At 33.4% G+C, this 130,133-nt stretch overlaps 11 protein-coding genes, 1 long non-coding RNA gene and 5 pseudogenes across 25 annotated transcripts in view; 6 read left to right on the top strand and 11 right to left on the bottom strand.

The window, feature by feature from the left end:
- Window positions 1-2,049: 2,049 nt before the first annotated feature.
- Window positions 2,050-5,999, bottom strand: LOC131608801 (uncharacterized). The gene is made up of 9 exons (XM_058880350.1): window positions 5,679-5,999; window positions 4,390-4,444; window positions 3,778-3,813; window positions 3,651-3,695; window positions 3,454-3,537; window positions 3,192-3,257; window positions 2,699-2,737; window positions 2,360-2,459; window positions 2,050-2,252 (listed from the first exon to the last, which is right to left on the bottom strand). The coding sequence occupies exons 1-9, from the start codon at window positions 5,876-5,878 to the stop codon at window positions 2,098-2,100; spliced, it is 780 nt and encodes a 259-aa protein (XP_058736333.1). The 5' UTR covers window positions 5,879-5,999; the 3' UTR covers window positions 2,050-2,097.
- A 5,772-nt stretch (window positions 6,000-11,771) lies between these two features.
- On the top strand, window positions 11,772-16,082 carry LOC131608794 (pentatricopeptide repeat-containing protein At3g61360-like). The gene has a single exon (XM_058880333.1). It carries the CDS (start codon window positions 12,221-12,223, stop codon window positions 13,808-13,810), a length of 1,590 nt encoding a protein of 529 aa, XP_058736316.1. The 5' UTR covers window positions 11,772-12,220; the 3' UTR covers window positions 13,811-16,082.
- LOC131611079 (coatomer subunit zeta-3-like) lies at window positions 14,737-16,018 on the bottom strand. The gene is made up of 5 exons (XM_058883199.1): window positions 16,007-16,018; window positions 15,406-15,565; window positions 15,168-15,315; window positions 14,993-15,070; window positions 14,737-14,911 (listed from the first exon to the last, which is right to left on the bottom strand). Exons 1-5 carry the CDS (start codon window positions 16,016-16,018, stop codon window positions 14,737-14,739), a joined length of 573 nt encoding a protein of 190 aa, XP_058739182.1.
- An 11,492-nt stretch (window positions 16,083-27,574) lies between the features above and the next one.
- LOC131608798 (V-type proton ATPase subunit d2) lies at window positions 27,575-32,155 on the top strand. The gene is made up of 10 exons (XM_058880349.1): window positions 27,575-27,884; window positions 29,382-29,502; window positions 29,706-29,813; window positions 29,911-30,013; window positions 30,293-30,373; window positions 30,471-30,556; window positions 30,643-30,702; window positions 30,794-30,842; window positions 31,392-31,526; window positions 31,726-32,155. The coding sequence occupies exons 1-10, from the start codon at window positions 27,704-27,706 to the stop codon at window positions 31,855-31,857; spliced, it is 1,056 nt and encodes a 351-aa protein (XP_058736332.1). The 5' UTR covers window positions 27,575-27,703; the 3' UTR covers window positions 31,858-32,155.
- A 202-nt stretch (window positions 32,156-32,357) lies between these two features.
- On the bottom strand, window positions 32,358-39,988 carry LOC131608799 (receptor-like protein 7; annotated as a pseudogene).
- A 1,178-nt stretch (window positions 39,989-41,166) lies between these two features.
- On the bottom strand, window positions 41,167-42,675 carry LOC131611078 (receptor-like protein 33). The gene has a single exon (XM_058883198.1). It carries the CDS (start codon window positions 42,673-42,675, stop codon window positions 41,167-41,169), a length of 1,509 nt encoding a protein of 502 aa, XP_058739181.1.
- A 637-nt stretch (window positions 42,676-43,312) lies between these two features.
- LOC131608800 (uncharacterized) lies at window positions 43,313-45,601 on the bottom strand. The gene is made up of 2 exons (XR_009285822.1): window positions 45,457-45,601; window positions 43,313-43,608 (listed from the first exon to the last, which is right to left on the bottom strand). It is a non-coding gene; the product is annotated as an uncharacterized LOC131608800 (long non-coding RNA).
- A 4,644-nt stretch (window positions 45,602-50,245) lies between these two features.
- Window positions 50,246-51,471, bottom strand: LOC131608797 (receptor-like protein 7). The gene has a single exon (XM_058880348.1). The coding sequence runs from the start codon at window positions 51,425-51,427 to the stop codon at window positions 50,261-50,263; it is 1,167 nt and encodes a 388-aa protein (XP_058736331.1). The 5' UTR covers window positions 51,428-51,471; the 3' UTR covers window positions 50,246-50,260.
- A 984-nt stretch (window positions 51,472-52,455) lies between these two features.
- Window positions 52,456-56,743, bottom strand: LOC131611077 (receptor-like protein 9DC3; annotated as a pseudogene).
- Window positions 56,744-74,592: 17,849 nt separating this feature from the next.
- On the top strand, window positions 74,593-77,537 carry LOC131608791 (receptor-like protein 7). The gene has a single exon (XM_058880332.1). It carries the CDS (start codon window positions 74,610-74,612, stop codon window positions 77,343-77,345), a length of 2,736 nt encoding a protein of 911 aa, XP_058736315.1. The 5' UTR covers window positions 74,593-74,609; the 3' UTR covers window positions 77,346-77,537.
- Window positions 77,538-77,822: 285 nt separating this feature from the next.
- LOC131611075 (AP2-like ethylene-responsive transcription factor BBM) lies at window positions 77,823-79,004 on the bottom strand (annotated as a pseudogene).
- A 2,894-nt stretch (window positions 79,005-81,898) lies between these two features.
- On the bottom strand, window positions 81,899-87,399 carry LOC131608795 (F-box/LRR-repeat protein 13-like). 13 transcript variants are annotated; one of them, XM_058880344.1, is made up of 6 exons: window positions 86,413-87,395; window positions 86,222-86,330; window positions 83,524-86,084; window positions 83,324-83,424; window positions 83,150-83,238; window positions 81,900-82,974 (listed from the first exon to the last, which is right to left on the bottom strand). In XM_058880344.1, exons 1-2 carry the CDS (start codon window positions 87,330-87,332, stop codon window positions 86,318-86,320), a joined length of 933 nt encoding a protein of 310 aa, XP_058736327.1. In that variant the 5' UTR covers window positions 87,333-87,395; the 3' UTR covers window positions 81,900-82,974; window positions 83,150-83,238; window positions 83,324-83,424; window positions 83,524-86,084; window positions 86,222-86,317. The 13 variants fall into 13 exon arrangements, with proteins under 13 accessions (XP_058736326.1, XP_058736327.1, XP_058736329.1 ...); XM_058880346.1 differs by having other exon boundaries at window positions 83,524-85,891; XM_058880341.1 differs by having other exon boundaries at window positions 81,901-82,974; window positions 83,524-85,886; window positions 86,001-86,084; window positions 86,222-87,398.
- An 11,838-nt stretch (window positions 87,400-99,237) lies between these two features.
- LOC131608793 (receptor-like protein 7) lies at window positions 99,238-102,825 on the top strand (annotated as a pseudogene).
- LOC131611074 (AP2-like ethylene-responsive transcription factor At1g16060) lies at window positions 101,877-103,887 on the bottom strand. The gene is made up of 4 exons (XM_058883197.1): window positions 103,869-103,887; window positions 103,355-103,517; window positions 102,603-102,679; window positions 101,877-102,515 (listed from the first exon to the last, which is right to left on the bottom strand). Exons 1-4 carry the CDS (start codon window positions 103,885-103,887, stop codon window positions 101,962-101,964), a joined length of 813 nt encoding a protein of 270 aa, XP_058739180.1. The 3' UTR covers window positions 101,877-101,961.
- A 5,768-nt stretch (window positions 103,888-109,655) lies between these two features.
- LOC131611073 (receptor-like protein 9DC3) lies at window positions 109,656-112,066 on the top strand (annotated as a pseudogene).
- An 8,454-nt stretch (window positions 112,067-120,520) lies between these two features.
- LOC131608790 (WRKY transcription factor 23-like) lies at window positions 120,521-125,527 on the bottom strand. 2 transcript variants are annotated; one of them, XM_058880330.1, is made up of 6 exons: window positions 125,020-125,527; window positions 124,812-124,853; window positions 123,010-123,122; window positions 121,616-122,713; window positions 121,279-121,422; window positions 120,521-121,151 (listed from the first exon to the last, which is right to left on the bottom strand). In XM_058880330.1, exons 4-6 carry the CDS (start codon window positions 121,897-121,899, stop codon window positions 120,722-120,724), a joined length of 858 nt encoding a protein of 285 aa, XP_058736313.1. In that variant the 5' UTR covers window positions 121,900-122,713; window positions 123,010-123,122; window positions 124,812-124,853; window positions 125,020-125,527; the 3' UTR covers window positions 120,521-120,721. The 2 variants fall into 2 exon arrangements, with proteins under 2 accessions (XP_058736313.1, XP_058736314.1); XM_058880331.1 differs by having other exon boundaries at window positions 121,616-123,122.
- Window positions 125,528-126,546: 1,019 nt separating this feature from the next.
- Window positions 126,547-130,133, top strand: part of LOC131608789 (receptor-like protein 7) — an 8,256-nt gene continuing 4,669 nt past the window's right edge. The window contains exon 1 of the mRNA XM_058880329.1: window positions 126,547-129,518. Within this exon, the coding sequence (XP_058736312.1) occupies window positions 126,801-129,518 (2,718 nt within the window). The 5' untranslated portion in view covers window positions 126,547-126,800. The remainder of the gene's footprint in view (window positions 129,519-130,133) is intronic.

The raw sequence follows: 130,133 nt of genomic DNA, 5'->3' as shown, positions 1-130,133 counted from the left end.
GTAGGCACTTGGCAACAAGGCGAGTCCCCCTCCTCCAAATCTTAATCATGTCCATAATAAAGCTTTAACCCTATTAACTGTCTGCCACCTTTCTTTATTTTTTGCCATAACCCTAATCTTTGCATGTTAACCTTTAGGAAAGAGTTTTGGGTGCCTAACACCTTCCCTTAACCCGAATATAGTATCTTACCTTGAATCTCTTAACTGCGTAAGGTTTCCTATTCGCCTTGGTAGAATAGGTGGCGACTCTAAAGCTATAATTTTTAGGCAGGTTGCTACAGAATGTTATGGAGCAAGTGAAAATTTTCATGTGGGAAGTCTTATAATATAATAGGATTCTAACAAATTGGCGTATGACTAGGTGGCATTTGAAAGAATCTTAATGCACACATTCTGACCAATTTGAGAAAACAATAGTGCACACTTTCAAAGATTATAGATTCAGACTCATTTTATGGATATTTATAATCATGAAATATTTTTCATTGGAACAATGCAACAATGGATTGCATTTAATTTAACTCAAGAAATTGATGATAATAAGTGGAAAGATGTGTGGACTACTACTCCTACTTACTTGTTATCGGATTTGGCATTGGCAACACTAATGAGTTCACAATGACAATTATAAAAGTGTGTGGAAACTTTCTTGTTTTAACCTCAATCAAGTTAAATGTTTTAAAAATCAGATCGAACGAGCCGGTTCAACCGGTTAGACCGTGAATCGGAGATGAATTTGATTAGATCAACCTTTCAAAACCGTTAGTGGGTCAAAACCGGAGTAGAACTGAAAAAATCGGATTAAACCGTTCAAAATTATTCGAATCATAGGACCGAAACCGATTTTGTAAAACCATTCGGTTAAAAAAAAGCATCAAAATGGTGATTTTTTAATTTTTTTTTAAGTTTAATATTAACTATCAAAATTTAACATTCATTTTCCAATCACAAAAAAAAAATCATGTTTTTATTACAAACATACAAATTTCTAATTTTTGTCACTTCGTTGTAGTTTTTCTTTCAATCACACTCCATCATATGTTTGTCGTAGTTCAACTCAAATTTGCTTTTTTATTTATTTAATTAAGTGTATTGTATTATTTATTTTTTTGTATTTTATCTTTTAATTTAAATATTCTTAATTATTTAAATTTTATTTTGATTATTATGCTTTATTATTTCACTTTTATTTTGAATTAATTTAACTTAATTTATTATTCCATCTTTCCCAAAATATAATTGTCACTTTTGGTTTCCAATGCCATCTAATTTTTATTTTTCAATTCTACCCTCTAATTAATATTCTCAATTTATTATTTTCACACTCGGCATATATGATCATTTGAATACACCAATTGTAAGCAATTATAGTTTAGTAAAAATATTATTCTCTCTTTCATTTATTACATATTTTCTTAATATGTATGAAATGATCAACTATGACAATTCTTTAATGTGTGAAATGACCAACAATTTTGGAAGGGAGAGAGTATACTTCTTTAATTTGTTTAAATTATTCTTAAATGAAAGTTGCAATGAAGTGTACAACTATGTTGTGCTATTATATGTACTATCGATATTATTGTATTAAGTTTGCAATTGATTTTTGAAATATTTATTTTATTAAATTGTGAATATATGATTATGTATAACATATCAATAAAAAATTAGTTTCAAATTATTAGATTATGTAATAAACAATTCAACCATAGATTTAACCAGTTAAATCTTAAACCAAACAAAAAAATTTCACTGGTTTGATCTCCGATCCGATTTTTAAAATATTAAGTTAAACGGTACCATAATTCAAAAGACATGCAAGGAATGAGTCCGACCCCTTGTCAACAAACAAACAATTAATGTAAGTTGGTAAACTTTGGTTAGGGCATTAACCACTCACATGTTAGCTTTAAAAATGAACACAATTCTAGATTCTTTGAAGAAGCTTTGTGTTTGGTCATTGTTGGCTCTTCTCACTTTCAAAATGAGCAACAATACATTACTATTGTATTTTCTTGTCCTATTATGAAAATGAAAATGATGTTGTAATAGCACAAAGAAAACAAAATCCATTGAATCTTTATATTCATAGAAGTGTCACCTATTCACAGCTTGGTTACCCAACAAGGTAGCAGATTGTGCAAGTTCATATATCTTACTGAAATTACATTGAGAAATTGCTTCTTTATCAAATATAGCATCTGACAAAACAACTGATGATGCTCCTTGTATAATATATTCTTCCATAGAATCTACAAAGCAATTAGAGGTAAATTATGTTAATGGTGTTAACTCAATATGCTAATTAAAATGCATACTTTGTGAAACTTAATATGAAAAAAATGTGAAACTAAACTACCTAGTGTAATTCCCTGAGAAGCAACCATTGAAACATGAGGAAAGGGCTTCTTTAGTGCTGCTATATACTGGAATCCTCCAAGTGCGGAAACCGGATAAATCTATCATATAAAAAACCAAGTTAAAACCTAAGAAGCACAGACTCGTGACACAGAAACCGGGACACACGGATACTCTGACACCGATAATTTCAAAAACATAGAACACCGCGACACGCTTACTCCTAGAGATGTTTGTGCTTTATAGGTTAAAACATATAACACAATCTATGTTGGTGTCAAAAGTAAATAAGAGTGAATGGTATAAGTGAATCTTCATAAAGGAACATGCAAAGGCTAACCTTGACCATTTTTGCACCCGCATCATACGCAGACAATATCTGCATTTGAAAACGATGATCATATGCATGCTAGAAAAAAAATGTAATGGATGGAAGATTAATAGGCAAGTACTACACTGAACCACTGTGAACTTGATACTTGAAAATTGTTCAAGAAACTAACGACGGCTGATTTTGTCCTCTAGAAGTAGAAACTCAGAGTCCTTTGTCCTGACGACTGAGACAGTGACTTGATCGGCCCGGTTGACAAAAATATGGGAAAACAGATATTAGTTAAGTTTTGAGGCGAGCATGTATGTTTTCTTATATTTTTGTCAAATAAGGCCCATCAAGTTACTATATCTCAAATGTTACGGAAGGAGAACCTGAGCTTATACGCCGAGGGGCGAGGGCTGATGTCAGCCATCGTTGAAGTTTAGGGGGACTGCCTATCAAGGTGAACCACCGTAGAACTTGCCACATAGCTATTGAAAGACTAAATAAAGACACTTACTTCAGTTGGAGTCATTGCGCCAGGAATATATAAGACTTCACCACCTTGAACATAATCCAAAATATCCTGATAAACAATTTTAAATAGAACTTTATACCGGTAAGAATATCTAGTATATCTTGAAACCATGAAATTCCCAATGATATATGACAATCAATAATCTCCAAAGTCGATTACAACAACAATAATAATTCAAAAAATAACTGTGATTTCGCACAACCAAGTATTATTTGACATTTAATAAACGAATACAATTTCAAACCTTAACGATTGCAGGACTCATAAGAAATTTAGCGCCTGCATTAATTGCAGCTTTTGCATCCTCAATCCTGAGAACAGTTCCAACCTAAAGTGCAGATATCTGTTGAGAACAGCAACTCGGTACAAGAGATTAACGAAAAAAGAGAAACGCAAACAATGAACACACGATGCTTGTTAACGAATGATGAAAAAACATACCCCTAGAATCGTTCTAGGATGCTCCTTCACCAGCGTCTCTAGAACCTACAAAAACAAGATGCGTATTATGAAACTCAAACCTCAAGACCATGGAAAGTGATGAAGTAAATAAAGTTATGCAAACAACCTCAAATACACCTGGGGTAGACATCACAATCTCCAACTACATGTGAAGAAAACAAAGATGGTGAGAAACAAACCATTAAAATATAGAGTTGAACATGCTTTATTTCATGCAAATAAATCTACCCTAAATTACTCTTCCGAAACCTGCAGACCAAGAACAGCCAGTTTTATCCATTCCAGACTTTTATTTGACTTTTCGGAAGTTTTCTATTTATACTTTGAAATTCAAACAAAAGACTCCACAAGAATTCATATATTTTTAAAGGAAAAGCGAGCATTCATTGTCACTGTAAACTAATTCTCCACTAACATCTAATGAGAATTTACTATTTTGCAGATATTATTAAAATGCAGTTACAAAGTGGACTTATGTAGCAATATGATGAGTTCTCATTGAATATCGATGTAGAATTAATTTTAACCAAATGTGCATCACCATTAAACTCTATTTCAAAATGGCATAAGGATGAGAAACTTTCTCTCTAGATGGCCAAATAGCATCTGAAGTGACTCAAAAATTAGGATTAGACAAAACTGATCCATATAAATGCCCTTGAATTTTTGTTACTATCTTTCAAAATAGTTAATAAGAAAAAAAAAACAGTAAACTTACAACTGAAATGCCACCTGCTATTGCAGCATTTGCAGCTTCCAAGGCCACTTCTGCACTATATGTAAGTGACAAACAAAATGTAAGCCAACATAAACATATTGGGAAAAAATTTATAGACTACTGTTTCAATTTGTGAATTACTTTTTTATTTGAAAATGTTAGGATACTAGTTATTATATTAATACTTTCTCCTTCGTCAGGGTCAAACTCTGGTCCTTCAACTACTTTAACAATTAACATTGTACTCGTAAAAAGTACACCTATACTAATGATAACTCTACCAGCGACCGTCAATGAAGTACACCATTGTACAAACATGGAGCAAACTTGTCCAAATTCAGCAAAAAGGACACATACAAACAGGGCGCGCATGCAAACACGCACACCATGAAAAACTCTTATCATCATTAAAATTTAACATTCAGCAACATAGCTATAAGTACACGGCGATTGATTAAGGTTGAGTAATCCTAGTTATTCAACTATGCTTATGCTGTCTCTTCCTATCCTAAGTCCTAACCAAGGTTGCCAAAATCACGATCTAAATCTTAAAATCTTACGATTTCGCGATCCCACTCACCCCCAACGAGTCTGAACTTAAGTGTAATCGTGTATTGCAGCTAAATTGTGAAAAAAATCGTAAAACAATTGATTATGTGCGATTTTGGCCATTCCGGCCACGATTGGTCGTTTTCCAGTCACCCTCATTACAAGCTGAGAAGGATGACAAGATGCCAAGGAGCAACAATTACGGTTCGGAAGAGGCCATTTTCCCACAAATACCCTTGCCTACTAAAAGATCATGTAAAAAACTTCAAATTTATATTATTATTTTTCGTTATAGTATTATCTTACAATTTTTGTTACCATCTTATGTTTTACGATTTTGTTGCCCCTGTCTGATTTTACAAAAATAATTAGATAAAATCTTCCGATCTTAATTACAATCTTATGTTTTACGATCTTGCTATTCCTTTCATATCTTGAAACCTTGGTCCTAAGTCCTAACAACTATAAACTGCATAAACCATTGACACTGTATGGCTTGTGCATTAATGTCATCTATCTCAAATATTGCATACCACCAAAGTCTTTTCCTTTTTCAAAAATGCAGAGTACAATGTAAAATATTTAAGAATTATTGATTAAAATAAATTAATCAAAAAAAAAAACTTGCCCCCAGTTGTTTTTTCTTCCCCAAAAAATGTTCATCATGAAAATGGGAAACCAAGATAAACAAAGAATAAAAATAAAAAATAGAAATGAGAGAAGAAAAGGGGAGTTAGGACCTATTGGCTCTGAGGCAAGCAATGACGCCAGAACTCTTGATTTGGCAGAGGGTTTTGTCAACTGTGGACACTGAAAGCTGAGGTTGAGACTCAGAGGCTCTGCATGTAACCCGTCCAGGAAGACGCTGAGAAGAAGAAGAGGTGGAAAAAGACCGGGATTGACATTGGCATAAGGTTAAGGTTGTACTTGCAGAGGCCATTGTTTGTAGTTACAAAATTCTGTTTGCTCTTCTTTTGTGTTCTGCAAAAATACAGAATCTGGACTTTAGTGGAAGATTAAAGGCTTAGGCTTATCCATTGCAACTTGCATGCCCCCAAATCTTACTGCAACGTGGAAACCAATCAAAGACTGATAATTTCAATAAAAAAATTAAAAAAAGTCAAACATTGATAATTTGTACGTAGTTAAATTTTTTAACTATCTCCAAATTATTTATTATTATTATTTTTAATAATAATTATGAACTAATTCGCAATTTTTAATTAAATTGTTAGCGGAAGGGAGTTCGGGTTTTAAGGGTTTGTTTTTTATGGAGTCTCGAGTTCGATGGTGTCCAGGACAAAAATATTCTAAACTCTCAAAAACTACGCAGGATGAAAGTCTTCTACGTGAATTAATCGATCTGATTGATTAGATACTATATATATATATATATATATATATATATATATATATATATATATATATATATATATATTAGAAAAAAAACAAGTCAATTTGAACTACTCCGTACTCTAACAACCATATAAATCATTTGTTTTCAAAATAATTATATTAATTTTTTAAAAACTATACCATTTAGTTAATATTAGAGATTGATTTTTATGTGTAATTATTTTGTAAATTTTTTTTCAGAATTTTTCAAAGAGAAATATTATTCTTACACCCAAATCCTACACCTACACCATATTTCACTGTTCACTAATACGGTAAAGAGTGAAGTATTATAATAATAATAATTTATTTTAAAATATATATATATATAAATTAATTTTTTTAAAATTTTTTTATTTACGTTATGTATGGATAAAAAAAATATGTGAGTAATCAATCTCATAACTTTATTAACTAATATTTTAAATATTATTAACCAACTTCATAACTACTAAAAATGTGACATTTATTTGTTTAAAAAAAATGTGGACATTTATTAACCAACTTTATAACTTCATTAATCAACATTTTACTTTTCATTAACCAACTTTATTTTACTATTAAAAATTATTTTTAATGTCTGTATGTATGTTTATTAACCAACTTCATAACTCTATTAACCAACTTGTTACCTTTCATTAACCAACTTTTTTATTCTACTAAATTATTTTTAATATATGCGTGTTCATTAACCAAATTTATCACTTCATTAACCAACTTTATTTCACCATTAAAAGTTACTGTTCATATATTATTTACAAGCACTGTTAATCGATACTATTCATGTTACTGTTCACAAATATATTTTTTTATTGGTGAATAGTATTTGGTGTATAATATGGTGTAAGAATAGCAAATCTCTTTTTTTATACATGTATTTTGTATACGCATGTTAAATATCATTCAATATAATAAAGCAAAAGGAGTATTTTGGCAAGTTTGACAAGTGTCACTTCCTCATGCATTCTCACATTTTCTCCCAATTCTATTTATAGTAACTTATATTACCTTTTTATATTTTTACCTTTTATTTTTTTTAATTTTATTTACTTATATTTATTTGTATAATTATTCATTTTTGGGAATCTGAAACATCTCTTTTCCTCTCTACTATTCATTTTTCTCCTTTGCCCATTCAAATCTCATGTCATTAACTCTTGTTGGTCTACTTATATGTTGGTAAACCCAACAATTTAAATTTTGTATACAATCCATGAACCCTTCAATTTCGACACAGATGCAAATGTTTGCATTCAATTTTGCCTTCATGTTCTACGAAAACCTTTCTGAATTCCAGTCTATAAATATATCCAACTACAACTCCACACACCATGATATGTATCTCCTATTTTTTCAGCACTTTTATGGTTGCTGTTCTTTGATTTCATATTTTAAATTCGCTTTGTTTGATTTCATATCCACAAATTCGTTACGTTTTGTTATTCTGTTGTATTATTTTTGTTCTGATTTCGTCTCTCCAATGGATTTCGTATATATAAGTAGTATTGCTTTGCAGATTTATGAATTTCATTTCAATATTCTAATATTTGTTTTATGATTGGCAGATTTTTGATACTTTCAAATGGCGAGCCCTTTGAGTGTGTAAAAGGCATTTGCCACAAAAAAAAAATTGTGGAAAAGCGTAGAGTTCACCATAAGTGGGTAACAAATAAGAAGATACAAATAAGAAGATGCATTTTGATATAATTCTCTATGACAAAGAAGTTGTTTGATAAGCTTGAGTGTAAATATATTTGTGGAATATATTTTTCAGTTAGTATAGAGCATATTTGTTTGGTTGAATATATTTGTGTAATATAACTTTCACATTGTTATATGCTTTAATATATTTCTGTGTTTTTCCAAAGTACTGATATACGTGTGGTTGTTCCTGCATTGTATAGTCAGAGTTCAGTTGGCCAACTATATAAAATTTACCGGTACAATACAAAGAATTGGTACTTAAACCTTCCACCCACAAGTTTATACACTGAAGAAGACAATATGATAAAAACATATCTCTGAATTTTATTTTTTCAATCCTAAACTTCTGTTATACTCTTTAAATTTATTTTTATTTGGAGACAAAATAAAGGTGTGTAAAATTTTTATTTGGAGACAAAATAAAGGTGTGCAAAATAATAATTATATTGTATTTTATTTTAAGTTTTTTGAGAAGAATAATATGTTTTGTGGTCATTTAGTTTACAATATAAGATTTCAACTTTTTTTTAACCAAAAAATATTATTTTTAAATTTCAATATAGTCCTTATTTATGCTAAATTATGGCTGTGGTTTATATTTAATTTAATTAAAATTATGGATAGATGTGCTTTATTAATTTAAGAAGTTTCCAAATTTAAAAATTTAGTATAATGAGAAATAAATGTTAATTACTAGCTATTTTATAAGGATTTTAATAGTATAATGGTTTATATTTACTAATTAAATTAGTTGATATTTCAAATTAAAATAACTAAATATATGAATAGCTTATGTGTTATATGATATAATTGATTGATATTCTAAAAAAATTATGAATAAAAAAAACTATTCATATCTTAAATAAAATATTCTAAAAAATTATGAATAAAAAAACTATTCATATCTTAAATAAAATGTATAATATATCATACTTAATTTGATTTTTATTTTTTTTAAATATTTGATTATGAGAGTTTTATTAAATTCAATTATGATTAGAAGTATATTATACAATAGAAAAGCAAAATGACTATTTTTGCAAGTTTGGAAGTGTCAACCTATTATACTACGTGCTATTTTTAATTATTACTATATTAAGTAATGTTTTTATTAATATCAATCCTTATTAATTTATTTTTCATTGTTATTTATTTTTAAAATACTTTAATGATGATATATTGTGACAAGACCATTTTGATAAATACACAATTTTCACAAGACCATTTTGATAAATACACAATTTTCACAAGACAATTTTGATACTATAAAAATTGATTCAATAAATTAAGTAATAATAATTTTCAATAAAAATTGATTCAATAAATTAAGTAATAATAATAGGTGAATACACCATTTTCACAAGACCATTTTTAAAAAAATTGATTCAATCAATTAAGTATGATTTCTTTTATAATTTTTTAAACAAAAATATCATATATCTGATGGAATATGATATATGATATTATTATATGATACAAGAAAAAATAAAATTGACATGAAATTTTTTTAGCATTTTTTATGATAAAATTTTAGCATTTATTCTAAATTTACATTCAAATTTTTATATTCAAATATCATAAGATTCATTTTTTATTTGTGTTAGTAAATTATTTTAGAGGCTAATGTAGTTTGACATTTTTATTTTGTTTTAGTGGATGAGATGATATAATTTTATTACACAAAACATATATTATTATTATATTATTGAATAGATTCATATTAAAATGTTTTTTAGTCTAAAACTAAAATCAACTTAATATTTATGATATATTTAAATTTATTATTAGCAATATACAAAGAAATTAGACATAATATATATACCTATGCAAATTATATTTATACTAAAAATTACTAAAAATATTTAGTTTAGACATGAGACAATTATGATGTATGAAAAACACAACTTTCTTATGAAAAACACAAATTTATCATTCTTTTTATTCAATTATTTTATTATATATTAAATATATATATATTTTATACATTTTTTATAGAACGAGACTACTTAAAATAGACATGCACTAGGGACCGAGACTACTTAAGTTTTTATTATTTAATTTATTTTTCTAATAAAATAGACAATACAATTAGCCGAGACTACTTAATTTGTATATCTAATTTTATTGAACTAACACAATTTCCCTTTAAAAATTAATAAAATAATTCTACACTATACAATTAATTGATATTTAGATCACAAGCACAAATTAACATATTTATATTTGTTATTTTTAATAGTATATTTTTTATCTATACTTTTTTAATCATTACTTTAACATAATTATTAACTATTTACAACAACGTTGCGGGACCCGCCATCCTCCAAATAGATTTATTCTGTAGTTTTAATTATTATTTAATGGATAATACTCATATTTAATTTTATAGGAGACATTAAAAATATTAATTAATTAATTCAAATGATAATAAATTACAAATATTTTTATAAACATAAAAAGGTTTACTGTTGATAAAATTATTATTATAAACTGTAATAAGTTATAAATATTTTTATAAACAAGAAAAATTCAACTAATGATACAATTATTTTTATAAACGGGAATAATTTGTAAATATTTTTATAAGTGGGAAAAATCAATTGTTGATACAATTATTTAACGAGTTAATTTTTTTAAAAACTTACACAAATTTTTAATAAATTAGAATTGTTCAAATTATTTTATAATTTACAAAAAAGTTTAGTTAAGTAAACTTTTTTATGTATATTATTAATAACAATGACATTTTCTCTATACAATAGTAATCTAACTATAAGTAAAATTTGGAAATTATAAGTGTTACTAAAATCAAATTTTTTACATAGAAAATATTTAACCCGTGCCTCGCACGGGTCTAAATACTAGTTCATTTTAGTTTCATAAGTTTTGCTCCGTTTTAGTTTGTTTTTGTAAATTTTAAAAGATCATTTGTATCATCAACTTTTTTAAGAGTGTTATATTTGTTATTAGGGTCATTTTTAAAGACGTGTAAGATGGACTATTATATATGATTTAAATCCGTTTACTCTTAAATTGTAGTTAAAGAAGGCCTCAAAAAATAGTCGCGATTAAATTATGGTTTAATGGAGCCTCTATTTGTTTTGTCATGGCTAAACTACGACTAACTTACATAGGATCTATAAAAACTTGAGACGACTTTTGTTTCTTATTTTTGTTTATTCCTCTCAAACAAAGTTATATTTTATCTATATGGCGTCCTATATGTGGATGATGAAGTGCAGCTCGGCTTATAAGGCAGAGAATACAGCTAACTGGAAGTGACGTTGCTGTAGAGGCATTGCTAACTTTACTGATTCCCATCCTATATTGACAGGATTTAGCTAGGGGTAGAAAACGAGCATGCCCACCTCGTTTAGGCTCGTTTCACAAAAGCCCACAAAAAGAATAGGGCGGAGCAATGATGGTTGAGGGTGCGGGTCTAAGACCTTAATCCGCCCCGTAAAAAAATGAGGTGGTGCAGATCGGGCTTATAGACACTGCAACTTTTAAACCTAAAAATACAAAAAGTTATGTTAATGTCTATGTCTGCAAAAGCCAAAACCATTGAACCACAACCAGATTATCCCGATTAGAGTTAACACAAACAACCTGCATTTGCAGGCATTAACGGTATTGAAGTAATTCAACTGGTCATTTCCGAGATGCATATGCTCGTCAAGATCTAATTATCCTTTATATTTACCCAGCTTGAGCGGCTTCTCCATAAATTTGGGGATCTTACTCTTCAGGATTCTTACTGATAGCGGGTGCTTCGGCGGCACATTTTCTGGTCGAGTTTCTGTATGTAACCTTTCTATTCTGATTCTATGATATATTACAAATTTAAATTTGAACCGTTCGATCATATCCAACGGCCACCACTATTCCATACTAGTGAATACAGCCTAACTTAATCACAGGAGAGCCAAGTCCCCTCTACAAACAGAACCTCTCCTCTTCATCTTCGTCTTCTACCTCTGCGCCTCCAAACTCCCTCATCCGCACCTTCAACAGCTTCCTTCTCCATTTTCTTCACCTGTTTCAAACAACATACACGGCTCTCTTATTTTTCTCTTCACCCTAATTTTCATTTCACAGAAACAGAACACAAATCTCTCAATTGCTCATTTTCGTTTGCGCATTTTTTCAAACACATGGTGGGTCTCACCCATCACACCAAACAATGCTCTCACTCTTATTCAACCTCAAAAACCACATCCAAACTCAAAAACTCCCCAACAAAACAACCTCGTACCTACTTTCCTCCACACTCAACCACTTCACAACTCAATCAAAATCACACTCACATGTTCCAACACTTCAAAACAACAACAACATAGACAAAATCGCAAGAATCATCAATGATCACCCATTCCCTGATAAACCACTTCACCCAACCCTCCTCATTCATTTCCCTCAATCAACAACAATCCCCACTTCATTCGTCGAAAACGTTCTTGCTCGATTATTCGCCTCTCATTCCAATGGCCTCAAGGCATTGGAGTTTTTCAATTTCACCATCAACAATCCTCACTCCAGCCCGTCGCCTTCTTCGCTCGAAATCACCCTCCACATCCTTACTCGAATGCGGTACTTTGATAAAGCTTGGAGCTTGTTGCAACGAATTGCGAAAACACACCCGCATTTGCTTACTCATAAGTCAATGAGCATTATGCTATCCAAAATTGCGAAATTTCAATCTTTTGAGGAGACCCTTGATGGGTTTAGGAGAATGGAAGAGAATGTGTTTGTTGGTAGAGAATTTGGAACTGATGAGTTCAATGTGCTTCTTAAAGCTTTTTGCACACAGAGGCAAATGAAGGAGGCTAGGTCGGTTTTTGTGAAGTTTGTGCATAGGTTTAAGGCGAGTACTAAGAGTATGAATATTTTGTTGTTAGGTTTTAAAGAATCGGGCGATGTTACTTCTGTTGAGTTGTTTTATCATGAAATGGTGAAGCGTGGGTTTAGTCCGGATAGTGTGACTTATAATATTAGGATTGATGCTTATTGTAAGAAAGGTCGATTTGGCGATGGCTTGAGGCTTTTGGAGGAGATGGAGAGTAAGGAGTTTGTTCCTTCGGTTGAAACGATAACTACGTTGATTCATGGGGCGGGGTTGGTTCAAAACACGGGCAAGGCGTGGCAGTTGTTTAATGAGATTCCTTTGAGAAACTTGGTTGTTGATTCATGTGCTTATAATGCTTTAATTACAACGTTGGTTAGAAATAGAGATACCGTGTCTGCACTTTCGTTGATGGATGAGATGATTGAAAAACAAATTGAGCCGGATGGTGTAACTTATCATACAATGTTTATAGGATTAATGAGGTCGAGAGGGATTGAAGGTGTGTCTGAGCTTTATTTGAAGATGACACAGAGGAATTTTGTTCCGAAAACAAGGACAGTTGTGATGCTGATGAAATACTTTTGTCAAAATCGTCAGCTCGATTTGAGTTTAAGTTTATGGAATTACCTTGTGGAGAAAGGGCATTGTCCTCATTCTCATGCTTTAGATCTTTTGGTAACTGCTTTATGCTCAAGGGGTTTGGTTCATGAGGCTTTTTTGTGCTCCAAACAAACATTGGAGAGAGGAAGATATATGAGTTCTACAGCATTTCTAATGTTGGAGAGGTTTTTGAAGCAATCGCGCGAAATGGACAAATTAAAGGAGCTTGACCAGATGATTAAGAAATTGCAAAGCGTCTTGCCACCATCTAGAGGACATGCCACTGGTATTTCTAACGGTATTTCTAACTCCAAGGTTATAATGTAGCATCTATTTCTAACTCCAAGGTTATAATGTAGCATCCTTTTCATTTCAAATACAAATTATGTTGCCACCAGCTTTTGGTGAATTTTTTCCCGTATAGTAATATGTGTAATTCTTTAACTTATGATTGAATGAATAGGTACTTCATTATAGCCTCAAGTGACAACGCTAACGCGGTTTCATTTTTTTCTAGCCATCTAAATATTTTTGTTTATTTGCTTTGTGCTAGTGATTTATTGTTAAATCTATTCCATTCATGATATCATTTAGGGCCTATTTAGATTAACATCTTTGAGTTTATTTACGAACTTAAATACTTGTAAGATAGTTTCAAAGACTTTGTAGAAATAGTTTATGACATATCCATAAGCTGTATGTAGCTTATTTCCATAACTTCTTTCAGATAACTTATGAGAACAGTTTATAGTTTATATAGTAACAGTTTTACTTTATTTTATCTTTTGTTATATTAATAGCTTATACTTAAACCCTTATATGAATTGCACTTATACTAGAAGCGTTTATGCAATAAGTACTTAAGTAAGTTGTTTATCCAAACATATTAGAAGCGTTTATGCAATAAGCACTTAATAAACTAGGTAGCTTACAACAAATTAGAGGATAAAACTAATTGTCTAGACAGAGAAGTCCCTCAATTATAACAAAACTCTTCATTCAAACTTCAAAGTTCAAAGGTCATTTTAAAAGGGTTCTTGTCAAATGCTCTCTAGCTGAAGCCCATGCTTGAGTTAGTGTCTGCAATATGAAAAGTTATGTCAGGCCGAAGTTCAATATAAAATGATATGTTTACCATAAAATCTAACCGTCAAAACTCCGTGTTAGTTTGACACTGGTAATAGTTTGAGAAAATAGAAGTGAATGTATGCAATCACCAGTGTCCATGTCGTTTGCTTAAAAAAATGTTAGTATCATGCTGTTGGCAGGTCAAACACGTATTCAATCTGAAGTGTCATTAGCACGTTACTGACATAAAGTAAACTGAAAAATTGTTGCTCTACCTGCTCAGACAATGGAGAGTCAGCGTCGATGTTATGGGAGGTAACTTTTTCAGCAATAAGCGGTCCATTTGTTTCGAGTATCATCCTTCAAGGGAGGAAATATCTATGTTTACAAACGAATAGAACTCGTAAAAGTAACAAAATGCGATTAAAAACAAATGCATACCCTCCATCAACAATCTCATCAAGGCATAAAAGAATGAGATCCAAGTTCTCAAGTGCTTCTCTTTTGTCAACATTATTCCTATAAACGATAAAAAACAATAATACAAAAATAGAAGTATGATGAGTGAAGTTGCATCCATATTTGACATCAAGATATATAATTACAACTAAAATACCTCAACAGAAGGGTGATTGCATCATAGAGTCCCTGAAGAACTGAAGCTAAAACAATCTCGTTTTCATCGTCGCTGCCAGTGACAAAGAAATGCAGGTCTTGTACAAACTTGTAAATAATGATATTGTCGTCAAGCAATGTTATCTCAGCTGTAGATAATGCCAAACGACATATCAGCTACAAACTTGTAAATAATGATATATTGTGATCTGTGTTAAACTCTGCAATGTAATGTTTACCTTCTGTGCGAGCATTTGTTTTAAGAGTTTTGGTGAACACGAACTTCTCAAAAGCTAGTTTTGAACTGTTTGTTGGCCAGTCATCTGAAAAATACTTTACTGCAACCCTCTTTCCCTCTGAGTCTAACAGAAGGATATTCTTTATCATAGGACATGAACCCTACAAATCAAACAGTATACCAACAAGCCAAAAAAAAGTGTCATAATGATGATACTTATGGTCAATTGATGTTTATTCTGTGATGAAAATTTAGTTATAGATTTATCAATTGATGCTATAGTTTACAAGCAATAATCAAACAGATCCAACATTGAAATAAACATTGATGATTATGTAGCACCAACACCTTTGAAAAAAATGTGTATGAGTCTGTTCGGTGTCTGAAACCAACACCGACCCTTGTGATTATGTTTATTCTATTCACTTTTTAAAATTATTATCGGTGTTGGCGTGCCTGTGTCGGTGTTCGTGTTTCATAGATTGATGATTCATTCAACTAGTAATAACAAGCTATACATTGTAATTTAATTAAAATCCATATGATAGAAACCATAGAATGTTCATAATTGAAAATGAAGAGAAAGAAAGAGAGATACATACATGAGATCCCATTTTGGAGAAACTGTAATTTAGTGACTTTGGAGATGTAGATGGAGGTAAATCTTAATGTGATAATTGAGATATTGAATTTGGTTGAGACAAGGTTGATTTGGTAAATACAAATATTGATACCTTTGTCATAGCCAGAATCTTTGTTCAAACTAACTAACTCTGAAAATTTCAAATGAAAATGTTTTCTTTTTTCTAGTTTTTTTTTTTTTTACAATTTAGTTTTAAAATCAAATCATGTTTGATTCAATTTATTTAGATTTTCATTTTTTACAAACTTAATCAAACATATCTTAAAATTGTTGAGCAATGATATTTAGGCAAAATCAAAATTGGCACTACACATATACACATTCAACATAAGTTGATTTGATTACAAGAGAGTGAAAAATTAATAAAATAATTTCATTCATATAATATATGAGTGAAAATCAAACAAATCCAACAATAAATTATCTTTTTTTTTTCTTCTTTCAGTTTATTTTTTACTCTTTTTTTTTTTGTTTGGGTATATTTGTTTGTATGGTTATTGTGGTTTAAATTGTATTGAAAGTTTAAGGTATCATTTAGATAATTTTTTTCGATTGTAAAAGTTACTTTTAAGTTAAAGTTGAAAATAAGAGTTTTACACATTTTTTTTCTTTCAAATAACCATATATATTTTTTAAAATTTCCTAAATAATCACATTTTTAAATAATTTATCAAAATAACCATATTTAAAAAAAATTAAAAATTTCGCCACACAGAGGATGCATCACTCTTTGTAGCGCATGCATTCATTTTTAGGAGGAGGTGCCACACTACATGGCGCATGCTCCCCTGTCAAGCCATGCAGTGTGGCACATGCACTTAACCTTTAAGTGCAGTATCCGTTCAATGCGGCTATTTAGTTGTTTTGGATTTTTTTATTTCTTTTTTTTTTAATTTTTTAAAAAATAAATAAAAATAAAAATATTTTATTATAACATTCATCGAAAAAAGAAATTACAAAACGTTTGAATATTTTTTTTACTGACGTCCTCCACCTAAACGCCAGCCGGCAAAATAAAAATGCCCCTGTGTTTGCCTTTGAGGTCTCTGATTCTGATCTTCATGACATGGTTCTTGCATGTTCTGATTCGCCTAAGGCAGAGATGCTTGATGCGATGGTCCTGGGACAATAGTCAGATCATACAATTCGTCGACCATTTCTCCCTAACTTGCGGTGCTTCCAAAGAGATTTGTGTCCATGTTGTCAAAGTTGGGTCGCCTTGGTTGGGTTACTTGTGGGTGGGGTGGTTGGTAGAACATGGATGATGAACCGTGTTGGAAGTGAAACAATTGGTCTTGTGGAGTTTGAAAGACATTTGATGCTTGGGTGCTTCAGTGGTGTGATGTTTGGTCGTACATTGGTTTACATCTATGGTAGGAAGGTGAGGTGTCATATTTGTCATCAGTGTTGTGGTAGGATGTGGTGGCAGCATATTGTAGATGGCGATAAGGGTGTTATTCTGGGGTTTGAGTTTGTGTGTGTGGCATGAAATGTTGGCGGGTTTGGATGGATGTGGTGGGGTACCATTGTTGTAATTGGGTGGTTTGACAATGTTGTTGGGTTTAGTACTGTTCTTGGGTTGATTATGGGTTTGGTTGTTGGGCGTATGATGAAGCACTTTGGCATTGATCGATCAAATATGTTAGGGGAGACAAACAAATTTGTAGAAACCGATATATACCAACTCATATATTCGCGAGTTGGTCTAACATCTCCCTGCCAGATTGGGTCATTTAGGACCAGTTCACGTCGGTGCCTCCATTGACGACATTCATTTCTTACAAAGTCTCTTAAATCAGGAATTCTCAATTGGTTATCCAGTCTTAATTGGTGCCATTGTCCCAAACATGTTGGGGGATCCGATATACCTTGTTGCATGCCGAATTGGAGCTTCACACAGTCACTATGTTGCATCTCCACAGTAGTGAACCTGGTGATTGCTGTTTTTTCAGTCCAAACAGCAACATCATATGGGTTAACCTCATGGTCGGGACCCAGGTATGGCCTTCAAACAAACTGTAGGAAAAAATTTTAATCACAAGTTATTATTAAACTATATTTAGAGGTGTCGAGTCGTAATGCCTCATCGGGTTCAACATGATTAGAAGATTTCAATAGACCACTATTGTGTTTCTGGGAGTTGTTTTGTAATTCATCTTGGAACGGACCACCTACGAATAAAATAGTGTAAATAAAATAATTATTGATGTTTATACTATTGATAAGTGCAAAAATATCGTTATTTTGTATATATAATTTGTGGCACTTATCGATACTTTTTGTTTATAGCGTGTGAATAATCTTCACTTTTTGTGTAAATATGTATACTTTGTGTATTATTGTTTAGTGTATTTGTGTACCGTTTGATAGTTTTCTATTCATTTTGTAGGTATTGATGCGTATTTGGAGCATGAGCAACAAAGTGTCGAAGACACCGCTTCAAATGCGCGATTTTGAGCAACTCATCAACGAATAAGGCTCAAAATCAAAGAATAATAAACCATCAATTTGGTTGATATTTAGTCATTGTTATATAGGGTATTGAATAAGCTTTCCAACGCTTCGAATCGGGCACAAATCGAAGTTACGGTTCTCAAGTTATGGTAATTATACTAAAGCTGAATTTTTTTTATAGCACAGACCGCACGACGCGCCCTCCCAGCGTGCGACGCGCACTCTGCGGGTTTCAAAGTGTATAAATAGGGGGAAAATATATATTTTTAGGTTATGCTTTTGGGGTATTTGTTCCCAACTCCATCAACCTTCATTTTTTTGGTCTAGATAGCTTAGAAAACAACATTGGAGCTTGCATACGGATGATCCGGAGTCGGATTTCTCATCAATCAGAGCTGACAACCCATGAGATGTTTAGTTCTTCTTCATTCTTCGTTGTGTATTTCTCTTTTGTTGGGTTTTGTTTGTAAGTTTTCTCTGAACCTATGTATATTTGTTACTCTATTGTATAAAGTTTGCTTTACAAATCTTTCTCGGTGTTTCCTTGATCTTTTTGCTTAAATGCTTTGGATTTGTGTTGTTGTAGAAATAGACATCACAAGTCTTGATTAGGGGGGCATCTGTTAGCTTTAGATTCTAGTGATAAGATTGAGGTTAACATCCACATAATATCGGAGTTTAATGCTTCTGTGTTGTTCGATCGGTTGAGACATCGTCGAAATAGCAATATAGTTGAACTCTCACCGGTGTTGCAGAAATGGACATTGATATGAGGGATATGTGGTGATTTTGATGAGTATTGTAGATTGAGTGCGGCGGAGTGATAAATCTAAGTTTGTGAGGAGTAGTTTATATTCAAATCAGATAAGTTATTCTTTATCTAGAATGAATTCTTTTTTATGTTCATCAGTTTAATTCCCGCATTTACCGTTTTAACCCATTTTAACCCAAACTCAAGAACGGGAGAAATTATCAAACGGCGATTCGATAACCACTAATCCTCGTGGAGAGGATATGATAAAACTAAATTAATACTTACTTTTTGTTGCCGCTTTACCGCTTCAACAACTATTAAGTAATAAATTGAATAATGTTGTTAACTTACTTTGTCGCGTAGGGGAACCTAAATGGCATGTCGTTGTGGGGAGCGAATGTCGGTATTCTCGACCAACCCCATGTTTGCAGCAAAAAGCACAGGAATAAAATGAACATGTATCGTTAACCTCATTTTTACACAAAGAACTATAAATATGGGCCAAAAACAGCTGAACCCTAACCATATGTGTTTATTTTATCGAAATCTCGTAACAATGGTAAGTACATGAAATTTGCATTATTACCAGTTGTTTTAGAAAAAAGACCAAATAATATCATAATATAACATTGAGCCTTAATTATTTTTTCTTCCTCGGCAGAATCTTCCGTTAATATTATTTTTGTGTAATGTTCATTAAGGATCTTGCGATTAATACCTTGACCCCTAGAATTGGTTTCAATTAGAGGAGCACCCAATACTTCCTCGCATATGGCGTTGTCTTGATTGAGTCGACCATATGTTATGTCTTTGACTATGCCATTTTCGATCTTTTGCACTTGTTAATATTATGCTATATACAAATGTAGTGATTGAAGAAGTTTGAGAGGTTCCCATAGTCCATCTCAACAAAAAATCAAGTTCTTTCCACTAATACTCTATGCCTTTCCACTAATACTTTATGCCTCAATTGTCTGGACAAGTATATATCCACCAATACTATAACAAAATGGCCATTGGGTGAGTCTTGTATAGGCTTGTTAGAGGCATCATTCATATAGATTGGGCTTCTAGTATTAGCTATAAAAAATAATATCTTAAGCATCTAGTATGTTGGTGTAGGTTCTAGAGGTCGATGATTTTTTGATTGAATTAATTTTTTTTACCATGCTTATTATAGAAAATATTTTTTCTTTATTGTATTTGTTTTCAAATTAATAAAGTGATTATAATAGTTAATTCATTTAATGGATCATGACATAATTGCGAGACACCATTATATATAAAAGATGTCATTCTAAAATTATCCTTAGTCTAATCTTATCGTCAATATGACAACAAAAATGCGCAGAAATTATTTTGTGAGTAGACTAATACAATATCTCACAAGTCACAAATATGAGATATGAAGTCTTCTTACATGTATAAATATTAGAAGTAATATTTATATTAGATTCATTCACCACGAGAATTCTACATAGGGTGTTATGTAAGTATCATAAGTTATTCTTATAGTGATAGTTGTGTATGCAATCCTTTGACCTAAAATTACTATACTCCCTACATAAAGAGTTGATCACTTTAGTTCCGTAAAATATTGTCTATAACAAGTCAATTATAAACTCATTTAATTGGGTGCTTAACGATTTATATGGAAGGACGTAAGTGACCTAAATAAGATTTTTCCATCCTACATATGCATGAGTAATATCTGTGACACCTTGAGTAAGTACAACTGTAAAGTGCATGATCATCTTGAAAGAAGTCAATATGGGGATATTAAGCTTATTTACTGTTACTAAGCATACTTGTATATCCAGAAATATAATATTGAACTATAAAAGAGAGATAGAGAGAGATATTAAATAAATTAATAAAATTCATTTTATGATTTGGTGGTGCATTCTTAGGATGCACCAACACTAATTAAAGAAGCACGATACACCATAAGCTACACAACGTGTTTAAATGGTTATATAAATAGAACACTTACACTAAAATGACAATCACTTATTCATAAATTCTAAAAACCCTAACCACACAAGGATTATGAGTTCTTGTTCTCTTTATGACTTCTGTTTGTTCACAACCAACATTCTATGTAGATGAATCTCTCGTTGTAGATTTTGTTATGTGGACTGAGTAGAGGAACAACCGTTCATGTTGTGCTCATTATCACTCTGTTTCGACTATTAAAGGTTCTGCTTACAAGAGGTAGTCAAATCGATCATTTACTCATGATTATTCGTAAAGATCCATTGCAAGAATTTAATTTTTGTATTTTATCTGTTGAGCCTATAGTGAATTACCTTTACAAATTCAAATAATAATTCATAAATTCTAATCCAAACTTTAGTCGAGGAATGTTGTTGCAAACTAGGGTTAAAGTCTCTATACCAAACAAACAATTTGAAAAACATAAGTTAAGGTTCCAAGATCTTGAAACTCTAACACACCTAAGATATATTCGTGAAGAAACTTAAAATTCAAGAATTCCTTACCCTGAAAAGTTAAGCCTCATTTACGAATATATTTCTTGGGAAAATATAGCTTGACTCCTAATGCTTCTAACTTAAACGAAGACGTTTGCTTATAACTTAATATTCTACTATAGAGAATGTATTTGAATGTCTCTAGTCTAACTTAATATCCATTTTCACAAATCTTAATATCAATTCGATCTCCTTTAACATATGGAAGTGGTAGTCAAACTAAGAGGAATATTACACACATTATTTAAATCACAATCATATATTTGTCTGATAGTTTGTTTATAAATGAAAGGAAGATGCTTATTTAAGGATGACCATTAATCAAGATGATCAATAGTGTTATGAATATTTATGTTAGTGGATGTCCATCCATCTCCTAGTTTTTCATCTTCCTATTCCATACTTAATATGTGTGATTTTCTATCTCCCTTGAGTCCTATAAATAGAGACCCATATTACAATGTAAAGCACACTTGAAAGAAGATGATATAATATTGTTTTTCTCTTCTCTACCTCTCTTTGATCTCTATCGTTTTAGTTAGTTTTATAACACGTTATCAGCACGAAACTCTATCGTGTGAGCGATTTTATGATCAATTTTCATAATCATGTTTCTTCTCTTTCGAGTAAGTTTTTAAGATTTTTCTTCATCTTATAGATTAAACTTTAGCATGCTATTCTATTTTTTTTTGTATAAAATTTTATTGAAAATTTTGTTTAATTAACACAATTATATATTTTAAAGTTGTCTATCATCGATAAGTTCTTGAAGCATCCCTGAAGGATTGCTTAAAGAATGATTGTTCCATTTTTATGAAAACAACAATTGTAACTTTCATGCATTCCTGAAGAATTGCATGAATAGCGTGCATCCCAGAAGGATTATAAATATTATTATTTTTATTAGTAAACGATTTGTGATTGAGTTCTTGAAGAACTACAAAATGTGATTGAGTTCCTGAAGAACTATAAAAAAATTGTGATTGTGATTGAGTTCCTGAAGAACTACACAAAAAACAACTCTCTTAAACTAATGTTAAGATATCTCAAAAGGATTGCTTAAAGAATTATTTTTCTTAATCGATGTGAATATTTGTGACATGACTTTGAAGCGATTTTTTGAGCTTCCTAGAAGAATTATACAAGTAATTGTTTCTTTTTATCACTACAAGGATCATTTGTGATATATAATTCCCGAAGAGTTAAAGTTTTAAAATAAGGATTTCTCACACCTTAAAATGTTGTATCTAGAATATTAGAAGAATTTTATCATGATATTAATGAATCGCAGAAGGATTGCATCTATACTAATAACATATCCCAGAAGGATTGCATATGTTATGTTAAAAATTTGAAAAATGATTGCATCACCTATATTATCGAATTCTAGATGGATTGGATCAATAATACTGAAGTATTCCAGAAGGATTTCACAAAAAATTTGTGTGTTTCGATGTAAAAAAATTGTAATATACTCATAAAATGTTTGTCATTCCAGAAGAATGACATGAGTGACTCTAACACATCCCAGAAGGATAAATATATTTTTGGATTATTGTAATTTTCTAGCATTTGTTTATGTTAAAAACTTATTAAATTTGTTAGAGTATAAATTATTTCATCTATATATATGATGATATAATTTTAGTGATATGATTTTGTATGATTTTGATAATTATATGATAATATGTTCATATGCATGCGTATGATTAAAGTGTTAAATCATGAGATATTATTAGGATGATCAATGTTTGCGGATACAATTTCTTTATTCACATTATTTCTAAATATTGATATTTTAACAAGAGAATTAAAACATTGCAATCTAATAAAGAATATATCAATAGTCTAAAGTTGCTACATATTTTAAAGTTGTTACAATAGTGCTTAGATTTCTCATTTAAATCTTAATTATACTATTCTTTTCTTTTTACAAGTATAGTGTATGGATGACATTTGTTAGTCTATCTTAAAGACACACGAAAGTAATCTCATATTTTGATAGAGTCGAGATTCGAATGAACTTTAATCCTTTATATTTTCTTTTTGTGTGTTCTCTTTATGTCTTGCCAAATATTTTTGTCATAGATAATTCACATGAATTTATATTGGAGGAATTGAATATCTTTGTACTACAAAAATGAATTTGGACATAAAATGTATAATAGAAAAGCTACCGGCTTTTCCCCCGGGCTTGTACAACACTTATATTAGTACAATTGAAGCACATGTCATTGTAAACCAGTAGTTCACAAATTACACTTAAATGTGTCGTTGGTAAAACCGGTTAGGTCATCTCGGATATAATATGATGCGAATAATTTGTATTGAAGAACCAGAAGTTTCTTCAATCCAGTCAATTTTTGTGTGTTTCTAAAGGAAAATAAAAATTTGAGAAATTGCGTTTTTATGACATTAATTATTGCATTGACTAAAATATCATGCATATGTCTCTACTCACAACCAGAAGTTTGTGAAATTTTTTTCTCAGCTAATTAGACTAAGATCTTGTTTTCTGGATTTTTTTATAGAAATTACTGTATAAGTATCCCATATATTATTAAAATTGATATTGAATATCATGTAATATATGTTCATAAAAAGAAAATGGACCCAAAGATCCATTCTTTAGACGTCTAAAGTTAATTATATGATTGATACTTATGAGATCATCAATTCTAAATTATATATTTGAAACACCCAAAGTATAATATGAAGATATTTATTCGCATTAAGTCAACAAGATACTATATTTTAGTCCTCCCTAATTTATTCTAATACTTCTCATCTTAGTGAACATTTGGATGTGTTGTGTATATTCCAATTGCTAATACATTAAGATGAGTCATGAAAGAATATTGAAAAAATATAATTAATATGACTCTCAATTTTGAGGATATAATTTGAGAAAATAATCAAATACTTGATTGCAGCCTAGTATGCTGATTATCACTTGATAAATTAATTTTCCCAATATTAGGGAGAGGGGATAAGCAGCTGAAATCATGAACAAGAAGTTCAAATGAATAGCTGAAATCATGAATAGGAAATGAACAAGAAGTTCAAATGAACAGCTGAAATCATGAACAAGAAGTTCGAATGAACAATTTAAAATAAATTGTTGTCTTGATCCTCGTACAAATCAATATGAACCAAAAGTTCAAAATATTATTCATTTGCAAAGTTTATGAAATAAATTATCAGCTGATAATACTCCACTCAAAGTGGATTCTCCTATTGGATAATATATTATTACAAATGAGTTGTTGTTGCGCCTGAAGCATGGTATGAAAGTCGGTTCCAATGTTAAAAGTCCTCTACTAAGAAAAGAAACTAAAGACGACCCAAGTGAGGATATGAAAATGCTAAGAGCACTTTGACCTAATTTAGTTTTCAGTTCCAGAAGAACAAATTAAGTACATGAAATATGAAATAAAGAGATCTCAATAAATTATGTCATGGATGAAATGGAATGGAACCGAAATTGAGATAACAAAATAAAGTCAATATTGACAATATCTTTGTATACAATATAGCGCTAAAAGTGATCAATGATAACGAGGATCATGAGTCAAAACCTATTAAAGATTGTAGACTAAGTGAGAATTGGCCAAAATAAATATATTCAATTGAAGAAGAATTAAACTCACTTTACAAGTGGCTCACTTTTGGACCTGTAGTCCGAACACCTCAAGGTGTGAAACTAATTGGATATAAATGAGTTTTTGTGAAAAAGAAAAATAAGAATGATATAAAGTTTGATTTATTGCTCAATGATTTTCACAAAGACCTAAGATTGATTTTGATAAAACATATTCACATGTAGTGGATTCAATCGATTTTTGATATTTAATTAGCCTTGTAGCACATGAAGAGCTTAATTTGAATCTGATGAATGTCATGACATATTATTTATATGGTTCACTTAACAGTGACATTTACATGAAACTTCTTGAAGGGTTCAATGTACCAGAGGCACATAATTTTGGATCTCGAGAAAAATACTCTATCAAATTGAAAAAGTTTCTCTATGGGTTGAAAAAATATGGATGCATGTGGTATAATTATCCCCAGTGAATATTTACTAAATGATGAATATGCAAATAACTAAATTTGTACTTGTATTTTCATAAAATGATGTGGAAAAGAATTTGCCATACTAGTTATCTGTGTGAATGACACACATATTCTTGGAACTCTTGAAGAGCTTCTAAAAGCTATAAATTCCTTAAATAAAGAGTTTGAGATGAAGGACCTAGAAAAGACAAAATATGTCTAGGTTTGCAAATTGAGCATGTGGACAAAAGAATATTTGTACATCAAGAAGGCTATATAGAAAAGTGTTGAAATGATTCTATATGGACAAATGTCACATGTTGCCTATTCCAATATGGTTGTTAGATCATTAGATGTGGAGAAAGATCTTTTTAGGCCTCAAGAAAAGGATGAAAATTGTTTAGTCCTGAAGTACCATATCTCAGTGCAATTGGAGTACTAATGTACCTTGCTAATTATACACGTCATAATATATCATTTGCGGTTAATCTATAAGTAAGATAGAATTATTCACCTACACAAAGAAATTGGAAAGCGGTCAAACATATACTTCGTTATCTTAGAGATGCAGGTTACTTGCCAGATTCTCACAATGGTAGATCAAAAAGAGGTTATTTGTTTACATGTGATGGTACAACCATTTCATGGAGATCTATAAAAAAACTCGTGGCAACAACTTCATCAAATCCTGCATAACTATTAGCACTACATGAAGTCACTTCCAAGAAGAAATTTTAAGCAACTACTACAAATAATATCGTCTCACATGTAAATGTCTGCATGAGGGGGAGAAATACATATGTTTTGCACTCTTTTTTCCTTCACCATGGTTTTTTCCCATTGGGTTTTCCTGGTAAGATTTTTAACGAGGCAATTCACATTCAAATGATATTGTACTCTTTTTCCTTCACTAGAATTTTTCCCACTGGGTTTTTTCTAGTATGGTTTTAACGAGGCATATCTTCAATGGACATCCAAGGGGGAGTGTTATGAATATTTATGTTAGTGGATGTCCATCCATCTCCTAGTTTTTCATCTTCCTATTCCATACTTAATATGTGTGATTTTCTATCTCCCTTGAGTCCTATAAATAGAGACCCATATTACAATGTAAAGCACACTTGAAAGAAGATGATATAATATTGTTTTTCTCTTCTCTACCTCTCTTTGATCTCTATCGTTTTAGTTAGTTTTATAACAAATAGTTAGTAAAAAATAATTAATTTTAGCTTGAAGGAGGAATTCAATTAGAGTTTTTTCTTATCGCAAATTCTTTTTGTGCATTAAATTACAACTCTTTTGATTTTGCACGCGATAAATATCTTTTAATAATTAAATTTGCATTAAAAAAATTTATATATTAATATTTACAAATATTATAAACTCGTAAAATATAACAATATAAAATAATTTTACTTTCTTTGATTTTAAATCTGAAAAATTTAAGTCAACAAAATAAATTTTTTTATAGACCGAAATTTCTTTTATAATATGACGAAAGAAAATATATAAGATAGGGGGTATGCACAATACATACCCAACAAAGGAAATTATTATTTTGATTTAAAAATTAAAGAATTAATAAATATACACTTGAATATATTATTTTCTAAAATAATAATTTGATGATAATAATAATAATAATAAGATAAAGAATATAGTAAAGTTTACATTTCTTAATAACAATACAATTTCCATTTTTACTTATTCACTTTTTTTTTTATTTTAATAATAATTATAATTATAATTATTATTATTGTTTTGTGTAGAAGAACTACAACCAGGCACTTTCTTCTTCTTCTTCTCGGTTCAGATTTTTTCTGAAGGAGGTGCTTCTCTCTTTCTCTCCAAAATTCTCGATCCATTCCTCAACCCGACCCGAATCCAGATCCAATTCACCATGTACGGATTCGAAGCTCTCACCTTCAACATCCACGGCGGTTACCTTGAGGCAATCGTCCGCGGTCACCGTTCCGGTTTACTCACCACCTCCGATTACAACAATCTCTGCCAATGCGAAACGCTTGATGATATCAAGATGCATCTCTCCGCTACCGAGTACGGTCCTTATCTCCAAAACGGTGCGTTTTTTTTGGTTTTTCCCCGATCATGGATCGAAATTTGTGATTTATCGATCAATTGATCAGAAATATTTCGATTGCGATAATTGATTCAATTGTTTGTTGATTTGAAATGCTGATGCCTGAAGAATTATCATGAAAATTTATATTATATATGCTTGTTTTGATTTGTTTAATTGGGATTTGGATACTGTTATTTTAGATATTTGATCTGCTATGAATGAAAGACGGATGTAGTTTATGATTGTATCATCTTATTGTTGTGAACTTCAATAAGATCTTGTTTATTTTTTTACGTATTATATTTGTTGAGAAGTTATCTAATTATCTCTGAAGCACCGACATCTCTGAATAGGCGTGTTAGTGTTGGTGTCAGAAACCATCACCAACACTTGTAATTATGTTTAATTTTTTTATTTTCCAAATTATTACTGTGTTAATGTTGGTGTTGTGTTTCCTGTGTCCGTGCTTTATAGACTGTTATTGCTGTAGGTTTAGTTCAATTGTATGTGTATGTTTGGTTATGCGGTGACAAAAATTGATTTTGAATGAATTGATTCTGAATAATTGATTTTGATTAAAAGTGAGTTGAATGTAAAGTGATTTATGTTTAGATATATTTATTTAAAAGGTGTATGTTTATCTCTGAAGCACCAGACCTCTGAAAAGGTGTCTGTATAAGCAATTGACACCGATATTTGTACTTAAGTTTAATTTATTATTTTTTTCTCAAATTATTACCGGTTGACGTTTCGGTGTCGTGTCGTGTTTCCGATGTCATTTTCGGTGTCCGGGCTTTGTAAACGGTTATTGCTGCAGGTTTAGTTCAGTTGTCTTTGTTGAGTGCAGATTTTCATAAATGATTGATTTAATTTTCAGTTTAATATTAGGATTCTTAGTATTGATACAAGGGTATATATTTTAGATATTTGATCTGCTATGGATGAAAGATGGACGTAGTTTATGATTTTAACATCTTATTGTTGTGAACTTCAATAAGATCTTGTTTATTTTTTGAATATATTTGTTGAGCAGTTAGCTGTTTATCTCTGAAGCACCAACACCTCTGAAAATGTGTGCTTGTGTCAGAGTCGGTGTCAAAAACAAACACTGATATTTGTGTTTACGTTTAATTTATTTAATTTTTCAAATTATTACTGGTCGATGCGTCATTGTTGGTGTCGTGTTTCCAGTGTTCGTGATTTATAGATTGTTATTGGTGCAGGTTTAGTTCAATTGTCTCTGTTAAATGAAGATTTTCGTAAATGATTGATTCAATTTTCAGTTTATTATTAGGTGTCCATGCTTTATAGACTGTTATTGGTGAAGGTTTAGTTCGTTCATTTGTCTTGTTGAATGAAGATTTTCGTAAATGATTCATTCAATTTTCAGATTATAATTAGGATTATTAGTACTGATACATGAGGGGATATTTGGTGATAATATGTAGTTTAAATTATTGATTTATGCTGATGGATGATGAGTTACTTGTTGCAGAACCTTCTCCGTTGCATACCACAACAATTGTGGAGAAATGTACTCTTAAGCTGGTTGATGATTACAAGCACATGCTATGCCAAGCTACTGAACCATTGTCAACCTTTTTAGAATATATCACGTATGTGAATTTTGTATTTTCTTTTTGCTCTGTTAGTGTATTTACATGAATATATCCCAAGTCTATTAACATAACACCAGCACTTCAGATTGAAAGCGTGTCTGGTGTCTGACACACTATCAATCGTATTGTGGTTTCCACTTTTCGGTGCACGTGTCTGTAAGTAAAGCTGAAATCAGTATATTTCCCTTTTTACTATGCAGATATGGTCACATGATAGACAATGTTGTTTTGATTGTTACTGGCACCTTGCATGAGAGAGATGTCCAAGAACTTCTAGAAAAATGCCATCCACTGGGCATGTTTGACAGGTACCCTGATTTCTATGCATTTTTCAGTATATGATGTCGGCACATAGAATATTGATTTTACTTCTTTTTTTTCTTTTTCCGGTGGCATTCTCCTCAGTATTGCTACTCTGGCAGTTGCTCAGAATATGCGAGAGCTTTACAGGCTGGTTCTTGTTGACACTCCTCTGGCTCCATACTTCTCTGAGTGCATTACATCAGAGGTAAATCACTTATCCAGAAAGTGTTGATTATTATAGAATTATAGTTCTATATCTACCCCAAATTTTTATACTATACAATAGATTGTGATAAAAGTATACTGTAAAATTATTGAAAAATGAAAGGCAACTAGCTTGGTTCCCATCTGGAGGACAACACTTTGATACTATTTGCATCATTGATTTTGTTACTTTATAGTTTTATTGTCGTAGCTTCACATGTTTATATGCAACTGGTTTATTTCATTGATGTATGCGTTCATGGTTCTGGTTTATTTCTAGGACTTGGATGACATGAACATTGAAATAATGAGGAACACTCTTTACAAGGCATACCTTGAAGATTTTTACAGATTCTGTCAGGTGAAGGGTCTGAGTCATTTTTTTTGTCAGCTATTTATTTGCACTCCCTTGTGATTTCGCCCTGACTTTCTTCAACTTCAATGTTATTCTCAAACAGAAACTAGGTGGTGCTACTGCTGAGATAATGTCTGACCTTCTAGCTTTTGAGGCTGATAGAAGGGCTGTGAATATTACCATCAATAGGTAGATCACTTACAAGGTTTTTAATAGTTTTTTTGTTTATCTAGATACCTGCATAACTAGCATCCCTTGGTTTCTGCTTTGTGCAGCATTGGTACTGAGCTTACCAGAGATGACCGTAGGAAACTGTACTCTAACTTTGGTTTGTTGTAAGTTCTTATCCTTCAGTTATTTAAAAAAAAAATTCAATATACTGCTTTGTAATACTTCTTTTACTAACGACTGAATTGTTTAAAACAGCTACCCATATGGTCATGAGGAACTTGCCGTCTGTGAGGACATTGATCAGGTATATTTGCATCTCAGTTATATGATATGTTAGGTTGGTATATTGGTGGATATATGGTGTTTTCCATCTTTCTATATGTATGTTTCTTAGGCTCTTCTAGATTGTGTTTGGCAGGGTGGTAGATTTGTATTTATTATTAGTTGCCAAGTCAGTGTAATATGCTGCAATTATATTATATGTCTTATCTTTGATTTAAGTATTGTTATATGACTTTAACCTCTATTATCAGGAGATTGTCCTACTTGCAGATGATTCTTGTTTTAGGCATCTCTTTCAAACTTTCAGCTAATTTTTTGAGGACTTTTATCTTCTATTTTCGAGGCTTATATGTTTCGATTGCTTGTTATTTCATTTGTAATCTTTAGTTGCTTTTGACTACCGATTTTTGAAGGGTCTTGTGTAGTTGAATTGTTTATTATCCTTTTGTGCTGGTATCTGCCGTGAAATATTTGAAAATCACTTTAGCTATTTATAGCGTCCACTTATTTCTAGTTGATTTCTTTAGTTGTGCTATTTGGAACCTAATTCTCTTACATGCTGCCCATGTAGGTTCGTGCTGTTATGGAAAAATACCCTCCTTACCAATCTATTTTTGCCAAGCTGTCATATGGAGAGAGCCAGATGCTTGACAAGGCATTCTACGAGGAAGAGGTCAAGAGGCATTGCTTAGCATTTGAGCAACAGGTCTATTCTTTATCTGTTCAGAATATCATAATTTTTGGTTCACATAGCATATAATTTTAAATTTGAATGGTTGCTGGATCTTTTTCTACCAAGTGATATGAAACGGAAGAATCATAATGCTAGAAGGAAATTGATTGGCTCAAAATATAAATATTTGCGTTATTCTTCACTGAGCCGTCCTAATTTGTCTGTATTGCAGTTTCACTATGCTGTGTTCTTTGCATATATGAGGTTAAGGGAGCAGGAGATCAGGAATCTTATGTGGATTTCAGAATGTGTGGCTCAGAATCAAAAGTCCAGAGTTCATGACAGTGTTGTCTTCATATTTTAGTCTGAATATTCTTTGTGATAGCTTGTATGTTGGTTTGGACAAATTGTTATGTAAACTTTCTGCATTCCGCGTCTGAGTTGCCAATCGATAGAGACTAGACAATCACTATTTAGAAGATTGTGATACCAATAAGTAAATTCTTACGCTGAAGAAATCTTCTGTAATATAGAAGGGAGATCTTTTGTCAAATTTAATTAAAATATGTTCAGTTTTAAAAACACTACATTGAATTTGTATGTTGTGAATTGTGATATTTATAATAAATTTTCTTATGGAATAAACTTGATAGCTTGGTCCATGCATTGCTTTCTTAATTACCTCTGTTATTTAGATCATTAGGGCCAAGGAGTATGAAGATTGAAGATTGCCACATTTTGTCTTACACTTTGTTTGAATATGTAAAATTTGTTGTTTCTTTTGTTGAACTTACTAGTTTTTCATAGTATTTCAGACAAACAAGTAATAAAATACAAACCAAATACATTGTTATTAAAGGCATTTATAATGAAAGGAAACAACAACATATGATAACAAAATACAAAAGAAAGAGAAGCCTTTTTAAGATCCTTTAACTTAAAAGAACCTTTTAAGCCACCAAAGTACCTGTGAGGCGTAAGTGATTCCCAATGCCACTCCAGCAACAAGACCGCCTGCATACCCAATCAGGCTTACTTTCCACCCAATTTCAAACAAAGATTCTGAGTCATCGTCATCATCAGAGGTTGAAGGACCTGGATGCTCTATACACTTGTTTGACAATTGATCTCCACACAAACCTTGGTTACCCTCAAATGAGTTTCCTTGGAATGTAGAAAACTGTTCATTTTGTGGGATAGGTCCTGTGAGATTGTTGTAGGAAACATTAAAGAACTCCAGAAATGTGAGTTGTGTTAACTGTTGAGGAATCTTCCCTGAAAGTCTGTTGAAAGAAAGGTCTAATGCTTCAAGTTTTGAAAGCTTCCCTAAGGAAGATGGAATGCTTCCAACAAAGTTTTTATTTGACAAGTTAAGCAAAACAAGACCTTTCAAGTCGCCTATCATTTTTGGTATCTCTCCACTGATTTTGTTGCTTGAAATATCAATCGCTATCAAGCTATAAAACTCTTGAAGCTTATGATAAATCATGACCATCCCTTTATTTGACATTGTGAATGAATATGACAGATTTACTACCCCAGAATATTCCCCTGGGTTGTAGGACGAAAGGAATAATGACGTTTTCTCGTATTGTAATTGACTTGTGTTGGATGTTTTCATTGTTTTCCAACTTTGGATCATTTTTGATGGAAAACATCCAGAGAACTCATTGTGAGAAAGGTCAATGATGTGAAGCTTGGGAAACGTGCATGTCAAGTTGTCAGGGCACCTAATGTCTCCATGAAATTCATTGTCACTTAAAGACAATACCTTCAACTCAGGTAAATCTCCCATCCAGAATGGAAATGAATCGTTGATATTGTTATGGCTAATATCAAAGTACTCTAGCAATCCACAATTGACCAATGCTCTTGGCAACTGACCTTGAAGATTGTTGTTGCTGAAATCAATCATCATAAAGGTATTTTCCATCTGATATGTCTGAGGAATGAGACCAGACAAATTGTTCCCTTGTAACGCCAGAATTTGTAGATGTCGGCTAAAGTTACCTACACATGAAGGAACATTCCCGCTTAAACTGTTGAACGCTAATTCAAAATGGACGAGCGATTTGAGATTGCATATGGATGGGGATATTTCTCCTGTCAACGAATTGTGGGAAACATCTAAGTTTTGTAGACTTGATTTTCTCCACAGCCAACTAGGTAGCGACGTTATATTATTGTTGTACAAACCAAGAGATTCCAAATCACTAGAATATCTTATAAATGTTGGAACCTCAATTAAATTGCATGAATCTAATAGTAAGACTTGAATTCCAGAATCGGTCATATGGGATAAACTTTCACCGCTGTACAATGACAGTTTATTGGATGATAAATCAAGATAATTTAGATTTTTCAGCTGTAGAAATGTGTCAAGCTCTAGCTTTCCAACCAAAAAATTGTTGGGAAGGCTCAAGATAGCTAAATTTGTTAGGTTCATCATCCAAGATGGAAGTTCACCCTTTATATTGCTATTATCTGCACCTAACATTTCTAGTTGGGTTAGATTTGCAAAAGATAATGGGATGTCACTTCCAATATTGAGTGAGGATATCTCCAGGACAATCATTGAGGAGAGCTTACCAATCCATGAGATGCTCTTGAAAGTAAATTCATTATAACCAACAAACATGATGCTTAGTTTGGTAAGATTTGCCAGGGATGCAGAAGGGTCGCCACAAAGTTTGTTACCTTGAAGGCTTACCAACATGAGTTGTGTGAGATTGCCAAAGGAAGAAGGAATATACCCCGAAAAATGGCAACCTTCTATTGTTAAGATATTTAAAGAACTAAGCTTTCCAATGGATACAGGCAGTGTACCATAGAAACCTGTCTCATCTAGTGCTAACTTGGTGAGTGTACTAGACTGAAACTCTGGCAACTTACCAATGAGATTTGAATTAGATCTCAAATCTAGAAATTTCAAGTTTGGAAGATGAAATACTCCAACTGGAAATTCACCATACAATTCAGAATTGTAAAGACGCAGTTCTTGCAACGAAGTTAGATTTGTGATTGTGTTTGATAAAGGGGATGAAATAGTCACACAACTAAGTCAAAGTATCTCAAGTTTTGTTGAGTTTTGAATTATGTTTCTGAGATTGGATTGTTTGAGTTGTGTTGAGAATCGGTTACAAATCAATTAGTATTGATTTGTATTCAATTAGTCATAAGTGTAAATTATATCATTACCTATTGTGTATACATATTTTGCATATAAATATACAGTATGTGTGATCATATTCGACACACAGAAATACAATCACAACATGGTATCTAGAGCTGGTTGACCCACTGTCTTCCAGAGAATTTTTTTTTCGTTTCCGCAAAACATCCGGCCATTCACGGCACTACACGAGCGCACCACCGCTCCTGACGACTTTTCCGGCGAAGTAACCATACTGTCGGCATCGTCTCCTTCCAATCGGCAGGTATCACAAATCGCCGCCGCGGTCCGCCTTACAACGCGCCCTCACACGCCTCTGTCGTCGCCGTTTTCGCCGCCGACATCGCCTTCCTGTGCTTTTTCCAGATTTGCTCTCGGTTTTTGCATCCAAGCAACCAAAAATCATGGGAGATACCGATTCCGCCACTTTTACGAAGGTTCCACTTATCCCGTGTGAGAAACTCACCGGAACAGCCAATTATAATATATGGGCTGGTGCTGTCAAAATGTGGTTTCATGGTCAAGGACATGAAGATCACTTAACTACAAAAGCAGAAAATATTACCGCCGCCAAACGCGATAAGTGGAAACAAACAGATGCTTCTCTATGCACTGTGTTATGGTTTTCCATAGCAACTAATCTTCAAGCACAATACCAAGCCTTTACCACTTGCTATGAGGTTTGGGAAAAGGCTAAGAAAGTGTTCTCCAATGATGTCCATAATCTTTACAGCGTCATCACCAAACTCAACTCTTTGAAATTGGAGAATATGGATATGCAAGCCTATCTGAGTAAGCTTGACGCGTTAAAGGCAAATTTCACAACCCTAATGCCCTTTACCAAAGATCCAACAACTTATGCTGAACAACAAAGTAAGTATTTCATGATCGTGGCACTTGCCGGACTACCATCAGAGCTTGATTCTGTCCGGAACCAGATTTTATCAGGATCCAATGTTCCAAACTATGAAGCAGTTAGTGAACAACTATTGCGTTTGGCTACACCTCACGCCTTTGGACCGGTCTCCACTCCTTCTCCCACTGAATCATCTGCTCTTGCTTCCAACTATCATGGTCGTGGTGGACGAACCGGCGGAAGGGGTGGACAACGTCATGGTATTCGTTGTAACTATTGCAATCGTTACGGTCACATTGAAGCTGATTGTCGTACAAAGGCAAGAGAACAACAACGACAACCACGGGTCGCTGCCGTTGCTCAACCGGACAACACTAAAGACATTACAATTTCCGCCGCTGATTACAATGATTTTCTCCAATTCAAAGCAGCCCATCAACCATCATCATCTGTTGCTGTTGCTCAGTCGGGTAATCCTGTAGCCTTTGTATCTACATCTTCTCTTGGTCCTTGGGTCCTTGACTCTGGTGCCTCTGATCATATGACTGGTAATAAATCACTTTTATCTCACTTGTCTTATTCTGATTCTTTGCCTTCTGTCACTGTGGCTGATGGTTCTAAAATCAAAGTTCAAGGCCTCGGTCAGGCACACCCACTTCCAAACCTGTCTTTAGAGTCTGTTCTTTACATTCCTGGTTGTCCTTTTAACCTGATATCTGTTCATAAGCTTACTCATACTCTTGATTGTTCAGTCATTTTTAATAATAATTCTGTTTATGTTCAGGATCGACGTACAGGACGGACGATTGGAGCAGGGAGTGAATCTGGAGGATTATATCATCTATCTCTACCGGTGGCATGTTCAATTTCTTCTCAAGACCTTACACATCAACGTTTGGGTCACCCTAGTCTTAATAAAATGCGTCTTTTAATTCCTGGTTTTTCTAAGCTTTCATCTTTTGAGTGTCAGTCGTGTCAATTAGGCAAACATACTCGTAGTACTTACTGTCAACGAGTAAATAAAAGTGTTGCATCACCATTTGCTTTAGTTCATTCTGATATTTGGGGTCCTAGTCGTGTGAAGTCTACCTTAGGATATTACTATTTTGTAACTTTCATCGATGATTTCTCACGATGTACTTGGTTATTTCTAATGAAAAATCGTTCAGATGTTTTCCAAATATTCCAAGAATTTTATGCTGAAATTAAAAATCAATTTAACACTTCCATTAAAATTTTACGTACTGATAATGCTCGTGAATATATGTCATCCCAGTTTCAATCTTTTTTAACATCACAGGGAATTATTCACCAATCATCATGTGCTCATACACCACAACAAAACGGTGTTGCCGAACGGAAGAATCGTCATTTAGTTGAAACCGCTCGGACTCTTTTACTTCACCATAATGTACCTTCTCGTTTTTGGGGTGATGCCATCCTCACAGCTTGTTATCTTATCAACCGAATGCCTTCATCGGTCCTTCAAGATCAAATTCCATACTCTATCTTGAATCCACAACATGACCTCTATCACATTCCGCTTCGCGTCTTTGGTTGCACATGCTTTGTTCATGATCTTAGTCCAGGTAAAGACAAACTCTCTGCCAAATCTCTAAAATGTATTTTTCTAGGCTACTCTCGTATACAAAAAGGATATCGTTGTTTCTGTCCTCAACTTCAACGGTACATTGTTTCCTCTGATGTTACATTCTTTGAAGGTTCCCCATTTTTCTCTGCCTCTGTGTCACCCGATGAGACTTGTAACTTAGATGCTCAAGATGTCCCTTCTGTCATTCCCACACCCATTAAACCTCCATTGCAGGTCTACCAGCGTCGGACACCCCGTCCATCGGAAGTTAGAGATGATATTAATCCACCAACACCATCTCCTACTCCAACTGTTCCTCCAGCTACGTCACCTGAACTTGACCTCCCTATAGCATTACGAAAAGGTATTCGATCTCATACTCCAAATCCTAAATATGTTTGTGTTTTAAATTATGACCGTCTTTCTACTTCCTATGTGTCTTTTGTGTCTGCTTTGGATTCTGTGTCTATTCCTAAGTCTACAGGTGAAGCTATGACTGATCCCAATTGGCGTCAGGCGATGATGGAAGAAATGGCTGCATTGCATTCAAATAACACTTGGGATATTGTTACTTTACCTTCCGAAAAAACTACAGTAGGATGTCGATGGGTTTATACAGTGAAGGTTGGACCAGATGGTAAAATCGATCGTTTTAAAGCTCGTTTGGTAGCCAAAGGATATACACAGATATTTGGTCTTGATTATGGTGACACTTTTTCTCCAGTGGCCAAGATTAGTTCAGTCCGTCTCTTCCTTGCAATGGCTGCTATTAATCATTGGCCGCTTCATCAATTAGACATTAAAAATGCCTTTTTACATGGAGAATTGGAGGAGGAAGTATATATGGACCAACCTCCAGGTTTTACCATTCCCGGCAATTCTAGACTTGTCTGTAGGCTTCGTCGGTCTCTTTATGGGCTGAAACAGTCTCCACGTGCTTGGTTTGGTCGCTTCAGCTCTGCCTTGATACAATTTGGTATGACTAGATGTGAATCAGATCACTCGGTTTTCTTTCTTCTTTCCTCTACCGGTCAACGCATCTTTCTTGTGGTCTATGTTGATGACATTGTTATCACTGGAGATGATACAGAGGGTATCCAACGTCTCAAAACGCATCTTTTCAACAACTTTCAGACAAAAGATTTGGGTCCACTCAGATACTTCTTGGGTATTGAAGTTGCTTATTCCTCGTCAGGCATTGCAATTAACCAACGTAAGTATGCATTAGACATCCTCAATGAAACTGGTATGCTTGATTGTCGTCCAATTGATACTCCTATGGATCCCAACGTCAAGCTACTTCCGGGTCAGGGGGAGCTGTTGAAAGACCCGGGAAGATATCGACGTCTAGTGGGTAGACTCAATTATCTTACCGTCACCAGACCAGATATTACTTTTGCAGTGAGCATTGTGAGTCAATTTCTGAATGCTCCTTGTGATACTCATTGGAATGCAATTATTCGGATTCTCAGATATATAAAGAATGCACCAGGAAGAGGCCTATTATATGAAGATAAGGGTGATGCTAAAATCACGTGTTATTCCGACGCAGATTGGGCAGGATCACCGTCGGATAGGAGATCTACTTCTGGATATTGTGTTCTTATTGGAGGAAATATGATCTCATGGAGGAGCAAGAAACAAAACACAGTTGCACTATCTAGTGCTGAAGCTGAATATCGTGCTATGGCAGCAGCATCAAAGGAACTTGCGTGGCTCAAGAATTTACTCTCTGAACTTAAGTTGGGAGACCTTCAGGACACAAGACTCATATGCGACAATCAAGCGACACTTCACATTGCATCCAATCCGGTATTCCATGAACGGACCAAACACATAGAAATAGATTGTCACTATGTAAGGGAAAAAGTACTATCAGGAGAAATAACCACAGAGTTCGTCAAATCTGAAGATCAATTGGCTGATATGTTTACCAAGTCTCTTAAGGGTTCTCGAGTGAATTATATTTGTAACAAGCTCGGATCATACGATATATACGATCCGGCTTGAGGGGGAGTGTTGAGAATCGGTTACAAATCAATTAGTATTGATTTGTATTCAATTAGTCATAAGTGTAAATTATATCATTACCTATTGTGTATACATATTTTGCATATAAATATACAGTATGTGTGATCATATTCGACACACAGAAATACAATCACAACAAGTTGCAACAGATTGACTATGCTTAACCAAGGATTTGGTGCACTGTGGTAGCTTAGATCAAGATACAACAATTTGGACAACTGTGAAACTTGTGTTGGAACTTCTCCAGAAAATATGGCATGAGAAAGGTTCAAATATCTTAATTGTGAAAGCTCGCCTATCTTAGGTGAGATTTGAGAGTAATTGAAGTCATTGTCAGAAAGATCAAGGTGTCGAAGGTGTACAAGACGAAAGAGAGTGCTATTTGCATCCATTGTACCATAGAGTTGGCTGCTACTAAGATCAATGTGAATCACATGATTTGTGTGTTCATCACATTGAATGCCACCCCAAGAGCAACAATCGGTGCTTGCATTCCAAGATGCTGTTTTAGGATAACTGAGAGGATTATCCGAAGCAGACTTATTGATGATAAAGCCTCCCTTAAATTGCAACAAGGCACGACTTTCATCTTCATGACACTTTGGATGAGTTAAAGAAAACGATGTAGTAAATGTGAAAGAAAAGAGTGAATAATGGAAAAGAATTTGTACTAACAAAACAAGAGACAATGCAAAAACCATTGTATACTGAAAAGTTTAGATGAAATGGTAGACACATATTAGGTGGCTCTTATAGTAAAGGAATGGACTGCAATATAATAAGTGAAAATATTTTCTAATGAACTTGATTATCACAACTCCATATCTTATGTTAAGCTAATGGTGAGGCTTGTTTGAATTCAAAGAAAGGTATTTGAATATTGGCTCTTATAGTAGATTCTGCAATTTGATTACATCATTCTTGTATTAATTTCAAACACATGCATTTCATACATGGACTTTTCTTCATTTGTATCTATTATTTGACTTGACAATTTGCTCTGATTCTACGGTTCCTTGTATATTTGGAAAAGAGCTGTTATTTCAAACATACATTATTTGCACCAATGAATTCCATTCATTAGTCACTTCAAACCTTGTCATATTAAATATTAAGAGTTCGAATTTCAAACTATTTGAGAATTTTTCAACACTTCAGTTGTGCATTTTGGTTAAAGTTTCAATCCAAAATTGATTATTCATTTAAGAGCAAGCCGAAAATAATTTTGAAACTAATTATTCATCAAAATTTAATGGATTTAGTCAATGACTCTTATACTAATAAATAAAATAACTATAAATGTTACTATTTATATTACAATATTTACAATATTTCCCCTAGAGTTGATGATTGAATATATGACAACCCCTTGTAACTAAGTGTTGTAAAAGATTTAGAATTTGTTATAGGGTTTTAAGATAGTTCACGTAAAAAGGTGAGAAACTATATGTAATTAACTAGTATTTCTGTGAATATGAGATTGTCCCGCTCTTATTTTGGTGTTGAGATATTTATATGAGCTTTTGGATTTGGATTTCACACACCCCGGATGTAGCAACTACACCCAAGATAATGTGGAAGTGTGTTAAATCCCCTCTGATTTCTTTCGCACCATGGTGGACTGAAGACACGTCAATACCCACGTCCTTATGCTTCGTGCGAGTCTTCTAGGAAGTATCTGAGAAAGATGTGTCACATCCAATAAATATGCAATCGATCTAAGAGATGAATGATCTAGGAAGCGTTATGGGTGATATGTTACGTCAATTGTTTCCCTGATGATCTAGTATTTCAATTAACTTTTTTACACACCACAAAAACAACCATACCCCTACTTGTTTGAATATGCAAGATTTATGGTTTCTTTTGTTGAACTTTCTAGTTTTTCATAATATTTCAGACAAACAAGCAATAAAATACAAACCACATACACTGTTATGATAAGCACTCATAATAAACAGAAACAAAAACACATGAGAACAAAATACAAAAGAAAGAGAAGCCTTTTAAAGATTCTTTTAACTCAAAAGAACCTTTTAAGCCACCTAAGTACCTGTGAGCTGTAAGTGGTTCCCAATGCCACTCCAGCAACAAGACCACCAACATATCCAATGAGACTTACTTTCCACTCAATTTCAAAGAAAGATTCCGAGTCATGACCATCATCAGAGCTTGATGTCCCCGGATGATCTATACACTTGTTTATCAATTGATCTCCACACAAACCTTGGTTACCCTCAAATGAATTTCCTTCGAATGTAGAAAATTGCTCATTTTGTGGTATAGGTCCTGCGAGATTGTTGAAGGACACATTCAAAAATTCTAGAAATGTGAGCTGTGTCAGCTCTAGGGGAATCTTCCCTGAAAGACTGTTGAAAGAAAGGTCAAGTGCTTCAAGTTTTGAAAGCTTCCCTAAAGACGATGGAATGCTACCAACAAAGTTGTTATTTGACAAGTTGAGCCAAACAAGACCCTTCAAATCGCCAAGGACTTTTGGTATCTCTCCACTGATTTTGTTGCTTGATATATCAATGGCTATCATGCTATAAAACTCTTGAAGCTTCTCATAAACCATGATATGCCCTTTGTTTGATATTGTGAATGAATAAAAAATATGCATTGCCGCTGAAAATTTTTCTGGCTTGTAGGATCTAGAGTATACTGAAACTTGCTCGTACTGTAATTGACCCGTGTCAGAAGTTTTCATTGCTTTCCAACTTTGGATCATTTTTGATGGAAAACTGCCAGAGAATGCGTTGTGAGAAAGACTAATGATGTGAAGCTTGGGAAATGTGTGTGTCATGTTTTCACAACATCCAATGTCTCCATGAAATTCATTGTAACTTAAATCCAATACCTTCAACTCGGTTAAATCTCCTAGCCATAATGGAAACGAATCGTTGATACTGTTATTGCTAATATCAAAGTACTCTATCCTTCTATTGTTGACCAATGTCCTTGGCAACTGACCTTGCAGATTGTTATTGCTGAGATCCATCATCCGAAGGGCGTTTCCTATCTTGTATGTTTGAGGAATGAGGTCAGACAACATGTTCCCTCTAAGCACTAGATTTACTAAAGATTGGCTAAAGTTCCCCAGACATGAAGGAACATTGCCGCTTAAGTTGTTCAACGAAAAATCAAGATGCGCGAGTGATTTGAGATTGCATATGGATGGTGATATTTCTCCTGTCAATGAATTATGGGAAACATCTAAGAATTGTAGACTTTCTTTTCTCCCCAACCAATTAGGTATTGATGTTATATTTTTGTTTGCCAGGTAAAGATATTCCATATCCCTGAGATCTCTTATAAATGTTGGAATCTCAGCTATATTGCATGATCCTAAACTTAACATAAAGATTGGAGAATCTGTCACATTAGAAGAAATTTTTCCACTGGATATTGAGAGTTTGTTGAATGATAAGTCAAGAGAAAATAACTTTTTAAGCTTCAAAAACATCTCAAGTTCTAGCTTTCCATGCAAAAAATTTGAGTGTAGGCTCAAGTATGCTAATTTGGGTAGGTTCATTATACAAGATGGAATTTCACCCTTTATACTGCTGTTATCTGCTATTTGTCAATAATTCTTGGCTTCATACTTTTCTCATTATTATTTCTCGTATATATAAAGGTTACAGGGCTATATCGGTAATTACACTAAATAAATACATTTAATAAATACATTTAAACTAATTCCTATTCACATCCCCCCTCAAATTGATGCTGCTTGTCAATGAGCATCAATTTGCTAACAAGAAACTGATGACGTGGACGCGGAACAGCCTTGGTAAGAATATCTGCAATCTGCAACTGAGTACTGACATGAGGAAGTGATATTATTCTGTCATCATAAGCGTCACGGATTGAGTGACAATCAACTTCAATATGTTTGGTGCGTTCATGAAAAACAGGATTCGCAACAATTTGGATGGCACTTGTATTGTCAGTGTAACACCCCTTTTTATACCCCAAAATATTTAACAAACAATCAGAGAATAACATGCATATAATTAAAAAGGGCGTCACATTGATGCTTTTAGAAGAACTAAAAACCTTAAAAAAAAACTGACAGCATTTATCTATACAGCACAATACTCCTGGTCATTTTTAATAACACTCAATATCAAATCACAATTTAATCTGGATATGCATTCACAGCGGAAATATATGATACTCATGTGATTTATAATGATTCATGTCCCATACCATGATCATACATCGACTAGTAATCTCAATTCAACATAAACATAATCAAATGGTTTGGCCTGTAAGCCTCTCAAAAGACATGTAACCAATAAATAAGTTCACCAGTCATAGCATAATACATACGCAAATATAACATGAGTTCAATACACCTAGTCTACCCAGTGTTACATGACCAGAGCATTGACTCACTACCTAGTCTCCAACAACCAAGGAAGAACCTCCGGCTAGATCACACGTGGCTACTAAACTCCAGAACCTGCATGTCGCCAAACGAGGGCAACATTAAAACAGAAGGGTGAGAATACGAACCATTATGAAGAAAGTATAACAAAATGTAATGGTTAAATCAACCCTTCAAGCAATTAGTCATACTATGTGAAACAAAATAGATCATAGTAATCAACACATATTTCACATGTTGTCGCATATACAACAAGCACAGATAATATAATATTCGATTCTACTATTATATTCTCAAGAAAGTACACAATCATAGTTATCACATATTCTCACACTTTGTCAAGTATGGATTCAAACTCCACCCGTCTCAACTATCAAACTCATACACATTTTACAACTACATCAACTTCACACACTCAATTATTGCATAACTTTAATGTGACTCAATGCAAGATATGTGACGCTATGCATGTGGTACCGAATTGTGAACCCAAAGTTTCACCGCTTTCCGATTCAATATCTAGAATCCAAGCCACGCTTCCGATCCGGACAAGACCAAAGCCCACCAAACGTAAACATATAGTTTACCGCTTCCGATTCACTTTAGAATCTAAGCCTCGCTTATGTTTCAAAGCAAACCACCTTTGTTTCAAGGCATCCATGATATGAATGTATGTACAATGTTAATCAAACATATGCAATTAAGATCATCTCTACCATCTTAATAATTAGCATATCACAATAATTCAACCATATGAATTATCCACAATTATTGTACACAACATTCTCATCACATAAGCATTATTCACATATAATAGTCAACACACAATTTCAATGCACCATCTCAATTGACACTAATAATTAATACTATCACATGCTAACTCACAATTTGTCAATTTCATATAGTTTGCTCACTTTCATATTAAGCCAACAAAACAATAGTATTTTTATCAACTAGTTATTTCTAAATTTCAAAGTTTAGAATTATAATAGAAATACAATCTAATTAGTATCTTTATTATGGACATATTAGTTTACATAAAAGAAAATCAATTTCATGCAACCATGTTTATTTACTAAATATTATAAACATATGAGTATATATATTATATATTCCTACCAATGGCTTGTAAAGTAATACACATTTCATTTTTTTTTTGTTTTGCATTATTAGCTACTAACAGTAGCCGTGTGGTCATCTCATGTTCCTCTAGGCCACCAACTAGCATCATGGAGTTTTTCATTCATATGTGAGGGAGTAGTACACTAACAGTAGCCGTGTGGTCTTTAGTGCTATTAGACTTTATTGGCCAAGTAGTAATTAAATAAAGAAAACAAGTGGAATACAGGGCACATTTTCTTTTGACCAATGAAAAGCTACAGGTGGTTATATCCTCACATGAAATGGTTCACGGATCTATGTTTCTCATTGACTAAGGTAGCTAGCTATACAGTCACGTTTTCCCAGCATCCAAATATAATGGAGAGTCATGTTATGATTGACTAAAACAACACATCAATAGCCAAGGAATTAAATAAAAGAAACAATGAAATGAAGCAGGCACATTCTCTTTAGCCAATAGTAATCCGACAGAAATATTTTCCATTTCCTCACACATGTGATGACTCACGTTCTCAATTAGCCAATGGATAGTATCAGCAGCTCACGAAATAAACAACAGTAGCGTAATAACACATTCTATTTCACTTTTCGTTTCAAAAAAATAATTATGAAACTCACAGTATTCGTTTTCCAGTGTTACTCTCTGGTCTCAAATTCTAATTTCTCTACATGTTCCAATACACTATTCAGAATTTTAAAGCACATACTTCATCAGATTCTATCATGAGCAAATATACATATGCTAATCTACCAATTACCCCATTTTACTAGCCCACAATGATTAGGGATTCTCCCCCTTACCTCTTGTTTTCTCCTCCAAAACCCTAGCTTCCTCTTCTTGTTCCTCTCCTCCACTTCTATTCTTTGAAAAAAAACCAGCAAAATAGAAATGAGTCTCCTCTACCCTATTTCCCTTCTTACTATCTTTATTTATCATATTGGGCTTTTAAAATTAATAACACCCCCCCAATTGCTTATCACTCCAATAAATAGGCCCAATTAATCTAACTCTCTAATAACTTAAATAATTCTATTAAACACAAATGCACTCAAGTTTAATTAATTAAATTAATAATTAAACCTCATAACTATTAAATAATTAATTAACTCTCTAAATATATATATATATATATATATATATATATATATATATATATATATATATATATATATATATATATATAGATTATTATAATAAAATAAATACTAAAAAAACGGGTTGTTACAGTCAGCATAAAGTGAAGTTGGCTCTATTTGAGGAAATCCAAGTTCAGCCAAAAGACCACGGAGCCAAATTATTTCAGAACAAGCCGCAGACATGGCACGATACTCAGATTCAGTAGAAGATTTAGAGACTCTCGCTTGTTTCTTACTTTTCCATGAGATCAATGAAGAGCCAAGAAACATGCACCAACCAGTGACAGATCGTCGAGTATCAGGGCACCCTGCCCAATCGGCATCACTATAAGCACTCAATTTAGGAGGAACTCCAGTAGGAAAGAATAAACCACGATGAGAGCTTCCCTTCAAGTAACGAATTATACGTCGAACTGCTGCCAAGTGTAGGTGGCGAGGAGAGTGCATGAATTGACTTACTTGTTGAACAGCAAATGATATGTCAGGGCGAGTAATAGTCAAGTAATTAAGGCTACCCACGAGTTGGCGATACAATAAGGGATCATGCAACAGATCACCATCATCACGATGATATTTAACATTAACCTCAAGAGGAGTATCTACTGGATTAGCTGATTGCAGACCAGCCATAGAAATTAAATCTGTGGCATACTTGTGTTGATGGAGGAATATGCCCTTGGATGTAGAATGAACCTCAAGACCAAGAAAATAATGCAAATTACCAAGATCTTTCATATGAAACGCTGCTTGTAACTGCTGTTTAAGGCTTTGAATGGAAGCATGATCAGAACCAGTAATAATCATATCATCAACATACAGAAGAAGTAGGACAATTCCAGTAGATGTTCTATGAATAAATAAAGAAGAATCGTACTGACTCTGAGTAAAGGAAAACCCAAGTAGAGTGGAGCGAAATTTTTCATACCATGCTCTAGGCGCTTGTTTCAAACCGTATAAGGAGCGTTTGAGCTTGCACACACCCTTAGATGACGGAAATAAACCTTGAGGAGGAGTCATATAAATATCTTCCGCCAGGTCACCATGAAGAAAAGCATTTTTCACATCTAATTGATGAAGAGTCCACCCGTTAGAAGCAGCTATAGAGAGTACCGTACGAACAGATGTCATTTTGGCAACCGGTGCAAATGTCTCATCATAATCAATTCCATATTCCTGCTTGTTTCCTAAGGCAACCAAGCGAGCCTTGAAACGGTTGAGGGACCCATCAGAATTCAATTTCACCGAATACACCCATTTGCAGCCAATGGGTTTAACATCAGGAGGACAAGAGACAATATCCCATGTGAAATTCTCTTGAAGAGCTTGAAGTTCCTCATTCATTGCTTTTATCCAACGTACATCTTTAACAGCCTGTGAATAGCAAGTAGGAATAGATATGCTAGAGAGTGTGGCAGTCAGAGAAGTATGTGAGGAATCATACCTGTCTGGTGAATATCTATCTGGTGCTCGAGATATTCGACCAGAACGTCGTGGTTCAACCATTACAGGATCAGGTGCCGGTTCAGCGTCGGGAAGGGGTGTGGGAACCTGCTGTTTGTGTTTTCTGACATATACATGACCTGGTTTATAGCGTTCTATAGATTGAGGCATAATAGAAAACTTAGGAAAAGTAACAATATCATTCATGACAGGAGAAACACATGGAAACATAAACTGATTATCAAAAAATGTCACATTCCTAGAAATACGAAAACGATGGTTAGTGACATCATAACACACAAATCCCTTATGAGAATGACTATACCCCATAAATGCACATTGAACAGACTGCGCTCCAAGCTTATGCCTTTCAAATGGAGGTAAGTGAACAAAACAAACACATCCAAAGGTATGTAAATCATTATAATTAGGCTGAATTTTAAAAAGACGAAAAAAAGGAGAATCAAGATCAATAACCGTAGAAGGAAGACGATTGATCAAGAAGACAGCTGTGGAAAGAGCCTCCACCCAAAATCGGGGTGGTACAGAAGCTTGAAGAAGTAAAGTGCGTGTCACATCAAGCAAATGACGATTCTTGCGTTCTGCCATCCCATTTTGTTGGGGGGTATTGGGACAAGATCGTTGAGACAAAATGCCTTTTTGTTGAAGAAATTCTTGAAACTCACGAGACATGTACTCACCACCAGAATCAGAGCGAAATTTTTTAACACTTTCATGAAATTGAGTTTCAACATATGTCAGAAATTTCTTAAACATAGAAAACACTTCAGATTTAGACCGAAGAAAATATATCCAAGTAAAACGACTATAATCATAAATAAATGTGACAAAATATTTAAAGCGAGCATGAGAAACTACAGGAGACATACCCCATACATCACTATGAATCATTTCAAAACAAGAGGAAGCCCGATAAGCACCAGACGGAAAAGGAAGTGTTTTACTTTTAGCTAATTTGCAAACAGAACATGAAAGAGAGGCATTAGAAACAACATTTTTATTTCCCAACAAACCATTTTTAAATAAATGAGATAAAACAGCAGAGTTAGGATGACCCAATTTTCTATGCCAGTCCTCATAAGAATTCAAGACATTATTACAAGCAAGAGATAAATGACTAGAAATAAACTGAAGTGGAAACAGTCTTCCCACTTTAGGCCCCTTCGCAACCACCTTCCCCGACACCTGTTCCTGCACAAGGCAACCATCACGAGAAAAATTTACATTACAATTATTATCAACCAATTGACCAACAGATAATAAATTGGAAGCAAGTCCAGGTGATACAAACACATCCCGAAAATCAGAGTTGAGGTCACCAACATTAGTGATAGAGAGAGCATTACCATCCGCAATTTGAATTTTCTGATTACCATGGTAAGAATGTAAATTGTGCAAGTATTCAGAAGAGGCTGTCATGTGATTGGATGCACCAGAATCAAGAAACCACGGGCAGGAAACATTCGAAGACTTACCCTGAATTCCCAAGGTTGAAAGAGCGGAAAGTACCATCTGTTGGATTGTTTCAGGTTGGAGAGCACCACCATTAGATGGATTGGTGATGGAAGGACCAACTGCAGAGCTTGTACTAGCAGGAAATGCTTGCACCGACCGTTGTGCTGATCGTGGAGGACGAGTGGGACAATCAGAGATAATATGGCCCCGCTGCTTGCAATAATTACAAAACTTCTTACTGCAACTCTGAGCAAAATGTCCAAATTGTTTGCAAGAGAAACATTGGACATGTCGAATATCACGACCTTTACCTCTACCCTGAGGAGCATATGCAAACATAGAAGACTCAGAAATGACAACATCATGAGACATGGATCTTTGAGTAGCAAGACGTTGTTCCTCTCTGAGAAGTTCACCGACACATGTATCTAAAGAAGGAACAGGATTCCTATTCAGCAAGGCACCTCTGACAACCTCAAATTCTGCACGAAGCTTCATGAGAAATTGATCTCGCCTACTAGTATTATAGACCTCTTGGACATCCGCGAGAGAACTCTTGGGTACCTCAGCATGTATAATCGCAGAGTGTTCTGTCCACAAATTCAAAAAACCAGAATAATATTCTTGAACAGACAGATTGCCTTGTTTGTAATTGGCAATGTCTAGCTCCAACTGAAAACGTTTGGCCGCATTATCTAGGTTATAGATACGCTTCAAGAAGTTCCACATTTCTTGAGCAGTTGAAAAAGATCGCAAATTATTAATCATGTGAGGATCAATAGTACCGAGAATCCAAGTGATAATCTGAGCATCTTCTATTTCCCATGCATCTAAGTCAGTTGTCTCTAACGGTGCCAAAGAGACATCGTCCAAGTGACTCCATAATCCTTTCCCTTTGACATACATCCGAAACTGAAATTCCCAAACAAGATAATTCTTTCCGGTAAAACGAACACAAATATGATCTCTCTCTTTTTCGGAAGTCATAATATCAGAGATGACTTAAGAACAATTTTGTTAACGTAACAATTTTGTTAACGTGAAACAAGAAACACCAACAGAACACTGAAGAATACTTGCCGACACCAAATCAACACCCCAATTCAGGATACTCGCCGACACCAAATCAAAACCCTAATTCAGAATACTTGCCGACACCGATACGAGAACACGATCAAAGCAAACACGATTTGCAAACAAGGAGGAATAACAAAATTGTAACTTATGAGCACTACCAGAAACACGATTGTAAGCACCAGAGATTATAATCGCAATCTTGGAAGAGATTACCGAGAACCGAGATGATTTCAATTACCGAGAAACGAGATCTACCGAGATGATTTCAAGAGCGACCCAGTGGGGTGTCGCTGAATAAAGCCAAGATTAACCTAAGACTCACAGGTTTGATCGAAAACCTACTGATACCATGTCAATAATTCTTGGCTTCATACTTTTCTCATTATTATTTCTCGTATATATAAAGGTTACAGGGCTATATCGGTAATTACAATAAATAAATACATTTAATAAATACATTTAAACTAATTCCTATTCACACTATTAGTATTTCTAGCAAGGTGAGATTTGCAAAAGATAATGGGATGTCACTGCCAATATCGACCGAGGATATATCCAAGGCAAATATTGATGAGAGCTTACCTATCCATGAGATGGTCTCAAAAGTAAATTCATTGAAACCAACTACCAATTTGTTTAGTTTGGTAAGCTTTTCAAGAGATGCAGAAGGATCACCCCTAAATTTGTTATGTCCAAGGCTTATTTGCATGAGTTGTGTGAGGTTACCAAGTGAAGAAGGAATATACCCAAAAAAATCACTACCATTAATTGATAGCATATTTAGAGAACTAAGATTTCCAATGGATATTGGAAGTGTACCGCCGAAACCTGTCTCATCGAGAAATAATTTGGAGAGTGATTTAGATTGAATCTCATGCAAATTACCATTGAGATTTGGATTATATCTCAAATCCAGAAATTTCAAGTTTGGAAGATGAAATACTCCAACTGGAAATTCACCATACAGTTCAGAATTCGAAAGAGATAGTATTTGCAACAAAGTTAGATTTGTGAGTGTGTCTGGTAAAGTGGATGAAATTGTCACATAATTGAGCCGAAGTATCTCAAGTTTTGTAGAGTTTTGAATTATGCTTTTGAAACTAGACTGTTTGAGTTGCAACAGATTGACTTTACTAAGTAGAATATTTGGTACAACATGGAAGCTTAGATCAAGAGACAACAACTTGGACAACTTTGAAATTTGTGGTGGAATTTCTCCAAAAAAAAATGTGTGAGAAAGATTCAGATATCTTAGTTGTGAAAGCTCACCTATCGTAGGTGGGATTTGAGAGTAATTGAAGTCATTGTCAGAAAGATCGAGATTTTGAAGGTGTACAAGGCGAAAGAGAGTGGTATTTGCATCCATTGTACCATAGAGTTGACTGCTACTAAGATCAATGTGAATCACATGATCTGTGTGCTCATCACATTGAATGCCATCCCAAGAGCAGCATTCAGTGCTTGCATTCCAAGATACTGTTTTAGGATAACTGAGAGGATTATCCGAAGCAGACTTATTGATGATAAAGCCTTTCTTAAATTGCAACAAGGCTTGACTTTCATCTTCATGACACTTTGGTTGAGTTAAAGGAAAACATGTAGTAAATGTGAAAGACAAGACAAGAGACCACAAAAACACCATTGTATATCTTAATATTTTAAACCGTCGAGTTTAGATGAAATGGTAGACACATATTAGGTGGTTCTTATAGTAAAGAAATAGACTGCAATATAATAAATGAATATATTTTCTAATGAACTTGATTATTACAAGTTGAAAATAAATTTGTGCAAAGCTGTTTAAATTCAAAGAAAGGTATTTGAATATTGACTCTTATAGTAGATTTTGCAATTTGATTACATCTTTCTTGTATTAATTTCAAACACATGGACTTTTATATAACATGTAGTGAGGTTTTCTTAATTTGTATCTATTATTTGACTTGGCAATTTGCTCTGATTTTACGGTTCCTTGTATATTTGGAAAACCATTTCATTAGTTTAAATCTCTCCAATCAATTCCATACATAGTCAATTGTAATATATTGACAGAGTCAATTGTAATATTTTGAATTTGGACTTTTCTTGTGCAATTATATTTGGTATTAGACGCAGCAATCTGTGCCCTCTCTTATACGCAACATCTCGTAAGAAATGTTTGTGTACATACACTGTCATATGTAACACTATCATGGTGTAACACTGTCAAATGTTTACATACAGATCAAGTGCTTTGAGATACTATTTGTTCCAAGGAAATTACACTCATCTATTAAAAATACACAACACTCCCAAGAATAGATACTACCAAAATGTTTACCCTTATATGAAAAAATTATCTATTGATTACTACAAAAGGCATGCTTCTTAAAAAAATTATCAGGTGAATAGAATGTTGAAGCTTGCTCGTACTGTAATTCACTTGTGTTGGAAGTTTTTCGTTATTTTCCAACTTTGGATCATTTTTGATGGAAAACTTCCCGAGAATTCATTGTGAGAAAGGTCAATAATAAAATAGTATATCATAGTTTTGAGATTTCACTACCAAAACGTTTGTTGAACTTACTAGTTTTTCATAATACTTCAGACAAACAAGACATAAAATACAAACAAAATACATTGTTACTATAGGAACTCACAAGAACATAAGAAAACAAAATACAACAGAAAGAGAAGTCTTTTTAAGATTCTTTTAACTCAAAAGAATCTTTTAAGCCACCTAATTACCTGTGAGCTGTAAGAGGTTCCCAATGCCACTCCAGCAACAAGACCACCTATGTACCCAATTAGACTTACTTTCCACTCAATTTCAAAGAAAGATTCCGAGTCATTATCATCGTCAGAGGAAGAAGGTGGAGAAAATGAGTTCCCTGCATGATTTAAACACTTCTTCAATAATTGATCACCACACAAACCTTTGTTACCCTCAAATGAATCACCTTGGAATGTTGAAAACTGATTATTCTGAGGTATAGGTCCTGTGAGATTATTGAAGGACACATTAAAGAACTCCAGAAAGGTGAGTTGTGTCAACTGTTGTGGAATCTTCCCTGACAGATTGTTGAGAGAAAGGTCCAATGCCTCAAGGTTTGAAAGCTTCCCTAAGGAAGATGGTATGCTGCCAACAAGGTTGTTATTTGATAAGTTGAGCAAAACAAGACCCTTCAGTTCACCGACGAATTTTGGTATCTCTCCACTGATTTTGTTGCTTGATATATCAATAACTATCAGGCTATAAAAATTTTGAAGCTTCTCATAAACCATGATATGCCCTTTGTTTGACATTGTGAATGAATAAGGAATATCTCTTAGCACTGATACATTTAGTTGCCTTTGGTACACAGCGGATGATGACATTGGGTCATAATGTAGTTGACTTGTGTTGGAAGTTTTCATTGCTTTCCAACTTTGAATCATTTCTAATGGAAATCTTCCAGAGAACTCATTGTGAGAAAGGTCAATGATGTGAAGCTTTGGAAATGTGCATGTCATGTTGCTAGAGCACCTAATTTCTCCATGAAATTCATTATTACTTAAAGCCAATACTTTCAACTCGGGTAGATCTCCCAACCAAAATGGAAACGAATCAATGATATTGTTGTGACTAATATCAAAGTACTCTAGCCATCCACAGTTGATCAATTCTCTTGGAAGTCGGCCCTGAAGATTGTTGTTGCTGAAATCAATCATCTGAAGGATATTTCCCGTCAGGTATGTTTGAGGAATGAGACCAGACAATTTGTTCCCTTTTAAGTCCAGAATTTCTAGATATCGGCTAAAGTTCCCTATACATGATGGAACATGGCCGCTTAAATTGTTGAACGATAAATCAAGATGGAGGAGGAGTGATTTTAAATTGCAGATGGATGGTGATATTTCTCCTTTCAATGAACTCTGGGAAACCAATAAGATTTGTAGACTTGATTTTCTCCACAACCAACTAGGTAGCGATGTTATACTGTTGTTTGACAAGCTAAGATATTCTAAATCACTAGAATATCTTATAAATGTTGGAACCTCAAGTAAATTACATGAATCCAATAGTAAGTTGCGAATTCCAGAATCGGTCACATGGGATAAATTTTTACCGTTGTACAATGAGAGTTTATTGAATGATAAATCAAGATAAATTAGATTTTTCATCTGTAGAAATGTGTCAAGCTCTAGCTTTCCAACCAAAAAATTGTTGGGAAGGCTCAAGATGACTAAATTTGTTAGGTTCATCAACCAAGATGGAAGTTCACCCATTATATTGCTATTTTTTGCACTTAACACTTCTAGCTGGGTCAGATTTGCAAAAGATGATGGGATGTCTCTTCCAATATTGACTGAGGATATCTCCATGAAAATCATTGATGAAAGCTTACCAATCCATGTGATGCTCTTGAAAGTAAATTCATTATAACCAACATACATGTAGCTTAGTTTGGTAAGATTTGCCAGGGATGTAGAAGGGTCGCCACAAAGTTTGTTATTTTGAAGGCTTATTTGCATGAGTTGTGTGAGGTTGCTTAGGGAAGAAGGAATATAGCCCGAAAAATTGCAATCTCTAATTCCTAGTGTATTTAAAGAGCTAAGCTTTCCAATGGATACTGGCAGTGTACCATAGAAACCTGTCTCACCTAGTTCTAACTTGGTAAGTGAACTAGATTGAAACTCAGGTAACCTACCCTTTAAATTTGGATTAAATCTCAAATTTAGAATTTTCAAGTTTGGAAAATGAAATACTCCCATTGGAAATTCCCCACACAACTCAGAATTATAAAGAGAGAGTACTTGCAACGAAGTTAGATTTGTGAATGTGTCTGGTAAAGTGGATAGAATAGTCACATCATCAAGTCGAAGTATCTCATGTTTTGTTGAGTTATGAATCATGCTTCTGAGATTAGAATGTTTAAGTTGCAACGGATTGACTCCACTATCTGTCTGGAAGCTTAGATCAAGAGACAACAATTTGGACAACTTTGAAAATTGTGGTGGAATTTCAAACACATGGAATTCTATATTGCATGATGCCAAACGTAAGAACGTGATTGGAGAATTGGTCGCATTGTAAGAACTTTTCCCATTGAATAGTGACAATTTGTTGTATGCTAAATTAAGAAAAACTAGTTTTTTGAGCTTCAAAAACATGTCAAGCTCCAGCTTTCCCTGCAAAAAAATTACTTTAAATCTGGCAACTTGCATTTTTGGAAAACCGTATTAATAAATTAAATCTCTACATTCAATTCCATACATAGTCAATTTAATATCTTGACAGAGCCAATTATAAGATTTTCAATTTGGACTGTTCCTATGCAATTTTATTTGGTATTAGAGGCATGAGTATGTGTACCTTCTCTTTATACTCATTACTCAACATTTTATTATTTAGTTGTATGCATAAAATAAAACTACATTCTATAACTGTCTTTCCTCTTAATAACTAGTTTCAGATTTTATACATCTGATGCTTCTTATACTCTCAACATATATCAAATTATGAGAAGAGATAGAGATAATGCAGACTATGACCAAATAATTGTGATCTTATTCTTCTAAGTAATAAGAGACAGTAATTGAGTGCAACTGATAAATTAGTGCACACTGTCAAATGTCACACTATTGTTAGGGGTATAATCGGTTTGGTTTGGACTGATTTTTAGTTTAAAAAAGGTCTGAATCGATGATATCTCTATCGGTTTGGTTTGGTTTGATTTTTAACATTTTTTAAAAACGGAACTGAACCAAACTAACTGGTTTGGTTTGGTTGATCGAATTACAATATTATTTTTTAAAATTATATTCATTGGTGTATTCTTCACTATCGTATTTTTCGGTGTATTTTATGCTATCATTTTTAAAAATAATAAATGTAATTTAATTTATGCTCTATTTAAAAAAAAAAATACAAGTTGCTCTTAATTTATGCAAAACAGTAACATGATTTTCATTGCATCATGAAATAAGTTTACTATCAAACATAAAAGTTCACTCTTGACATTAGAAGGTTGGGAAGAGATTTAAAATATTAACAAATAGAACACAATAAAACACACATCAATTAACATGTTTCACGTCTCAAACAGACATCAAAACTATTTTGTTACAAGACTATAATGATTTGTTGAAGAAGAAGAAGAAGAAACAAAAAGATAAAAAAATGAAAATTAAGGAAGAGAACTTAAACAAAAAGAGGACGACTATAGCATATCAGAATAATGATAGAGAGAGCAAGAGGACTAATTTTTCCATCACATAATCTTTCACCAACATGCTATCTAGTATTATTCGCCTCATTTACATTATCAAACAAACTCTTGAATCTTTGAATTATCAGTAGGTACCACATCACCTTGGAAGAAACTCCCTTTTTAGTTAGACAAATGCTAACCAGTGCCCTTGGGATACTCTTTAATTGATTAAAATGGTAAGTTTTTTTAAAAATGCATGTATTTAATGCATTGAAAAAGATTGAAAATTGAAATATTGACTTTTATAAAGAATATTTTCTTTAATTAGTATGCTTAAAGAGTGCCCCGAGGGCACTCGTTAGCAAGACCCTTTTAGTTATACCATCATCTTCTTCAACACCATTGTCCTTCTTCTTGTAGCATGGTTCCTCACACCTCGGACACTCCTTCAAGTTTTCATACTCTTTCCTATATAATATAATATCGTTATGATGGGCATGTATTTTAATATAGTCCAAACCCTTTGGACATAATATCTTCTTGGCCTCATAACTACGATTCGACAATGTGTTACCTTTTAGAAGCAGTTCTTGCAACAATTCAAGTAATTCAATGAAACTTTTATCTGTCCATCCACCTCTTGCCATAAGATTAAATAGTTTTAACACACTTGACAGTCTTGTAAAACTTTTGCATCCCAGGTATAGCGACTCTTCCATGTCACTTTTCAAAGTATCTTTCACATGGGTTTTCTTAAAAGCATCTACTCCAATATCACGAATCATATCTTTTATAAAATCATTCATAACTTCATCATCTTCAAATCTATTTGATGAAGGTCTTTTTTTGGTCACTTCACCACGCCATACTTATTGCGTGTAATTTTGAATAATTCTACCATAACCACAGTGACTTAATATAAGAACCCTTGGATGTTTTTGCATATTTCGGCAAATTTTACAAGGACACCAAAATATCCTATTATTGTTAGGACATTTTTCTTTTCGCAATATCAAGAAATTGAATCAATCCATTCTCATGCTCTTTACTTAATCTATTAGCTCTCATCCAACTACAATCCATAGTAACATACAGTTCTAAAAGTAAAATAAAATTGAACATTCCAAAGTAATACAACAATAACCATAAATTACAACAACTTTAAATACCTAAAAACAACAATGTACATTATACTCTAAGTCTAAAAAATCATGGTCACAACAACAACAATAACAACAACGAAAACAATAACAACGATGACAACAACGACGACAACAACAACAACAACAACAACGTTCACATGAGAGAGTTATACATACTGGAAATGTGAAGAAAAATGTTGATTTAAGATTCGAGCTTCTTTGGAGAAGATGATGTTCCAGTTCATTAGGTGGACTTAATGATTTTTCAGCCAAAGAAAGGTTCTAGGGTGTAAAAAGTGAATGAATGAAACATAAAATTTTGATGAGTGAGATAAAATATTAACTAGAGTTAATATCAATATTTTTTAGAAATATCGAGATAACTAATTGAGGTAAAAAATGTATTCAATTTATTTAAATATAATTTTAAAAAACTTTTAATGTTTGTTTTTACAAAAATCGAGAAATAAGATGATTTAGAAAATAAATGCAAAATACTTGTTCTAAATAAAGCATAAATTTATAGGAGCTGTGAGTTGAAACTCAAATCCTAAATTACATAATCTGTCAGTTTTCTAAAATACCGAAGGATTAGATGAAACTTTAAATAAAAAAAAACTTAAATGCAGTTTTAGTTCCGTTATTTTGATTTTTTTAATTTTTTAATCACCCTTTAAAAAACACGAGTTTTTTTGGTTCCTCTATTCAAAATTTTATGATTTTTTTTTGTCCCTCTTCACTATTGAGTAGTTGGCATTTTTTTGTGACGTGGCATTGATTTGACAATACTATGTTGCGCCACATTATATAATTTTGTCATGCAATCTATTTAAAAAACAAAAAATAATTTTATAATATTATTTAATTATATTAAATATATTATATTTTTGAATAAAATAAAAAATTTAAAAATTTTTCTAAGGTTCCTAGGTGATAAGGCCTAAACAATTGAGCTGCGATGCATATTGTTCATTTCACCCCTTGTGTTTAATTTACTACATAGTTTTAGTAGCAGCAGTAAATTCTTTTTCCATATTCCCCTTCTTTGCAGCTTCTTGGACATCACAAACACACAAATAAAAATCAGCGTGTGTGTGTGTATATATATATATATATATATATATATATATATATATATATATATATATATATATATATATATATATATATATATATATATATATATATATATATCATCATTCTAACTCTTAGGGTCAGCTTGGTTCAAATGAGGGGAGGGGAGAGATTTTAATGGAGAGAAGGGAAGGGAAGGGGATGGGAGGGGAGGGATTTTTTGTAATTATATATATGTTTTGTTCAAACGAGGGGAGGGGAGGGAAGAAATTTCCTTTAAAAATATGTTTGGTTCACGAGGGGAGGGGAGGGATTTTCATAATAATTTACAATTTTATCCTTTTAATTTTATATAAGTGATATGATATTCAATTGTAAAAATTTCATAAATATTTTCTTGGAAATAATATTTGTATAACTGAGTGATTAAAAAGTGATAACTTATCGCATAATATTAAAAAAATTGAGTACACTTGATTCATATTATAACTCTCGACACAAAATAAACTATGCGTTGATAACAACTTTTGAATACATAAAATAAATTATAATAAAAAACAAAAAATTATAGTAGTTATAATTTTTATTAAAAATAAAAAAAATTGAAGGTGAAGAATAATTATAATAAGTTGATGGAAGCAATAGAGAAAAAAATCACAAAAAGAAAAGTAAAGAAAATAAAAGAAAATAATATTTTTAAAATAATAAAATAAAATTGAGGATATTTAAGTAAATATATTAATTTAATTAATATTAAAACTCAGATCCCCTCCCCTCCCCTCCGAATCCCCCTGATTCGAGGAAACGCAAAAAATGTCATTTGGAGGAATTTTGCTCCCCTCCCCTCCCCTCCTCTCCCCTCCTAAATATTGAACCAAACCCATTTCATTTTAAATATTCCCTCCCTTCCCCTCCCCTCCCATCGCTCTACCTCGAACTAAACACACCCTTAAAAACAAAAGTTACTTCCAATTTAATGTATTAGAAAAGAAAATCACAAGTAGTATCTCTCCTCATAATATGATATATATATTGAGATGAGAGATGGAAAAAAAATCCATACTCGTAGATATCCGCGGATAAAATCTGTGACAAGTACGAATTGGATGGTTTAATGAGTATTCACGAGTAAAATAAACTGATATTTAGTTACTCATTTTCTTACGGACACGGGTACGGATTTGGTGGTATCTATACACGCGGATATCCGTATCCGTTAATCCGTATCCGTTAATAATTAATAAAATTACTTAAATATTAATTTTTTTAATATAAAATTATTGTTATTATTATATATTATTAGACTTATTTAGTTGAATATGTAATTATTATTATTTTGCTAAATTTATTTATTTGATAAAAGAAGAAATAAAATGAATGTGATTCATTTTTGTTATTATTATGGGTTAAATTTAAAAATATTTGTTATCTTTAATAGGGTTAAAAAATTAATTAACTAAATTATTTTTAAAAAAAATTTAAATAATAGTATTTATGGATATCTCTTTAATATCTGTGAGTATGTCAAAATCCACGGATACCCGTTTGACGGATACCCTCATTAATATGGGTGAGTACGGATATTAATATCCAAATACTCAAAAAATTTGTTACAAAATCAAGATCCAAATACTCAAAAATTTTGTTGGATTCAGATCTGCTTTCTATATTTTCATCAAATCCATTTATAAAGGTACACATATTTATAAATTGTTTGTTATTTTATAAATTCTTTTAATTGGTTTGTATGATAGAAATAATTGGTCTGTATGTTTTATGAACATGTGTAGAAATATATGTTGAAATGAGTATAAAAATATGTTGTATGATTTTTGTATGTTGAAATTAGGTACAAATATATGCTGAAATGGGAACAAATATATGCTGAAATTAGTAGAAATATATGCTGAAATTTGTAAAAATAGAATATACTTTTTATTTTTAGTAAACTGAATTTTTATTTAATTGATAAAACAGAATATTTTATTATTATAAAAAACAAAATATTATTATTATTTGTTAAAACAGAATATTTTTTATTATATATTAAATAATTAAATATTATATTTTAGGAAACAGAATATTATTACCCTCTACTATTATGATAAACATAAATATTGTAGTAACATAAAAATTGTATTACTAACATTTATTACTATTTTTAATATATTTATGATAGTTATGATATCCTTAATATATTAAAACACAATACTATGTACCATTTTAAGTGCCTAAATACAATCAATTCCCGCCTAAACCTATTTATTTAATATTTAATATTTGCAATATTTTTTTTATCTCAACCACATTTATTGAGAAGAACAAGAACAAGTTTACTGTTCCAATATTTCATTTTTTTTCTCAACCACTTATTCTCTTTCCAATAAATGAGATATCATTATTAATTATTAATTATAACTATAAATTATAATAAATTGTGAACCATTCTCAAGGAGTCATTCTATATTCTTTTTTATCTCAACTACTTACACTCCCATTTTATATATTTTTTTATCTCAATCACTTATACTCGTTTTCTTTAACCCACATTCACCTCCTAAAAAAAATTGACATATCAATTCATTATTATTAAATTGATTAACTGATTAGTAAATAAATTTTTTATATTAAATCGTTTTTATTTTATTCCCTTTTTTATATGAATCATTTATATTCTTTCTCATATTTATTTTAACCATTTATATTCCATTTATATTTTATAAATAGCTCAATATTTAAAATCACGATTTAATTTATATTCTATATTCTTTCTCTCAAATTATATTTTATAAATAGTTGAATATTTAAAATCACTTAATTATTTTTAACAACATATTTTAAAAAACTTTGATATTAAAAATATTATATATTTAATGAAAGTAACAATTTAAAATTTTGATATTCTTAACTTAATTATTTTTAACAACATATTTAAAAAAAAAAACTTTGATATTAAAAAATATTATATATTTAAGAGAAAAACGAATATGCACGGACAATTTAAAATATTTTTACACTATCAACTATATCCAATTAAAACATAATTTTAATTTAAAAAACTAATATGATTTTGATTGGTTGTATGTGTAAAGTTAGTTTACACAGTAAGTGCACTACCTTAAAACTCTATATTTAATGTAAGTAACAATTTAAAATTTTGATATTCTTAAAAATGTTGTATTAAAAATATATGAAAATTTTAAGATGTTATATTTTATTAAAAAAACTATCTAAATTAATTTATTATTTAATGGAGTCATTCTATATTCCCCTTTTTATCTCAACTACTTACACTCCCATTCTATATTCCTTTTTTTTTATCTCAACCACTTATACTCCTTTTCTTTAATCCACGTTCACCTCAAAAAAAAAAAATTGACATATCAATTCATTATTATTAAATTGATTAATTGATTAGTAAATAAATTTGTCATCACATTAAATTATAATAACTAAAATTCTATTCCATCAATTTAGTTTATATATTTATTATATTATTATTTTTTATTATTCCCTTTTTATCTCAATCATTTATATTCTTTTTTTTATCTCAACCATTTATATTCTATTTATTATATTATTATTTTTTATTATTTCCTTTTTTATATCAACCATTTATATTCTTTCTCTTTCAAACAAATGTGATTTAATTTATATTCTATATTCTTTCTCCCAAATTATATTTTATAAATAGGTCAATATTTAAAATCACGATTTAATTTATATTCTATATTCTTTCTTTCAAATTATATTTTATAAATATCTCAATATTTAAAATCACTTAATTATTTTTAACAAAATATTTTTAAAAAATTGATATTAAAAAATATTATATATTTAATGTAAGTAACAATTTAAAATTTTGATATTCTTAAAAATGTTGTATTAAAAATATGCAAAATTTTAAAATGTTATTTTATCAAGAATTATCTAAATTAATTTATTATTTAATATTTTATTTTAGTTTATTATTTAATATTATAAAATAAGTATTGACAAAATTTTATCAATAATATATATTATTAATCAATTTAATACAAATCAATCAATCATTTATTTATTTTTCTTCTCAATAAATACAATTTAATTATATATTATTAAATTATTTATTTATTGACATATGAATTTAAAAATTTATTTACTAATCAATCAATCATTTATTTATTTTTCTACTCAATAAATATAATTTAATTAGGAATTATAATAATAGATTGTGATTTTTTTTACTAATTAGTGTAACATTTGTTTGGAATGTACAATCCAATAAGTTGTTATAGATTTAATCCAATAAATTCTTTTTATTCATATTATCAATAAAGAGGAAATAATGTTGATTTTACTTTGTGGGCTGAACATGCTGAACAAATGAACCATTATTTAACTGATAATGGTTATGATAAGTCGGTAATAGTCATTTTACAGTTGTGTAAGCCTAAAATTTTCCAATGCAAGTGACCCATATTTAAATAGATTGTATTTTGTAATAGCTATACTATCTACACATCATAATACTAACAGTTTAATTTCTATTTAGGCTTAAATGCACCTTTGGTCCCTGTAAGTTAGCGAGTTTTTTATTTTCGTCCCTGTAAGTTTTTTTTTGGTATGAGTCCCTATATCTTACTTTTTGCTTGCGGTTTAGTCCCTAAAGCAAAAATCCATAGGAAAATCTGCAGGTTTTCCTGCAAATTTTCCTGCGGATTTTGATTTTAGGGACTAAAACAAACACGAAAGTGAAATATAGGGACTCAGACCCAGAAAAAAATTTACAGGGACGAAAATCAAAAACTCGCTAACTTACATGGACCTAGGGTGCATTTAAGCCTTCTATTTATATTATTTCCAGCAATTCATGGCATTTTAAATGCCTTTCATGGCACAAAAATCTTTATTAACTACAATCAAAAGGAATCTCTTGAATACAAGAGAAGTAATTTCTATAATTTGCCTACAATATCTTTTTACGTTTTTATTTTATTGATTTTTTGTTTCAATATATGTTTGGAATTATATTTTTGTTAATTTTATTGTCAGGTTGGAGAATGGAAATAATTCACTGAACCAAGTGATTAGTTATGTATCTGGCCAAAGCAACAATGCTTCAATGGATGATTTTCTTAAACATCCAAAAATGAATATTTTTGAGGTTCTTCAATGTTCTAAGGTAATAATTTATCTTTATGATCTATTCGTATAAATTCAGTTTCTTCTTTTAGATGCATAGAATAAATCAATTATTATTTGATATATATATATATATATATATATATATATATATATATATATATATATATATATATATATATATATATATATATTTGCGCATTAGGTTTCCATTGGAGTTGTTCTTGCTAAAATAATTGACTTTGACCACACAAAGAAATGATATTATCAAGTATTACCAAATGTGCAAAGAGTGTACACCAAAAAAATGAAGTTGTTGAACTCAAATGATTACATGTTATCTTTGATTTTTGGTGAAGTTAAAACATATTTGAGTTTTGATACACCATATGAACAAAGTGAAACTCTTGATGGTCCATATAATATTCTTACTCCTGGATTATTGAATACCATCAAAGCTTCAGGCCTACCAAATCATGAATTGAAATTAAAGGTTGGTGTGTCTATTATGTTGCTCAGAAATATTGACCAATCATTAGAATTATGTAATGACACGCGTCTCATTATTACTCAATTAGGAAATTTTGTGCTTGAGGCGAAGGTCATTTCTAGAAATAATAATGGCCAAAAAGTTTTTATTCCAAGGCTGTCATTGACTCCTTCTGACATGGGAATTTCATTCAAATTTCAGCGCAGACAGTTTCCTATATTTGTTTCTTTTGTAATGACAATAAATAAGAGTCAAGGTCTCTTAAACATGTTGGGACCTTCCACAATTTGTTTTTACCCATGATCAATTATATGTTGCAGTTTCTAGAGTTACTTCATGAGCTGGTTTAAAACTTCTTATCACTAATGACGATGACAATGTCACTAATAAGACTTCAAACGTTTTTATAAGGAGGTCTTCCAAAATATGAATAACGTACGTTACCTATTCTATGCTTTATTATTATCAAATTTGATTTCTTTTTATTTTTAACAAATTACTTTATAGAGTTAATTTTCCTTCTCGGGTTTAGTCTATTGATTGATTATGCTATCGAATGATTTTCAGATGGTAAGAAAATTTTTACTTCAATACTTTTATATCTCAATATATAAATATATAAATAAATATATGATTTCATTAATTTGTGTGATGTTTACTTTTTTTAAAAAATAGATGGATAGTGCCAATTACAAATTAGAAAGGTTTTGCTGCATATTACAGTTTGTTTAAATTACTATTTTAATTCACTTTCAACATATGCATAATGAATTAGGTTATATATCATTATCATTGTTGTAAAAAGTTTTACATTCTCTTTTATATTTATTCTTTTTACTTTCAAGTTTCAAAGATTAATTTACTCTATTTTTGTTCAATTGCAGGGAAAGTCAGAGAAGGATAATTTATGTTTCATGTTCTTATTGTACTTTTTTGTTTTATAATATGAAAAAAATATATATTTTTCTTATTTTCATACATTTATATTTTTACATAAAAATACAATATATATATATATATATATATATATATATATATATATATATATATATATATATATATATATATATATATATATATATATATATTGTCTCGTGCATCGCACGGGTAGAAGTACTAGTTATAATATTATGATTTGATTACTGTTGATAGTTATGATTTATTATATTTATATTATTTTAAATATTAATAATTTAATATTTAGAATAATGTAAATATATATATTTTTTATTAGCTTATTTATTGTTTGCCAGGTGAATTCCACCCCGCAAGTTTCAACCTTTTTCTGCTCTGCCCTGAACCACCATGCACTTCTGCACTCTCTGCCCTGGTTTGCGTGTAACTCTAGTAAAGGACTTGCGGGGTGCTTTTCACCTGGCAAAATTGCAAAGTGAAAACCACCTGGCAAACTTGCGAAGTGCGTTTTCCCTTGCAAAAAGTTGCGACTAACATTTTTGCGAGGTGTTTTGTCCACCCCGCAATTGTTACGTTGTAGGGTGATATTTGCATTTGCGGGGAGCTATTCACCTGGAAAATTGATGTTTTTTTTAGTGATTATATTTATTAAATGGGGCTGATAATGAGGGACTAGTATCCGTGCCTATGGACATTCATTGTCATCCCTAATTGAGACAGCTCTATGAAATTTAAAACTAGTTATTATGATACGACTTACGAGGAAATTAGTCAGTTATAGAATCAATCTTTATGCATACAATCAAATAATAAATTGTTGAGTATATGAAGAGAGGGCACATATTCACGCGTCTAATACCAAATAAAATTGCATAGGAACACTCCAAATCAACAATCTCATAATTGACTGTGTCAAAATATTAAATTTGTTATTTATAATTGATTGAGCACTACAAGAAATGTGCTCTCTAGCCACGTGAAATTATGACGTGATTTTCACGTGTGTAAAATAAATAAGTTGTGACGTGAAAAGCACGTCGCAACGTGTTTATAATATTAAAAAATAAAAGTAACGTTAGTCAAGGGGGAGAGTCAGAAAAAGTTTTAAAAAAATAGTTGTGATGTGTAAAACACGTCGCAACTAAAAAAATGAAAAATGAAAAATTTAAGGCGTCAGATATGCACATGGGGAAGTTTGAATTTCAAACTTCAAGTTGTGACATGTAAATCACACCGCAACATAAAATTCTAAAAACCAAAAGCTTTTATGATAGAGTTGACTGACAAAGAGCAGATGGGGCTGTAGCCGTTGGTTGGTTGCAACGTGAATTCCATTTTGCAAGGTTGCGATGTGTATTTCACGTCGCTAAAGGCACTATTAATAATCACGCAATGTTCCTCTTCCCCAGTCTCTCCTATCTCTCTCTCTCCTCTCTCTCTCTCTCTCTCTCTCTCTCTCTCTCTCTCTCTTCAAACCACATTCAGTTTCCTCTTCTTCTCTCAACCTTCATCCTATCAAATTTCTTCTTCCTCATTTCTCTCAAATTTCTTTAACTCTATGTTAAATTTCAACTTCTTCCTTTCTCAATTGTAAACTGTTTAAGTTATTATTCAAATCTTTTTTAATTATATGTTATTTTATTTAATAATTTCGTTTTGGTATATTTTTATTTCTAATTGTGTTTTAAATTTGTTTTAGGAATAATATTTGTGTTTAAAGGAGAATTTGAAGAAGATATAGGAAGATTGTTAAAAGATTAATAAAGGAAGATAAAGGTATTTTGGCCATTTTATTTATTTTTTCAGATTTTATTTTATTGATTGTTGGTTATTGATTTTTCTGTGTTAATTATTGGTTATTGATTTTTCATATTTTTCAGTGTTAATTATTGATTGTTAATAATCACACATTGAATCACAATGAGGAAACAATGGTAACTCCTAATGTAGAGAGCTCTAAGATCCCTGATGAAGAGGGAAAACCTGCTGAAACCCTAAAACCTGAGATGAAATTGACAAAAGAGGTTAAGACGAAGGAACGCAAACTCTGGGTGGATCTCTTATCAGAGAATCGTAACCACGCTAAGGGTATGGTGATGAGATACATTCCTCCCACTGTGATAGATGGGAAGGTGTAAATTGAGGTGGATGAAGAAGATGCTAACCGTGAAATACATTATTGGAGGAATTCCCTTATCATATATGTTCTAGGTGAAGATCTTAGCATGAATGCGGTCAAGAATTACATGTTGAAGTCCTGGAATTATGTACAACTACCTGACATTTTCTACCATGACGAAGGCTATTTCATTCTTCGATTCAAACCCGATGATGAAATGGAAGCCATTTTTATGAAGGGGCCACACACTTTTAGAGGTATGCCGATGATTTTGAAGGAATGGAGACCAGGTTTTCAGCTCAAGATGGATATGATGAGGACAATTCCTATCTGGGTAAAGTTCTCTATGCTAACTCTGCATCTCTGAGGGGAGGGTTCTAATTTGAGTATGTTGGCAAGTGCACTTGGTACACCTATTGTAACAGATGAATGTATTGCTAGCAAATTAAGGATTTCTTATGCTAGAGTACTTGTGGAAGTGGACATTTCACAGAAGCTGATTGAGGAAATCAACATTAAGAACAAAGAGGTTCAGTCCTTAATTCATAAGGTGGAATACGAATGGAAACCTAAGTATTATGATAAATGCCAAGCTGTTGGACATAATTGTGAGGTTAAGGTGCAGAGGAAACAATGGTAACCCAAGGAAAAGTATGAGCTTGGAGTTGTAACCACTGTGAGTACTGCTATTGAAGAGGAGAAAGAGAATGTAGTGGTTCCTACTACACTAGTGGAAGACAAAAGCAACAACCATGATTTGACTGAGGAGGAAGTCTGGACATTGATAAGCAGACATGGCAGAGTCAGAGGGAAAGGAGCAGATCATATAGGTACATCTACTGAGATTCCTTGTGCTAATGGCTATGGGGTGCTAGGGCTGTGAATGAGCCTTTAGTTGCCTTTGATATGGGACCATGATTATTTCTTGGAATGTAAGGGGTGAATAAGGTGGGGGAAGATTAGAGAGATTATCTCCCATCTCTTGGAGTCCCAACCCCATATCAGTATATTGTTAGAAACTAGAGTAAAAAAAGAGAAAGCTGGCAAGGTTAGAGAGAAACTCAATCTGAAAAGATGCTATTTGGATAATTACAGTACTCACCCTAATGGAAGGATATGGATCCTTTGGGATGACACCAAAGTGGAATTGAAGATGATAAGTCAGTCGAGCCAGCATATCCATTGTGGAGTGTACACAGTAGCAGGTATATTTCTCTATTGGTTCACTGCCATCTATGCACATAACCAATTGGTGAAAAGAAGAACCCTTTGGAGAAAGATTGCTAATATTCATGACAACCAAACAGGGCCTTGGTGCACTATTGGGGACTTCAACAATGTTGTCACAACTCAAGATCTTTTATGCTTTTTGATGTTATGACAAAAAGGGGGAGAAGATGTGATAATTGATTTGATTAATTATATCAGTTGCTGGGAAGTAAGTCTCCACATTTCTAACAAAATTTGCAAGCTCTATGTTTTGAGATTTTTGCAGGATTGAAGACATTTTGAAAAAGCTCAACATAAGAAGCAAAACCATGGGTGATATGGATCTATAAGATTTATCTGAAAGGTAGAGATGTACTGATGGTGGAAGCCGGGCAGAACTGGACATGGATAATAAAGAAAATAATGAATCAGAAACACCTTGTTGATATTGTCCAAAGCCTATGGAATCAAATGCTAACTAGGAGCAAATTTTCTATGAAGCAAGTGTACAAGATCCAGATTGATGACAACAGTAGAGTGCATTGGAGTAGGCTTATGATACATAACTTAGCTAGGCCAAGAGCTAAGTTAACATTATGGCTACTCACTTTAAGTCAAGGCAGATTTTATAATGTATAATAGCAATTATTAGTGATGTGAATTTCATGTCACTAATTAGTGACATGAAAATCACGTCACAACTAAAGATTCTTTTTCCGTCCCAAACCTACTACATCTGTTCTGACTTAAAGTGAGTGAATATCTGTTCCAAATTTTGCGACGTGATTTTCACTTCACTAAATAGTAAAGTGAATATCATGTCACTACCGAGTTGTCACATTCTCTCCTGCGGCGTAATTTTTCACGTCGTAAATTTTGATTTGTGACGTGTTTTTTCACTTTGTGGCGTGATTTTCAGGTCGCTATTGAGTATTTTTTTTTGTAGTGGAGGGATTTAAAATATTAAAATGGTTTTACAAAAATGCAAGTAGCCAGATAGTCAGAGAGCAAATTTCTAAGTCATATAATAGAGACAAATGTAGAAGAAATAGAATTAAAAAATCTAGACTTGGACAGAAAGTTAAGTTTGTGGTAATGAAGAAACCCTCACTACATGATAAAAGCATCAAGTAGACCTTGTTACATCAAAGTCCTTGTATGAAATGCATGTGTTTGCAATTAATACAAGAAAGATGTAATCAAATTGCAGATTCTACTATAAGAATCAAATACCTTCCTTTGAATTTAAACAGCAAAAGGACATACAAATTTTTGGAGTTGATTTAATTAGCGTATTCATTGGGCTGACTTAAGACATATACCTTTGATAATAGGATAATAAAAAATGCTATTAAATCAATTTAATTTATGTAAAACATTTTATTCACCTATCTTGTTTCTCAGTTTCTTTGGACGAGCTTCTCATAACAGGAGGACAAAGTGACACATGATCGTTTTTAATTAAAATGTTTTACATAAATTAAATTTATTAAAATATAATTTTTAATGTTTTGTAAAATCAAATATAATTAAAAGATATTAAAATATTCAACAAATGTTATGTGGCTCAAGATTTCATTTGCCACGTCATTAATGAGGCAGCTAAATGGAGAGGGATCATGAAAATTTTAAGTGAAATACAGTTTAGACACCAAAAAACTGATTTTCAAAATAGGGAATTAAAGTTTAAAAAACTTCAAAATATAAGGATCAAAAGTGTATTAAAGCAATTAATTTATTAATATTTTTGTGTAAATAATGTAACAAGTACTTACAAAAAAAAAGAATAATTTTTTTTAAATCTTGGTATCCGGTCTTTTGACCGACTAATCCATAGGGACCAATCCCACGTCCACTTGCGGGGGCCCCGTTTAAAGCCAGAGCAAAGCTTTCTATGAACTGGCTCCACATGAATTATTTGCACCCGAGAGATATGTGGCGTTAGTTTGAAAAATATTAAAAAACTTTTATTGATGATCGAACTCATCATCATGTGCATATAACCTTACTCGATTTTTTAGTAACCAGAGATAAAATGACATCTTTTCACGAGACATTTTATAATCACATAGAGAATAACTTTATAATCACTACACAATTTATTAGCACCAATATATTGACATCTATTAATGATAATCATGTGACAATTTTAAAAATTTATTGTTAAATCTTGGTATCCGGCCTAGCGAGGACCAATTTTAAGACAAAACAAAGTTCTGTTTGATAGCATCTAGTAGAATTCGAACTCAGGACTTTGAGAGGAACATACTCTCAAGAACCAAGCCTCCACCACTAGTTCAACCCTTCTAGAGATTAAATATAAATTATTCCTATTTGATCGTCGAAAATAGATGCTACTAGAAATTGATTTTGCTCTCTAAAATATTAAAATTAATATTAATAATTAAAAGTTGAAAGATATATTTAATATTTATTGTGTGTGTTAGATTGTATCAGTGCTCTTAAACAACAAAAGTTCCACCGTTTAAGTTTTAGAAAAAAAAATCACAAGTTGTATCTTAAATGCATTGGAAATTGAAATATTGACTTTTATAAAGAATATTTTCTATAATTAGTATGCTTAAAGAGGCTTTGGCTAATATGCATAAGGATTTTCCTTATGCACCATGCACATAAGCCATTGGATCAAGTTTTTAATCCAGTATTGAGTATTGAGTATTGAATATTGAGTGGTGAATATTAAGTATTGAGTAATAACAATTGATGTCTAGAATTTGATCCAATGATCCAAGGGTCCATAATAATCTATGCACGATGCATAGATTTTTATCTATGCACGGTAACTGAACCCGCTTAAAGAGTGCCCCGAGGACACTCGTTAGCAAGACCCTTTTTGTTATACCATCATCTTCTTCAACACCATTGTCCTTCTTCTTGTAGCATGATTCCCCACACCTCAGACGCTCCTTCAAGTTTTCATACTCTTTCCTATATAATATAACTTCTTCTTGTAGCATGATTCCCCACACCTCAGTCGCTCCTTCAAGTTTTCATACTCTTTCCTATATAATATAATATCGTTATGATTGACATGTATTTTAATATAGTCCAAACCCTTTGGACATAATATCTTCTTGGCCTAATAACTACGATTCGACAATGTGTTACCTTTTGGAAGCAGTTCTTGCAATAATTCAAGTAATTGATCAGTGAAACCTTTTATCTATCCATCCACCTCTTGCCATAAGATTAAATAATTTTAACACACCTGACAGTCTTGTAAAACTTTTGCATCCCAGATATAGCGACTCTTCCATGTCAATTTTATAAAATCATTCATAACTTCATCATCTTTAAATCTATTTGATGAAGGTCTTTTTTTTGGTCACTTCACTACACCATACTTATTGCGTGTAATTTTGAATAAATCTACCATAACCACAATGACATAAAATTTTGATGAGTGAGATAAAATATTAACTAGAGTTAATATCAAGATTTTTTAGAAATATCGAGATAACTAATTGAGGTAAAAAATGTATTCAATTTATTTAAATATAATTTTAAAAAACTTTTAATGGCTGTTTTTATAAAAATCGAGATATAAGATGATTTAGAAAATAAATGCAAAAGTTACTTCCAATTTAATGTTTTAGAAAAGAAAATATATATATATATATATATATATATATATATATATATATATATATATATATATATATATATATTGAGATCATCATTCTAACTCTTAAAAACAAAAGTTACTTCCAATTTAATGTTTTAGAAAAGAAAATCACAAGTGGTATCTCTCCTCATAATATGATATATATTGAGACGAGAGATGAAAAAAAAATCATACATGTAGATATCCGCAGATAAAATCTGTCACGAGTACGGATTGGATGGTTTAATGAGTATTCATGAGTAAAATAAACGGATATTTAGTTACTCATTTTCTTACAGACACGGGTACAGATTTGATGATATCCATATCCGCGGATATTCGTATCCGTTAATAATTAATAAAATCACTTAAATATTAATTTTTAATATAAAATTATTGTTATTATTCTATATTATTAGACTTATTTAGTTGAATATGTAATTATTATTATTTTGTTGAATTTATTTATTTGATAAAAGAAGAAATAAAATGGATGTGATTCATTTTTGTTATTATTATCATTATGGGTTAAATTTAAAAATATTTGTTATCTTTAATAGGGATAAAAAATTAATTAATTAAATTATTTTTTTAAATAAATTATTTAAATATTAGTATTTATGGAATGTCAAAATCCACGGATACCTGTTTGACGGATACCCACATTAATATGGGTGAGTACAAATATTATATTTATTAAATGGGGCTGATAATGAGGGACTAGTATCCGTGCCTATGGACACTCATTGTCATCCCTAATTGAGACCAGCTCTATGAAATTTAAAACTAGTTATTAAGATACGACTTACGAAGAAATTAGTCAGTTATAAAATCAATCTTTATGCATACAATCGAATAATAAAATGTTGAGTACTGAGTTGCCACCTTCTCTCCTGCGGCGTAGTTTTCCACGTCGTAAATTTTGATCTGTGATGTATTTTTTTACTTTGTGACGTAATTTTCACGTCACTACTAAGTTTTTTTTTTTGTAGTGAAGAGATTTAAAATATTAAAATAATTTTGCAAAAATGCAAGTAGCCAGATAATTAGAGAGCAAATTTCTAAGTCATATAATAGAGACAAATGTAGAAGAAATAGAATTAAAAAATCTAGACTTGGACAGAAAGTTAAGTTTGTGGTAATGAAGAAACCCTCACTACATGATAAAAGCATCAAGTAGACCTTGTTACATCAAAGTCCTTGTATGAAATGCATGTGTTTGCAATTAATACAAGAAAGATGTAATCAAATTGCAGATTCTACTATAAGAATCAAATACCTTCCTTTGAATTTAAACAGTAAAAGACATACAAATTTTTGGAGTTGATTTAATTAGCGTATTCATTGGCTGACTTATACCTTTGATAATAGGATAATCAAAATTGCTATTAAATCAATTTAATTTATGTAAAACATTTTTTTCAGCTATCTTATTTCTCAGGTTCTTTGGACGACCTATTGCTCTTCTCAGAACAAGAACAGGAGGACAAAGTGACACATGATCATTTTTAATTAAAATGTTTTACATAAATTAAATTTATTAAATTAATTTTTAATGTTTTGTATAATTAAATATAATTAAAAGATATTAAAATATTCAACAAATGTTACGTGGCTCAACAGTTCATTTGCCACGTCATTAATGAGGCAGCTAAATGGAGATAGATCATGAAAATTTCAAGTGAAATACAACTTAGACACCAAAAAACTGATTTTCAAAATAAGGAATTAAAATTTAAAAAACTTCAAAATATAAGGATCAAAAGTGTATTAAAGTAATTAATTTATTAATATTTTTGTGAATAATGTAACAAGTACTTACAAAAAAAGATTAATTTTTTAAAATCTTGATATCCGACCTTTCGACCGACTAATCGAAGGGGATCAATCCCACAGTCCACTTGCGGGGGCCTCGATTAAAGCCAGAGCTAATGATAAACATATGACAATTTTAAAAATTTATTGATAATCGAACTCATGTGCATATAACCTTACTCCTCGATATTTTAGTAACAAGAGAGAAAAATTTATTGTTAAATAAGAAAGTTCTCAAGAGGGACCAATTGTTTTACTCCTCGATATTTTAGTAACAAGAGATAAAAATTTATTGTTAAATAAGAAAGTTGTCAAGAGGACCAATTGTTCTGTTTGATAGCATCTAATAGGATTAGAACTCAAAATCTTAAGAGGAGCACCCTCTCAAGACCTAAGCCTCCACCGGTAGTCCAACCCTTCGGGGGTTTAAATCTAAATTGTTCCTATTTGATCGTTGAAAATAAATGCTACTAGAAATTGATTTTGTTCTCTAAAATATTAAAATTAATATTAATAATTAAAAGTTGAAAGATATATTTAATATTTATTGTGTGTTAGATTGTATCAGTGCTCTTAAAGAACAAAAGTTCCACCGTCTAAGTTTTAGAAAAAGAAAAAAAATCACAAGTCGTATCTCAAATCACATGCTGTTTGTGTAAAATTAATTTTTTCTAAAACAGATATATGCTCACTATAATGTGAGATTTGACAGTGTACAGCAACATATATGAAGAAATTCTGCACAAATTGCTAAGTCAACTAACAAAGACAAATGTACAAGAAATGGACATAAAATTAAGTTCACTACATGATAAGGCATCCAATAGACCTTGTTACATAAAAGTCTTTGTATCAAATGCATGTGATTGCAGATTCTACTATAAGAGCCAAGATTCAAATACCTTTCTTTGAATTTTAACAGCAAAGGACATTGATATTTTTCGGAGTTGATTTAATTAGCGTCGCCAATGGGCTAATACATTTGATAGTCTAAACCAAAATGCACGGTTAATGATAATGAAGTTCACTAGAAAACATTTTCATTTGTTGTATTGCAGTCCATTATTTTTGTATAAGAACCACTTAATATGTGTCTACCATTTCATCCAAACTTTCCTGTTTAAAACCTTAAGATACAATGTTGTTTCACTGGTCTCTTGTTTTGTCACTCCACTTTCTTTTCCTTTCTTTCACATTTACTTCATCTTTTCCTTTAACTCACCCAAAGTGTCATCAATATGAAAGTCAAGCCTTGTTGCAATTCAAGGAAGGCTTTAACATCAATATGACTTCTTCTTCGGATAATCCACTGAGTTATCCTAAAACAGCATCCTGGAATGCAAGCACCGATTGCTGCTCATGGGATGGCATTAAATGTGATGAACACACTGATCATGTTATTCACGTTAATCTTAGAAGCAGCCAACTCTATGGTACAATGGATGCAAATACCACTCTCTTTCGCCTTGTACACCTTCGACATCTCGATCTTTCAGACAACGACTTCAATTACACTCAAATCCCACCTAAGATAGGCGAGCTTTCACAACTAAGATATTTGAACCTTTCTCATGCCATATTATCTGGAGAAATTCCACCACAAATTTCACAGTTGTCCAAATTGTTGTCTCTTGATCTAAGTGTCTTTGCCCAACCATATTCTATAACTAGTGAAGTCTATCTGTTGCAACTCAAACATTCCAGTCTCAGAAGCATAATTCAGAACTCAACAAAACTTGAGATACTTCAACTTAGTTATGTGACTATTTCATCCCCTTTACCAAACACAATCACAAATTTAACTTCGTTGCAAGAACTACGTCTTTTCAATTCTGAACTGCATGGTGAATTTCCAGTTGGAGTATTTCATCTCCCAAACTTGAAAATTATGGACTTGAGATATAATCCAAATCTAAAGGGTAGGTTGCCAGAGTTTGTGTCTAGTTCACTCACCAAGTTAGGACTAGAGTATACAGGTTTCTATGGTACACTCCCTGTATCCATTGGAAAGCTTAGTTCTTTAAATATCTTATTAATTCATGGTTGTCATTTTTCGGGCTATATTCCTTCTTCTCTTAGCAACCTCACACAACTCGTGCATATAGACCTTGAATATAACAAACTTAGGGGTGACCCTTCTGCATCCCTGGCAAATCTTACCAAACTTAGAAACATGTTTGTTGGTCATAATGAATTTACTTTTGAGACCATATCATGGATTGGTAAGCTCTCATCGTTAATTGCATTGGGGATATCCTCAGTCAATATTGGTAGTGACATCCCATTATCTTTTGCAAATCTAACCCAACTAGAAATATTAATTGCGCAAAATAGCAACATAAAAGGTGAAATTCCATTTTGCATGATGACCCTTACAAATTTAGTTGGCTTGAGTCTATCCCACAATTTTTTGTCTGGAAAGCTAGAACTTAACATGTTTCTCAAACTGAAAAATCTAATTTTTCTTGATTTATCATTCAACAAACTGTCATTGTACAGTGGCAAAAGTTTGTCCCATATGACTAATTTTGGAATTCAAATCTTACAATTGGATTCTTGCAATTTAGTTGAGATTCCAAAATTTATAAGATACTCCACTAATTTAGGATATCTTAGCTTGGCATATAACAATATAACATTTCTACCTAGTTGGTTATGGAGAAAAGAAAGTCTACAAATTTTAGTTCTTTCTAACAATTCATTGACAGGAGAAATATCCCCATCCATATGCAATCTCAAATCACTCATTCATTTTGAATTGTCGTTCAACAATTTAAGCGGAAATGTTCCCTCATGTATAAGCAACTTTAGCCCAAATCTAGAAGTTTTGACGTTACGAGGGAACAAATTGTCTGGTCTCATTCCTCACACATACCGGATGGATAATAATGTTAAGATGATGGATTTCAGCGACAACAATCTTCAAGGTCAGTTGCCAAGAGCATTGGTCAACTGTGGATGGCTAGAGTACTTTGATATTAGTCATAACAATATCAACGATTCTTTTCCATTTTGGCTGGGAAAGCTACCTGAGTTAAAGGTATTGGCTTTAAGTGACAATGAATTTCATGGAAACATTAGGTGCCCTGATAACAAGACATGCACATTTCCCAAGCTTCACATCATTGATCTTTCTCACAATGATTTCTCTGGGAGTTTTCCATCAGAGATGATCCTGACTTGGAAAATAATGAAAACATCCAACACAAGTCAATTACAGTACGAGGAAACATCAATGTTCTTTCCGTCCTACAAGCCAGGAGAATATTCGATGACCTTAAATATTTCTTACTCATTCACAATGTCAAACAAAGGGATCACCATGGTTTATGATAAGCTTCAGGAGTTTTACAAGATGATAGCCATTGATATATCAAGCAACAAAATCAGTGGAGAGATACCAAAAATCATAGGTGACTTGAAGAATCTTCTTTTGCTTAACTTGTCAAATAACAACCTTGTTGGTAGCATTCCATCTTCCTTAGGGAAGCTTTCAGAACTTGAAGCACTTGACCTTTCTTTCAACAGTCTTTCGGGAAAGATTCCCCAAGAGTTGACACAACTCACCTTTCTGGAGTTCTTTAATGTGTCCTTCAACAATCTCACAGGACCTATACCACAAAATGCGCAGTTTTCAACATTCCAAGGCAACTCATTTGAGGGTAACCAAGGTTTGTGTGGGAACCAATTGTCAAAGAAGTGTACAGATCATCCACAACCTTCTGCCTCTAATGATGACGATGACTCAGAATCTTTGTTTGAAATTGGGTGGAAAGTTAGTCTGATTGGGTATGCAGGCGGTCTTGTTGCTGGAGTGGCATTGGGAATCACTTATAGCTCACAAGTACTTTGGTGGCTTAAAAAGTTCTTTTGAGTTAAAAGGATCTTTAAAAGTTTTCTCTTTCTTTTGTATTTTATTTCCTTGTGTTTTTGTGAATTCCTATAGTAACAATGTATTTTGTTTGTATTTTATCTCTTGTTTGTCTGAAATATTATGAAAAACTAGTAAGTTCAACAAATGTTTTGTTAGTGAAATCTCTAAACTATAATATACTATTTTAGTACTACTCTAGATGAACGTGGTGATTGTGTCAATGTGATTGTAGGACTTTAGAGCAATAAACAACTCAAGTGACAAACAAATGCAATAGTTACATTATATTATTTTCAATCTCAACTTTTAATAGTACTGAGTTTCAAAATGAAACATGTATAAATTCATTAGGAGATTTAAATGAAACACTATACTCTTTTTACAAACCATGATTCCCACAAACACATTCTAGCATCAAGCTTGTTCTTGTAACGACTATGATTATTATCAAAGCAGTAGAGATTTAAACAAGACAACCTATGTATAAAATATTGATGGTAAGTCTCTTTCTTGCAATTTTATGCTGCATCGATTGGGATCAAAGTCAAATGAGATATATATTGCCAATACCGTCATAGAAGATTTCTACAAGTTCATCATCACTAGCTATTTGTTGCCCTTTCGCGACTTCATCCTTAGATACATCTGAATTCTTTTCAAGCAATTCCGTAAAAAACAAAGATCGAAGGAGAAGACTAAGCACGGTGGGAGAAGTTGACTTGTTGCTCAAGAAACTGTAGTTTTTGTTTTCAAATGACGATTCTTGGTTTTCGGTAGAATTCAGATTATAATCTGGAATGAAAAAGCTCTTTTGAAGGGCTAATAACTTTGGTTCTTGTAATAGAGTCGAGTTATTCGCCGATGCCATAGTTTGAGACTCTTGTTGTAGTGCTAGTGATTCATGGTTATGTTCTGTGGTGCTTTCTGGCTTTAACCATTTTATGTAACTGCTTAGTACAAAGTTTGTTACAGCATGGATTCCTCTATACTCAATCGTTGCTATGTCGTAAGCTCAAACAACTTCTTCTTGTGTACCTTTGTTGATTAACAAGATATGTTATTGAGATTTTAATGAATGAAAATTGAAAGATATCTTTGTCTGGTGTTTGTATGATTTAACTTACTATAGGTTCCAATATAGAGATATTTGTTTCCAAAAACTCTTCCTATTTTTGCTTCCCATCTACCATTATGATGATGCCTGCAAAGTATTCACCAAGTATTTGTGATTTATGTTGATTAGCAACAATTAGGGTTGTTGATGATACGTTTCTATTTGACACTGTTTAATAGGAAATGAAGTTTAAAATTTTTAATATGCACTAATTACAGAGTTAGGGTTGAAAATTATGATTGAAAATTAATTAGAGTTAACATTTGGATTATAAATAATTATTGATAGTAAATTGTTAAAACTAGTTTAATTTTTTTTTTTAATTTAGCATTAATTTATGGTAAGAATTCAGATTCTTAGATAATCACTTATAAAGAGTATTTAAGTCTGTTTAATATGACACTGAGAATTAAAGTTTATTTTTATTTTTATTTTAATATTAATTTGTATGTATCTTATGAATTCAGATTCTTATATAACCTATGATAATAGAGTTCACTGTTTCCAATACTTCCATCATTCAGATTCTTATAAAGAGGATTCATCATTCTCTTTCCCTTATCTAGGTCCACTGTTGTTTCAATTTGTGTTCCTTAATGCAACTCACTACAGTCTTGCCTCCGCTCGACATAAATAACCTTAACACAAGTAAAAACATATCAAAACAATAAAAGGGAGCACCTATTATGCTCCAAGCTATTTCTTATAAAAACAACTAAAATGCAACAACACAATAAATAGAAAACTATTAACTATTAAATACTTTAAATATAAAGGCATGTATTAACTCACAATATATGAGTTAATAGCCATGAAAGAAGAACTCGAGGCTATAGAAAGAAACAAGACTTCGGAGTTGATTGAGCTTCCAAAGAACTAGAAAGCCATCAATGCTAGATGGGTTTCTAAGTTCAAACACAAGGCAAATGGATCAATTGGAAAACACAAAGCAAGGTTAGTAGCTAGAGGATATTTTACAGAAATCTGGATTAGATTACTTTGAGGTGTTTGTGCCTGTAGATAGAAATAAAACAATAAGATTGATGATTGCTATAAAAGCTAATAGAAATTGACTCTCTAATGCATATAGATGTGAAATATGCTTTTCTTAATGGTCCTTTACAAGAGAAATTTTATGTGTCACAACCTTCTGGATTTGTGAAAAAGAATCAGGAAGGGATTATGTGTAATTTGCATAAAGTCTTGTATGGACTGAAATAAGCTTCCAGAGCTTGGAATCTAAAATTTGATTCATTTTTCAAACTTCAAAGATTCACAAAATGTGAGATGGAGTATGGGGTTTATGTTCACCATACCTCTAAAAGCAATATAATTATGTCGTGTCTCTATGTTGGTGACATATTGCTAACAGGGAGCTGTTCAGATGAGACAGTTAAGTTCAAGAAGGTGTTGATGAATGAATTTAAGATGATGAATCTAGGAAACATGATATATTTTTTAGGGATGGATATTTTGTACTTTGTGAAGGATATAATTTTGCATAAGCTGAAGTATGAACTTGAACTTTTGAAGAGATTTGAGTTATCAAATTGCAAGTCTTCAATCACACTTGCTGAAACAAATCACTAGGAAGATTCTAATGTTGAGGGTGTTGATGTAGATGCTACGAATTTTAAACACTTGGTTGGATCATTGTGATATCTGTATAACACTGGACCTGACTTTTGCTATGCAATTAGAATGGTGAGTAGGTTTATGAACAAACCAAAGTGGTCACATTATCAAGCTATTGTCAGGATACCGAGGTATATTAAGGGAACTTTGAGGTATGAAGTTTTATTCCCTTCTAGTGCTAAATCTTTTTCAGAGCTGAAATGTTATTGAGACTCTGATTGGTGTAGAGACAGAGTTGACAATAGAAGTATTTTTGATTATTTCTTCAAGTATCTAGGAAGTCTCATTTCTTGGTTCTCCAAAAAGCAACATGTGGTTGCCTTGTCAATCTATGAAGCTGAGTATATTGCAGGTGTTTTATCTGCGTGTCTAGCTGTTAAGATTATGAACTTATTGCAGGATTTGAAGATCAAGGTGAGCAAGTATGTGAGGCTGATGATAGACAACAAATCTTCCATAAGTCTTGCAAAGAAACCATTGGTGCATGGGTGAAGCTAGCATATAGAAACAAAGTTCCATTTTCCGTGCAATCACGTTCAGAATGGAGTACTTGAAGATGTTCATTGTAGCACTCAGAAGCAACTCGCATATGTGTAGACCAAAGTTATCAAAACTGAACACTTTATCCACTTAAGGGATGAAATTGGTGTTATTGACTTTTAGTCTTTAATATGGATTAAGGGATGGTGTTTAAGTGTAATCCAAATTTAACACATTTAGTTTCAACATTTGTATTTCAATTTAATTTGAGTTTCATTTAGTTGTTTCTGGTGGTATAAATATTGACCTCAAGTTTTAGTTTGTAACTAATTCACTCTGTAACCGTTTTTTATTTTAAAGAGAAAGTTAGTTAGAATTATCTCTCTTCCATCATTTTCATCTTCAACCTTGTGCTCCAACATGGAGGAGCATATGGAGCTCTAAATTTGTGGTTCGAGACGGGTACAAATGAAGTATTGGATCGGAAGAGAGCCTTCCAATTTAGGGTCATAACTGGTTGCATGATAGCACTTTGCTGGTCAATCCTTGGTCGAACTCGATGAGCTCAATCGGTAAACAATGGATCTATAATTTGATCTACCCCTTAGTTGGGGGTGGATTTACGGATAAAATTCTCAAAACTCCTTTATTTGAGGCAATCTAGGTGGATAAACTAGTGTGGAAATTTGAAAAGAATGGTAGGTATTCCACGTGTAGTGCTTATCGTTTATGTATAAATGAAGCAATTGATACCTCCCATCTTAGAATTGATGAGAAGTGGGACTTGATTTAGAAAATAAAGGCCCCTCCAAGGGTTAAAATTTGTGTGTGGTGTCTTTGTAGGAACTGTGTGCCTACTAGAGTGTGATTAAAAGATAAAGGTGTTGATTATCTCTCTAATTGCGATGTCTTGTGGGAGGAGGAGGAGGATAATAATCATTTGTTCTTTTAGTGCCTGAAGAGTGTGGAGTGTTGGGAGAAAGTGGGACTTTGGACGATGTTGTAACAGTTATTGAATAATCAAGTAGCTTTTGTTGCTATTGTGTTCTTTTTTTTAGGTCGCTAACCAAGAGCAACATACACTGTTCTTTACTATTCTGTGGAGTTTATGGAAATGCATGAAAAACCATATTTAAAACCAAATCAAAGATTCCCCGAAAACTATTTGTAACCGTGCTTTCCAGTTATTACTAGGTTGGAGAAATGTCCAAAATCTTAGAAAAAGCAAAACCACTCAATCTCAAATGTCAACAAATAGTATATGGAGAAGCCTTCATATGGTCGTCTCAAATGTAACATCGATGTATCCTTCTCTAATAATAAAGTTGGAATAAGCGTTTTTATTAGAGATGCCATGATTTCAATACTTCCTTATGGTTTTGGAATGCTGCCAATAAGGTTATTTGACAAGTTGAGCAAAACAAAACCCCTCAAGTCATCTATGATTTTTTGTATCTTTCCACTGAATTTGTTGCTTGATATAATAATGGTTATCATGTCCTAAAACTCTAATCACTAAATACACTTAACATTATATTGAATAAATCCTAAAACCATAAAACCGTGTCGCTGTTAACCTTAAACTCGTCGCAATTAAGTGAATTGTTGACTTGCTCGTTAGGCATTGTAGACATTGCGCCACACCATGTTTGGTAAGCATCAATAATTTTCCTGGCTACCAATGAAAATAGCGCAACTAGTTTTTATGAGTGCCGCTTTCAGTTGATTAATGCAATATTTTCGCGTTGTGTTCTTGCAACACCACTATTTTTTTTTTTTTTTGAAATCTTAATCTTTGTCTTCCATGTTTGCATGTTAGTCCTATCCTTGTTTTATCATTGTAACTCTCACAGTAAAATACAGTGAAATTTGTCAGGTTAGAATAATTTTGATTTGGATTTGTCTTTTTCTAGATTCTTGGGAATGTTTACTAAAAATTATGAAAATGAAACTAGTTATTATGAAACTAGTTATTATGAAAGGAAAAAAAATCGCATTTCACTTTTTAAATAAAAAAATAAAATCATTTTAATTCCTTCCCATTGGCTCTACTTCTTTGTCAATTTCTTCTTTAGTATTTGAATTGTTCATCTGACAATCGGCTTGCTCATCACCTGTAGGTTTCACCTCATCATAACATTCCAACACAACCTTTTTAACATAAGGAGTCAACTCAATTTCAATTTCAATTTAGTTTCAAAAGCAATCAAACAACATAGCCACATAGAATTAAAGAAAATTAGAATCGAATTACGGTGTTCTTCTAACGATCTTTAGCGTTGACATCGGCTCTGAAATCACAGATGATTTAAAGTGACAAGCTTCTTCCTTTTCCAAAGGATAGTGAAAGGATTTTCTAACTTTCATTGTGATGGTAGTCACCGGCGTTACTTTAGTTCCCTTCATTCGAACAAACATTCAATAGTATACATAAACAAAACTCTAAAAGAGTAACATTTAGAATCGTAGAAAAAACTAAATTGAATGAAGAAAATTAAAAGTAATCGAAGCGGTTGAAACCAAATGCTTTAAAACAACACTTACATCAGGAGTAATTAGGGCAATCTTCACTTACCTCACAATACAATCAAAAGGATTTTCATCTTTGACACCATATATGAAGACAATCTTCTTGTCAATAAGCTCTAGATGAATCTTAATAACCTACAACACACATTCAAATCTCCAAAATCAAACATGATTCTTAAAATATACACACTCACACAAAAAACAATTAAAAAAATCTTACACGACTATGTAAAACCACTAAGCGGTAAAAGATAGATCTTTGTCTTCAGATTCGAAGAACTCAACAATCCTTGTAATAAAATCAGGTTTATTATCTTCAGCCTAAAACAACACAGTTTAAAAAACCAAACACAGTAAGAAAACCCCCAATCAACAAAACATATAAACCCTAAAACACTAAATCTTCAACATTGAACATACCTTAAGGCAAATAGCAACGTTGGTGGCGAAATATGTACAGTGGAATCGAACCGGGTGGCAAAGGAGTATTAGGTGGAAGTGCAGTGGTTTTGATGTTGGAGCAGTGGGTTTGATCTCTCAAAAATTTAGGTTTAATGTGAGGTACAAGAAGAAGAAGGGGTAAGGAAGAAGAAGCCGTAAGCAAGAGAGATGGAGAAAGAGAGCAAGGACGAGTTCGAGAAAGAGAGGGCAGGCAGATTAATGAATGAGGAACCGTTTTTTAATTTAGAAGAGAATCCGTTTTTGAAACTGTCGTTGAAGGAGTTGTTGAAATCAAACACAAAATGGATTGTAAAACAGAGTGCTGTAGTGAATGCTTAAGCTATACACGCGGCTTAATATTGAACAAGAAGAACATTTTAGGTTTTTAAAGAACATTGAATTTTCTTATATGATAGATACATGTCAAGAGCAAGACTAAAGAATGAAATGAAATAGATTCCACACTACAAATTAAACTTATTCAACAAATTATAAGAGCTAAAATACTTTCAAATTTTGCATAAAGAAAGCTTTCAAACCAGTGAGAAACAACTTTTAAAGATAGCACTGAAACTGAAGGAGGATTCCTCAACCAGCTAGTCCATTTTACAGCCACCAGAGTTAGAACTGAAGGAGGATTCTGCACAAAACAAAGAAATGAAAAAAAGTGAAATATAAAACTATAGAATCATATTTGCTGGTTGCTGCCATCTTTGGTTGTTTTGCTTCATTCGTCAATGAATCATTACATAGTTAGGACCTGTTTAGGTTAACTTAATTGAGCTTATAAACTAACATAAGTACTTCAGAGATTGTTTGACTGAGCTTACTAAAACAGCTTGACATGTACACAAGTTGTTTTCAACTTATTTCTATTAGCTCTTAAGGATAGCTTATGAAAAAACTTATTGCTTATATGAAATCTGCTTAACTTTATTTTATCTTTTATTATAGAAACAAATTTTACACAAGCACTTATACAATAAGGCCTTAATCTAACTAAAATCCAAATAAATTTCTTGCTATAAATAGAGTGCCAAACATCATCTATGCCAAGAGAGCAAATTTGGGTAAAATAGAATCTCTCATGTAGCCTGAACACCAAACTAATATAATCAAACACAAACTAATATGCGAATATGATATTTAATAGTATGTATTTAGCATCTGAGATGTTTCTCAAACCTACATTTTTCGAGTACACTTGTCTAGTAACATTAAAACTCTAACTTAAGCAAGAACAAGTAACATTGAATCTATCACATAAAACATATAATTACTTAAAGAATTAGGGAATAAAACGTAAAGGGTAAGTAACCTGGACAATAAAAATATCAAGAGAAGGTATCTTTTTACAAAGGTACTAAAAAAGTGTGAAAAATTGAAACAAGGGCTTCAACAAAAGCATGAAAGGTTCAAGTATCTTTGGTAAGCTTTGACGGGCTGTTGACCACTGCTTCTGAAAATTTGAGAACTTTTCAACCAAAATTACATCAACTTTTTGTATGAAAGGGTAATTATTTAATGGTGACCATAGGCATTTTTCATTCTTAGTTAGGTAGTTGATATATTCTTAATTAGTCAAATTCACATACTTGAATAATCTATAAATCATACATATATAAATTTAATGCAACATGTTAAACTTAACATAGATAAATATGTCTTTCAACATATTTTATAGAGATTTAGAACATCATATAACATATACTACTTACTTAGCTTTCACCATAGTAACGAATAAGAAAGCATGGGTGTTCATTTCTCCATGGAAGTTGAAGTCACAAATAAACCACAAAAAGAACCATAAATGAAAATCACACAAATCATAAAAATTATGAGTTAATTGTGTACCTTTCACAAGAAGAAGATGAAGATGGTATATGATGAAAGTTGCACAAAATATAAAATTCATGTTGGTGAACTAATGAGAAGAACTAAAATTGATATGTAATACCGATAAGCCACCAATGTCAGAATTGCCATACTTTCTTGACTATCAAGCACACAAATTATGGGCTCCTGATCTCTCACAGAGATCTTCCTCTTGGTCCAAATACAAACATAACCAGTTTCACCTTTTCTCACACTCAACTTGATGGGTCCCAAACTTTATGTTAACACTGATAAGGTACTTTCCATTTCAAACTTTTCCACATCAGTAACTAGACTTTTATTTCATGTTCTTAATTCTTATAAGCCAAAGTTTCTTCTTACCTCAGCTCTAAATCAATTGGGGCTTTTTACCTCAGCTCTAAATCAATTGGGGCTTTTTACCTCAGCCCTTAACCAGTTATGTTAACAACTTCCGATATGAAGCACTGGCAACGGACACAGGACACCTACACTAACACGTCAACAAAGATAATAATTTAAAAAAATAATAAACAAATTAAATATAATCACAATTCACAGGTGTCGGTGTCAGTGTTAGTGTCGAAGACTAACACACATACTATCAACTTCTTCATCTCCAATAAACTTCAGCAACTAGTACAAGTTAGAGAATAACAAATGACACTATCCTCCTATGTGATTCACTGAAAAGAAAGAAAAAAAAAACCTAATAGATATCTTATAAAAGTAGAATGCATATTTCACTGAATGATGTGAACTTTTGCTGAGGGTGAATTTTGAAGCAAAAAATCAATTATTTTAGAAGGAATGGATGAGGAACCTTTTTTTAATGCTTCTATTAACTTGGCAACTTCTTCTTCTTCTTGTGATCCGGCAGGCTCGAACAATGTCTTGGAAATTTCTTTCACTTTTATCCTCAATGACTCCAACTTATACAAGGAATTGAGTTTAATGTTAGATACATCAGGAAGTAAAGAGAGAACTTGAAGAGTATTGGAAGAGAGCGTCAACCATTGAATATCAGCAAGTTGATGCAACAAGCTGAGTAGAAGAGAAGGAGCTTTTACATAATTCATTTTTTCCGGGTAAATTTGGACGTGTTTAAGAGAACTGAGACGGCTCGCACACATTATCTGAGAAGGAGGAGTTCCTATAAAAACAAGAGTAGAAAGATTTGGAGTAGACAGCTGAATTTTCCAATGATGAGGAAAAATATTTTTCATGGCTAGTACAACAAGGGTGGTACTTGATATGCATAAGTTTTGTTCACCCAAAATTTTAAAGTGAGTAATCATCATTCTATTCAACCGGGGAAAACCAGAAAAAAGATCAACTCCGCCATGAAAGGCCACACGCCCTATATGCAAGTGGGTCAATGATGGCAAATTTAGAGAATTCGGAAATAATACTGTTCCATTAGGATTTTTAGGGTTTCTTTGGGGAACAAAAAAGTCAAGAGATGTTAAACTGTGACATGAAGAGAGACAAGACGGAAAGAGTTGAATATCAGATCTCATACAGATTTGCAATTCCTTAACATTGCGTGAAACAGCATAATTTAACATGCTATTTAAGAGGTCAGGACTCACGCCATCCTCGACGTGGTGGCGGTGGCGGAAAGGAGGCAGGCCATCCTCGTAGAGAAAACCGAGTTTGTGCAGCGAGATGGAGGGATCGCCGTCGCGACATAGAAAATAGAAAAAATTAATGACAAATCTGATAAAACTATCAAAATTGTCAAAGTGTGAAGAACCTAGTGTAAGTGTGGGTAGATACTTCCAGAGATGGTGCCATCTTGTGGACAAAACTGAAGTCTGAACAACTTGTTTTACATTCAAAAAAGAGAATATATGAAGAACAATACAATCGGGTAAATCGCTTAACCGGTCTTCTTTTTCATCTGCATCATAATTTACTCTCTGTAGCTTCATATCTCACAATTTGCGGCGAGATTGATTCATAAACAAATTGTGCACCAAGCTTCATCATATATATACACGGCCAGCCTGGGCCTGGGCCTCAAAAACAAAAATATATTTAGACGTTAATTAGATTTTGAAATATATTTATTGTTTTTATTATTAGTCTTGGGCCTCACATAAGAATTTGCGCAACATTGTGTGAAATTCATGTTTAACATGAGATAATTCCGCAAGTAAAATCTATCTCCCTTTTTTATCGCTATCTGCTCTCACTAATCAGATAGATCTATCACTCGATTTAATTTCATTTTTTTAATTTTAATTAATAACCGACAAACAAGTATCCACCGCTTCAAATACTTTTTTATATTATTTAATGTAGCTTTAATATCAATTGCTAACCGACAAACAAGTATCTACCGCTTCAAATACTTTTTTATATTATAAACACATTTATAAGCAACAAATTATATATATATATATATATATATATATATATATATATATATATATATATATATATATATATATATATATATATATATATATACACTAGTGTATATACCCGTGTGAGACACGAATTAAATTATTTATTTTAAAAAACTTAATTTATAATTATGTACAGTTTATCAACGAAATTATGGTAACATTATAATTCATCAAACCAATGATATTTTTATCTTTTATAACATACATGTGAAATGTTTATATATCATAAGTTTGTGTAGTGCGTATACTCTTGTGTGGCACGGAATAAAAATTGTTATGTTAAAAAAAATATTTTATAATTTTTTATAGAAAATTATCATCATATATATTAAAGCAATAGTTTCAGTTTTAAACTCTTTCTTATTCAGTTTTAAATTCTTTCTTTTATATATATATATATATATATATATATATATATATATATATATATATATATATATATATATATATATATATATATATATATAGTTTTGATAAGCTATGGGGTATATATTAAAAAAGAGTACAAAATGTACTCAGCCTTTTACAACAGATACAATTTTAAACAAAATTCAAAGGACTTCTAAACCAAGAGTAAAAATCTCTACTCTTTTTAGAGTTATATCCTACAGCATGCCAATACCATGTACTCACAACTATTTTGTCCACAATATCTTCCACACCGAATCCACCGCTGTTAAAAACTATGTTATTACGTGTAGTCCATATTGCCCAACAAACTCCCAACCAAAATAACAGAGCCCTTTTGTTGTTTGCTTTTCCTTTCAATGCTGTCACAAAACTCAAATAATGCTGCAAAACAGAACTTTCGGCGAACACCGGCACACCTAGCCAATTCATGACCCTCTCCCATACCAAACTTGCAAAATGACAGCTGACTAACAGATGGTCTAAGTTTTCAGCAGAATTTATGCAAAAGACGCACGTACCTCCGAAAACACAATGATTGATTCCTCTATGCATCAACTGTTCGTGTGTTGGCAACCTGTTCCTAAGACATCTCCAGCCAAAGACTTGGATTTTCGAAGCCACCCGCGTTTGCCACAGAAGATTATAGGCCAACTTCATATCTTCATTTGGAAGCACACCTGTCCGCGACTTCTCGAAGGCCTTATACCCTTCACACACCGCATACTTCCCTTCCTTATTATTAAACCATCTGAACACGTCTTCCCTATCATCGCTTGTCAGCCCCACTTGATCCAGAATGTTATACAAATCAATCAGCTCCTGTTGTGTTTGGATACATAAACCATCCGCTTCAATTTGGATGCTCCACTGCCACCGATCACATGTGAAGTACCCCATCTCGGCTACCGTTGCATTCTGATGTGTGTATGCCATGAATAGATTAGGATACACAAACTGTAAAGAATCACCTCCGCACCACTTACTCTTCCAGAACAGCACACTCCTTCCCGTTCCCACCCTACAGGAAATGCCCTTTAAAAACCAATCTTCCGTTGTCCCCGCTTGGCAGTTCAAACCCCTAACATCCCTCCACCATAAAGAATTATTTCCATTTCTTGAATACTCCTTCCCATGAAACACAGCCTGCTCTAAAGGTCCATATCTATGGACTAACATCGGTCTCCAGACAGCATTTTTGTCGACTAAGAACCGCCACCTCCATTTATTCATCAACGAAACATTGAACACTTCAATATTTCGAACCCCCAAACCTCCATCTATTTTATCTTTGCAAACGTCCTCCCAGCTTACCCACGATATACATCTCTTGTCCTCTCCCCCTCCCCACAGAAAATCTCTCTGAAGCTTGATTATCTCTTCCATCACCACCTTTGGAATTTTATAGAAAGATAAGTAATACACCGGTATAGCGTTAAGGACAGAGTTGATCAATGTGATTCTACCACCCATCGACAAGAAACGACATTTCCACGATGACAACCTATTTTTGATATTTTCGATCACCGAATTCCACATGAAACGCTGCCTGTGATTTCCTCCTAATAGAATTCCCAAGAACTTAGAAGGAAAACTGCCCTGGTTGCAACACAAGAAATCAGAAGCTGTTTGCATAAATTGGTTATCCACATTTACACCCAAAATACTGCTCTTAGCGAAGTCAACCGGCAGCCCCGATACAAGTTCAAAACCTCTCAAAATTGCTTTTATACACCATAAATTACTCCAGCTTCCCTCCCCTACTAGGACCGTGTCATCAGCAAACTGTAATAGTTCATAGGATATATTATTGCTCACTTTGAATCCTGCAAAAGCTCCTTGAGACTTTGCCTTATCCACCAACCTAGCTAATCCTTCTGTGACAAGCGTAAACAATAAAGGCGAGAGGGGATCCCCCTGTTTCAAGCCCTTTTCCACGACGAAATCCTTGGTCGGTGAACCATTCACGAGAACCGACATTGAACTGCTGCAAACACATGCCTTGATCCATCGCACCCACCTCTCCCCAAAACCGCTTCTCCTAAGGGTATATAGAAGGAAAGACCAACTAACGTTATCGTAAGCTTTTTCGAAATCCACCTTCAACACGAGGCACTTTCTCTTAGATCTTTTAGCCAAATCCACTATTTCATTGAGAACCACCAGACCATCTTGAATGTGACGGCCAGGGATGAATGCCGTTTGTGTATTTGAAACCAACTTATCAATTACCTTCTTCAATCTATATGCCAAGACCTTTGCCAGAATCTTATATAAACTCCCAACAAGACTAATAGGGCGAAACTCCGACAAGATTTGAGGGTTAGCCACCTTGGGTATAAGGACCAAAAACGACGCCGTGATCGCCTTTGGAAGAAAAGCAGTCCTGTGAAATTCGTTGATAAAATTGAAAACATCCACTTCAAAGACATCCCAGAATTTCTTTAAGAAACTGAAATTGTATCCGTCTGGACCCGGGCATTTGTCGCCATCGCAGCTCCACACAGCCTCTTTCACCTCTTCCATGCTAAATTGAACTTCCATTTCCTCCGCCTCTCTAAGAGACAGACTCTTGAAAACAAGTCCATCAAAAACTGGTCTTCTCATTGTTGATTCCTTAAACTTATCCTCGAAGAAACGTTTAACTTCTCCTTTGACCCCTTCTACCGTTTCGACTCTGCCATATGCCGTGTTTAAACCCACCAGACTGTTTCCTTTGTTTCTTGCCTGTAGTGACTTGTGAAAGAACCTTGAATTCGAATCTCCTTCATTCAACCAACGCACCCTCGATTTTTGCTTCAAAATACTTTCCCTGTAATGCAAAGAATTCCAGAAAACCGCCATCGCTTCTTTTCGTTGCCCTTCAAACAGACCCACTAAACCATCTTCTAAATTAATTTGATCATCAGCAAAATTTAAATCTTCAACAGACTTCTCCAGCCTTAAATCCACCCAACCAAAAACAACATTATTCCACCACTTGAGTCTTTGTTTAAGTAGCTTCATTTTCTCTCTGATTATAAAAGAAGGAGACCCTGTAACAACCAAACCACACCATTCCTATTTTACGAAATTCGTAATCTCCCTATGATCCAACCACGCGTTCAACGTCCTAAAGGGTTTTGGCCCCCAATTTAGGATGTTACAGCTAAGCCACACCGGACTGTGGTCAGAGATATCCTTGGGACCAATCTTCTGGCACGACGCACCCAACAAATCAACCAAACCAACTGTAAGAAGAATCCTGTCTAACCTACTACAAGCCTTTCTTCCACCCCTGCTCCAATAGAATTTACGCTCTCCCGTAGGTAAATCAACCAGCTCCATCATTTCAATGAAATCGTTGAACTCGAACGTTTCCTGAGTCCTATGGAATTCCCTATCACCCACTCTTTCATCTTCGCTTCTAATTGAGTTAACATCCCCTGCTACGCACCATTCACCATCCCTCCATTTTGATTTAAGCGCTAAAAGCTGATCCCACATCCTCCTTTTCTTTTCCAAGACACAAGAGGAATAGATGTTAACAAAATAACAGATTGTACCTTTAAAGATGGCCTTGATTCCAACGTAATTCTCCCCTCTAAAGCTGAATATTGATTCAAACAGCTCCTTCTTCCATATCAGTAAAATGCCTCCTGAGGCACCTTTAGAGTTTAGAGCTGACCACTCGACATCAGTACGACCCCAATAAGAATAAGCCAAGTTCTCCGACATTGATGAGCACTTTGTTTCTTGCAGAAAGCATATGTCTGCCTTCCCTTTGCCCAACACTTCATTGATACGCCTCCTCTTTATTATGCTTCCTCCCCCTCGAATATTATAGGCCAACATATTCATGGTTCACCACTGTTTATGATCACCTTCTGTTTCGAATGTTCTTTTCTATCCCGTTCCTCCATTTCCTTCACAACTTCAACATACTTCTCCTCCCTTTCCTCTCCCCTTAAGCCAAGGTCCACTGCTGCCTCCCACACCCTTTTCGCGACACCCCTATCCGATTCCACCAAGATTCTTCTATTGCAGTGAGCAATCCCGGAGTCAAATTCAGCCGCAGCTCCTTTATTAGAAAAATTATTTTCTCCTCCCGAAGCGTTTTCAGATAAATGGGGATTTTCTACCCTAGGAACAACCGGGGCAGATTGGTTGAAAGAACAATTGGGCATGATGAGGGTTGGCCCGCTACTTTTGGGCCGTGGACCACGCTTTCTGAGGCCCAACTGAAGGCAACCCTTCAAACCCTTTTCAAAGGCAAAAGGTTTTTTGGGTTTTCTAACTCTCTTGCTTCTTCTATAAACTTTATCAAGGACTTTGTCACACGTGATCTTGACAGATGGCCCCACACATGGTCCCACTTGTGAATCCTCCACCTCCTCTAGGATAGACACGTGAACACCCAAACCCACATTTTGTTCTCCCAATGTGACAGAAACCTTATCCAATGGTATCTCATGACAACCCGTTGACAAAATCTCTTGAACAGATTCTACACTATTACCCTCAGCCGCCAACCCTGTACCCCTGTTACCTTCCGTACCAACATCAAGTACTTTCTTTTCTAAAGACACTTTTACAACTTCCAAAGACTCCGCCACCACTTCGCCGCTAGTTTGACTCTCATCTCCTGAACCGCCGGAACCGTCGTACCACTCCCGGGCACCGATACCTGATCTCTTTGAGCCTTCGTGATCGCTTAGCAGCTTCTCCATTGTTTCAGTTCCAAGAATGCGCAGTGGTCCCATTGAGTCTTCAACGATCCTAATGGAGAAAGCCTCCCCATTCACGCCTATGTTGAAGCACTCATTCAGATTCAAATTATATTTTGTTCTCACCAACACCCTCGCAACGTCAAACGTATTATGATTCTGTGTTTCATCATCAAGACGCATAAACGTGCCCACCGGTGAGGTTAAGAACTGAAAGAATTCCTCACACCACACATGACAAGGGATACCGTAACACCGTAACCACGTGACCCTCTCGTTATCCACATCTCTAGGGTTCCATTTACGAACCTCCTTAAACCACCGCTCCATCCAAACCTTCTCTTCCTTCACCAATTTCTCCAGAGCTCCCTCAGCCTCTTCCTCCATCAAAACATAAGTTTGCACCTATGGGTGTGATTTTGATGTTAAAATAACCTTCTTGATTAAAAATCTCCTGCAGGTTGTATGTAATGCCTGAGTTTTCCACTACCCCAACAGAGGCCCTCTCGAATCTGCCTAAGTCTTCAATCTCCCTGTTAAATTCCATATGAGTGAACACAGGCCTTTTGCGTTCCAGCGCCACCACCTGAGCATAAGATCGGTTATTTCCTGCTCCATTTGACACATTGAAACTAAGTCTCTGGTTTCTTCCCACATCAGCTCTCTCCTGCCTCCCTACTACCTCCTTTTTCTGATTGTTACCCCTGGGGAACCTTGGAACGTTTACATGGATCTTTTTGTTTCCAAGGATTATGTTGTCCAATTTCAAAGCCATCCTCTCTGGTTCTGTTACACCAAAGATCCTAACGAAACCGTACCTCCTGCCACGCACGTCCTTCTTTGGTGGAATAACCACCTCATCGACATCACCATACTCTGAGAATACACCATACAACTCCCTTGCTCCCATGTCAGGTGGGAACTCGGTGAAGAAGAAGGATTCAGAATGTCTCGAGTCTCCATTGCCTCTTCTATGACTATCCCACCGGACTTTTGGACGCCAAAACTTTCGTCGGACCTCATGCCACCCCTCATGCACACCAGTATCTCTTTCCTCTCTCCTCTCACCTCTCTCCTCTCTCCTCTCACCTCTCTCCTCTCTCCTCATTTTAGTAATATTATTGATTATGTTCTAACGAATGAACATTAATTTATGGTGTGTCAACAATTTAACTAGATGGGATGAATGACAACCTCACAGTTAAGGTGCCAAAAGGCAAGAAGTCGAGTAAAAACAACTACAACTAAGACAGAACAATTCTTATATATATTTTTTAATTCTAACTTTTTTAATTCTAACTATTTCTTATTTTATATTTCAGTTTTTATATTTTGTCTATAAGTATTATATTTACTATCAAATTAGAAAAATTCATACTCCAAGATGAAACATGCTCCAAAAACGCACAATTTAAATACCTATCACATCTAATCTTTTCATATGTATAAACATGAGCTCCAAAATGATGAATCAAATTAAATTCTATTCAAATCTCCATCATTTCAAAACCAAATTAAAAGGAATACAATTATATAAATGGGAAGGTCCATAAAAAATGAGCAGTTAGCATCTGAAAATTCGAAGACAGTGGTAAAAGTTGAAGAGATAAATTCATATGGTACAAATCATGTATTTTCTCTACAACTACAACATTCATCTATTAAATTACCTCAATATGAGCATGTCATGTTTTATGCTAGTTAGTTATATTTTACCAACATTAGGTGTGTGTTTTGATAACATTATAAGTTGTAAGTAACGTTTAAGTAACTCCTTGATTGAAATATTTGTTTCATTGTGCATAGCTGTCAAAATTCTATGTTTTTTATTCCCTAAGTGCACAAATTACTTTCTGTAATATTTTTTTTATATATCCTCTAAATTTTGTGTTCAAATTGTACGTTTAGGGGGAATTCGACAAAAAAAAATATTATAGGAGAAAATCCAAAAAAAATAAATATTGTAGGGGAACAAAGCGAAACTCGCCTATATTGCAGTGTATCGTATATTTAACCCAAATATAAATAATCAACATAAAATTTTTGTAATATAATATTTTGATATTTTTAAAAAAAAAAGATATATTTTTAAAATTAAAATAAAATTTAACATCAAATCCATAATACCTAAAACTACTATATTATATTTGAACTTAATTGTATAATACTCAGTTACAAATTAGCGTGTATTTCAAAGCAACAATTATATATTAAAAAATTGAATTTATTAGTCAATTTTAGTTGGTTCAGTGGTGATTGACGCTAGACTTGATAGGGAAGACCACTGTTCAATCCCTCACAACTGCGATCGGAGGAATTGGACCCACTTGATGCCAGAACTGACCCCCGAACCTGATTAAACTGGTATATATAATTCCTGCAAGGCATTGCTTAGTATATATTTTCCCACCAACTTTTCAAATAAACACTTGAAACGGAGATGATCTCTTCAAACTTAAATTTATATATGTGATGCATGATCAAAGTCATCTACATTAAAAAGAAAATGCAAGTGAGAAAGTAAAATAAGCCTGAAAACTAAGTATTCCGTAAATAGGTAAATCTTATTTTGGTCGCGGAAACAGGGCACACTAAACAGACCATATATTAGTTATATAGTAATCCATCATGTGTTGTATATAAATTTGTTATGGGCATCAAAAAATTCAATTTTTTTTCTAACTTTCTTTCTAAGTTATGGCCTGCTAATTCCAACACAATCTCTTGATAATATATGTTTGTTTTTTTTAAGGATCTTGATAATATATGTTTATCAAAAGAACATGTTGCAGTATTTGTGTTTGGAGATTCATTATTTGATGTTGGACACAATAAGTACATTAATACTAATAATGATAATCTAGCAAATTACTCACCATGTGGTGAAACCTTCTTAAAGTATCCAATGCTAGATTTTCTGATGGACGTGTGATTCCAGATTTTATAGGTAAGAAACGATATTAGTATTAAATATTTGTTAATTAATTATTACTTTAATGTTTCTCAACTTACATATATCAATTAATAATTTGATCAAAATTCCCTTGTTGCGGCTGAGTATGCTAAGTTGTCGTTAGTTCAACCATATCTATCTCCTGGTTCTCAAGATTTTGTTAATGGAATCAATAGCAGCCGCCGTCGAAACCACCTGATCAAAGTATCTCTACAGAAATCATAGATTTTGAATCTTTAATACCTTTTGTGGGAGAGCCTCAAATCAAGGACATAGGGTTTCACGATGATGCTGATTTTGCGATTCAACCAAAACCTCCTGATGCTTCCATAAGTAGTGTTGCTAGGCTTTTGTGCCGTGGAATAAGAGAATCAACAAAATATCGCAACAATGGCTTCTCAGATGGTGCCCACCACCTTTTTGTTAAAATACCCCCATTAGATATTCCCTTAATTTATTGGTATTCTTCCCCTATCTTATTTGCAAATCTAATTTTCACTGTGTTTGATTTGGCACATCTCTTGGGGTTTGAGAAAAACAAGCTTAATCCAACTTCTTCAAGCACTTATTACAATCCTGCTTATTCTCATACTATTAGAGGTTACCATAACAGCAGTAGATACGCAAATCAAGCGTCGGTGTGGAACAATAACTCTTATAGTTCTGGTGCTGCAGCAACTTCAGTGCAGTGTCAGCAACAATACACACAATGGGCAGACTATTACAACCAAACAGAAGTTAGTTGTGCCCAAATGACAGAGAACCTGTCTGTCCCAAGTTCATCTACTTTGGGATGTCCGATGTCTGTAGCTACTAGTAGTTATGCAACACTTCAAGCATTGGTCAGGTACTTTTTGATGCAAAATTCGATAACTGCTCTTGTTATAAGTGCTTCTGTTACACTTTGCTTCCATGTAGCTTTTTGTTGGTTGCTAGTTTTTAAATCTGGATTAGGTTGCTTAGGAGCTGCGTTTTCTATTGGTACTTCGTATCGGTTGAATGTGATTATACTTGGATTGTATATGAATTTTTCTTCTGATTGCAAAAAAACTCGGGTTCCAATTATTATGGAGTCGTTCCTCCATGAATATGAGTCTGCTTATGGAGATTCCAATCAAGAAGCTGAGGACTTGTTCTGCCCAATTACTTCTTTGCATCTATTGGTTGTGGCATGCTCCAAGAAGGATTTTGAGACAGAGAACAACAAGTCTCCTTCTGTTCTGGTGTGTTCTCCTCAGTGTTTAGAATCACGTGGGATTACGGAGAAATCCAACGGGTTGCCGCCGTTAGCTCAGTCGACGAAACGTTGCTTAAAATTGAGTCATGAGAATGCTTGGGGGAGGCTCAGTTCTCAATCTTCTGAGAATCCTCACGTGCCCCTGTGTGATCTTATCTATACTGTCAGTCAATGTCGTCAAGGTAATTTATGTCTTAAAGATCCCGACGTTAGTAATGTTTTTTGCAAATTGAGCCACATAGAGCATGGAGATTCATCTGTTGTATTGCTGGAAGTTATAGGGAGTAAAGGTGAAGTGAAAGTTAACAAAAAGATATATGGGAAGAAATGCCGTCTGAATTTGACTAGGGGTGATGAAGTTATCTTTGGTTTTTCTCGCAAGCAGACATATATATTTCAGCAGCTCCTTACTAGTATCTCTGAACGACTCGTGTTTATTAAGAGCAGTCGTGCTCAGGCTGCTGCACTACAAGATAAGGAACCTTCTTCAAGGACTGTTACTAATGAGTCCTATAATTCTCCCAAATGGCAACAGGTTTCTTTTACCAATTCAAAGTTTATTGCTAGCACTGAAAATGATAATTCCCATTTGAGCTACTTAATATGGGTTAATCATGAGAAGGTTGGGAAATTTCTGCAGTTGATAGCAATATTCGTTGGTAGTTTTGTGATAGCTTTTACCAAAGGGTGGCTTCTTACTCTTGTTATTCAATGAGACCCGAGAATATTATCTTCACTCTCATATTTATTTTCGAACCTTGAGGACAAGGTTCAAGTGAACCCGACGGCAATGATAGAGGAGTATATTAATATTAATAATATTAGTTATTAGTGTTGTTGTTGAATTCTAGTTGTACTTGGGCTTTTAATAGTTGTTGGACTTTTAGGTCTATTATCCATTAAGGGTACTATATAATGTAGTCTCATAGAGACATTGAGAATCAATCAAAGAAAATGAAAAAGTCTTTATTTTATTAGTTTATTTTAGTTGTCTATTTTATTTCTCTTAGTTTTCCTTAATTTGTTAGGGTTCTAAATTAGCATCCTAACAGGCAGCGTGTTAGTTTCCCTTTGACATACATCCGAAACTGAAATTCCCAAACAAGATAATTCTTTCCGGTAAAACAACCACAAATATGATCTATCTCTTCTTCGGAAGCCATAATATCAGAGATGACTTAAGAACAATTTTGTTAACGTGAAACAAGAACCACCAATGGAACACTGAAGAAAATACTTGCCGACACCAAATCAAAACCCTAATTCAGAATACTTGCCGACTCCGATACGATAACACGATCAAAGCAAACACGATTTGTAAGCACCCGAGATTAGAATCGCAACCTTGGAAGAGATTACCGAGAACCGAGATGATTTCAATTATCGAGAAACGAGATCTACCGAGACGATTTCAAGAGCGACCCAGTGGGGTGTCGCTGAATAAAGCCAAGATTAACCTAAAACTCACAGGTTTGATCGAAAACCTACTGATACCATGTCAATAATTCTTGGCTTGATCCTTTTCTCATTATTATTGCTCGTATATATAAAAGTTACAGGGCCATATCGGTAATTGCACTAAATAATTACATTTAAACTAATTCCTATTCACAGATAGTGTTACATATGACAGTGTGCACAAACATATATTATATATTATGAAATGTTGAGTATAAGAAGAGAGGGCACAAATTTCTGCGTGAAATACAAAATAAAATTGCACAGGAAAAGTCCAAATTCAAAATATTACAATTGAATTTGTATGGAATTGATTGGAGAGATTTAAAATAATGAAATGGTTTTCCAAAAATGCAAGGAACCGTAGAATCAGCGCAAATTGCCAAGTCAAATAATAGATATAAATGAAGAAAACCTCACTACATTATATAAAAGTCGATGATTTAAATCCATGTGTTTGAAATTAATACAAGAAAGATGTAATCAAATTGCAGATTCTACTATAAGACCCAATATTCTAATACATTTCTTTGAATTTAAACACTACAGGACAAATTTATTTTGGAGTTGATCAAATAAGCCTCACCATTACGCTAACATAAGATATGGACTTTAGATAATCAAGTTCATTAGAAAATATTTTATTATAAGAACCACCTAATATGTGTCTACAATTTCATCCAAACTTTCCACTTTCAAATATATTAAGATACAATGGTGTTTATGTGCTCTCTTGTTTTGTCTGTCCAGTTTCTTTTTCTTTATTCACTATTCTCTTTCTTATTTACTACATCTTTTCCTTTAACTCACACAAAGTGTCATCAATATGAAAGCCAGGCCTTGTTGCAATTCAAGGAAGGCTTTATCATCAATAAGACTGCAGACTGCCTCTTGGAGTCCTCTCAGTTATCCTAAAACAGCATCCTGGAGTGCAAGCACCGATTGCTGCTCATGGGACGGTATTAAATGTGATGAGCACACAAATCAAGTCGTTCTCATTAACCTTAGAAGCAGCCAACTCTATGGTAAAATGAATACAAATAACACTCTCTTTCGTCTTGTACACATTCGAAATCTTGATCTTTCTGACAATGACTTTAGTTACTCTCAAATCCCACCCAAGATAGGTGAGCTTTCACAACTAAGATATCTGAACCTTTCTCAGTCAGTTTTTTTTGGCGAAATTCCACCACATGTTTCCCAATTATACAAGTTGTTGCATCTTGATCTAGGGTACACTCGTGCAGCATATCTTAAAGGTAGTGAAGTCAATCTGTTGACCCTCGAACAGTCCATTCTCGGAAGCATAATTCATAATTTAACAAAACTTGAGATGCTCATGCTAAATTATGTGACAATTTCATCCTCTTTACCAGACAAACTCATAAATCTAACTTCCATGAAATCACTTTCTCTTTACAATTCTGAATTGTATGGTGAATTTCCAATTGGAATATTTCATCTTCCAAACTTAAAATTTCTGGATTTGAGAATTAATCCAAATCTGATTGGTAGGTTGCCTGAGTTTCAGTCTAGTTCACTCACCACATTAGCACTTGATAATACAGGTTTCTATGGTACATTGCCAGTGTCCATTGGAAAACTTAGTTCTTTAAATAACTTAATAATTGAAGGTAGCAATTTTTATGGGAATATTCCTTCTTCCCACGGCAACCTCACACAACTCGAGAAAATAAGCCTTCAACATAACAAATTTAGTGGTGACCCTTCAGCATCCCTGACAAATCTTACCAAACTGAGCAAATTGTCAGTTGGTTTTAATGAATTTAGTTTTGAGACCATCTCATGGATAGGTAAGCTCTCATCAATAACTGCCTTGGAGATATCCTCCGTCAATATTGGCAGTGACATCCCATTATCTTTTGCAAATCTCACCCGACTACAATATTTTATTGCAGATAATAGCAATCTAAAGGGTGAAATTCCATCTTGGATAATGAATCTAACAGATATTGTTCTCTTGAGCCTATCCAAAAATGTTTTTCATGGAAAGCTAGAACTAGACGCGTTTTTGAAGCTAAAAAACCTAACTTATCTTAATTTATCACACAACAAATTGTCATTGTACAACAGCAAAAAAGTTTATCCCATATCACCAACTCTCCAATTCAAGTCTTACAACTAGTTTCATGCAACTTAGTTGAGGTTCCAAGATTTATAAGAGATCTCAGTGATGTGGAATATCTTCTCTTGTCATACAACAATATAACATCGCTACCTAGTTGGTTAGGGAGAAAATCAAGTCTACAAATATTAAGTGTTTCCCACAATTCATTGACAGGACAAATATCTCCATCCATATGCAATCTCAAATCACTCATCCATCTTGAATTATCATTCAACAATTTAAGTGGTAATGTTCCCTCGTGTATTAGCAACTTTAGCCAATATCTAGAAATTCTAGCATTACAGAGGAACAAATTGTCTGGTTTCATTCCTCAAACATATTTAAGGGGAAATACCCTTCAGATGATTGATTTCAACAACAAAAATCTTCTGGGCCAGTTTCCAAGAGCATTGGTCAATTGTGGATGGCTAGAGTACTTTGATATTAGCCATAACAATATCAACGATTCGTTTCCATTCTGGCTGGGAGATTTACCGGAGTTGAAGGTATTGGCTTTAAGTAACAATGAATTTCATGGAAACATTAGTTGCCCTAGAAACATGATATGCCCATTTCCCAAGCTTCACATCATTGACCTGTCTCACAATGAGTTCTACATTCCAAGGGAATTCATTTGAGGGAAACGAAGGTTTGTGTGGAGATCAATTGTCAAACAAGTGTACAGATCATCCACAACCTTCTGCCTTTAATGATGACGATGACTCAGAATCTTTGTTTGAAATCGGGTGGAAAGTTAGTCTGATTGGGTATGCAGGCGGTCTTGTTGCTGGAGTGGCATTGGGAATCAGTTATAGCTCACAAGTACTTTGGTGGCTTAAAAAGTTCTTTTGAGTTAAAAGGATTTTTAAAAGGTTTCTCTTTCTTTTGTATTTTATTTCCTTGTGTTTTTGTGAATTCCTATAGTAACAATGTATTTTGTTTGTATTTTATCTCTTGTTTGTCTGAAATATTATGAAAAACTAGTAAGTTCAACAAACGTTTTGTTAGTGAAATCTCTAAACTATAATATTTTAGTACTACTCTAGATGAACGTGGTGATTGTGTCAATGTGATTGCAGGACTGAGTTTTAATAGTACTGAGTTTCAAAATGAAACATGTATATATTCATTAGGAGATTTAAATTAAACACTATACTCTTTTTACAAACCATGATTCCCACAAACACATTCTAGCATGAAGCTTGTTCTTGTTACAACTATGATTATTATCAAAGCAGTAGAGATTTAAACAAGACAACCTATGTATAGAATATTGACTGTAAGTCTCTTTCTTGCAATTTTATGCTGCATCGATTGGGATCAAAGTCAAATGAGATATTGCCAATACCCTCGTAGAAGATTTCTCCAAGTTCATCATCACTAGCTATTTGTTGCCCTTTCGCGACTTCATCCTTAGATACATTTGAATTCTTTTCAAGCAAATCCTTAAACAACGAAGATCGAAGGAGAAGACTAAGCGCGGTGGGAGAAGTTGACTTGTTGCTCAAGAAACTGTAGTTCTTGTTCTCAAATGATGATTCTTGGATTTCAATGGAATTCAGATTATAATCTTGAATGAAAAAGCTCTTTTGAAGGGCTAATAACTTTGATTCTTGTAATAGAGTCGAGTTATTCACCGATGCTATTGTTTGAGACTCTTTTTGCAGTGCTAGTGATTCATGGTTTGGTTCTGTGGTGCTTTCTGGCTTTAACCATTTTATGTAACTGCTTAATTCAAAGTTTGTTACAGCATGGATTCCTCTATACTCAATTGCAGCTATGTCGTAAGCTCTTGCAACTTCGTCTTGTGTACCTTTGTTGTTTAACAAGAGATGTTTTTGAGATTTTAATGAATGAAAAATGAAAGATATCTTTGTGTTGTGTGTGTGATTCAACTTACTATAGGTTCCAAGATAGAGATATTTGTTTCCAAACACTCTTCCTATTCTTGCTTCCCATCTACCATTATGATGATGCCTGCAATGTATTCACCAAGTGCCTGTGATTTATGTTGATCAGCAACAATTAGGGTTGGTCATGGTACGGTTCAGTCAGAAAACCTAACAAAACCGAATTATAGTTAGAGGTCATCCGAACCGAACAAAATCGTTTCAATTTAACCATAACAGAACAAACTTATTGATTTGGTAAACCAGTTCGAAATATGAACTGTATCAAACCATTTGAAGACAGTTTTTCTCAAATCGAATCATTAGTTAAAGAACACGTCTGTTATATTTTTGTTGAATTTTTTTTATAAAAAACTTTAAACTTGATTTTAGCGTTTTTTTTTTTCATTTTTCAGTATCAGTTCGGTTTATTTATCATTTAATTCGGTTCTAAAACTGTTTATTTACTAACCTAACTTAATAGTTCGGTTATTTTAACTTTTATTCGGTTCTTAATTCGGTTTGATCTGACAGTTTTTTTAACAGTCCTACCAAAAATTCACAAACCAATCTATATTATCCATGAAGTGTATTTATATCACCTTGCTATACTTTGAAAATCCACTGCACTTTATGTAAAATTAATTATAAAAAAAAGTTATCTAGTCATGATAGCATAACCTATGTATCATTTCTAAGGTACAAAAGTTAAAAAGTGTTATATTCAAGAGAGGAAAAAATCAGTGTTATTTAGTATTATTACCTTCTTAATGTGGCCAAATACTCCTCTTTGGTCATAGTATTCATTATTTCTATCTCTTTCTCATAATCGGATACCTGAAAATTGGTGAAAGTTGATGCTCCCCAATATTTAAGTGCAGCCAAATCATATGCTCTTGCAGCAGATTCTTCTTCATCATAAGCCTCTACAATATTTCAAACATAACTTCTCATCTTATATGAGTTCATGAAGAAATTATCAAGCATCCATGTAGGATAGCAAAACAATATTTATATATGTTCTTGAAAAACGAATTAAGCAAGAAATACAAGTAAACAAAATCAGCCATAACAGTTCTTATAAAAATCTAAGACAAAACAAAATCAGCCATTACCTGTTTTTGTAGCGACAAATATATTAACAAAATGTACAAATAAGAAGGAGAAAGCAAACAAAAGAGAAAAATAAAACCAAACAACTAATTCATCCAATCAAAACAAGAAACATGATTGATCAATAGATATGTGCGGGACTGTTAAAATTAATGTGTTGTAACCACCACTATGAGTAAGCATTATGAAAGAAGTGCAAAAGAGTTGTAACCATCATAATATAATTACTGTCTTTATTTAGAGTTATGTTAGAATTGTATCATTAAGATTGAGAGAACCAAAGAGTCCTCATCTTAATTAGCATCTTATTGTCTTCTATGTCAGTTTTGATTCAAGCCTATATAAAGGCTTTGTAATGTTAAGAAAGATATATCAGTTGGTGGTGAATTCAGTAAAATAGCATATTCAAAGCATATCTTCCACCAGTGGAAGTATAGTGAAAAAAGTGTCCAGTGCAGTTTTAAAGCATATCTTCCACCAGTGGAAGTATAGTGCAAAAAGTGTCAAAAACCAGTTTTCCTCTGCAGAATTCTGCAACACTATAATTTATAACATACCACCTCTAGAATACCACCAACAGAGTGGTATCAGAGCTGCAGATCCTTGCAGCCCCAACAAAAACAACAAAAGTTATGGCTTTTACAAACAACCCTTCCGCAACTTACATCAATGTCAAAGTTCCTCTATTTGAAGGAGAGAACTATGATTTTTGGGCAGTTAAAATGGAGACTCTATTCACATCTTTGGATGTTCTAGAGTACGTCAAAACCGGATATGAAGAACCGGCACCAACGGAGGCTGAAAAATCAAAAGAAAAAGCTGAAGAATCAAGCCAACGGCTTGAAGAGTTGAAGAAGAAGAAGATCACAGATGCTGGAGTTCTCGGAATGATTCAAAGAGGAGTCTCTCTATCCATTTTCCCAAGGATTATGAGAGCTAAAACATCGAAAGAAGCCCGGAGTATCCTACAACAAGAGTTCGAAGGAGACTCAAAGGTGCGAACGGTGAAGCTTCAATCTCTTAAGAGAGATTACGAAAATGAAAGGATGAAGGAGAACGAGAGCCTGAATGAGTACTTCAACAGACTCTCCGAGTTGGTGAATCAGATGAAGTCGCATGGTGATACGATAGATGATCGCAGAATTGTTGACAAAATTCTGATTAGTTTGACAGCAAGATTTGACCCAATGGTGGGTGTGATAGAAGAAACCAAGGATCTATCAACCTTAACTATTCAAGGGTTGATGGGGTCTTTGAGATCCTACGAGCAAAGGATGTTACGACATTCTGAAAAATCAATTGAGAGTGCCTTTCAATCTAAACTCAACATTCAGTCCAACAATGGTGAAAATAAGCCCCAAATACAAACTAGAGGTGAGTCTTCTAGAGGTGGCAGATTTGGAAGAGGCAGAGGCAGAGGTCGAAACCAACGTGGCAGATCTGGAAGAGGCACAAATGGCGGAAGATGGAATGAAGCATCAAACAAATGGTGCAGAATTTGTAACAGCGGCACTCATGACGAGAAGGAGTGTTGGAACAAAGGCAAACCGCAATGTCACAATTGCAAGAGATTCGGGCACCTTCAAAAGGATTGTCGTCTTGAAAATCAGCAACATGCTTCGTACGCAGAAGGAGAATCTGATGAAGGAAATTTGTTTTTTGCTTGTCAAAAAGCATTGCATGAAGAAGGTAAAAATGTTTGGTATTTGGACAGCGGCTGTAGCAACCATATGACCGGACAGAAGGAAGCATTTATAAACATTGATTCTTCATTTGCCTCAAAAGTTAAATTGGGCAATGGAGAACATGTCGAAGTGAAAGGGAAAGGAAGCATTGGAGTCACCACAAAGCAAGGAAGCAAAGTCATGCATGACACGCTTTATGTGCCAGAATTAGACGAAAATTTGCTTAGCATTGGACAACTTCTGGAGCACGGCTATTCTCTAAACTTTGAGAATAGAGAGTGCAGAATTTTTGACTCAGAAAGAAGAAGTGTTGCCGTTGTGAAGATGACTAGCAACAGGAGCTTTCCACTATCTTTCAACTATGAGAAAAATGTAAGCTTGATGGCCAGAGAAGAGAATGACTCATGTTTATGGCACAGGAGACTTGGGCATTTGAATTACGAAAGTCTCAAGTTACTCTATCAAAAGAAGATGGTGTATGGGCTACCAAGAATCGAAGAAAAATCTGGTGTGTGTGAAGGATGTGTCCTAGGCAAATACCACCGGCAACCATTTCCAAAAGAAAGTGCATGGAGAGCCAAACAAGTGTTGGAACTTGTACACACAGATGTGTGTGGTCCTATGAATACTTTGTCTCATGGCAAAAATAGGTACTTTATCTTGTTTATTGACGACTTTACCCGCATGACTTGGGTATATTTCATGAGACAAAAATCTGAAGCGTTTGTAATCTTTAAGAAGTTTAAAGCATTAGTTGAAAAACAAAGTGGCCGATTTATAAAAATGCTGAGAAGTGATCGAGGGAAGGAGTACACCTCAAATGAATTTCACAAATTTTGTGAAGATGAAGGTGTTGAAAGACAGCTCACTGTTGGCTATACACCTCAGCAAAATGGTGTATCTGAAAGAAAGAACCAAACTGTGATGGAGATGGCGAAATCTATGCTACTTGAGAAAGGTTTACCTAAAACCTTTTGGCCCGAGGCCGTTAACACTGCTGTGTATTTGATGAACAGGTGTCCAACAAAGGCAGTGTGGAAAAAGACTCCATTTGAAGCTTGGAGTGGAAGAACACCGTCGGTGAACCATCTTAAAATTTTTGGATGTGTTTGTTATGCTCAAATTCCAAAACAAAAGAGGACAAAGCTGGAAGAAACAAGTGAAAGATGTGTTTTTATTGGCTATAGTTCCATGTCGAAGGGCTATAGACTTTACAACTTGAAGACAAAAAAGGTGATCATTAGCCGGGATGTTGTATTTGATGAGAATGCTTCTTGGAATTGGGAAGAAGACAGAATGAAGGAGAAAACAGTCCCTGCAATCATATTACAACAACAAAATTCAGCAGCTGAGAATGAGCAACCGGCTCCATGTACACCAAGTTCCTCATCCTCTCCAAGTTCACCAAGTTCAAGTTCATCATCTCCCAGCTCAACTCCAATAAAATTAAAGGATTTGAGTGATATTTATGCAAGATGCAACTATTGTGTTGTGGAACCAGAAAATTTTGATGAAGCAATCAAAGAAGATGTTTGGAGGAATGCGATGCAAGAAGAGATAAATGCCATTGAGAAAAACAAAACATGGCAGCTAGTTGAAAAGCCAAATGAGAAAGAAGCTATTGGAGTAAAGTGGGTGTACAAATTGAAGCATAATCCAGATGGGTCAATTCAAAGAGCCAAGGCTAGATTGGTAGTAAAAGGCTATGCACAACAGCCTGGAATTGACTATTGTGAAACTTTTGCCCCAGTTGCAAGATTGGATACTGTACGAACAGTTATTGCATTAGCAGCTCAAAAAGGGTGGAACTTGTACCAACTTGATGTGAAGTCAGCTTTCCTGAATGGAGAATTAAAAGAAGAGGTATATGTGCAGCAACCTCAAGGCTTTGTGACTAAAGGCCAAGAAGAAAAAGTTTACAAGTTGAAGAAAGCTCTCTATGGGTTGAAACAAGCCCCTAGAGCATGGTATAGTGAAATTGACAGCTACTTCATTCAACAAGGATTTCAAAGAAGTCCAAGTGAGTATACCTTGTATGTGAAACATCAAGGTAAAGATGATATCCTTCTTGTTGCCCTTTATGTTGATGATTTGGTGTATACGGGTAACAACAAGAAAATGGTTGAAAATTTTAAAATAGAAATGATGAAAAAATATGAGATGAGTGATCTTGGCTTGCTGCATCATTTTCTTGGTATTGAGGTTTACCAAGATGAATATGGAGTTTTTATTTGTCAAAGGAGATATGCTGAAAATATTTTGAAAAAGTTTGGCATGAAAGACTGCAAACCTGTTGACATTCCTTTAGTGGTGAATGAACAATTAAAGAAGGAAGATGGTGGAAGATTAGTAGATGCAAGCATGTATAGAAGTTTGGTTGGAGGCTTGTTTTATCTAACAGCTACACGACCCGACTTAATGTTTGCTGCTAGTTTACTCTCAAGGTTCATGAGTAAACCGAGTCACTTGCACCTTGGAGCAGCAAAAAGAGTTCTAAGGTATGTCATGGGAACCATGGAGCATGGAATCAGGTTTGAAAAGAGTTTTAAACTCAAAATTAAAGGCTACTGTGACAGTGATTGGGCTGGAAGTGTTGATGACATGAAAAGCACTTCTGGTTATGTGTTCAGCCTGGGTTCAGGAGTAATTTCTTGGTGTTCGAAGAAACAAGACACAGTAGCGCAATCTTCAGCTGAAGCAGAATATATGGCAGCTGGTTTGGCTACACAACAATCATTGTGGTTGAGAAGAATACTTGAAGATATCGGAGAAAAGCAAGAAGAAAGTCTGCTGCTTCACTGTGACAATAAATCAGCAATAGCCATGGCAAAGAATCCTGTTTTCCACAGTCGAACAAGACATATTAATATAAAGCACCACTTCATTCGAAGTGTGATCGAAGATGGTGATGTGCAGTTAGTGTTCTGCAATTCAGAAGAACAGCTTGCAGACATTTTTACCAAAGCACTACCAAGAGGAAGATTTCAACAACTTAGAGAAGCAATGGGAGTTAAAGAGCAACACATTAAGGGGGAGTGTTAAAATTAATGTGTTGTAACCACCACTATGAGTAAGCATTATGAAAGAAGTGCAAAAGAGTTGTAACCATCATAATATAATTACTGTCTTTATTTAGAGTTATGTTAGAATTGTATCATTAAGATTGAGAGAACCAAAGAGTCCTCATCTTAATTAGCATCTTATTGTCTTCTATGTCAGTTTTGATTCAAGCCTATATAAAGGCTTTGTAATGTTAAGAAAGATATATCAGTTGGTGGTGAATTCAGTAAAATAGCATATTCAAAGCATATCTTCCACCAGTGGAAGTATAGTGCAAAAAGTGTCAAAAACCAGTTTTCCTCTGCAGAATTCTGCAACACTATAATTTATAACATACCACCTCTAGAATACCACCAACAGGGACAAACAATTTAACAATTATATCACCGACCTCTTCCAAGTTATCCTCGTACAAAATCCACAAAATATTAATAGTGTAAGCATTGAAATGTAAATAAGCTCACTACAAGAAGACCAACATAAATATACCCCAATCTCTTTTAATGTTTTATCAAATATACAAACACCTCTCTTTCTAATTAACACACCAGAAAGCTTTATTGATTGTTTGTCTGATTGTATTTAGTGCATAATTTAGTCTTTTATTTGAGTGAATCATCATTCTAATTCTTTAGAACAAATAGTATCTCAAAGCAACTGCTATTAATGTAAAGATTTGACAGTGTTACATCATGATAGTGGTACATATGACACTGTAAATAGATTTCTAGTCTAATACCAAATAAAATTGCACAGGAAAAGTCCAAATTCAAAATATTAGAATTGACTATGTATGGAATTGAATGGAGAGATTTAAAATAATGAAATGGTTTTCCAAAAATACAAGGAGCCGTAGAATCTGCGCAAATTGCCAAATCAAATAATAGATACAAATGAAGAAAACCTCACTACATGTTAAAGCATCAAATAGTGTTTGTTATATATAAGTCCATGTATGAATTCCATGTGTTTGAAATTAATACAAGAAAGATATTATCAAACTGCAGATTCTACTATAAGAGCCAATATTCAAATACCTTTCTTTGAATTTAAACACCAAAGGACAAATTTATTTTGAAGTTGATCAAATAAGCCTCAGACCATTAGCCTAACATAAGATACTGACTTTTGATAATCAAGTTCATTAGAAAATATTTTCATTTTATTATATTTCAGTCCATTTCTTTACTATAAGAACCACCTAACATGTGTCTACAATTTCATCCAAACTTTCCACTTTCAAATATTAAGATACTATATCTAACTTCGTTGCAAGTACTATATCTTAAAAATTCTGAGTTGTATGGGGAATTTCCAACGGGAGTATTTCATCTTCCAAACTTGAAAATTCTAAATTTGAGATTTAATCCAAATCTAAAGGGTAGGTTGCCTGAGTTTCAATCTAGTTCACTCACCGTGTTAGCACTTGATGAGACAGGTTTCTATGGTACACTGCCTATATCCATTGGAAAGCTTAGTTCTTTAAATATGTTATTAATTTATGGTTGCCATTTTTCTGGCTATATTCCTTCTTCCTTTGGCAACCTCACACAACTCATGGAGATAGACCTTCAATATAACAAACTTAGGGGAGACCCTTCTGCATCCCTGGAAAATCTTACCAAACTTAGAAAGTTGTATATTGGTTATAATGAATTTACTTTTGAGACCATATCATGGATTGGTAAGCTCTCATCATTAATTGCATTGGAGATATCCTCGTCCAATATTGGAAGTGACATCCCATTATCTTTTGCAAATCTAACCCAACTAGAATTATTAATTGCAGAAAATAGCAATATAAACGGTGAAATTCCATCTTGGATGATGAACCTAACAAATTTAGCTATCTTGAGCCTTGGCAACAATTTTTTGGTTGGAAAGCTAGAGCTTGACACGTTTCTAAAGCTGAAAAATCTAATTTATCTTGATTTATCATTCAATAAACTGTCATTGTACAACAGCAAAAGCTTATCCCATATGACCAATTCTCGAATTCAAGTCATACAACTAGTTTCATGCAACTTAGTTGAGATTCCAAGATTTATAAGAGATCTCAGTAATGTGGAATATCTTCTCTTGTCATACAACAATATAACATCGCTACCTAGTTGGTTAGGGAGAAAATCAAGTCTACAAGTATTAAGTGTTTCCCACAATTCATTGACTGGCAAAATATCTCCATCCATATGCAATCTCACATCACTCATCCTTCTTGAATTATCATTCAATAATTTAAGCGGTAATATTCCCTCATGTATTAGTAACTTTAGCCAATATCTAGAAATTCTAGCATTACAGAGGAACAAATTGTCTGGTTTCATTCCTCAAACATATTTAAGGGGAAATACCCTTCAGATGATTGATTTCAGCAACAACAATCTTCTCGGCCAGTTTCCAAGAGCATTGGTCAACTGTGGATGGCTAGAGTACTTTGATATTAGCCATAACAATATCAACGATTCATTTCCATTCTGGATGGGAGATTTACCTGAGTTGAAGGTATTGGCTTTAAGTGACAATGAATTCCATGGAGACATTAGGTGCCCAGACAACATGACATGCACATTTCCCAAGCTTCACATCATTGATCTTTCTCACAATGACTTCTCTGGAAGTTTTCCATCAAAAATGATCCAGAGTTGGAAAATAATGCAAACATCCAACACAAGTCAATTACAGTACGAGAAAACAACATTGTTCTTTGTGTCCTACAAGCAAGGAGAATATTCGATGACCGGAAATATTTCTTACTCGTTCACATTGTCAAACAAAGGGATCACCATGGTTTATGATAAGCTTCAAGAGTTTTATAGCTTGATAGCGATTGATATTTCAAGCAACAAAATCAGTGGAGAGATACCAGAAATCATTGGAGATTTAAAAGGTCTTATTTTACTCAACTTGTCAAATAACAACCTTTTTGGCGGCATTCCTTCTTCTTTAGGGAAGCTTTCAAAACTTGAAGCACTTGACCTTTCATTCAACAGCCTTACAGGAAAGATTCCCCAAGAGTTGACACAACTCACCTTTCTGGAGTTCTTTAATGTGTCCTTCAACAATCTCACAGGATCTATACCACAAAATGCGCAATTTTCTACATTCCAAGGTAACTCATTTGAGGGTAACCAAGGTTTGTGTGGAGATCAATTGTCAAACAAGTGTATAGAGCATCCAGAGCCTTCAGCCTCTGATGATGACAATGACTCAGAATCTTTGTTTGAAATTGGGTGGAAAGTAAGTCTGATTGGGTACATAGGCGGTCTTGTTGCTGGAGTGGCGTTGGGAACCTCTTACAGCTCACAGGTGCTTCGGTGGCTTAAAAGGTTCGTTTGAGTTAAAAGGATCTTTTTCTCTTTCTTTTATATTTTGTTCTCATATGTTGTTTGTTTCCTTTCATTATGAATGAATGCCTATAATAACAGTATGTTGTTCGCATATGTATTTTATTGCTTGTTTCACTGAAATATTATGAAAACTAGTAAGTTCAACAAAAGAAACAACAAATCTTGCAGATTCAAACAGGTTGAGGGATGGTTGTTTTTGTGGATTTAATTGTTTTTAATTTGATTTTATAATCTAATTTAACATATTTGTTTACTATTTTATATGCTTCAAAGATAATTGATAAATTTCATTCAACAGTAAATTTTAATATGATAATATACATTATATTTTAATTCAAAACTATTATTTTATTATGTGTTTACAAAATTACTCTTAATTTAAAAAAAAATTATAACATATAAATTCCGATATCCAAAACTCAATTCAAAATAAACCACATTAATTTAGATTGGTCTGGATCATTTTTTTTTTAAATTGTCATTCAAATAGAATCAAACTGCATGTACTTTTATCTTTGGTTCATATGAATTTTAAATTCAAAACCAATTGATATACTTTTATTTTTGTCTTCAATTTTAAAAAAGAGTTTGAATGAGCCAAAAACTTTTCTTTCCTAAGGTTCCGTTGCTGCTTGTTTCCAATTCCAAACATATAATTCTTGTGAATATTAAACCATGAACACCATTGAAATAAAGAAATAGCTCGCATTGCATAATAGAGAAATGAGTTACAACAAATTTAATTTACAATAATTTACAACAAATATTCTCTAACGTTAGTCATTCTCACTAACTAACTCTCAACAAACTCACAACTAACTAATGTAGATTAGTTATGATTAACAAAACTAAAGATTACAGTGAAGTTAGCTTGCTATGCAAGTAACTGTACCAACTACTACATCTAACCTTGAGGAACAATCATGATAACAAAAAGTTACACCCGATTTAATGTTTTAGAAAAATAATCACAAATAGTATCTCAATGCAACTGCTCTTTCTGTAAAATTATATATTTTTTTAAAAGATATACACTCGCGAAAATATGACTGTGTACACAAACTTATCAGCATAAGATCATTATTATTTGATATATATTGAGAATATAAGTATAGCAAAAGTTTAAATTGAAAATATTACAATTGACTCTGTCAAGATATTAAATTGATTGTGTATGGAATTTATTGATACGGTTTTCCAAAAATGTAAGTAGCCGTATTGATACAGGCAAATTCCTAAGTCAAATAATAGAGACAAATGCACAAGAAATGAAGAAAAGGCATCAAATAGACCTTGTTACATAAAAGCCCTTGTATGAAATGCATGTGATTGCAATCAAATTGCAGATTCTGCTATAAGTGCCAAGAATCAAATACCTTTCTTTGAATTTAAACAGTAGAAGACATACAGATTTTTCGGAGTTGATTTAATTAGCGTCTCCATTGGGCTAACTTAAGATATAGACCTTTGATGAAGAACCGCCTACTACCTTTGATGATGACAATGACTTAGAATCTTTCTTTGAAATTGAGTGGAAAGTAGGTCTAATTGGGTGCATAGGTGGTGTTATTGCTGGAGTGGCATTAGGAATCAGTTACAGCTCACAAGTACTTGGGTGGCTTAAAAGGTTCTTTTGAGTAAAGAGTGTGCTTTATCGTTATCATAAGTTTTTGTTTCATTTTATTGTGATTGCCTCTAGTAAGGTTGTGCTTTGCCTCTATTAAGTTCAACAAATGAATTTTGAGGTAGAGTAAAATGCAAATTTATGTCTTTTGAAAATAATACACATTGTTAGACTAGGGGTATGGTATGAATCTCTCTTATGAATATGATTTTTCTGTTTGATCCATGGATTTATAATTGCTACAAGTTGAATTACTGTATTTCTATCAAGAGGATATCAAGAGATGTTGGTTTATGGTGTAAACGAAAGTGTTAAAGGCAGAGATATAGGAAAAATACGTAGGTGAAAGGAATGGGAATTTATTCTTTTATTTGCTGAAACAAAACATTTATAGGGTTTTAACCCATGACACAACCACATCACCACTAAACTAGGAAGTGGGATAAACAGAATCTGTCACATCTCCACTAAATAAGGAAGTGGAATAACTAAAACTACTTTCTCTCCTAAAGTGTAGGAACCACTTATTGACTAATAATTTAAAATACTGAAACATAAACTGAAACTTAAATAGCCACGTAATGCAGTCCAAAAGCAATAATTAACACTCCTCCTTGCTTTAGGATCTGCAAACTCCAATTTTCTGCCTTAAAAACTCAAACTTGCCGACAGGAAGTGGCTTTGTAAACAAATCTGCTAATTGATCCTCTGACCTGCAGTAAATCAAAGTCACTTCTCCGTTTTGCTGCATTTCTCTTAAGAAATAGAGCTTGATGTTAAAATGTTTAGTCTTCCCATGACAATCTGGATCCTTTGAAATTGCAATCGTTGCTTGGTTGTCAATAAAAACTTCAGTTTTATGATTCTGTTGGAGATGTAAATCACACAAAATATTCTTTAACCATAAAACTTGATTTACAGCTGCATTTGCTGCTATGAATTCAGCTTTTGCAGTTGATTGTGCTACTGTCTCCTGCTTCTTTGTGCACCATGAAAAAACTCCAGAGCCTAGACTGAAACAATAACCGGAAGTGCTTTTCATGTCATCAATGGATCCAGCCCAGTCACTGTCTGAGAATCCATACAACTTGAAGTTTTGGCAGCTCTCAAATTTGACACCGTAATCAACAGTACCTTTGACATATCTCAATATTCGTCTTGCGGCTACTAAATGCATTTCACTAGCACAATGCATAAATCGGGAGAGGAGACTAACCGCAAATAAAATGTCTGGCCTTGTTGCAGTAAGATACATTAAGCAGCCAATCAAACTTCGGTAATATCCTTCATCAACTTTATCAGCACCGTCTTCCTTGCTCAACTTCTCTTTTTGGTTCATTGGTGTACAAACAGCTTTACACTCCTCCATTTGAAATTTTTTCAATATTTCCTTTGCATATTTTTTCTAGCAGATGAAAACTTCATTAACATTTTGTTTGATCTCAATTCCAAGAAAATAGCTCATAAGACCAAGATCCGTCATTTCAAAAGCTTGCATCATTTCTTGTTTGAATTGCTCAACCAACCTTGTATCATCTCCGGTCACTAAAAGATCATCAACATATAGGGAAACTATGAGAATATTTTTTCCCTTATGTTTCACATAAAGAGTGGACTCGGATAAGCTTTTTACAAAGCCTATGCTCAATAAGTGGTCATTTATCTTGTTGTATCAAGCCCTTGGTGCTTGTTTTAACCCATAAAGGGCCTTTTTGAGCAAATACACTTTATCTTCTTCACCTTGCACCAAAAAACCTTCTGGCTGCTCCACATATATCTCTTCTTGTAAAATTCCATTTAGAAAAGCTGACTTGACATCCAATTAAAATACTTTCCAGCCCTTTTGAGCAGCAACTGCTATCACCAATCTAATTGTATCTAATCTGGACACAGGTGCAAAAGTGTCAGAATAATCAACGCCAAAAATTTGTGCATACCCTTTAACGACGAGTCTGGCCTTGTATTTATTGATTGAGCCATCAGCATTTAGCTTTGTTTTGAAAATCCATTTAACACCAATGACCTTTCTATCTCGAGGCTTTTCAACCAGCTCCCATGTTTTATTTTTTTGTATCATTGACATCTCCTCCTCCATTGCATTTTTCCATTTCGGATCTTTTAGAGCTTCCTCACAGCAAGCAGGTTCACATATTGCTACATTACATCTTTGATAGATGTCTGATAGCAACCTTGTACCTCTAATGGAAGGATCATCTTCTAATTCATCCAGACACAACTCAGTTGTTTGCTTTTCCGGGTAAGTATCTTCAATATTGATGAGCGAACCAACTGTTCTTTGTGGATTCTTCCAATCCCATTGTTGATCTTCATTGCAGTGCACATCTCTAGTGATAGTCATCTTCCCGGTTTGAGGATGATACACTTTGTAGGCTTTTGAAACTGAACTATATCCCTCAAAAATACCCGGAATTGCTTTCTTGTCAAGTTTGTCGCGCTTAACCTTTGGAACATGTACAAAACAAACACAACCAAACACTTTAAGAAAGGTTAGTGAAGGCTTATACCCATACCAAGCTTCAAAAGGAGTTTTATCTTTCAAAGCCTTTGTTGGAAGTCGATTTTGTAGAAAAACTGTCGTGTTTGCCGCTTCTGCCCAAAACTGTTTAGGTAATTCCTTCTCATGCAACATACATCTAGCCATCTCCATTACTGATCGATTTCTCCTTTCACTAACTCCATTTTGCTCTGGAGTATAAGGAGCTGTCAATTGATGTTCAATTCCAGCCTCTTCGCAAAATAAATTAAATTCTGTTGATGTGTACTCCTTGCCATTATCAGACCGTAGAAATTGAATCTTTGAGCCACTTTGAATTTCCACCATTTTCTTGAACTTGACAAAAACTCCAGCAACTTCATGCTTGAACTTCAAAAAATAAATCCAACACATTCTCGTAAAGTCATCTATAAAAAGAATGAAGTATAGGCTACCATTTAATGATGGAGTTCTTTGAGGTCCTGCAACATCCCTGTGAATGAGCTGCAGCTTTTGAGTAGCTCTCCAAACTGCTTTGGGAAATGGATTTCTGTTTTGTTTCCCCAAACTGACAAGCATCACAGTTTGGTAATTGATCAGAAAGTGTTGGTATATCTTTATTCTTCATCTTCAACATTCTTTGAATATGACAATGACCGAGTCGCTTATGCCAAAGTTCAGTGGGACTAACTTGAGTGAAATGGGCAGTCTGCTCCTCCTCCTCAATTGGATCAAATGAGAAGCTTTTACCTCTCATTTTGACCCTGAAAATCTCTCGGCCAGTGGTGTCAAAGATAAGACAAAGTTGATTTTCAAAAGATACTTTAAATCCCTTTTCTATCAATTGACCAACACTGAGCAAATTTTGGTCAATATCAGGCACATAAAGAACATCAGATACGGTTTTTATACCTGATCTCGTTGAAATCACAACAGTTCCTTTTCCTTTTGCAGAAATGTAGCCACCATTGCCAATTCTGACTTTTGTGATTTGAGTAGGATTCAAATCCTTGAAGAGAGTTTTATCATATGTCATGTGGTTTGTACAACCACTGTCAATCAACCAACATTCTGAATTTCTCATTGTTGAAGAACACATTGCCACAAAAATTTGATCTTCTTCATCTGGCTCAACAACCTGGGCATTGACTTCAAGTTGTTGAAATTTTCCTTTGCACACCACAACTTCATGTCCAACCTGATTGCACTTGTTGCACTTTGCGTCTGGCCTTCTCCAACATCGGAACGGTGGATGGCCCAATTTTCCACAGTGCTCACAAGGTGGATAACTTCTCCTCTTATCTTTGTATCTATTGTGGTTATTTGGAGTACTTCCTACTTCATGATGCTTGGCTGGTAGAGCACCTTCAACCACATGATCTTGTCTCATAAGCCTCCGTTGCTCCTGAGCTTGCAAGGCATGTAACACTCCTGCTAAGGTGATTTTGGACAGATCCTTCGTGTTCTCTAAGGTGGTTATTGATGCTTCGTATCTCTCCGGAACTGTAACCAAGATTTTTTCTACAATTCTAGAATCAGTAAATTCAGTTCCGAGTAATCTAACCTTGTTTGCAATGGAGAGTAACTTATCTGAGTATTCTTTGATTGTCCCAGACTCTTTCATCCTTTGCATCTCGAATTCCCTCATCAAGTTGAGCACTTGCATGCCTCGAATCCTCTCATCCCCAGCGTATTCTTCCTTCAAATAGTCCCATATTGCTTTTGGTGTTTTGAAGGTCATGATTCTGGTGAAGATTATTTGTGAAACACCAGCGAAGAGACATGATCTCGCCTTTGCCTTCCTGGTTTTTTTCTCCTTGTGAATTTTTATTTGAGCCATAGTCGGATTTGCTGGCAGCGGAGGAACTTCATAATCCTCTTCCACGGCTTCCCAAAGGTCCAATGCTTCCAGATAAGACTCCATTTTAACTACCCAAAGGTCATAGTTGTCTCCATCAAAGATGGGAGGAGCAATACATGAGAAACTTACTTCAGCTTCCATTTTCACAGGTCCCGTAAGAAGATAGCTTTGATACCAATTTGTTGGTTTATGGTGTAAACGAAAGTGTTAAAGGCAGAGATATAGGAAAAATACGTAGGTGAAAGGAATGAGAATTTATTCTTTTATTTGCTGAAACAAAACATTTATAGGGTTTTAAACCATGACACAACCACATCACCACTAAACTAGGAAGTGGGATAAACAGAATCTGTCACATCTCCACTAAATAAGGAAGTGGAATAACTAAAACTACTTTCTCTCCTAAAGTGTAGGAACCACTTATTGACTAATAATTTAAAATACTGAAACATAAAATGAAACTTAAATAGCCACGTAATGCAGTCCAAAAGCAATAATTAGCAAGAGAGTCTAGACCGGAGATACAAGAATATGAAACCGAAGTTAAGGTGAAACCAACAAAGAAACAGGAATCTAGTGCAACTTAATGGTTTTTGTCACAGGAAAATGGATTTTTTTTCATATGAATTCATTTCAAATGGAAATTTGAGGTCTCATCTTCCATGACGACGCGAAAGGGAAAAAAGAAGAAGCTTGACAACAAGATTCGGAAGCGAAAAAGAACAAAATCAGATCTTGAGAGAAGAAGATCTGCAGAGAATATCTACTGATACCATATTGATTATGCCAAGCTCTTGTGAACTGAACCATGTGAGAAGCTAGAAAAATGTAGAGCAATAGAAGAAGAAGATAGAATTCTCATCATATTGAAGAAACAATTACAATATTGGTTATGATTCAGTTACACCAATCAACTTAATACTATCTATATATATATATATATCCAATGAAGTGCAAGATAAAATGATTTCTATCCTATAAAAAACTGCCACGTAGATCCTATCATAAACTCCTAATAATGATAAATACTTAATGATGAAATATCACAGCTAATATACAACCCTTTTATACTTAAGATCTTGAAAATTGTTGAATGGTCTTTGAAACCACTAGTCTCTATGGATATGATAATTGTAACACTTACTTTTGTTTCACAGCGAACACTCTAGCGTCGTCGTCCTCCGCCATACACCTTTTGGTTTCTATAGTCTTGAAATATATTTTCTTTTTGTTGATCACATAAGATTTTAAGGCTTACTTCAAAAATCTCCAACCTTGACTTAAAATCGTGATGGTGCCAATTTTTCCATCAACCACCTTGTTGCTTTCTACCATATTAAAACACTATTGAACAAACTTGATCAAGTTCAAGCCACCCTTGAACCTTGATCTTTACACTTGTATCCACTACCTTCCGGTAACTTTTTTCTTCTTTGGTAGTCTAACAAGTCCACATGCAAGGTTTTTCAACTATCTTTCAAGCACTAATGTTGGATAAACCATAAATAGGAAGTAATGGAGGAGGACCCTCTTTAGAAATGTCATCATTGACCAAAACTTTTTTTTATCACACCAGAAACATCAGAAGAACTATACCTTTCCACGTCTTTTGGGGTGAGACTCATAAAAAGCTATACCACGTTCTAAGAATGTAAACTCTATATGCACTTTAGTAAAAAAATAAATACCTTAGAAATATACCTTCATCAGACTTTGCATCAAATTAACTAAGAATTACCTTTATGTTATTTTAAATAAACATTTGCAGTCGAAAATGCAAAAATAACGAATAATGTAATTTAATTAAAATACCTCTCATCTTCGTTCTCTCGCTTCTCATTTTCCTCCACCGAAATCGCGTCCTTTTCTTTGAACCAAATAGGTCACAATCTGAGTATTAAAATGACTAGGTTTAATAATTTTAAGATTACTTTAACCATAGTCTTATTTCTTTTATTTAAATAAACATATAGTTCAAGAGTGTTCCTGAATTAAAACACCTCAATAAAATTGAATTGTTGAAAGGAAAAATAAACACTTATTATATTGAGTTGGACACGTTAGATATTCTGGCTTTGGGTCTCGTCACTAGTACAAAAATGTTAATTTACACCTGTTTTTTATTAAATTTACACCCATTATTTTTAATAAAAATCGGGTGTATATCCACAGGGTGAGAAATGTCTAACGAATTTACACCCGTTATTTTTAACAAAAATCGAGTGTAATTGGGCGTAATTACGTTTTTAATTACACCCTATTTTATCAAAAATCGGGTGTAATTGGGCGTAATTACATTTTTAATTACACCCTGTTTTAATAAAAATCGGGTGTAATTGGGCGTAATTACGTTTTTAATTACACTCTGTTTTAATAAAAATCGGGTGTAATTGAGCGTAATTACGTTTTAATTACACCCTGTTTTAATAAAAATCGGGTGTAATTGGGCTTAATTACATTTTAATTACACCCTATTTTAATAAAAATCGGGTGTAATTGGGCTTAATTACGTTTTAATTACACCCTATTTTAATAAAAATCGGGTGTAATTGAGCTTAATTATGTTTAGGTTGCATGAACCAGATGAGACAGATATGAATGATATGAACCATCACTAGGATTTTAAACACTTACATATGATTAGAAATACATTAAATTAGTAATGTATTATTTCATGAATATTTGATATCTAAATTTTATAGATCATAATAATCATGATGTGGGCTATATGCAATAAAGATATAGTGGTCTTTACAAGATGATCATTATCATTCATCACTAATATATAGTAATATATCACCCTCACCACCTATCAGTCATATCAGAAAGAAAAGTTACATAGTTGTTACCTAAGTCTTATAGAAAAAGTCAGCAAGAAAATATACTAAAAAAGAAAGAAATACTAACATAGAAAGTAATAATGAAGCTATTTATCAAATCATATATTTACTCTTCCTTTAACATATGTGAAGGAACAACATCTTGAAGAAGACCATGGTCCCTAAGAAAGGAAGTAGTTGCCCCTGGATTACAAAGCTTCCTCTCTTGAGTAAAAGCAGAAGAATTATAATTATAAGGGTTACTCAAAGAGGACAATGTATTAACCAATAGCTGTTGATGTTGATGATGGTGCTGTTGCTGCTGATACTGTGATAAGTAGTTCCCTTGCAAAATTGAACCAAAGTTAGTAGGAAACCCACCGGAAACAGCGGTCGGTGGTGGTATTTGAACTCCGGCGAAAGCGGAACGGGACATAGCTGGACTTGGATGAATGTGTTGGCCTTCATAAGTTATGACTACAATGGTTGGATCAGTATAAGAACGCTCCACACGTTTCTTCACATTACATGAAACAGTGGTGCCGCGATAATAGCTCCTACACATAAACCAAAACATACACATAGCATGCATATTCAAGATGTTAAACACAAACACATAGCATGATCTAAAGTAAGTACCAAGAGAATGTGAAAATATTGAAGAATGAAAAGAATTGTTAGTACCTTGGAAAGGGGCTGTTCTTGACAGCTTTTTGACCGTACTTTCTCCATCTGTACCCATCTTCCAGATGATCCACCTCGCTTTTCGTCATGAACGCGAATCTTGGTTCTCTCTGTCTCTTTTGATTTGTCTTCTTAGTCTTCAACCTAATCCCATACACAACCAGATCCCATAATCCATCAATCCCCAAACAAAAACAAAAGCAAAGTCCACCATATTCATTTCTTTATCTAATTGGATTGTGAAATATATATAAAAAAACACACACACACACACTTTATTATTATACCATAAAATCACCTAAAAGATAAAGTGACAAAAGTAGAAAAAAAAACTTACTGTTTACTGGTTTTTAGTTTTTCTTCTTCATCTTCATTTTCTTGGACTTGGTCAACAAGAGTCTTACTGCATTGTTCATCATTAACTGCTTCACTAGAAGCCGATGAAATCGAGCAAGAGTTAGGAGTTTGAGGCAGTTGATTCAAAACCTCAGAACAATCTTTTCCAGTATACGTATCAGATGAAGATTTAACTGTAGTTTGATGATGACTCATCGCAGACATGGTTGATAGTTGCGGTACATCAAGCAAAGAACTATAGTTTTCCAAACCCAGTAATTCCATAAACCCTAAAAAAGTGTGTATTCAGATTTGACAATGCTCCAGTCATGATGCTACCGTTTGTAACTATCAACACACATTCACAGCAATTCTCAAGTTTTCCACTGTCATTTCAACCATGCCAGAATACCTGGCATGCATCGTATTATTATGCTCCATCATCCTTACTACGGTGACCCTTTGTATGAGAATAGAATTGTTTCCTATCAAGCTCAACAAGCTTTGCAAAGTTTCAGCACTGTTAATTGTTAGTTTCATCAACAACCTACCTTAAACTACACTGAAACTCTATATCCTATGGCGAAAGAAGTTACAACCAGAACAATACACACTTTAGCTCTCACTAATGGATAGCATATCCATCAACGGGATTTAAATAAATGTCGATTTAAACTAGATGACGAGGCTTACATTCAAACTCATGATAACTAATATCTTTGAATATGAGTTGAATTAAGCTCCCAGTGAACTGAAATGGGCTCCCAAGGGCTGATTTGAAAGACTTGGGTCTGCATTGCTGAATTTTGATTTTTTTTTTGGGTGAAAAGTAATACTTCAAAATCATTATTAGCCACTGAGCTTTTGTTTTAAATCAAGCAAACGTGACCTTTTACTCTTTACTGTAGATGACAGTCAGCAGCAGAACTAGAGCCAATTAATACAAGGAACTCAGCCAGTACACAAATAAACTAAGGGGAAAGAAAACAATATCCACTTATTCTGATAGTCTTTCTTCAGTTTTAGCCAGATGCGCGACTTCTGGGAAGTTACATATATAACACCTTTACTCAATGGTTTAAAAATTAATCCTTCACAACTGAAAATCAAGAGATAAGTTAAATCATTGCAAGAGAAACCAAAGTTGGAAGACCAAGGAAAGTTAGATATACAGTGAATTAAACTTATATCTTCTTACGCCTATCAAATGCTTTTAACAATAGTGTAACAGAAACAAACAAATAAAGAGTATACTAAATTATGTTGAAATGGACCATATAATTTAAACGCAAATCACGAAGTTTCTATCAACAACAACCATGCCTTATTCCACTAAGTGGGGGCAGAGTTTTTACCTACATCATTTTAAATTAAACTAGAAGAGTTGATACTGACCTTTCACTCACAGCTTGGTCAAGAAATTTCTGTATTTCCTTAGCATCGTTTGATGTTAATGATGTTCCAAACTGAAGAAATCCAGATTCCTCTTCAAAAGAGGCATGGAGATACTGCAAAAAAATATATATAGTTTTTTCTTCTATAAGCCGTGTATGATATTAAATGAGTAGTTGTTTTTGAACATTAACATTTGATGATGAATAGTATAAAAGAGATCTAATTGGCCTCTTGCTCCCAATCAAACTGAAAAATCGTTAAGAAACTTATCTATTATGGAGTTCCAAAACTAGAACTTACTGAATTTCCATTTGTAACAAATATTAGATTGAGTACCATGGTTGTCAAAATCGGGATCTCAATAAAGAGCGTTAGGATATGGAAAAAGCGTAAATCGTAGGATCGTAACTCGGATCGTAAGATCCCAATAAATAGACAAAATTATAAAAAATAATTGAGAAAAATAACCTTAACATAAAATTCTCATTAACTTAATCATAATAGCAAATATTCAATTAAAAAACATAACTTTTTCAAAACATAAAATTCATAACAACTCAAAACATATTCCAAACTACTTCATCTGCAGTTTTGTATTGGAGTAAGGATGGAAAAGATGAGAATAACAAAATGACTTGATTTGAATTTATAGAGGAAATAGATGAAGAGAAGAAACCAAATCATCATGGTAAGGTAGTAGAGTTCTAATGATTTTGGTGGCTGGGCAACTTTCACGATAAATGGTTTGCACTTTTCAAGAGTATATTTATTATATTCCAAGTCCCAAAACCCTAAAAATATAAAAGCTGCTATTAGGGTTACTAATGGGTTAGTTTTTGGGCCGGGTCAAAAAATCCAAAATAGGTCAAAATAAAATAAAATCCTGAATCGTTGGGATCTTAAGATCCCACGATTTCACGCTCTTTCTCTACGCTCTCATCGCTCCTTCCATATTCACGATCTTTCTGCCAATAAGAGCGGTGGATGGTTCCCAACTCCTAAGATCGTACGCTTTTGGGAGTTAAAGCTAGATCCTAACAACCATGTTGAGTACTAACCAAAAGGCCATAAGCTATGAATATCAGTCAGTGTCAAGCTTTTCAACTTACCTAAATCAACCTAAGCGATGAAATCCATATAGACTCCAACCCACAAAGGTCTTGCCCACACACAATGCTAGCCCAAAGAAAACAGTCCCCTTCCCAGCTCCTTCCCTGTTCAATTCTCTAACTTTCCGGGATATAAACGACTTAGGTTTGAACACTTGCGGAATCTAAACTCTACTGTGAATGCAACTTCTTCTACCAAAATGTACAATCTAAACTCTATTGTAAATGCAACTTCTTCTACCAAAATGTACAATCTAAACTCTACTGTACAATTTGACTACAATCCACCCAGGCCATTGCAAAGCAGGAGATGCCGACCCAAAATCTACACGGCTTGTTATTATGAAGGTAAATCAAAGAATAGCATATTTAATGGAAAACAGAAATGGAAAGAATTTTTTTTATTGAAAGAATAAATGTGAAAAGAAAAAAAGAATAGTGACCAGCCCATCATCCAATGTGAATAAAATCTGCAATATCCTGTGAGTTTAAACAGTCAACAAGAAGATTTTCCAGAAATGCAACTAAATACAAGCAAGCAATGCAATAAACTAAAAGCCTAATCGTATGTTTGGTTCTGCAGTGAAGAAAATTAATTGAGTACATTGATTCTGTCTGAAAGTGAGTTGAAGTTAAAATGATTTATGTTTGGAAAAATACCATGGCTTCATAACAAAGATAACATTCACATACCATGGCTTCGAGAAGTCGTTCCCTGCACATTTCCTCTCTATCCTGCAAATCAAACAGCAAATTTCAGTACCCACTAAACTTTTATTCAATTTATTGGACATTTAACAAAATGGGTCGAGTTTTTAATGATAAAATGAAGCACCCATTTTCCAATTGTGTGAGGAAATTCAACAAACACATAGAGAGCATTGTTTAGAGAAAGGATTACGAGTTCTAGATTGTTGTAGAGAGGCTTGGAGATGAGAGATCCATCGGGAGCCAAGCAGTGGCGCTCTAGCTGATCGATGACATGTGCTACATCGGCGGGGAGATTTTGGCTGTGCAAACCCTTAACCATTGATCGAAACGGTGTCGTTTTTTGTTACATGATGGTTTCAGTGTTGGTTGGTGGCTCCGAGTCGAAGATGAAGAGAATCGGAGTGGAAGTTAGCATCTCAATTCTCAAACTACGAAAGCATGATAGAAAATTTGAGGAATGGAACAACGAAGACTGTGGTTCGGATAGTGTAGTCGAATAGGACGGTGGCGATGGTTCGGGAAATGATGGATTGGCGGCGGAATCAGACGGTGGTGGCGGTTCAGGTTGTGACGAGGTGATGGAATCAGAGGGTGAAGGTGTTTCGGATTGTGAAGAATGATTCATGGTGGATGTGAAATTGGGGTTTGAAACATTTGAAGTTGACACGGTGGTGAAATTAAGAGCATAAAAATGGTAATTAGGGTTCAATGAAAGCAGAAAGAGAAATACAAATATTAACTTATACTATTTTACAAATAAAAATTAAATTAATTTTACTTTTTTTATTTACGCCCGTTATCGAAAAAAAAGGGAGTAAATAAATACTTAATTATAATTTTTTTTAATTTACACCCGTTTTTTAAAAATAAGGTGTCTATAGTTACTTGTCAATGAGACTTTATTTACAAATTTGCCATCTTGTGTCTTATTTACACCCGTTTTTAGTATAATGAGTGTAAATTTATAAATTGTATTGTCATTTTTGCACTAGTGCGTTATTGGACACATCTTTTACTTTAAGTGGTGAATTTTTTTGATGATGATTATTTTTTTGGTTAAGATCCCTTATTGTACATGGACAAGAACTTAGTTCTAGCTTCATCCCATTAGAAGAGAAAATTGGATCAAACAAAAAAATTACCGTTGGAAGATCAAAATTTCCTAACTTGGAACATCATCTTCATCAAATGTAATGTGATTCATCTTGAATTGACATGGGATCATATAAAAAAATGGTTTTAGAAACATGATTCTTGTTCATATTGATTTCTTCTAATTATATGATTTTATAAGGATTAGAACACTATGTTAGTTAGGAACAGGAAATCATTTACTTTTAATCCAACACAATAATGATATTAAATTAGTAATATCATAGATTTAATTGAAAGTAAATATATAATGATGTCAAAGAAGCAAATTGAGTTGTGTGAGGGTCAGATATACTTAGTATCTGCATAACTTCATATCTATTGGGAGTATACGTAGCATTAGACGAATCATTCATCGACAAATATATTCAAATTGTTATCCCAAAATACAAGTAACCATTGAATCAAAACAAAAACAAGGAATAGAACAGAAATTAAGTTTATGGACGATAAATAATAATGAAGAAAAGGATAAAGTTTTTAATATTATGTTTGATAAAAGTCATTGTATGAAATGCATGTGTTTGAAATTAATACAAGAAAGACCAAATCAAATTGTAGAATCTACTATAAGAGCCAACATTCAAATACCTTTCTGGAATTTAAACAGCAAAGGATAATGTTTTTATGGAGTTGAATGAGTTTGCCTCACCATTAGGTTAACACAAGATATGGACCTGTGATGTACTCCTAAGATAATTAAGTTCACTAGAAAACATTTTCATTTGTTGTGTTGCAGTCCATTTGTTTACTATAAGAACCACTTAATATGTGTCTACCATTTCATCCAAACTTTCCACTTTCAAAGATTAACATACAATGGTCTCTGTGTGGTCTCTTGTTTTGTCAGTTCAGTTTCTTTTCCTTTATTCACTCTTTTCTTTCACATTTACTACATCTTTTCCTTTAACTCACCCAAAGTGTCATCAAAAAGAAAGTCATGCCTTGTTGCAATTCAAGGAAGGCTTAATCATCAGTAAATCTGCTTCTTCTGATAATCCACTGAGCTATCCTAAAACAACATCTTGGAATGCAAGCACCGATTGTTGCTCTTGGGAAGGCATTCAATGTGATGAACACACAAATCATGTGATTCACATTGATCTTCGTAGCAGCCAACTCTATGGTACAATGGATGCAAATACCACTCTCTTTCGTCTCGTACACCTTCGAAGTCTCGATCTATCTGACAATGACTTCAATTACTCTCAAATCCCACCTAAGATAGGCGAGCTTTCACAACTCAGATATTTGAACCTTTCTCATGCCATATTTTCTGGAGAAATTCCACCACAAGTTTCACAGTTGTCCAAATTGTTGTATCTTGATCTAAGTTACCACGATGCACCAAATCGTGGATTTAGTTTAGTCAATGTGTTGCTTCTCAAACAGTCCTATCTCAGAAACATAATTCAAAACTCAACAAAACTTGAGATACTTCGACTTAGTTATGTGACTATTTCATCCCCTTTACCAAACACAATCACAAATCTATCTTCGTTGCAAGAACTACATCTTTTCAATTCTGAACTGTATGGTGAATTTCCAGTTGGAGTATTTCATCTCCCAAACTTGAAAATTCTGGATTTGAGATTGAATCCAAATCTCATTGGCAGGTTACCAGAGTTTCAGTCTAGTTCACTCACCAAGTTAGGACTAGCTTATACAGGTTTCTATGGTACACTCCCTGAATCCATTGGAAAGCTTAGTTCTTTAAATATCTTAATAATTTATGGTTGCCAATTTTCGGGCTATATTCCTTCTTCCTTTGGCAACCTCACACAACTCATAGAGATAGATCTTCAATTTAACAAACTTAAGGGTGACCCTTCTGCATCCCTGTCAAATCTTACCAAACTTGAAAACTTGTATGTTGGTCATAATGAATTTACTTTTGAGACCATATCATGGATTGGTAAGCTCTCATCATTAATTGTCTTGGAGATATCCTCACTCAACATTGGCAGTGACATCCCATTATCTTTTGCAAATCTAACCCAACTAGAAATATTAATTGCTGAAAATAGCAATATAACGGGTGAAATTCCATTTTGCATGATTAACCTTACAAATTTAGTTGTCTTGAGCCTACCCCACAATTTTTTGTCTGGAAAGCTAGAACTTAACATGTTTCTCAAGCTGAAAAATCTACTTGTTCTTGATTTATCATTCAACAAACTGTCATTGTACAGTGGAAAAAGTTTATCCCATATGACTGATTTTGGAATTCAAATCTTAATATTGGATTCTTGCAATTTAGTTGAGGTTCCAAAATTTATAAGATACTCCAATAACTTAGAAATTCTTGGCCTGTCAAACAACAATATAACTTCACTACCTAATTGGTTATGGAGAAAATCAAGTCTACAAATCATATATGTTTCTGACAATTCATTGGCAGGAGAAATATCCCCATCCATATGCAATCTCAAATCACTCATCCAACTTGAATTAGCATTCAACAGTTTAAGTGGCAATGTTCCCTCATGTATAGTTAACTTTAGCCCATATCTAGAAATTCTGGACTTAAAAGGAAACAAATTGTCTGGTCTCATTCCTCAAACATACCAGAAGGAAAATATTATTCAGATGATTGATTTCAGAAACAACAATCTTCAAGGTCAGTTGCCAAGAGCATTGGTCAATTGTGGAAGGCTAGAGTACTTTGACATTAGCCATAACAATATCAACGATTCATTTCCATTTTGGCTGGGAAATTTACCTGAGTTAAAGGTGTTGGCTCTAAGTGACAATGAATTTCATGGAGACATTAGGTGCCCTGACAACATGACATGCACGTTTCCCAAGCTTCACATCATTGATCTTTCTCACAATGAGTTCTCTGGAAGTTTTCCATCAAAAATGATCTCGACTTGGAAGACAATGCAAACATCTAACACAAGTCAATTACTGTACGAGAAAACGTCAAAGTTCTATTCGCCCATCAAGGAAGGAGAATATTTGATGACCTCAAATATTTCTTACTCATTCACAATGTCAAACAAAGGGATCACCATGGTTTATTGTAAGCTTCAAAAGTTTTATAGCTTGATAGCGATTGATATTTCAAGCAACAAAATCACTGGAGAGATACCAAATATCATTGGAGATTTGAAAGGTCTTGTTTTGCTCAACTTGTCGAATAACAACTTTGTTGGCAGCATTCCATCTTCTTTAGGGAAGCTTTCAAAACTTGAAACACTTGACTTGTCTTTCAACAGTCTTTCGGGGAAGATTCCTCAACAGTTGACACAACTCACATTTCTGGAGTTCTTTAATGTGTCCTACAACAATCTCACAGGACCTATACCACAAAATGCGCAGTTTTCAACATTCCAAGGGAATTCATTTGAGGGAAACCAAGGTTTGTGTGGAGATCAATTGTCAAAGAAGTGTATAGAGCATCCAGGGCCTTCTTCCTCTGATGATGATAATGACTCGGAATCTTTGTTTGAAATTGGGTGGAAAGTAAGTCTAATTGGGTATGCAGGTGGTCTTGTTGCTGGAGTCGCATTGGGAATGACTTACGCCTCACAGGTACTTTGGTGGCTTAAAAGGTTCTTTTGAGTTAAAAAGGCTTCTCTTTCTTTTGTATTTTGTTTTCTTATGTTCTTGTGAGTTCCTATAGTAACAATGTATTTTGTTTGTATTTTATCTCTTGTTTGTCTGAAATATTATGAAAAGCTAGTAAGTTCAACAAATGTTATGGTAGTGAAACCTCAAAACTATAATATACTATTTTAGTATTACTGTAATAGTTACATTATATTATTTTCAATCTCAAATTTTAATAGTACTGAGTTGCAAAATGGAACATGTATATATTCATTAGGAGATTTAAATAACACCATATTCTTTTTACAAACCATGATTACCCCAAACACATTCTAGCATCAAGCTTGTTCTTGCAACAACTATGATTATTATCAAAGTAGTAGAGATTTAAACAAGACAACCTATGTAAAAAACATCGAATGTAAGTCTCTTTCTTGCAATTCTATGCTGCATCGATTGGGATCAAAGTCAAATGAGATATTGCCAATACCATCATAAAAGATTTCTCCAAGTTCATCATCACTAGCTATCTGTTGCTCTTTCGCGACTTCATCCTCGGATACATTTGAATTCTTTTCAAGCAATTCCTTAAACAAC

Source organism: Vicia villosa, linkage group LG6 (genome assembly GCF_029867415.1).
Source record: "Vicia villosa cultivar HV-30 ecotype Madison, WI linkage group LG6, Vvil1.0, whole genome shotgun sequence".
Taxonomy (NCBI): domain Eukaryota; kingdom Viridiplantae; phylum Streptophyta; class Magnoliopsida; order Fabales; family Fabaceae; genus Vicia; species Vicia villosa.
The sequence above is the reverse complement of the archived record's forward strand: the minus strand, read 5'-3'. Positions and strand labels throughout refer to the sequence as shown.

Bases quoted from the DNA above. Each gene is read 5' to 3' on its own strand.
- LOC131608801 (XM_058880350.1), bottom strand. From the start codon at position 5,878: ATGGCCTCTGCAAGTACAACCTTAACCTTATGCCAATGTCAATCCCGG. The intron at 3,814-4,389 runs GTAAGTTTACTG...CTTCACATGTAG, and splicing joins TAGCAGGTGGCATTTCAGTT to TTGGAGATTGTGATGTCTAC. The intron at 2,738-3,191 runs GTAAGTGTCTTT...TTTCAAATGCAG, and splicing joins GCGCAATGACTCCAACTGAA to ATATTGTCTGCGTATGATGC.
- LOC131608794 (XM_058880333.1), top strand. From the start codon at position 12,221: ATGCTCTCACTCTTATTCAACCTCAAAAACCACATCCAAACTCAAAAA.
- LOC131611079 (XM_058883199.1), bottom strand. The intron at 15,316-15,405 runs GTAAACATTACA...CATTATCTACAG, and splicing joins AACAAATGCTCGCACAGAAG to CTGAGATAACATTGCTTGAC. The intron at 14,912-14,992 runs GTATGCATTTGT...CCTCCCTTGAAG, and splicing joins GATGAGATTGTTGATGGAGG to GATGATACTCGAAACAAATG.
- LOC131608798 (XM_058880349.1), top strand. From the start codon at position 27,704: ATGTACGGATTCGAAGCTCTCACCTTCAACATCCACGGCGGTTACCTT. The intron at 27,885-29,381 runs GTGCGTTTTTTT...TACTTGTTGCAG, and splicing joins CGGTCCTTATCTCCAAAACG to AACCTTCTCCGTTGCATACC. The intron at 30,703-30,793 runs GTAAGTTCTTAT...TGTTTAAAACAG, and splicing joins TACTCTAACTTTGGTTTGTT to CTACCCATATGGTCATGAGG.
- LOC131611078 (XM_058883198.1), bottom strand. From the start codon at position 42,675: ATGAACCTACCCAAATTAGCATACTTGAGCCTACACTCAAATTTTTTG.
- LOC131608797 (XM_058880348.1), bottom strand. From the start codon at position 51,427: ATGGTGTTTTTGTGGTCTCTTGTCTTGTCTTTCACATTTACTACATGT.
- LOC131608791 (XM_058880332.1), top strand. From the start codon at position 74,610: ATGTTGTTTCACTGGTCTCTTGTTTTGTCACTCCACTTTCTTTTCCTT.
- LOC131608795 (XM_058880334.1), bottom strand. From the start codon at position 87,332: ATGAAGCTACAGAGAGTAAATTATGATGCAGATGAAAAAGAAGACCGG.
- LOC131611074 (XM_058883197.1), bottom strand. The intron at 102,680-103,354 runs GTAATAATACTA...AATACATTGCAG, and splicing joins TATTTGGCCACATTAAGAAG to GCATCATCATAATGGTAGAT. The intron at 102,516-102,602 runs GTAAGTTGAATC...TAAACAACAAAG, and splicing joins TCTCTATCTTGGAACCTATA to GTACACAAGACGAAGTTGCA.
- LOC131608790 (XM_058880331.1), bottom strand. From the start codon at position 121,899: ATGGAATTACTGGGTTTGGAAAACTATAGTTCTTTGCTTGATGTACCG. The intron at 121,423-121,615 runs GTAAGTTTTTTT...GTATGGGATTAG, and splicing joins AAACTAAAAACCAGTAAACA to GTTGAAGACTAAGAAGACAA. The intron at 121,152-121,278 runs GTACTAACAATT...GTTTATGTGTAG, and splicing joins AAGAACAGCCCCTTTCCAAG to GAGCTATTATCGCGGCACCA.